The 142668-nt window shown below is 45.3% G+C and overlaps 3 protein-coding genes across 4 annotated transcripts; 2 read left to right on the forward strand and 1 right to left on the reverse strand.

Annotated features, from left to right (window-relative positions):
• Positions 1-16351: 16351 nt before the first annotated feature.
• Positions 16352-31281, forward strand: GPR149 (G protein-coupled receptor 149). Its single transcript, XM_008500242.2, has 4 exons — positions 16352-17314; positions 18333-18525; positions 19195-19520; positions 30709-31281. Exons 1-4 carry the CDS (start codon positions 16355-16357, stop codon positions 31279-31281), a joined length of 2052 nt encoding a protein of 683 aa, XP_008498464.1. The 5' UTR covers positions 16352-16354.
• Positions 31282-35522: 4241 nt separating this feature from the next.
• DHX36 (DEAH-box helicase 36) lies at positions 35523-52632 on the forward strand. The gene is made up of 25 exons (XM_030456229.1): positions 35523-35744; positions 36162-36283; positions 37095-37305; positions 38002-38040; positions 39227-39397; positions 40290-40369; positions 41202-41276; positions 41415-41581; positions 42117-42198; positions 42632-42772; positions 43025-43127; positions 43982-44069; positions 44898-44953; positions 45054-45118; positions 45593-45736; positions 46352-46469; positions 47012-47110; positions 47572-47745; positions 48048-48134; positions 48732-48815; positions 48920-49019; positions 49106-49196; positions 50674-50794; positions 51369-51521; positions 51708-52632. Exons 1-25 carry the CDS (start codon positions 35544-35546, stop codon positions 51891-51893), a joined length of 2958 nt encoding a protein of 985 aa, XP_030312089.1. The 5' UTR covers positions 35523-35543; the 3' UTR covers positions 51894-52632.
• Positions 52633-56158: 3526 nt separating this feature from the next.
• On the reverse strand, positions 56159-92823 carry ARHGEF26 (Rho guanine nucleotide exchange factor 26). Of its 2 annotated transcripts, none has more exons than XM_030456567.1 (15): positions 92737-92823; positions 91675-92694; positions 90174-90210; positions 88163-88308; positions 83992-84048; positions 80374-80534; positions 70204-70356; positions 69660-69789; positions 67942-68016; positions 66911-67000; positions 65128-65282; positions 61667-61876; positions 59201-59268; positions 58650-58754; positions 56159-57918 (listed from the first exon to the last, which is right to left on the reverse strand). In XM_030456567.1, the coding sequence occupies exons 1-15, from the start codon at positions 92752-92754 to the stop codon at positions 57776-57778; spliced, it is 2568 nt and encodes an 855-aa protein (XP_030312427.1). In that variant the 5' UTR covers positions 92755-92823; the 3' UTR covers positions 56159-57775. The 2 variants fall into 2 exon arrangements, with proteins under 2 accessions (XP_030312427.1, XP_030312425.1); XM_030456565.1 differs by having other exon boundaries at positions 56160-57918; positions 90174-90213.
• Positions 92824-142668: the final 49845 nt, after the last annotated feature.

Genomic DNA, 142668 nt, shown 5'->3' on the forward strand with positions numbered 1-142668 from the left:
ATTTCCTGGTTAGGGATTTCAGGGTGGTTGTTTGTTGGTTTTTTCCCCCATAAAGTAATTATATATGAGTGATGTAAAATATTTAAAAGCAGCAATTTGCAAAGAAGACTAATTGCTAAACGTTGAATTTCAACATTTTCTTTCTGCATTTTCAAGTGTTTTGGAAACATTAAAAATTCATCGAGTGAAACCAAAATGAGTGAAAATGTAGCATGACACATTGCTTTGAACAGCAGAGCTTTATGACAGCTGAGTTATTAATACAGCTGTGCTGCCTTCATGGAATCCTAATGAAGCCTGAATGAGGTGGGAGTTTTATTGGTCACTTACAGAAGTAACATCTTGTTCAGATCAGTAGGCTTGGGCTGTTCTCCAGGAGGACAGGAGCAACAGCAACCATGGCTCACATTCACTTTTATGTTCCAGCTAATCAGTGTCCAGGATGCAATTCCCAAAACCTGACTTTTTTTGAAAACTGTAGGAAAAGTTTAGCAATTCAGTGCATACACCTGCTGTTATTGGAGACTGAGGTGGTATGGAAACAACCAGCTGGTCTCTCAGAGCTGGTTTAGGTTACTGGAAATCTTGGTTTAATGTGTCTCATTTTCTCTTTTTATAAAACCAGTCTTTATTCTGAAGCATTTTCTTAGAGATGTCTACTTGCAGAAAGTGCATACCACAGAAAAATAAGTGCTTTGTAAATCCATCTGTCTTGCCAAAAATTTGGTTTGGAACTTTTTAGTAAGAGAAAGTTCTTGGAACTCAGGAGTCCAAGGGCTGTCCTGTGTAGTGTCCACAGTTCTCTTTTCATAAGATATTTCTTTTACATAAACAAAAATCTAAAAAGGAAACTCTGGATGCTTCCCCCGTCTCACCTTTCATCCATGTCTTTTCATCTGCTTTTTTGAGAAAAGGATAAAAGACCCCTCAGATGGTGGTGTCTGGCTGAGCTCCTGCAGTTCCCTTCTCTTTCTCTGGGTGTGATTTCCAGGCTGCAGCTCAGGGTTCAGCACTGCCCTTCCTGGGGCAGAGGAAACACTGGGAAACACTTGGCTTGCAGGAGCACTTCCCAGGGCTTGCCTGTTCCTGCAGCTTTATTAGTCTGTGCATACCTAAGTGAGACTGAATGTATGATTGCTGTGTGATCTTATGGCAAAATAATGGTCAGTTTGATTTCCAGGGCACAAAAAATAAAGGTGGTGGTGATGGAAAGGAATCAGTTACCAGTTCAGTTTCATAGCAGAGATCTCTATATGAATCACAGAAGACTTCTGGTCTGTAGAAAGACTTCTTCTCTGTGTGTAGAAAGGAAGGAGGAGCATGAATACCAACATAGTTTCCTGAGTTGCTTTGGTAAAGCATTGTGTTTGACAGACTGGTAATGGGCAGATTTCCTGCAGTGTGTGTATTGCAAAGAAATGATAACTTGCCAGTGGAAACTGAGGTTATTCAGCAGATATTATTGTGATCTCCAGACATTCCCAGGTGTGCTGAGGTGGGATAGGTGATGGTGTCCTGGAGCAGACACCTCTCACAACTCAGTAATTTGTCCCCTTCCCTCCTGCCTCTCTCCTCCATTCCTGGAGCTCTCTGCCTGGGTGCTTTGGTGATGGTTTGAAATGAGGAATGAGGTTCTGAAGAGTAATGCTGGTAGGTGCTGAGAGGTAGAACTGGAGATGTGTGTCTTGCCTGGGGTGGGGGAAGGAGAACCCTCTGCAGTGCATGGAGAGCCTTGGAGTATCAGAAGGGAAAGCAGGGCCTGGGGCTGTGTACTCTGACAGACTGCATCATCATCCCCCATGTGTGACTAACAAAGGAGCTTTGGGACTTTGGAGAGCTAAGGATGCTGAGAACTGGCTGTCCTCATGTGTATTCCTGCCAGAATTCAAAGTCAGAGCAGTAGCTGTTCAGCATGCAGGCTGCTGTCAGGAGCAGGGGTGGCACAGGAGCAGTGGGACAGGAAGCCTGGCTCAGTGCCTGGCCTGGGGACTGCTGCCCCAGTGTCCCCCAAAGGCTTGGTCACTGCTCCCCTGGGTGTCCCACAGCTCCTCATGTGCTGGCAGCCTGTGAGGAGCTTACCTTGGGGCTTATTTACAGACTTCAATTTCATTTGGGAGTACAGAGATTTTCTGGCATGATTTCTTGGCCCAAATATCTCCCAGCAATCATCCTTACCTGGAATGAACTCCAGGGCCTGCAGTCTGGAGTACACACGTGTGCAGCACTTGCTGGTGTTATTTGTTGCTGAAAGTTACACAGAAAATCCTGTAGTCACCCACACCAGCTGTCACCACCCCTTCACTTGTCCCTGTCACCACTGAGGGGTGTTGCAGCCTCCCAGAGCTGCCTCGTACTAGGGGCAGGGAAACCTACAGAGGGGGAAAGATTCTTTTTTTCTACCACTTAGTGTCATACCTGGAGGCTGACACAGGTTCAGACATCAGCTGTGAATGTGTGGTTTTATTCATAACATTTGGTACTCACATTAAAGCAGCAAATGGTTAAACCAGCCATTTTTCCTGGCCACATTTCCTTGCAGACTCTCTAAGAGCCAACTCACATGCTTTTCCACTCAGGAGTGGAAGTTACTTGTTTTTGCATCAGCATGGACATGAGCTCCATGCATCCCCAGAGATCAAGTTGGCCACTGGGATAAAGCCCATGCTTTAATATTCACTTAAATATCAGATACTTTGGAAAGGCTTGCTCTGTGGTCAGTCAGGTGTCCAAGATAATTATAATTTATGGATCTTCTCTTCTCTACACACATGCAGCCCAAATTCAACACATCTCTCTCTGGCATTTTATTTTAACAGATGGGGTTTTCACCTTGATGGTGATGGCAGCACCAGACCACACAACATGGGAACATTGCAGTCTAGCATTTTATATTAATTTTCTTAAGGTAATGACATGAGGAGTGTTTTCCTTACTTATGAGAAACATCACAAGACTTTCATTCTGACAAATACAATCCTGAGGCACAAGGCAGGTTGATACTCACTGCAGTTTTGTGACCACTGGCACTTCATGGGGGGTTTGTGTGGAACAAGCAATTGTCTTTACATGGAAGGGTAGAAGATTCTAACTGGGATCTGTTTACCTCCAGGACATAATGTAATATGTTTCGTGCTGCAGTTATCTCATAAGAAGAGTCTTGATTTACCCTTTGATGCTTTGTCCTCCAGTTCTTCAGAAGCCAAATGCTGTGTTTTAGTGAGCTGGAAGTGTTTCTTTTTAGACAGACAAGGAAAATTTGGGAAATCCCATTTCCCAAGGCATGATCTCTGTTTCAAAATAACATTGAAAAACACCTCACTAGATTCCTAAGGCCTGAAGATGACAATTGGAGTTTATACTGAAGGTATGGAGCTCTATTTGATACAAATCATCTTCCCCTTTTCTTCTGGGGATTTTCTGTCAGCTGATTTTCTCTGTGCAGGGAGCAAGGGAGAGAAACCTACACCAAAGCTACCCCCTGCCACAGCTTGGTTTGGATTCCCCTTTCACTTCTGAACCTTTCCTGGCAGGCTGAATGGGAGGAATCTTCTCCTGCTCCCCCTCAGCTGGCACACGTACAAACCTGCTGCAAACCTTACAATTTCAGTGCTGTTAAGCTGCATGGTTTTGGCCTTTTTCAGGGCTTGGTCCCTTTATCTGCTGGTTCTGAGGGGCTTGGATCCAGCTGTGAGTGGGTAAGGGCATAACCATGGCTGCAAGAGGAAAATGATGAGGGGTTTATGGCTGGCATGCTCTGTATTGTTTTGTATTTTATGCAAGGTAAAGCATGATTTAGGTACTTGTGAGTATTTCCTAATTAATTCCCTAATTAAAATATGCACTTTAGAAATTATTGCTATTTAGCTTCACTTTTTTTTAAAACGAGATAAAGAGACATTTAGAATGCAAACTGCATCTGTAAGTGAACTTGTCTCAGTGCTAAAATCCATCCTGTAATTACACAGCCTGCAGTTACCATTGTCATGGTGACCTCAGCTGGCTTCCTTATTCAGGTCTGGGAGAAGACAAAGGATCCAACAGCTCTGAGAAGCTGAGGAGAATAAATAAAGCTCATAAATATTTCACTCAAGAATGGTGAAATGAAGACTCTTCGTTACTCTCAAGTATTCTCTTTCCAATAGGCAGAAGGAAAGTACCAGCTACCAGTGGATTCTTAAAGGAATCTTTTCATTGGAATTTTCATCTTTTCACTGCTTGTGCCATAACAATGACTGCACTAATGCATTTTAATGATGTCCTTTTACTTCATATGCACAGAGAGATGCATTGAAAGCCCAGCCCCAGTCTTGGCAGAGAGAGCAGGGAGCTGAGGGAAAAGTCAAGAAAAAGCTTGAGGGGATCTTGTCAGAGTGCAGGAACACTTGATGGGAGGGAGCAAAGAGGGACCCAGGTCCTTCTCAGCAGTGTCTGAGGGCAGCCTTGCTCCTGACCGGACAAGTCCTTCCTGGAGCTCATCCTGCTGATGGGTGAGTGAAGAGGAACTGATGGAGAAAAAGATGTTTTGGGGATGGGTCCCAGGACTGGCAAACGTTTTCTTGTAGAAAAAGATCAGTTTATAACTTTGGTTTGAACAGATTTTTTTTTTTGATAAAAGATTTGTTTGCAGTGAAGAAGGAAAGATGCCAGGTTTGGCCAGCTCTGTTTTCCTAGGTGCCTGCTGCTGAAGGGCAGAGATACTCAGCAGTACCAAACTGTTGTCTTAAGACTTGTGTTCTACTTTTGTTAAAACAGGACTTTGCCCAGTGGAAAGATGAAGTTAGAAAAGACACTTGAGGTCTTGGAGCTCTCTGTGTTACCCAGCAGGACTCTCCAGTTATTCCTGGCCTTCTAAGGACAACTCCTATGATTTTTATTCTGCATTAAAGCATTGTAATTAAGTAAGGCCATGGAGATTTTCTGAGTTGCTGATGTATTCATGTCCCTTTGCCAGTTTGGCATCAGAGTCACACCCTAAATCAGAGCTGTGTCTGAGTAAGCTTCACATCCACAGCCAGAAGTCTCTACAAGAAGCTTGGATTTTTCTGCTTTTATCCTCTTACCTCAAACATGCATTTATGAAACCTGGCTGCCTTAAATCTTCTTGTTTATCCACGTCAGAAAATCATTATTACTGATAGAAATCTTATACCTTTTCTTTCTTTTTCTTTAAAGAGATGCAAGAATTAGGAAAAGCCATTTTGTGGAATGAGTATTTGCTATTGCTGTCATGCAGTTGGATTTCTTCTGTAGGATAGAGCTGTATTCCTCCTCCCTGATGCACATGTGCAAAAGCTAGACTCAACCCTGCAATCTGTATTGATATCAGTAACCTTGTTTACTTAGAAAAAAAAAAAATAATTCAATGGGAATGACAGAATGGCCCCTGAATCCAGGGTTGCAGAATAATCCTATAAATCATTTTACCCTATTTTCTAATTTTCTAGAATTGTACAGAGTGCATGAAGATGATGTTGATTGCCATGCTGTGGTGTTTTGCTGGAAGTTGATCTGATTGAGGAGAATGCTGCCAGTTCCTGACCAGGGGTAACTGCTGGGTCTGTGTGTGAGTGTGGTGATAACCATGGTCAGGTTGTTCTGTGCTGGGAAATACAGGGGTGGTGAAAGGGAGTGTGGGGAATGGGGAAAGAGAAGAAAAGGAAAGCAAAATACAGAGAGGAAGAGAAAGGACAGGAGAGGTGCAAAAGTAAAAAAATAACAGGAAAGAAAAAAAATAAAAAGAAAGCTAGATGTGTGGGAAAAGGAAATGGAGGAGTGAGACTAAAGTCATCCAGCAGTGAGTAATGGAAAATCTAGGAGGAAATCACTGTAAAAAGATGAGAGCAAGAAAATGGAAGGGAAAAAAGTGTACAAGGTTGAGAATAGTTTTTTTTTTCTTCTTCCTTTTCCCTTTCCTGTTATCACCCCTGTGCTCCAAAGGTTCCTCTTCAGTGTGTAGGATGTCTGCTTCCTTTTTCTCTGTCCTCTATTTGTTCTGTCTTCTAAGGACACTCAGAGCTGTGTGTGACCAAGGCTGACAGAGGCTTCTTCACTGCACAGCTGAGCTAGGAAAACAGCTGATTTTTAAACCTTTTTAGTTCCAGTTCTAAGCCTGCTTGTATTCATAAGAGGAACAGAAAGAGGCAGCATTGCCTGTCACTCAGATCAGGAAGAAGCAGAAGTCTCAGTCTTTTCACTGGAAAAAAAAGCTGAATGGGTGTTTGCAGACAGACAGCTGAGTTAGAGGATTTATTATTCCTTCAGAATTATTTTAGCAAACCTCAAACAAACAGTAAAATGTATATCAGAAGAGCAAACTGCTGTCAGTATGTGAGAGGAACCCTGAAGCAATTCCTTGCATGGCACTCACCCTCTGGCTGGAATATTTATACCAATCTCCCAAACCTTAGCATTTCAGGTGTGTGGATCCCTTCTGGATCCCATGCATTCACACTGCCTTACAGTCAGTATTATGACTTAATCTGAAATGTTTTCTTAAAAAAATTAATTAGGGTAACCTAAAGTTGATGCATACTGAGTAATTACTGCATTAAAGTGGCTATGGTTTTGAACAAATAGACTTTTTCTTCTCCTTTTATTAATGTTTTAAAATATTTTTACTGATCTAATTCACAGTCTTCTGGTGAATTATCTCACCAAATAGGGTTTGTGTGAAATAACTCATGAAAAAAATGTTGGTATGCACTCAGCATTGAAGCTTTATGATGGGATGATACTGTGCTGTGTATTTATAAACAGGCAGGAAAAAATACTCTATTTCTTCCATCAAAAAAAACTTTCTGTAGAGTAGGCTAACAGCTAGAAAGCCACAGATTACACAACCACAAGAACCTGACTGCTTAGAGTTTATTAAATTAATTCAATTAATTAAATTTAATTAAAGAATTTATATAAAATTCTTAGATTTTCAGTAGCTCCAGGTAAGAGCCTGTTGGTGTTGGAAGGGATAAACTTTCTGCCTAGAGACTGAAAATACCTGTGATAAAATTTCCTTTCATTCTAAGCAAGATGTCAGAAAGTGAAAAATTATGTGTTTAATCAGTTACTGGTTTTGTGGTCCTTCAGGCACTTCTTGCAGTGACTTCTGAGCATGCTGTACAGACTGATGGTCTTGGCAGAATTTTTTTGTTCTAATAACTTCAGGTAAAAATACAGCAAACATCCCCTGGTGTGAAATAAAGAACCAGGGAATGGAAGCTACAGAATCTTTGGGTGCATCCCTAATAGATACATTCCAGAAACATCCTGCAATGGAGACATCCCCTGCCTGAGATGGGGATGTTAATCTGGAATTCTTGCTGTGAATCAGAGGACGAGTGAACAAGAGGTGAAAGACATTTTAGAAAGGAATGGACAGTTCTCCAGAGATCAGGTTTGACATTCAAGAACTCTGGATGGTCATTTAACAGGAGGGAAGAAATGAGATGCTGTAGCAGCTGGGGTGGCTGTGTCTGAAAGCCTCTGTTCCATAATACCAGGTAATGTGAGGCTTTATGGGATGATTGAGTGCAAAGTGGTACTGTGAGTCTAGATGGGTCAAGGGTCTTTTAGGCTGAATGTGATCCTGATTAGTGGTGATGGGACAGATGGTCACACTTATCTTCTGGGGTGTGTTCATTTATTACCTGGATACAATTTAGCAGGAAATTAAGGACCTAGGTTACTATCTGGTGGATAGCTTGATAACACTGGTCAGAAAGTGCTGATGGTGGCTTCAAGAGCAAAAGCAGAGATACAAGAAAAGGCTGATGGTAGCTGATGGTACCTACCCGTGCACCAGCAGCACTGACCCCCAGCAGTCCCCTCTCCTTGCCCCATCACAGATGAGATCTTCCATCACGTGTAGGCCAGGAAAGTAAAAGGGAAAAGTCAAGGTTTCTTCTGCTGCTGGTGGCATAGCAACCCATGATGGTTTCCATAGCACACTGTCTGTGTCTACAGCAAAGCCTCTGCTCTTACTGCAGCTGAGATGCACCCTGCATGCCAAGAGGGCCCCTGGTCAGAAGGCTCTGGTGTCCTTGAGGTCCCCATGTCTGCTTCTCAGGAGAGGACCTGGGCTGGGAGCTCCCTGGGGCTGGGTGTGCTCACTGAACCACACCAGTTTCCCTAGGAGAGGATGGCTCACTTGGATTTGGCTTTTCCAAGCTAATCACAGATGTCTGTTTACTAGAAAAACACCTGGGTTTTGTGGATCTTTAGGATGTGCTTCTTGGCTCTTGGAGTGTGGGAAAGTCTTGGCAGGACGAGGAGCTCAGCTGTGATTTGTGTTCTCCTCCTGTGCCCAGGCACCAGGGCAAAGCCCCCCAGGGGGGTCACAGCTACACAAGAGCCTTGCATTTGAATTCCTGGGGTGGGCAGCAGCCTGGGGTGCTCAGGGGCTGGAGAGTTTGGTCACTTCTGGTGTATAGAAATGCAGCCTTGGGGGGTTTCAGCCCTTGGTGCTTGCCACTGCCCCCGAGCCCCCTGAGCCCAGTGTTTGCAGGAACTTAGTGGGAGATCCTTGAGAGTTGTGCTGCAGTTCAGAACAGCCCAGCTGGGGCTTGCTTTGTGTCTGTCCTCCCCAGCACCTCTGGGGAATGGCTCTGGCCTCAGCTCAGCCTCCTGCAGTGTTTTCCCTGGGGCTGCCAGCAGCATTACTGAGCACCCAGGCTTGCCCACTCAGTGAAGTTTGTCATGAGTCTCAGGGGACAAGGTAACCATAGGAATTGAAAAGATTCAGTGCTTGAGAAGAATCTGACTCTCAAGCATTTTTTTTTTTCTTTTCTTGTTCTCTGAAACCTGACTCTGAGAGTCTGCTGCATGGTTTCCATCAAGCCTTGACAGGTCAGATTTTTATGGCAAGGCTTCCCACCCTACCTTGGTATCTTGCTGACACACTTCGGCCAGTTTGTGTTGGCACTGTGCCTGGGGGCTGTGGGCTCCTTATCACAGGCTGAGTCTCAGGAACTGCACATCAGAGATCTGGCCCTGTCACTGTGTCTGAGGGGCTGTTCTCTAAGTAGGATTTTATCTTGGTTGGGAGGTTTTCATCCACAGTCTCATTAAAGTGTTGATGAGTTCTTTCTCTCAACTATAAACATGAAGAAAATGCTAGATGCTCTGTGACATAGCTCTGCCCTTCCCTTCTTACTGGATCTTTTATTATTCCACATGTTCCTAGTCTGGTAATTTTTTTTTACTTCTGTAAGTTAGCAGCTTTAACTGGGAAAGACCAAACTGCAGTAGCAAAGAAGAAAGACTCACTGTAAGTGTGCTGAAAATTCTAAGAAACATTTATACCTTGGTTGTCGTGTTTTTCTTGGAACTGTGATCTGTAATTTAGTAGTAAACACAGAGTTTTCAAACCCTCTGGTACTTTCCTGGGCTTGTATTTCACCAAAGTTGATAAATCAAACCTCCCTGTTTCAGCACATGCAGAAGTGAGCCAAAAAGGAGCTCTGTCAAAAAGGCAGTATTTCCAAACTTAGGGTTTAATTTATTTAATTTATTAAATCTGTGACTTGTATAAACAAAAGAAGTAAAAGCAGCAACTTACTGAGGCCATCTCCTGGAGGACACCACAGAATGATGCTGTTTTGTGTTCTAGATCTTGTGCTTTAGCTCCTTGGGTAAGTTGCAGCTTCCAAGTAAGGAGATGGTTGCTAGTGTTAAAACATTTTGCAAGCTATTGCTTGCAAGAAAGGAAAGGAAAATATTTGTATATATTGTATATATTTGTATATATTGAGCTTGTTTGTTGTTTGGTTTTTTTGTTTTGCACTACATAAAAAATATCACAGAATAGAAAAACCAAACCAGTGAGAAAGGAGAAATACAAGTTAGATCCATAGCAAGGGGAATAGCATTCAGTGGAACTCGTGAAGTCCTCTTTGAATACAAGGATGTGCCCAACTTGCAGTGGTCCCGCTGGGGAAGGAACAAGCTTTGAGCCCACTTTGAGCTCCTGTCCCTGAGGAGGCCTCAGAGGCTGCTGAGATGTCCCATGGAACCTGCACAGCTCGTCTGGGAATCCACACTCACAGCTCTCTCTCTCCTGCTCTCAAAGCTGCAGCTGGTTTGTAAAATGTATTTAGGTCCTTTGCTGGGCTTGGGTTTATTTAAATTATTCAGTATTACTGCTTGCAAAATGAGGCATGAGTTGCTTTGTCAAAAAAGTCTGGAAGTACTCTGACTTCTGCCAAAATCACCACCTCAGCCAGAGCAGATTTCCTCAGCAGGCTGAGGTTAGGTCCCACAGGGTCAGGTTAGTGGGGTGCAGCACAGGGCAGGGAGTCCCCTCGCAGGTGTAGTGTCCCCAAAGAGAGAGAGGCAGCAACCAGCAGGGTGCATTGCAGGAGAAAGGAGCATCCCTTCCCTGCCCTCACCCTGCTCCTCTGGGGCAGCTTCAGAAATTCCCCTCCAGCCTTTCTGGTCGAGGCTGGGGAGAGGCTGCCAGCTTCCTACAGAGCACATTGCTGCTGCTCTCTTGGTTTGGCAAGGAGGACTGGTCTGCTGCACAAAAATAATCTCATCCCTTGTAGAAAGCCCCTTAAAGTCTCCATAATGTGTGTATAATGGGGAGGATACACTTTGGTTAAAAAAAGAGATGTTTTCTTTGTTTTTACCTGCAGTAAGCTGTGTCCTGTGCTTTGTCCACATTATTTGGGTATCATTTATGATAGCAGCACCAATATTTGTGTCTTCAGGGTAAAGCAACATTTCAAATAGTTTCTCTTGCAAAGATATTTGGTGACCCATAGTATCTTTTCAGGAGACAGGGCAGTGCTACACAGGTAATAGTTTCATTGGGACAGGTGAAAGCTGTGGGAACCAGTGAATACAAGCTCTTGGTCTTCTAGAGGCAGAAGTTTTTCATTTTTCACTCATTAAAACTCAGTCTCATCCTAACTCCTGGGGGTGAATTTCCTGGTCTTCTCGTTCAGCCTTGAAGGTGAGTGGGAGAGAAGATGAGGAGGAAATAATGATTGAAACAGAACTGAAGGGCTTAGACAACCACTGCAGAGCTCTTGAGTCTCTACAGCAGGCAGGGAAATGTGCAGACTGTATTACAAATGGCTCCTGCAGTCTTTAATTTTATTACTATTGGAGAAAGCTCTCCATATACAGTTGATTTTCCTGCTGCTTCCAGATGGGGTCATGGCTGGGTCACTCTAAGGCATATATACCTTCTTCCTTTTTGGTTTTTTCCTTCCCTTCAGAAAGGGATAGGAATTTCTCCCCAGCTGCTTGGATTCTCCAGTTAACTCTCCCAGGGCAGTTTTCCCCAGCACTGTGGTATTCCTGCTGGATTCCACAGCCTTTGCTTTTTCTCCAGCATGCTCAGTACCTGTTGCAGGGTCTGACACAGGGGTGTTACCCAGCCCGTGGTTCCAGGTCAGGAATGATTGCACTGATGGAGCTGGATGATGGGTGTTCTACAGTCCCTGCCTGCTGGGCTCTGGCAGAAAGCAGGCAGGGAGAGTGAGGGGGGGTTCTGGACACTGCTCCCTGCCAGCTCAGCAGCACTCATCCTGGGAAGTGTCTTGTCTCAGGAGAGCTCTTACACCCCTCCTACACCCTTCCTCCCCGTGCCACCTGCAGCTGAGCTGCTCTCCACTGCAGTAGCTGCAGATTTTGCTACCAGCTCTTTCTTGCCATGCACTTAGAGAAGGAACACCTGAGTGGGGCTGTCCCTTCCTGCTCCCTGTGCACACTGCATCCCTAGAGCTGCTCCCTTGCAGCAGTGCCATCCTGAAATTCTTGTTTTGTAGTTGTTTGTCTCTCCCTTAGCTGGTCCCCTTTGGACATGTCCTGCACACAGCACATCCTCACCTCTCTGGGGAGCACCTTCTCCTCCTCTCCCAGCACCTTGTTCATTGCCAGCCACTGAAGGGCTGCCACTGTTTTCCTTTTCTATTGCATGGTGTTTACAGAACCTGACTGGAGCACAAACTGAAGCTGGGGAGCTCTGGGGATGGGCAGAGCTTCATCCAGGCCCAGGTGCTGGGAGGCCAGAGGCAGGGAGAGGCTGTGTCACTGAGAACCCACCCAGCAAGGTCCTGCTTCTCTTCACGTGGAGCTGGTGCAGTCCTGCCCACACTGAGCACAGATCTTAAACCTTATTTTTGGGTTTAATGGCATTGCTCCTGATTTACATTGCTCTAATTGCTCCTAATCAGTAAGCACCCTCTTCCTAGAGCACAGCAGTACAGCTGCAGAGGAAATGGATTAGGTATAAGAGTATCTGCCTTCTATTAGAAGCTACCATTGATTTAATTCACCTGGGGCAAATAACTAGATGAAATAATTGGCTCCAGTTTAACCATTTTGTATCTGAGAGCCATGTCTGGATCTGGAAGACAAAAAGTGATTCTTTATTTGACATCTTTTAAAAAGTATGTTTTAAAAATTCTAGGAAAAACCCCATTTTCTTTCACATGCCATTGAGGAACAGATTACAAACACATTTACAGAACTTCATACAGATCTGTGTTTATGCTTGGCACTGAGGTATCACCTTCTGAGATGAAATATTTGTACTGCTGCTGTAATAACCTTGTCTCTCTGCAGTGACAAAAGGAAGCAAACCCATAAGTCAAAGCTTAGCTTGGTGCAAGGAATGAAAATAAAACTTGACTCATACACTAAATAGAATGAAATTTTAATACCCTATTTGTTGATGGTATTTTATGAATGCTGAATATTTGATTATCTTTACAAGCATTTCTGAATTGTGACATGCAGTGTGTCTCTTAGAAATCCTTTCCATAGACTGTGGAGTAAGGCTTTAAAAGGACATGGTTGTGCAGTGCTGTTTGAAATGAGGCCAGGGAGGAGATTTCCATGCCTAATGTATTTTCCTTTGTTGTCATTCCTTAGCAAAGGGAATTCACCCCAGGACAGAATACATCCCCATCCTGGAAGGGACAGCATTTCTATTAGGAACCTCCCAGTGTGCAGGGGCTCAGTGCAGAGGAGAAAGGGAAGAGGTAGTGAGGATCTTAATTTACAGATCTGTGCCTGCCTTGACACATTCCAAACCAAGGACACAGCAGCAGGCAAAGGTGTCTGTTTTTTTCTCTTGGTTTCTGCAAGATCATTGCTTGTGGCTTTCTGGCAGTGCTGTTTTATTCCATTCTAGTACTGTTTCTTTAGGAAATACGGAAGAAGGGGGTGTGCTGATACTGTCTGCTTCTCCAGCTGCCTCCCCCAGCCCTGGGTGAGCCCATTCATGAATTTCAGGGAAATTTGAAAGTGAAATTGCAACTGCAAAGCTAGTGTTCCTCTACGTTTGGAAAGATTGCAATATGAGCTCATCTTTAGGAGGTCACAGGTTCTAGTTCAGGTTCACTTCCCCCAGCTGCAAGAGCAGTTTCAGAGCTTGGACCCTCCTGGACATGCAAGTCAATACCTGGAGGCAGAGCTCTGTGGAAAATCATTCTTCTCTTCTGAGTTTCTCATTTCTTACTGCAACTGAAATCTCTCTTCAGTTTTATGATTAATCTGAGCTTTATGATTAATCTGAGCTGAACATGTTTTGTTATAATTTATCAGTCATGTTTGAAGAAAGATGAAATAGGTGACCAAAGGAAGAGCATTTCACCATAGTGCACGTCCTGCTGAAGGCTGCCACAGAGGATGGATAGGTTCTGTGGGAAAAGAAAGTGAAGCAAGCACTGTGTCCTTTGCCTGGAATGGGTACAGCAATAAATAAAAGTGACTTTCTTCTTAAAACCAGGGATGAGTGAGTGATGACTTCACTCGAAATAGAAAGGGAAGGTGCTGAATGGACTGCTCTTCCCAGAGTGCCCAGAGCTCTGCAGAGAGCCAGAGAGGCTTTATATGCACAGCCAATAAATCAAGGTCAGTAAAGAATGGGAACATTATTGTACTGAGGGAACTTCCAGAGAATTTGTGGTTGGTTTCAGCCATTAGGACTACTGGCTGTAGGACTACTACAGTGCAAGTATAATGACTCAGCAGACAGAAGAAACATTTTCCAAAGTAGGGAAAATAAATTTCCCAAGCATCACTAACTCCTTTCCAAAGGCTCAGCAGTAATGTGGCAAGAGCGCATGAAGAGGGAATTTAAGAATGGAAGTAACTGAGCACAGATCAGGAAGCACCAGGAGATGGCAGAGTGAAGGTGGTGTCCCTCAGTTTGGCATCCCAGGTAACTGCAGGTGCAGCTGGAGCTTTCTGTAGGGTTGGAGTATTTATTTATGCAGCCTCTGCTCTGTGTGTGTTGGTTTCTGGTGAAGAGGGAAGTCTGCTGCAGCCTGTCTCTGGTCCAGGAAGCCTGCTGGGATCTGTCTGACCTGCTGCTCATTCTCATAAAACTTGTGGGAACTCAGTGGCTTTGGCACGGCCAGACTGAGATGAAAAGGCTCATTTTGTTGAAAGGAATTGAGGGATGAGAGGTGGGGGAGAGACTCACAGCCATGTACTCTGGCACTTCCTGAGGAAGCCAAGCTAAAAAATAATGGTCCAAGGCAGGGTGATGAGTGATGCTTGTTTCTCTTCCCACTGCTTGGCTCTCCTTCTGACCAGGCTCACACTGTTAATCCTAAGATTTACAACACTGTCCTTAATTGCAAGTTGACTTGCAGGGGCAGAGGTGAATGTGATTTGTAAATAGAAGGAAATGAGCCCTGGTCTTTAGCTGGCACAGCACAGATTAACAATCAATAGTCCAGCAGGACAGATAAATCACAGCAGCCATGTCAAATCCTGCACACTTAAAAGCCTGACGGATGGTCCAGAGGCAGGAGGAGTGTGCCTCATGTGGAAGGCAGGATGGATGCTCCTCTCTTTTGCAAGTACCTGACACGAGGGCTGAAAGTTGGTCCTGATAAACAATGCAGACTCCCCAGAAGAGAGGCAGCTGCCATGTGAGCAGGGGATGGAGAGGCAAAGGCTCTGCTCGGTGTGGGAGGAGTGTGGCTTTAGGACATGTCTGTGGTGGTGCAGGGCACAGGGCTGTACCTGCACACTGGCTGTAGTGCTAACACAGATGTAGTGCTCACACAGCTTTCTGCTGGGGTGGGTTTGGAACCTTAGCCAGGCTGGCAGGTAATGGCAGCGGCCTCCCAGCATTACCCTGAACAAGAAGATACTCACAGAATCACAGAATGTCTTTGGCTGTAAGAGACCTTCAAGATCATCCAGTCCAACCTTTGACCAACACTTGAAGTGTTTGCTCCTTGTGAACTCTGCAAGATTCATCCTGCATCCCTAGGGCATATTTGAACTCACGGTGGTGCCAACAGGAGGCAGAGTTCTCCGGGAAGGCTGCCCTGAAGCTGTCCGGGTGCTATTCAGCTTGTCAATCCCAGCAGTGTTGCACTTTCTGCAGAGAAACACTGAGAGGGGCCGGGCTGGACTTGGCTGTGACTCTGCCCGTGTTCAGCTGGAGCCGGGAGGCTCAGCTCCGAGTCCCGGGGGAATTCAAGTTGTATGAATGCCGAGCTGAGCCCGGGTTCCTTAGGGACAGGTGGTCCCCAGTGGAGGCTGTCACCGGGTGGCTGCGTGTCCCCAGCCCCCTGCACACCCGGGGACACTGCCAGGGGAGCAGCCACAGCCTCCTCTTCCATCTTTATCCAAGGCTCCTTCCTGCGGCTTTTCCCGTTGCTCGGCGGGGAGCGGAGAAGTGCGAAAGAATAAAAGCAGCGCCGCGGCTGGTCCTGCCCAGCCCCGAGCTGCCATGGGCTTTCCGGGAATGACACTGCCGGTGACATCAGAGCTGAGGCTCGGCATTGGGTTCCAGTGTCAGCACCGGAGGTGGGGCTTAGCCAGGGCTCTGGTTCAGGCTCCAGAGCCAGCTTTAGCTGAGAAGATGCTCAGTCCCCTCGGCTCTGCTATCCTGCTTCCAGCTGACTCCTCCCTCCTGCAGCTCAGCTCAGCTCAGCGCAGGCTGAATCCAACAGCCTCTCTTTCCTACTATGTTCCTCCCTGTGCTACTAGAGCTTGAACGTAGCTGATATTCTGCCTTCGTTTCAGCCGAACTCGTGAGTAAGGCACATTGCCTGATATTTGTCAAAAGTGAAGGGCATGTTGTTACCTGGAGAGCCTGAATTAACCATCTTCCAGCACCGAGAGGACTGTGAAGAATCGTGGTTTTGTCAGCACCTTTGGTACTTCGTTGTTGCCTGATTTTTTTGGAGAGCATGACTTGTTCTGGTTATCAGGGGTGCTTCCACCCGAATACTTCTTCCTCAGATGCTGCAAGAGAGTGTTTAGGAAAACAAAGAAACTTGTGATGCGGAGGTAACAGTTCTGGTTCCAGCTAGTGAAAACTTGCAGAGTCAGGGAGAAAGCAAAGCAAAAAAAAAAAACCAAAAAAAGCTAGCCAAGGACAATGTCGGTAACGCCCAGTGATTTGTCACTCAATGGGACAAGCTTCTTCTCTGAGAACCATGGTGTTATGGATCAGCCCAGCCAGCAGAGAACTTTGAATGTCTTTCTCTTCTGCTTGACTTTTATCATTGCATTCACAGCACTTCTGGGCAGCATTTATTCACTAGTTTCCCTGATGAAAATGCAAACCAAAACCACAGTTTCAGTGATTGTCACCTCCTTGTCAATAGATGATTTAATCAGCATCGTGCCAGCGATTATTTTCATGCTCACCCAGTGGTCGAGTGATGTCCTCCCTCAGCCTCTCTGCACCACCTCAGCACTCATATATTTATTCCAGGGCATTTCTAGCAACCTGAAAGGGTCTCTTATAGTTTCTTACAACTTCTACGCCATCAACAAAACCCAGAGGATGAGCTGCAGCACTTCCAGGAGGGAAGTGAGCATGGTATGGGCCATTCTTACCATCTGGATATTCAGTTTGCTGATCTGCATTTTGCCTCTCTGTGGTTGGGGCAGTTACATCCCCACCTCCTGGGGCTGCTTCACCGACTGTGCCAGCTCCTACATCTTGTTTTTGTTTATTGTCTACTCCCTGTGCTTTTGCCTCCTCACAGTGCTGTCTGTTCCTCTAACTTACCAGCTCCTGTGCTCAGATGAGCAACAGCTTTTACACGTGGATTACCAGGAAATCTCTCGAGGCTGCATCACCCCTGGGACACCTGCAGGCTGTGGTGCCACTACCCCCGGGCTCTCACCAGTCGACCCTGTGGATAAAACCCTGAAGCATTTCCAAAACACCTGGCCAAGCCCGGAGGCAGTTCTTAGGGAAGGTGTGGCTGAGGGAACACCCCGTGGCACCAGCAGCACCCAGAGCAGGAGCTTCCTGGTGGGCTTTGCCCAGAAACGCTTCTCCCTGATCCTTGCGCTGACAAAAGTGGTGCTCTGGCTCCCAATGATGGTAAATGAGCAGATTGCTTTGCTGCTGCTGTTTGCTTACATTGAAATGGGATGTGAAGTGCTGTGCCACCAGTTGAGGCAGATGAACAGTAGCCCTGCCAACTGCTCCTTAGAGCATAGTTTGTGCCAGCAGGAATTCTTTTTAAGCAGGTCTGTGTCACTTAGTGGATTTAACTGGCTTTCCAGCAGGCCTGGCAGAGCCTGATTCATCAGTCTGTTACCCTCTCATCATTTGTATCACCTGAACCCAGGGATGAACAAGTGTTTGTGTTGCCAGCTGTCCCACAAGCCTCTGTTCAGCTCTGGGTTGTGCTCAGCTCACTCTGCTGCCCCTCACAGCTCTGAGTCTCATCCTCTGCCACAGTGGTCAAAACCCAGGGGTTTGTTAGAAACGTGAGGTTTGTTTGCATCTTTGTCATCTCTAGCACTGGGGAGGGGGAGAGGGGAAAGGGAAGGGCTGCCCAGGTGCTCACAGTACTGTGTTTGGGAACAGGTACATTCCCATGTAATGAGAAAGGAGAGTGCTGAGAGCATGGGGCCCAGCTCTGGGGCAGGGTTATCCCTGTCACCAGGAGGTCCATAAGCTCCTCCTGGTCTTCTCCCATGAGAAAGAGAGTGTCACAGAGATCTGCAGCACAGCCCCAGGTGCTGTGAAGTTTTCTCTCCCGTTCCTCATCAGGATTTGGGGCTGCTCAGACCATGTAGCAGAGCCTGAGCCAGCAGAGCCAGCAGACTTTTCTAAGTTGCTTGGTTCACAAGTTGCTTATTTTATTAGTGCTCAGGCACCCGTATTTAGCTCAAGCAGGGTTTGTTCTGAGAAATGCTGAATGAGGAGGAAAGGCTCTTGGCAGGGTGTCATCTCTGCTCTGTGTTAGGAGCAAAATTGTAAGGCTCAACAAACATTAATGACAACCTGTGTCTTTCACTTGTGTCATATTCATGGTGAGATGTTCTCTTTATTCCTGGAAGTATCTCAAGTGCCTGAAGCAATTTGCATTTCAAACTGCTCTGCCTTTCAGATACAAATGGTTGTCCAGCACATCACTGGTTTCCAAAGCCCTTCATTTGAGATACTCAGCTTCCTACTGACTTTGCTGGCTGCCACAGTCACCCCAGTATTTGTCCTGTCAGAACACTGGATCCACCTGCCATGTGGCTGCATCATCAATTGCAGGAGGAATTCATATGCAGTGTCCTCAGAAGAACTCAAAAGTAAGTATGGGAGGGTGGAGTATATCTGGTAGTAAACAGGGGAGGAATTTAGTGTCAGTGAGAGTGCTTTGGAATCCTGGAATTCCCTTACCAGAACTGTTCTTCAGAACACCTGGGCCTCAGTGTGAAAGAGCTGGAGGAGTCTTTGCACAGGCTGACTGCCACAGCTTGTATCCTACAGTTGCCCAACTTTTGGTCTTTTGGAAAAAACTTGGTTCTGTGGTACTGACATTCAGTCAGAGGAACACAAGACTGAATACATGTCAGTCCTTGAACTTCCCTCTGGTGAGGAGCACGTTTAGGCTTCTGTGAACATGAAGGACATTGTAGTATTTGTGGTTAAAAGCCTGCATAATGTGTGTATCCTGTAAAACCTCAGGCATCATGTGTTTTTGAAACAGCAGATAATCCACCAGATTCTGGGAATCCATTAACTTTGGAATGTGTAGTTTCTGAATTCATTAATAAGGCAGTCTAATGACATACTACCTGAGAGCTCCATCTTCTCCACAGTTCACTCTTCCTACGGATAGAAAATTGCCAGTTGCCAGCAGCAGCTGAATAATTTATCCCATGTTTTATGACACCATTTCCACCCGTGTGTGTGTGAATCTCATTGTTTCCCTGGTGCTGGTTCTTTTTAACACTTTTCTTCCCTTTTCTGCCCAGGCAAACGCCGGGGTTTCGAGTTCAACCTCTCCTTCCAGCAAGGCTACGGCATCTACAAAATATCCCGTGGAAACCACCCCTCTCTTCGTGCTGGCTCTGACCCCCCCTCCTCTCACACCCTGCTCAGCTCCGACCGCCAGAAGTCCCGAGGAGCCGGGGCAGGGGCCGATGCTGCCCCCCGGGCCGTGCCCTTCGCCTTCAGCAGCTGCGCGGGTGCGGACAGCGGGGAGGGGCCCGAGAGGAGGATGTCCCATGAGGAGAGTCCCCAGCCCCAGCTCACGGACTGGGAGTGGTGCAGGAGTAAGTCGGAAAGGACCCCCAGGCAGGTAAAGCATCAGTTCTCCCTCTTGGTCTTTCTGATAAAATGAATGAACTTAAAAAAAACCAAACAAAACCAAACCACAATTTATCCTCTTACTGTTAGGCCTCATGGTTGTGGAGTTTTAGTAAAAATCATAGAATCCCAGACTGCTTGGGGTTGGAAGGGACCTTAAAGCTCACCCAGTGCCCCCCCTGCCATGGGCAGGGACACCTCCCACAGCCCAGGTTGCTCCAAACCCCATCCAACCTGGGCTGAGACACTGCCAGGGATGGGGCAGCCACAGCTTCTCTAGGAAACCTGGGGCTCAGCACCCTCAGAAATCCCCCAAACCACACGGAGCACTGTGTATTTTAGTAACCAAACATCTATCTGCAGTTTCTGATCCTGCAATAATTTCTCACTTGTCTTCTTACTCATGGGGTGGATTTTAATTAATACTTTGTGTGCACTTGCATGATCTGTATATGGTAAGAATTCAGTATGAATTATGTTAATTCATCTTAACAAACAGGAAATTTCTCCCCAGAAGCCTCCAAAATACTACATTTGCAAGAGTATTTCCAAGTATCTGATGACTTTTTTTGTCATGCTTACATTTTGGGTAGGGGGGAAAAAGGGATCTGCAAAACCAAACATGAGTGGTAAGTCCACAGAGAAATGCAGTGTTCAATCTGATCACAAAGGTTACTGATAGATTCAAACAAAAAAAAAAAAATCCAAATACTATGTTCTCCCTTTGCTTAATTTTGGACAGTTATTGAGAAGAAGAAATTCTGAGAACTTTACCAGTTTTCTGGATCTCAGAGAAAATCGGAGGTGGAGTCTTAATACAATGAAAGACACAGAGGTTTCTGTAACCTCAGCCTTTATCCTTTGAGTCAAAGCAGGAATATGATATTTCAGTTTTGACTGATTGCCTTTTTCATGAAAAAGCAAATGTCCAGTCTGTTGCAGTGGGCAGTGATGGACTGCTGTGTTTCTGGGCACAAGTAAAGGGTGACTCAACTAGGTTTTCATCCACTAGTCCTTGCTAACCCCCCGTGTGCCATGCATGGCTTGGCTAATAGAGTCAGTATATCACTAGGTTGGTTATTAACTGGGTCTGTCCTTGCAGTACTTTCCAGATGGTGTTTTAAAAAAAGCTGAGTTCCTTTTCCCATCCCTCCTGGCTGCCTTGTCAGGTGTGAGACCTGTCCAGCAGGTAGGAGCATCTCCTTGTGAAGCAGCTGGCAGCAGCTCTGTGTGTTTGGCTTTATTTGCCCTGGGGCTTTGGGTGGCACTTTTGGACACACTTCTTCACTACTTGCATTACAAGGAATCCCAATTCATCCTCTCCTGACATTTTCCAAGTTATGACCCAGCATGCAGTTGCCAGGCAGTAAGGCTCCTATGGTCTAAAAGTTCAAGACTTTTGAGTTACAGATCTCAGTGTTTCTGACATTCAGCAGGAGTTTCCAGAGCTTCACAGCACTGACATTTGCTTTGCTGCTGAAAAAGGGCAGAATATCAAACTCCAGCAAGCACTGTAAAAATAACTTCAGTGCATTTCTCAGATGTATGTTGGATGAAAGATCAATTTGGTTCAAACAATAAATAAGTTGAAAGCCATCTCTTTGGTTTATCCTGTCTGGAAGTGCCTAAGCAGCTAAGTAACTTTCTCCTCTTCACTCTCTGCTTGTCACCTTTGTTAAAAAGGAATCTTTCACTAAAATTTGTTAGCTGTGTACTTCTGCCTAATCTGTCAATCAAGCTGCTCACCTGGGGAGAAAGTACCAAGTCTGACAAAGAAATGGGTAATTAGCATAGCAGGGTAAAAGTCCCTCACTTTCAGTACTGTCAGAGCATAAGTGCTTGATCAAGAAAATAAATACAGTTGTTCTTATTAGAGTACTTCCAGCTTTCTCTTGAGTTGGTAGAACAAATGAAGACAACACAATTCAGGAAAGATCCATCATCTGGATTTTTAGCCTTCTTTTTTGAGGAGTGTCTTAATTTACTCTATCCTATTACTTACTATTTGTTTTAGCATTCGTTGATTTAGTTCAGCTCCTCTCCCAGTCTCTTGTGCTAGTGCCCAGTTCTGGTGAGTGTGCAGCAGCTGCTCCTCAAGCTTTTGACAGACCCCAGAACAAAGTTACTGGAAGAGCAGGGTATGAAGTGTTCCAGTTTTTATTTCCAAAAACATCCATAGGTGCAGACTGAGTTTTTTCCTTCTACTCCACCAACAAAACTTCTGATTATTTTGCAGTACATCTGATAGAAGCTCTGCCTGCACTGGCAGTACTTCAAAGTTCTCTGCAGTTTTTTGCAGGGGAGGAAGCCCTGGGCTTAAAGGGAGTTGGGAATCTGCTTGCTCTGCCAGCACTGAATCCTCTGGAGAGAGCAGAGGGAAAGTGGACTTCAGCTTTGTCCTGCTGCTTATCTTCCAGATAAAGTCAGCTGAGCTTCCCACAGCTCAGGTTGGGAAGGATACAAGACATCCCAGAGGTGCTCTGAGCTGCTGCTGGCTGCCACCTCAGGCACAGCACAGCTGCAATATCCAGGGAAAGTGATGCTTGGGATGGCTCTGAGTGACAGCAGAGCCTGATTAGAAACAGTTCAGTCTTCACTGGCTGGAAGGAGCCCAACAGCAGCACCACAAAAAGCCAATAGAGATGTAGAGTTTGTTTGTTACTTTTCTTGTCCTAGGGGCTCTCAGTCCATTGGGAGGGATAGGAGGAAATGTCTGTCCTCAGGCAGACTTGGGGACTTTCCCTGCCAGGACCTCCATGCTGGAGTTGAAGGGCAGCAGGCACTGGGATGGGGTGGGGGCTGGCAGAGCCTGTGTGTGCTGCAGAGGAGAGGACATGCACAAGAGGAAGAACTGGGCAGGAAAGGGAAAATACAGCTCTTTTTCTAGGCTACTGCAGTAAATCCCTCCTTGGAACTTCTTACATAAATGCTTTTATCTGAACTATGATCACAGTCCTAAAGAAACACAGCAATTTCCTTGGCTTGTGTTTTGCCTTTCTTCCCGTTTTATTTTCCCAGCCAGTGCCTGATACATTCCTCCACTGGAGAAGTACTGCAAGTGGCAGTGCATTTGGTTCAGGGGGACAAAACTTGAGGACAGCTGAAGGGGACATCACAACATGGCTCCCTGTGACTGAGAAGCAAGTGGAAGGAGCAACACAGCATAATAGATGCAAAGCACATTAGTGAGGACATAGGTTTCTTTAATTCTGGTTTAAATACTCTAAGGGCTTGGATGGACCTGCCTGTGTGTCAGTGTGTGGAGAGGTGAAAAATGTCACCTCTCCCCCAAGCTCCTTCTTGCCATCTCACATCCACTTTTTCTTTCTTTCTTTAGCACTTCCCATGAAATTTCCTTGCCCCCTTCCATATAAAAGCTGTGGCTTTGCCTCTCCTTCAGCCCAGGGAAAATGAGTGCAAACATAAAGCTTCCATAAATCCTGTCTGGCTGCAAAGCCAGCACATGGCAGTGTCTGTGTGGCTGAAGTAGAGGTGGGAGTACTCTGCAGTGCTGTGTGCTATGTGGTGGTGTTTACAGGCAAACCCACCCTCGTGGGCTGTGTCCTGAAGCAGGGACAGGGCTGTGTTTATTCCCATTAACACTGATGGGAGTCATGCCCTGTGCTCTGGGAATGTGCACCCTTGTGTTTCAGTCCAGCTTGTACATTTTGTCCCTGCCCTGCTTCTGTAGCAGAGGTGTTCAGAGGTGTTAGGTGGTTACACTCATTGTGCTGATGCTCAGACATGCTGTTCTCTCAGTTACAAACAAATGGTACATTTTTATTCTGCTGCCTCCAAACTGACAGTGTTCTGGGCTGATTTGGCCCAGTCTGCATATGGGTTAGCAGTAAAACAAACCCCTGAGGCAGAGGGTTTGCTGAAACCCTCCTGCACTTGAGGTGATGATTTCCATCTCTTTAGAAGATGGTTTGCACTGCCAGGTGAGGGTGAGGACCCAGTGATAGGCTGTGCATCACTGCTGGAAAATGAACAGAGAGCTAGGACTGCTGTTCTCCTGGCAGGGTTAGGTCAGGTTATGTTAGAACTGGTACCTGGTGTGACCAAACCACTCAGCTGCACTGTGAGGAAGAATTCAAATGTGAAACCTCTGTGCTTGGCTGAAACCTGGGCACCCACCCTGAAAAAAGAGACAACTGGCCAGCAGCTGGATCCTTGCAAATGCCACTTTGTCTTTGCTGATTTTAAAGGTATGTGATTCCCAGAGGGAGGTAAAGGCATCAGGGTTTCAGAATTAACCCCCCACACCTGCAGCTCCTCACACACCGTGCCAGGGTGGGAGTTGCACAGCAGCAGGAGGTTGGAGCAGTGTTCAGAGGTACAGCTCTCCCTGTGAGCAAACCCCTTCCCTCAGGTGATTCCCTGGGATGGGCTTTGGAAGTTGGAAGGTGAGAGGCAGATGTAGGTGGGTTACCTTTAACAGGGCAACATGGGGAAAAAAACCCAAGCACACTGCAAAGCACCCCAGGTCTGAACATCCCACCTTCCAGCCCAGTGATGTCCCACTGTGTTTCCTGGGCTGTCTTACAGGCTGCATAAAGCTCTTGTTGGAAAAACTGCTGCTGGTTTGGGTGCCTGAGGCCAGCAGCCACTCCAGTACTTCAGGGGAAGGTAACTCTTAGCAGGGCTGAAGGTTTTGGAGTGTTGTCTGCTGAGAGGGGGGCTGCACTGCTCACCTGCCTGAGCAGTTCAGGGATAAGAACTCTCTCCCTACCTTACTTTTCTTTTACCCTCTGAGCAACAAGCAGTAGTTGCAGAAGGCTGCCCACTTTAATTTGTATTGTGAAAGCACTGTTTTTTATTCTGTTCTTTTCAGACCTTAAATAAGCAGTGAGAAAGGTACCAATTACTTTGATTTAGCTTTTTGAAGAGTAGGGTGCCAGACAGTATGTGATGCCTTTGATTTTCTGTTGGAACTCTGTGCTACCTTGGAGTCATAGTAATGATGCTGTAGCAGGTTGTCTCCTATTCATCTGTTCTGTGAGTAAAGAGGTGCTCCATCAAAATGATTTCTCTGGAATAAAAGTGGTAGGAAAGGAGAATGAGGTGGTGGGATTTATTTCATACCAATCAGGCTAGCTAATAATTGAGAGGAGGAGAAAAAATGGCACTTGGAATTTCTAACTCTTGCTCAGCTGCATTTTTGAAAGACATCTCATTTCAACATCTCATAAAACACCACTGTGTTTCCCTTTCCTAAAGAGACTGAGTGTAAATATGTCATGTATTTTTTGCCTATGCTGAAGTGCCTTCAGGCAGTAGAAGTCTCCCAGGCTTGCAATGTGTTACAGGCTTTCTGATTATTTTTCCTTTGACTTGATACCTCATCTCTGGGTTGCCTCAAGCAAAGTCTTTCAAGACACTCTCTTTATAGAACTAATTTGTGTGCCCTGCAAAGAGAAGAGAGGGAGGCTGTGTAAATTATTTCACTTAGGAGCAGTTGGCCCTATCTGTATCTGTGCAGTCTGAAGGTTTCTTACACAGGATCTTTCTTGTTCCAGGAAAGTTGTAAAGATTCCAGTAAGCATCATGCACAGCATAGGAGCTGAGTTACAAATGGACTTGGAGATTATATTCACTTCCCACTGTAGCTGTGCTCATCTGCTGTGATCCTCTCATGGGGTGGGAAGTCAGTGGAGCATTTCAACACCATCTTCTAACTTTGCTCCAGGTGGGACACAGGAGTGTGGTCCCTGTGATGCTTGCTGACTCTCTGCTTGCAATTCAGCTGCAGCTGGCACTCTGCTGAATTGCAGGAACCAGAGAAACAGTGAGAGCAGAAACACTTGCCCAGGAAGGCAAAGCTGAATACAGGAAAGCTCCTCTAGTGCTTCCCTCATGCTGGCACCCCAGGGGGAAGCCACTGGTGTCCAGCAGCTGCTGTTTATTCTGTCTGCTGCAGATCCATTGCTTACACAGGTTTTTATGAGTTCTAGGTAAGGCCGTACATGCACGTTTGAAACTAGAGAAAAGAAATAAGAAACTGGGCTGTGGAGAAGAAATGAGGATAAGTGAGCTTTGTGGAGCTGACCAGTGACACTCATGTCAGAGACTCTTAGAGGAATCAATCCTGCAAAGAGCTGCCACTGATTGGTACCAATGTTCCATTTCTGAGAGAACAGACAATGCTACAAGCAAAATCAATATCACACTGACCAAGGGATCCTTGTACATTGGCCCTAATGCCACTTAATGGAACAGGAGTTACAAGAGCAGTGTAATTTAGACATCTTCCATAAAGCCATTACATTTTAGGCTGGGATGTTCTCTATTTTTGAAGGCTTCTGCAATTCTTCAACATATTTTTATTCATTATGTTCTCCTAGTAAGCAAACCCCCCATTTTAGTTTAACTTCACAGTACCTTCAGGCCAGCAGAGAGCCTGTCAGTATGCTGTTTGCAGATGAGCTCACCTTTTGCTGGGACTGGCAGTTACCAAATCAAGTGCCCTTTCCACCAAACTTGGTGAAGTTTAAGGCCCAGTTCTACAAGTGTTACAAAAAAGACAAGAAATACCAGCAGATCATCTCCTGAGCAGAGTGACCACCTCTTGGTAGCAAAGTGATGGAGAGTGCTGGACCAGACATCCCAAACTTTGACTTCTGTACCTACCAGATGCTGCCCAACAGACCTCTTCTCTCTCCTGCACTGCTACCCTTCTGCAGACAGCTACCAGTGCAGTCAGCCCTCTCCAGGCAACACCCTGGGAAGTCATTTTCAAATGTTTGTGGCTGGAAAGCTTTGGCAGATACAGACCCAAGACAGAAATACATGAACCAGAACTGATTTGCCCAGGTAGGCACAGTCCTGGTGCACCCAGGCTGCAGGGGGGAACAGCAGGTGCCATCTGCATCATGTGTGGAATGTTCCAGGGCTTTCTGTTGAGCCCCAGCAACCTGAGTACAAAAGTTGTGGCATGTGCACACAAGTATTCTTAGCTTGTTGCCTCTGTGGCACTTCCTGTTAGTGCTTTGCTCCAAATAAAAGTCTGTCCCCATCAGGCAGCCCAGTGGTTTTCAGGTCATCTGTCGTGAGCTTGTCTATTCTTGTCATTCCCTATTAGCTCTCAATGTACTGCAGCCAGCCTCTCAAAGGGCACATCATTGCAGTAATTAATTTTACTGCAGCTAATTTTTATTTTTCGGGAAGCGGAAGACGAAGCCTCTGTTTTAAAATAAACAGACAACACATTGTCTCTGGGAAGAAACGTTGGGATCCTGACTGGAAACATTCTAAAAATAGGGCTTTTAAACTAGAGCTATATTCCACCAAGAGAATGAGGAATGCAAACTCAGTAGAGCTGTGTTTGGATTGCTGGTATTTCTGCTGGGGAAGGCAGCGTGGCCCTGTGGGAGAGGAGCTGGACCAGGACACAGCAAACCCTGCCTTCAGTTCTTGGCTCTGCCACTGGGCTGCTCCACAGGCTTGGGAGAGTCACTCTGTGCTCTGGGACCTCACATCAGAGCTCTCCTACCTTTCCAGACACACTTACACTTAATATAAAATGCAAAAACTGTGTAGAAATGTTCAGGACTTGAAATATTAATGTTTGCCTTAAAGAATGCTCTAGGCTTGCTCCAGCAGAATGAATTCTTGATCACTTGTAAACTAGAGTTTTAAATGCTTTTGAACATCCCATGTATTGACATCAGAACAGAAAGCTGACAGCAGCCCTAGCATCCTGACTGTCTGTGAGTGCCCAGCTCTGCAGAGAGCTGAGCAGCTGCTGCAGACACCAGGAGGAAGCAGAGGGAGCACTCTGCACCCCTGGGAGGCTCTCAGCAGCATGCAGAACCAAGCCCTGCTTTGGCAAGTGAGTCAATTAAAATTTTCTTCACGTGTACTTGCAGCTGAAAACCCCTTTATTAATATTTCACAGAAGTATAACTATTTCATGGCAAACTGGATAGAAAAGGGTATTTTTATTTGGTTTCTGCCAGTTTACAAGGAGAAATACAGTAACAGATTTCTGAGAAGTTGGCCTTCCCCTTTCCTTCTCCTCCTCTCCAAAAAGCCATAGGGATCAAAACCTGATTTTCTGCACAGGGCAGACACAGAGTGTCTGGGTTCCACAGATGGCTTTAGTGGGATCATCTGAGAACTGCTGAGCCCTTCCTCACTGCATCTCCAGATGGAAACCTTCCTGCCCAGCTGCTGGGAGCTGGCTCATGGCCTCCCCTGTGTGACAAGAGCTTTGCCACGGTGAATCCAGCTTGAACCCTGCTCAGGCAGCTGGAACAGGGCAGGGGAGCCCCATCCTAAACTGCAGTCATCATCAGCAAGGTTTTCCTGATAGCAACAACTGCTTTCTGTCTCCCTGCTTTCTGAAATCTGGAAATTGGATGATTTGATTTAGTTTAATAATGGAAGGATTTGCTTTATCAATTATGCAGAGATTTCTCTGTTCAGAATGCATCAGCACTCCTTAAGGAACAAGAACATTTGTGATTTATTTGATTATAATTTTTCATCTTTGCTTGTTAAAAATGCATGTGCTGGTCCCTGTAGTCCTCCAGTGAGATCCTTGTCCCAGATTCTCCCAGGCAGAGCAGCCTCCAGCCAGACTGTGCCCTGGGTTGGGGCCTGATGGAAAGGAACACACTCCCCAAAAAGCAGAACTAGGGATGGGAAGGGCACAGCATCAGTGATCCTGCAGCATTCCCCAGTGATGGGATGTGTGCCCATGTATCTTAACCAACTCTGAGCATCACCAGCTTGCTGTTTCTGTGAGGCAGAGCTGCAGAGGGGATTGCTCAGACTCAGTGCTGGACTGCAACTTCTGTGAGAGCTGGCAGATTTTTCGGGGATTCAGTTCAACCATAAAGATAGCCAGGTGGGTTTACAGAATGGTTTGGTTGGGAAAGGCCATGATTGAAACATTTGAGCATTTCCAAACTGAAATCCTTCCTTGAGTCCTTCCAGAAATTAAGAAATAGATTGCTAAAAGGTAAATATTTTATATACATACATGTGTATGTACAAGGAATAACTAAGGAATTGTTTGGATGTGTGCACACAGAGAGAAAGTACCTGTAAGTGGAAATAAGAACCTGGAGAGAATGAATGTAAAATTTGTTCTGTTTGAGCAGATAAGGGTCTGATCCTTCACCTCTCCTAGCTGAGAGTAAGGTGGCAGAGAGACAAGTCATCCCAGGCTCAGAATTACTGACAGAAGGCTTCCTCCTCCTCTGGAGTTACCATGGATGCCAAATGCACTTCAGCTCTGGAGTGTCTGTGTGATAGCACTGCAGAGCCTGGGGTAACTCATTCCAATGAAGCAAACACACTGCTGGAGGGAGAGCACAGAGCATACATTGTGAGGGAGGAGCTCATCTCTGTAGCTCTCTTAGCAGCTAAGATTTCTTTTAAATGCAGGAACACAAAGTGTGTGGAAAGAGGCCAGTGGAGCAGTTGCCCTTCAGGAAGTGTTTTGGGCCCAGGAAGGGAGCTGGCAGATGTTCAGCAGCAGCACAGTGGATGGCTTTCTGGTGTCACTGAAGCAGAAATGAATCATAACCCTTCCACAGCTGGGGATGCTCATGTTCAATGCAGAGATGAGATTCAGGAACCTGGGTGGAGGAGCTGAAGGCCACTGTGAAGTGTTACTGTTCCTACTGCTTTAGAATTAAATTGCATTGCAAGGCTTAAAAGGAGAAGGCTGAACTGTAGGTAACAGTGGGAATGGAAGATAAAACAGGATGTACCAGTGGTGTCTGCTTTGCCATCAGATTCCTGTTTACTGCCGTGGATGTGTCGTAAGAAGCAAAAATGGATATTTAATAATGGTACCAATTACAAGAGAAGGGTCACATTCTGTTCTCATTAATGGTAATTTAGTCTGAAAGTAATTCCAGTAATAATTGGTTTTACGTGGTTACACATAAAACCAGAAATACACTCTTCCCTCTTTTGGACTAACTGTTTTTCAGTGAATTTTCTGGGATTTGGGCTGTTGATTTGCCCCCCAGGAGTCTTCCTTCTTGTTCACTTCTCTCCAAACCAGTCCTGTCCCAAAGTCAGCACCTCACTGCCTGCCAAGGACTCTGCTTTTAGTGAAGCTGTGGCTCATCTTAACAGTATTTTAAGTGGGTAAGAGCAAGTTTCCAGATGCTCATCCCTGCCTTTCTCAGTAAGAAGTCAAAGCCCAACTGTAGCAAAGCTGATGAGGGTGGAGCAATAGATGAGCCCTCAGTGAGCTTCTCCAGAACCTGAGTCTGATGTTTCTGTGCTGTGTGTCTGCTACTGCCATCACTTCTGTTCTGCCCAGCATGGGTCCCCAGGTGGACAACCTCTCACTTAACAATGAGAGTCTTCATGGCATGAGAAAAAGGGTCAGGATCTGTAACAACCAGGCAGTACCACAGTGCACAAAGGAGCAAGCCATGTCCTCTGTACTCCATGCAGACACTTGCAGAGATGTCTTTGTGTATGTACAGCCTCTCCAAGACTATTTTCATTGCCTGCTAAGAATTCCTGGTCTGAGTATGACCTGGAGCAGCAAGGTTCTGGATGAGCCCTCTGGACATGAAGGTATCAGTGCTGTGAATCCTTATAATGGATTTCCAACTGATACTGTAAATAAGCATTATTTCCACCAGAAAATCAACAACACTGCACTGAATGTTCCATGAATAATACCTGCAAGTGGTTGGGGAAGCTCAGCCATCTAACTGCAGGCACCTAATTTATTTAAGAATAATGAAGACAGGATGCCAAGGGAAGCAGATGTTGTCAGTGTAGGGTCCTGGTTTTGAACAGTCCTCTGGTGTCATTTTGTGCCTTTCTGTCACTGTGCAGAATCTTTAGGAGGTCAGTATCTTGATCTGGTTTAAGCAGAATGAAAACACTGTGGAGGTGCCTGAGGACAAGGCAGGGAGATGCCTCCTGGTGCTGCCTGACTCCTAACACAGTGTGTGTGTCCCTGAGCCCTAGCTGAGGCACAGCTACTTGGGACTTCACGTTGTATATGGAAGGGTAGAATTGTAAAACCCTACTCTTGGAAGTCATAAATACCAGTTTTTTAAAACAAGGTATTTGTTTTAAATAAGCAAGGAGAAGTCAGTAGCAGTAAGGTAAGTTAAACTGTGCTTGGCTGGCTTATTTATAATGGATTTTAACTTGAGAAATTCACATCAGGTCATGGTCATTCTTTCTCCTTTCAGCGATCAGGTGAAGCCTTAGCTATCCCTCTGTGTGCTTTCCAAGGAACTGTCTCTCTTCAGGCACCCACAGGGAAAACTCTCTCTTTATCTACATACGAGGTAAGCACTGAGGGGCAAAAAATAACTCCTGCCTCAAAGAAAATTGAAGTGTATCGATCTAAAAGTGTGGGTCACGAGCCAAACCCTGAGGAGTCTCCCAACACGTTTGCTGACACCAGTGTTAAAATCCACTTAGAGGTTCTGGAAATCTGTGACAATGAAGAAGCCCTGGATACTGTGTCAATCATCAGCAACATCAGCCAGTCCTCCACACAGGTGAGATCTCCATCCTTACGTTATTCCCGGAAGGAAAACAGGTTTGTCTCCTGTGACTTAGGGGAAACTGCCTCCTACTCCCTCTTCATCCCATCAAGCAACCCTGACAGTGATATCAACATCTCCATTCCAGACACTGTGGAAGCTCATCGGCAGAACAGTAAAAAGCAGCATATGGAGAGAGGTGGCTATCAGGAGGAAATCCAGATGTTGAATAAAGCATACAGGAAACGGGAGGAAGGTGGCAGCAGCAGTTAAAAGGCATTGATTCCAGACTTTCAGATGGCTTGACAGACATTGCTCCTCTGGGCTCAAGGTACCCCTAGCAAATACAATGTCAGCTGTTTTTTCCTAAGATCAAAAATTAATTTTATTTGGGTACACTGTTAAATGGATTGAAACTTTTCATGATATGTGGATGGGACAGTCAGGATTTTGAGTCCTTTACAGCTCTGCATAGTGAATTTCAAGTTATTTATATCCCTAGTAATATGGGGAATACTTGTGTCTAAAAGGAATCCTAAACAGAGTTTCGGGAAGCAGCTTTGGTTGGTTGTAGGCACTGGGTGTTCTGCCTGGGGCTTCACATATGAGAAGTGACAACAGTTTGGGCTGACTTGCAGTTCTGCTTTTACTGATGTGCCAGGCTTGAAACACTCCTCTGAAAATCTGTAGCCCAAACCCAAGACCAGCTCGTTTAGTTGACTAAGTGAAGGATTAGAAGATCTGTAAAGAGTGTAATTTTCTACTGCTCTATATGTATGTCATACCTGTGTAAATGGCCATTATATAGATGTTGGAATATGGGTGGCTGAAATGTGAGCATGCCTGTTTTCAATTATGACATTGTGAAGCTTAAGAATGTTCTCATGCCTAGACAGTTCTTTGATTGAATGTAACAAATTATACCAGTTCCTCTGAAGAGTCCCCTTTTTGCCTCTTTTGGGTTCTCTTACCCAGCCAGGATGTTTCCCAGGCTTACAGAATATTCCTGCTCACTACAGGTAAAGGCAGCATTTGGAATCTTTGAAGGGCTGGGATGTCAAAAGTAACTGGAATAATTCTTGGTGTCTGAGTTGTCCCTAAGCAAGGAGTAGTTTTACCACATCACCTTCCCTCTCAAGACCCACATGAAGCCAGTGCTTTATCAGCACAGCCACGAGGGTGGGTGCACCCTGCAGGTAATTGCAGGAGTCCCAGGGGCTCACAGCAAACACTGAAGGCATTTCCTGCCATATAGGCTCTGTCACTAAACCTGTTGTGACTCCTCTTTGGATGGAGCCCCAGGTCTGAGCCAGGAGCTGGGGTGACAACTGGTTTGTGACTCCTTAGCAGAGGGGGAGGGAGTTACTCCAGGTGGCCAAACGTAGAGACACCAACCTCAAGAGAGTGGGGCTGGTTACCTGAACCAGGTTCCTGCCCTGTGTCACCCTCAGGAGCCCATCTCCCTGCTGATTTATAAGGAACCTGGAACTAAGCCTAAAACCAGCCTTAAACCACTACATAGTCTATTTTGTGCCAAATTCAGACAAGCCAAGGGGAAAGCAGTGAATGCAGTTCTCAAGTCTTACTGTTAAATATGCCACATATGCTTGAAATGATGGTGCATTCTAACTGAGCTCTTTTCTCTGAGGTTTTGTCATTCACCTCAGTTAAACAGAGGTAAATATATTCCCAGGACTGTCAGCAGCTTGATTAGAAAATATACAGTTGTTTTAATGAATAGATTTAATTTCCAATTGTGTGCATGGTGACATAATGGTTCAGGTGCTGTTTTCCTCTCAGGGGGAACATGCAGGGGAAAATAAGCCCAACCCTGTTCAGGATTCCATGAACAGACAGAGCAAAGGGGCCAAACACTGTGTCTATTTCCACTCAGGAGTCCATGTGGAGGCAGGAAACCAAGCAGGAGCCCCATCAGTCAGGGCTGCCATCTCCATCACCAGGGCTCTGCTGCTCTGGCAGTGATGTGGCACTGAAGAAAATCAGGGTCCAAGACTGGAGGTGGCTGTGATGGAGGTGGATCACTCAGCAAAGTTGTGCTGTTTTTCCAAGGTGCAAACAAGACCTGTAGGATTTCCTCAAGGCCCTTCCTTCCAACTAAGATACTGTGTTATCTTGCAGATTTAACAAGAAACCACAGTAGAGGAAACAATCAGTGGTAAGTCTGCTGAATAAACCTGTATCCATCCAGAGAGATGGATCTGCTGCCTCTGGGTGTGGAGCTTTCCTGTGTGTTCTGAAGAGCTGTTTTGGGGGTTGGACTCAGTGATTTTTCAAGGTCCTTTCCAACCCCCAACTTTCTGTGATCTTCATAGCAACAGACACAGTTGTGATGGAGGATGCAGCCCATCACAGCCTTGGGCAGGTGTTCTGTTTCCCTGGAGGTGTTTTGCACTGTGTTAACAAGATTACATGCTCATGTGTTGATCTGTGATGGATATATTTACAAAGGGTTAAAGTTTGGAGGCATTCTGCATAGCTGTGACCTGGAGCTTGACCTAACTGTTGTGTGTTATCCTGCTGATGTAATGAAACATGCATTTTCTTTAAGGAATCTGTAAATTTTATAATGTACAAATGTCTATTTATTTTTTTTTCTCTAAATTATTCACATAATTAAACAAGTGTCTAAAACCTAAGTTGTAATTATTGAGTAGATATCAGCTGCTTGCACAAAGCACCAGAAAACCTGCAGTTTGCTCCTGATGTGTTTATTCATGTTAAATTGTCATTTATAATTTCATAAAATGTATTTGCACTTAATGTTTAAAACAATTCTTCTATAATAGCTTTTAAGGAACTTTATTTTCATCCTCCTACGTTGTTTTTCCCCTGCTTGACCTTTTGATGTATTTCAGTGACAGGATGGCACGTGAGGGCAAAGTTTGACAATGACCATTTGAAGGTGACTTGAAAGAGACCTCAGCTCTGCTCAGACACCACAGCAACTCCCTGAAAATAATCCCTTGGAAAATGTGACCTGAAACAGCAACTGGGCTTTCCCTGCCCTTAGGTCATGGATTGTTGGAAAATGCAAAGGATAGAAAACCAGAAACTGGGAAATGATTTTTGAGATAATCTTTGGTAAGCAGTATATCCAGTGAGTCAGTTTCCTTTCAGTAGCACTCATGTACACTGAGAGCAACACTACACAAACAGAATTACAAGAAAAGTAAATCTGTAGTAAGCAGGGCCAGGCCCACAAATCCCAAATGCCTCAAAGCTTCTTGGAATGGAAGAGAGAGCCTGGTGCTGCAATGTAGATTTTCTACACTAGTCTTGACAAAAGATATGTCTTACAGCTTTATACTATTTCAAAATACAGTAATTTCATTAAAAATAACAAATGTTACTTACATATTATTTTACCTGCATAGATTAGGGGTCAGAGCATTTATACTGGAACATGATATCACTTCCCAGTATGTATTATTGCAGTGGTTCCCAAGATGAGGGTTTGAGTGTTAATGTTTATCTCTCTTAAAGAATTTTTCAGATTTTTTTTTCAGGTTTTGATATTTCAGAGCAGAATAAATTCTGCTTTTCTAGGCTCAAGCAACAGCTCCTGCAAGAATGACACCACCTCTATCTGTATCCTCCTGCATCAGTGAGGAAAAGGTGAAATGGTTTAAAACTTGAAGAGGGGAGATTTAGGTTGGATATTAGGAAGGAATTCTTTAATTTGGGGGTGGTGAGATGCTGGGCAGGTTTCCCAGAGCAGCTGTGGCTGCCCCATCCCTGGCAGTGTCTCAGCCCAGGTTGGATGGGGCTTGGAGCACCCTGGGCTGTGGGAGGTGTCCCTGCCCATGGCAGGGGGGGCACTGGGGGAGCTTTAAGGTCCCTTCCAACCCAAACCATTCTGGGGTTCTGTGTTGTACACACAGTGTTCTACACAACAAACTCATTTTAGAGCCCTGGCACAGACGGTTCATCCCCGAGGTGGGACTGCTGGGGGACAGCTGGGCTGAGGTCCTTTCACTGTGTCTCCTTCGCAGTCTTTGCCCCACGAGTTTCGCGTTTCCTCATTAGGAATCTGACTTCAAGGAATCCGACTGGAAGAACCCCGGGAGAGGGGCTCCGCAACCTGTCCCGTGTGCGGAGCTTCGGGGTGTCCGGAGGGAGTTGGGAAGGCCAGCAGGCTGCCAGCTCTGCTCCCCGGGGGTCCCGCAGGGGCAGAGCCGCCCGCAGTAACCGCGCCCGTTCTGTCCCCGCAGGCTGGAGGAGGCCCCGCAGCAGCCGGACGGTGCGGGGCAGCGCCCTGCGGGACAGGGGGGCTCGGGCATCCCGCCCGGTGTCCCACCCCCCGCCACGGGTGAGCTGTGTGCCCTGCACAGGTGGGCCGAGGAGGGCGTGAGCCCCGGGGACCCGAAGGAGCTCCCACGCGTGACCCCCACGCGAGGAGCCGTTATCGGCAGCGCGGGACTCGAACCCGCGGGCTGCCCGGGGCGGGGCGTGTGGCGGAAGTGAGGCGGCGGATGAGGCGGGTGAGGCGGCGGGGGCAGCCGGGGCCGGCGGAGATGAGCTACGAGCACCGCCGGGAATGGGGACGGGGCCGCGGCGGCGATGGCGGATCCGCCTCCGCCTCTTCCTCCGGGGGGGGACACGGGGGACGCGGCGGGGGCCGGGGCCGTCACCCCAGCCACCTCAAGGGCCGCGATATCGGGATGTGGTACGCAAGGAAGCAGGGCCAGAAGAGCAAGGAGGCGGACCGGCAGCAGGTGAGGGACTGGACCGGACCGGACCGGGGGGGCCTATGGACCGGCACGGCTGCCCCTGCCCCTACCCTTACCCCTGACCCTGCCCCTACCCCTGGCCCAGGCCCCGTCCCTGCCTCTCTCCGTGGCCCTGACCCTAACCCTGACCATGCCCCAGGCCCTGCCTCTCCCCGTGGTCCTGTGCCTGCCCCTGCTCCTGGCCCTGGCCTGGCAGTGGTGTCCTGCCCTCCCAGAGTCGGGTTTGGGTCTGAGAGGGTGCAAAAGATGGTTTGTCTCCCTATAAATACTCGTAAGGAGTACATTAAAAGGAAGCTCCTGAGGCTCAGCACCTTGAAGGTGACGTTGAAATGTTAACATCGTGATGTCTGTGGTTGTACTGAGTCTGTGTTGGTGAAAACTGTGTTATTTTTGTGTTACCAGAGAGCTGTGGTGCGTATGGATGAACGCAGGGAAGAGCAAATTGTGCAGCTGTTGAGTACTGTCCAGACCAAAAATGAGAAGGAGCAAGAATCCATGTCCTGGTGGTCTGGGGATGAAGAAGGGTAAAGAGAAACAATTACTAATGATTTTGTTTACTTCCAGTTGAAAAAAACTTTCCCCAAGCTGGTAGGAAGTTTTATGTCAGAAAATATTTACATCAGGTGAGGGAATTAGGTCAGCAAATGTCCTTTTTCTCCATCTGTATTGTCATAATGAAAGGGTTGCAACCAACTGTAAAACTCTTCCAGATTATTGTCAGTTTTGGTGCTCAATTTTTACTTAAAATCATAAAATGCTGTAATTTATCTCCAGATCTACTGCAGTTGATACATGGAGTTTTTCAGCTCCCCTGGCCTCTGGAATTACTCTTCCAGAGTGACATATGACTTAGTTTTTCAGTTACTGACTTGGAATGTTTTCTTGGCCACTGTGAAATGGGTCAGTTCTTAACAGTGAAAGGGTTTGGAATCATTGCAGTGAAATGGTCAGGCAGGTTGCTGCTCTGAGCTGACTGAAGTGAGCTGTGTGGGACTGGGTTTGGGTGAATGATCCAGTTCCAGGGCAGTGCTGAGAGCTGAGTTAGAAAAGGAATTCTCTGGAGGTGTTTTGATGTTTGGTTAGCTTCCTTTTGACACAGAAGAACATGTTACATTTCTAGATAACAGGTAGAGTTCTTGCTGGAAGGTATTTTTTAGACTTTTGGTTGTTTTAATGTACACCATCTTCTCACTGGCTGGTGATCAAGTAACTGGTGGGTGTAATGTCTCAAAAATCTCAGAAATGGGTTAAAAGTTTTGCCCTGGGTGGGTCAGCACAGAGGCCAGGCACATCTTGGATCCTCTTTGAAGTTTCTATTCTCTGCACCTATTTCAGACCTACCCCAGAGCAGCCTAAAAGTGTGAAACCAAATGCTGAAAAAGCTCCTGTAAGACCTGTGAGACAGAGACCAGGCTTGGAAAAAACATTTCTGGATCGGGATGTGGAATATCTCTTTGAGAAGAATGAGCAGGACACTGATTTAGATGAGCAGCTTATAGAAGACCTGAGAAAGAAGAAATCTGATCCCAGATACATTGAAATGCAGGTACATGTGTTAAGAAGAAAGCTTTTTATTATTTGTGTGTGTGTGTGTTGTTTTTTTTAATTAAACTAACCAGAAACCTTACTGCAGTTTGTTTCCTAGGAAGTTGTTATGATACTACTTTGGCTAAAAATTACCTGTGCATACCTATCAGCAGGACAGTGTTGAGAAAGAGGCTTTCAGTGACCATTTCTGTTTGCAAAAAATGTCAAATTTTAAGCTGTTTTGTTTGTTACACTGTATCCCTCATCTATCTCCTCCCTGACCCCTCCCCTCATGTATCCTCATTGTATCCCCTCTTATGACTAAAAATGAAAGCACTTAAATGGATTCTGGAAGAATTGCCTCCCAAAGCCCTAGTTTCTGTTGTTATCTAATAGCTATATAAAAAGTTGTCAAAAAACGTGTCCTGCCATGAAGAGGCAGTTCTCCTGTTGATCCAAGGCCCTGATCTTGCAGCTGTAGATACAGAGCAGTTCATGTACTGAACTGCTGGGTTTAAATAACTGTGTTAAATTTAGTGAAACTGAAAACATGTATGGAATTAAGCTTTCCTCTAGTGGGGCTGTGTTTATAAACTATCTGACCAGCTTGTCGTGTTATTTCACACTTCAGCCTAGATGGTGGATGAAGTCTGTGATACTGCTTCAGTGTTGAAAAGGTGTTTAAAAGAATTCCTGTTGTTTTCTTTTTCCCCAGAGATTCCGAGAGAAACTCCCTTCCTATGGGATGAGAGAGGTAAATGTGTGTTTCATTTGGAAGAATGTGTGTTTCTGTTGTAAAACAGGACAAAACAGTTGTGTGGTCTAACAGAATACCTTTGGTGCCTTTTATGAAGGTGCTGAAGTTCTGACACTGGGTTTGGGTTCTTTCCAGAAGGCAGTTTGGGTTCACTGCTTCAGGGTATGTGTGAAGTGACTCTGGGGCTGTGAGCAGCTTTAGCAGTAGGGACAGCAGAATTCATGGCAGTGGTATAGAGTGCCAGATACACTTAAATATTTTATTTTATTTTATTTCAGTATAGGTCTCCTCTCCTTTCTCTTCTAGTTAAACTTCTAGAATGTTCCTAGTTACTTGGGCTTTGCTTAGATTAATTAACCAGTGTGTAAATTGTCATGCTTTCTTTTTCTTATATAAATAAAATTGGTCATTGGTTGCCTAATTTAGAACTGAAAGTAGTGCAGGTTAAACCTTTTTTAACTACAGACATAATGTCTGTGCTCCTGGCTCTTGGTGCAGTTTGTTTCCCAAAGTGTAACCTGAGTGATAGTGTGGGTTGTTATTAATTGATGTTAACTCTTTACTTGATGTTTCCTGTATGAAATAGCAGGAGGGGATTCTGTTGTTTTCCTTTGCAGGTTCAGTCAATGATTAGTGAGCTTCCTTTCTAAAGTTAATATCTGTCATAATGTGGTTTTTCCTGTTAGTGTTTCTTTCCTAAAATATACTTCCCTCTGTAGTTGTTAGGACTGGGAGGTAGAGGCTGAGTGTGTATGAAATCTGTTCCTGTTGGTATAAAAAATGTTAAAGGATTGTGCTGAAAATCTTCAGTTAGTGCAGCCTTGCAGCCCCACAGGGAAATGGTTGTCTTCAGTCACCAGAGATATATAGAGGGCAAATAGGGGGGAGAGAAGTGTAAAATTTCTTACAGGCCTTCATTTTAATAATTTTGTTGTTTTCATACAGGGTCTCATGTATTTCAAATTTACATTCACATCTAAATGCTTTAAACCTTCCACATGTGAAGCTCAGATGTGCAGAAATCACTTCTGTGTGGTTTAAACTGAACTGGTTTTAGCATTAGTGTCTGTAGTTGCTATCATCCTTTCTTCTGAGATCACTGCACAGTAGCAGCAAACTCAGAATCCTTCTGAAGTCTGTTTTGAACAACAACACAAAGTTTTTTGGTCTTTGTTTGAAACAGGAACTTGTAAACCTTATAAACAGCAACCGTGTGACTGTGATCAGTGGTGAGACTGGCTGTGGGAAGACAACCCAGGTGACACAGTTCATCCTGGATGATTACATAGAGCGAGGGGAAGGCTCCAGGTGCAGGATTGTTTGTACCCAGCCCAGGAGGATCAGTGCCATCTCAGTAAGTGCCACTTACACAACCTGAGTCACTTCTTTCCTGTCATTTTTTTCCCTATTAAAAAACTACAAACGACTGCCTTGCTCAGCATCACTGCATGAAATATATTTCTTGCTGGGCCTGGGATCTGTGGGCAAGCTTATGAGCCAAGTGTCCAGTCTGCCAAAATATTTGAACTCAAGATCTGAAAAAAAAAAACAAAGGCCCAGTGAGCAGTTATTGTGCACCTCCCAAAGAAAGTGCTCTGCCATCACATGTGCTGAGTTTGAGGGTCAGAAGATGGATGTTGTGGGCAGTGAAGGTTCCTGTTTGTGTGTTGGTTTTCAGTCTTTCAGTTTCAGTCTTGGATTCTATTGCAGAGCGTCAGTTTTGTTACCATACACCCAGTTGTTAATTGAGGACTAGCAGCATAAGCCTCTTTCTTCCCTGAATTTAATAATGGTCTATATATGTGCTTTTAATGGGTTTGGGCAGTGCAGACATGAATTAAGATGAACATGAGCAGTGCAGACATGAATTAAGTTGTGTCAGGCCCTTTAGAGGTATATTAATGAGCCAGAAAGAACTTGGCTTATAATTGCACAGTAATTACTCTTCCTGATAGCTGGGTTTCAGGTGGTTGTAGAACCCTACTTCCTGTGAGGAAAAGCAGACCCTGCTGAAGGGGTCAGCATATTGCTAAAGCCTGAATAGTTGTCTTCCTTTAAAATATGTCCTGGGTTGCAAAACTCTTGGTTTGCTGACAGGAAACACCATCCTCAGTAGAGAAGAAAGTGATTTTCAGGGTGTTTCCTTGTTGTTTACATAACATCTTGGGTCTAGGTATTTCCCACTGAGTAACTGAATCATAGATCAGCCTTTAATGTGCTATATTGATTTTGTTTGTTTTTCTAAGGTGGCTGAGAGAGTTGCTGCTGAGAGGGCAGAAACCTGTGGGAATGGCAAGAGTACAGGCTACCAGATTCGGCTGCAGAGGTGAGAGAGGCTCCCTTGGCAGGCTGAGCAGTCCTGGGAAGCAGGAGCTCAATTTGAAAAGTACTCTTAACTTAGATGAGTGCTTTCATTCTAATATTTTCCCTAGAGGTGCTGCAGCCAGTTTGAATCTTGGCAAAAAGTGTGTGCTCTTACTGTATTTTATGCAGCATGTAACAGTTGCCTTGGCTAGCACCAAGTTACACTTTGTCTAGTAAGTCCTTCTTTCATCCCTTTGAAAGGTTCTGGTGTAGATAAGAGATACAACTGATGTCCCTTATCCATTAATTTCAAGGAAAAATGGAAATGCTAAAGGAGAGAATACTCTGAGCCACATTTCTGGGGCAAACTCTGTGTTTACTACTCTTGCCCATTGAGTAATGCTGCTGGGCTCAGGTGTTAAAGTCAGGTACATTGACAAGAGTTCATAGACCTCGTGCTGTGGAGCAAAAGTGATGACATTGGAGTCATCTGTAATTAAAAAACAAACAAACAAAACCCCTTAAAATGTTGCCAGCAAATGGTGGAATCTCAGTTAATGTTGAAGAAAACCATCTGTGTCATCTGTGCTGAGCTTAGAGCTGCAAGAGTTTGGGGTTGGCAGATGGGAAGTCAGGGCTCTGCCAGGTTACAAGTAATTCATTCCCCATCCACAAAAATGCTGCAGCTGTGCCCTGATCCCCTGCTCCTCCAATTGAACTTTAAGTGAGCAATTTAGAGAATGAGGCATAGTTCATCATGTCTGTAATGAATGTCTGCATTTTAGTTTCAAGCTTTTAAAGTACTTTGTAAAATACAGCAGAGAACTGAGGCATTCTTCATGTGTCTCTTTCAGTCGGTTACCAAGGAAACAAGGTTCAATTTTATACTGTACCACAGGAATTGTCCTGCAGTGGCTCCAGTCAGATAAGTAAGTTTTCCTATTTACTAAGAAACTAAATACAGTTATGAAGTAACTTGACTACTCAGCTGTTTCTAACAGTCTCGGGTCTTTTTAAATTTTATTTTACTTAAAACAAACGTTTTAACTTCTGCCCTTCTATTTTAGGCACTTGTCCAGCATTAGTCATGTGGTACTTGATGAAATTCATGAAAGAAATCTTCAGTCAGATGTTCTAATGAGCATTATTAAAGATCTGCTGAATATTCGTTTGGATCTGAAAGTAATCCTAATGAGTGCTACTCTAAATGCAGAGAAGTTTTCAGAGTACTTTGGTAGGTGAAATGCTTCCTGTGAATGTTCTTGTTAAGTAATTTAGGCTTCTACAGTACAATGCAGTTCTCAGATTGCAGGATTGATGCTTATCAGAAGAGGTAATGACTTCAATTTTACAAATAGCTGCCAGCAGCAGGAGATGGTTATTCCCTTAGTTTTCATCATGAGCATAAGTTGCTTCTCTGTTAGCTTGTCAGACATATTGTGGATACAGTAGCCCCAGAGTGTTTTCTTGTGTAATATTTATTATGTTTTCAAAGTCTTGGTGTGAGTGGACAGCCAGTCTGAAGTCTGGTCAGTCTTCCAGCTGTGGCTGGATCCAGATGAACATCCTGGAGACCAATATACTGCTTGCTGCCTGTGCCTCTGTGGTACAGCAGCTTTATTTCAAATTGAATTTGGCATCTTCCATGAGAATTCCAAAATAAAAAGAAAACCTAATATTGCAAAAATAGTGAAGAATGTTTGTTGTTTTGTTATTTCATCCTAGTGTTTTATTTGCTGTTTGAAACCTGAGTTCTGCTTCCCTTGCAGATAATTGTCCAATGATTCACATACCTGGGTTCACTTTCCCCGTGGTGGAATATCTTCTGGAGGATGTCATTGAGAAGTTGAGGTAAGTGTATTTGCTGATCACTCTTACAGATAGCATTTGGGGGGTTTTTTACATAGTGTCTCAAAAATATTACCTTAGTAAAACCCCCTGTGGAAGAATGAGCTGTGTCTTTCAACAGAAAACCTTTCAAGAGCCATTCCCTAGCTTTTACAGTAATGACAACTGGGAACATCTGCGTGGGGCATTTTCAGGCTACTAAATCAAACTAGGCATCCTGTTTGATCAGACTTTTTTTCTACATGTTCTTACGCTTTCTGGAAATGGTTCCTGTTTTATAAGTAGAGGTTACTTTCAGAAAAGAAATTTGAGGATCTTATTTCTATGGTGTAGGTGAAGCACAGCATGTTGAGCATTGTTTGGAGAACTGCTATGTGGCTGGCTTCAAATGACTTCAGTATCACCTTGTAACTGTGTTTGTTCCTTGAATGTAAAGGTACACTCCAGAAAGCACAGACCGACGGCCACGGTGGAAGAAAGGTTTTATGCAGGGCCATGTGAGCAGGCCAGAAAAAGAGGAAAAAGAGGAAATGTACAGGGAGAGGTGGCCAGGCTACCTGAGGCAGCTGCGGGGCAGGTTGGTCTCAAGTTTTACTCTTGTGTTGGAAGCTTTTAGACACTTCTTACATGGGAAACATAAATCAGTGCTGCATGATATTACTGTGCTTTCTTATTACGTGATGGTTTGTAAACTTTGCATTCTGAACTGAGAATCTGAAGTGTAGGTTGGAGGTACAGGATGTGAAGAAGACAGACTGCTCAGTGGAGGTGAGATGGCAGAGCCTTGTAAGAGAAGTGTGTGAGTTACCAGGGTGTTCTTTGCCTGCAGGTACTCAGCCAGTACCATAGATGCCTTGGAAATGATGGATGATGACAAGGTTGACCTTGACCTCATAGCAGCCCTCATCAGACACATTGTTCTGGAGGAAGAGGTACACTTGTCTCTCATCATCACACCTTAGTGACATGACTGGGTTGTAGTCAGTGGCTGTTGGGAAGGTCAGACCTGGTACTTTGTCTTGTTACACAGATGTAAAGAAGGATAACATTTTGTTTTGCTTTTCTGAGAAGTAATCTCAGAGGTTTAAAAATCTAAATAAATGACTATTTAAGCCCTGAGTTTAGAATGTGGTTAGTTAGAGTGTTTATTGAAATGATGGGGTAGAATCCATGTCTAAAGGGTTGTGGGTAGTAATAGTTCTCCCCAAATGGGCCCTAACTTGTTATTTAGTAATAATATTATTGGATCCCTGTGCCTGAAGCAATGACAAACATGAAGTAAGAATAACTTCTGTTACCACAGGTATAATGTATGTAGATTATCATACCCTGAAATTAGATATTTTTCCTGTATTCAGAAACATCTGTGAAAGAGCTGACACCTTGACTAATCTCTTAAAGATAATTTTGTTCATTAAAAATGTCAAATAATTTGATGTTTCAGTTGCTAGATTATTAAAACTGTGGATAATGAGGATGAGTTGCTGTTCATACTTTGGTCTTCCTGTGCTGAAAGCTGTACACTGGTTTCTCTCTCATTGGCAGTTCTAGTGTTGACATGGCTGTCTTTAAAACACTGCAGGGGAAAAAATTAAAATCAAGTTTTTACTTACTATAACCAGATATATGTAGCCAGCTCTTTTATAGAATGCAAATCTGGGTAAATGAGGTTTCAGATACCACATATGCAACATTATATATATATATATATATTATTGTGCAAGTAGCTGGTTCTTTGTATAGCATGTACTTTATTCTAACCTCTTTTTCACTCTTTTATACACAGGATGGTGCAATTCTAGTGTTTCTTCCAGGCTGGGACAACATCAGCACTTTGCATGATCTCTTGATGTCACAAGTCATGTTTAAGTCAGGTAAAAACTAAATTTTTTGTGGGAATTCTAGCAGTTGCATTAGTGGCAAACTCTAAATTGCTGCTTGGGATTGTTGGTGTTGCACTGGATTATTTTTTTTTCCTGGTCTCTCAGAATGATTGCAGTGTGTTCAGCATATTTTGCCTTTCTATGGTCTCTTTACCTGCTAATGATAATCACTCTTTTCCTCAGTGAACAATCTGAACAAGAATCTCAGTACTGTTTTTCTCCTCTAGTCCTTTTCTTGTACTTATGATAACTTCCATCCAAAACTTAACTCTGTTTCTTCATTCTGTGTTTATTTCCTTTTTTCTTGATTCTTCTGCAACTTTTCCTACTGCTTTGCTGATAGTTCTTTTAAAACTTGTTTGTTCTTTGAAGCTTTTTAAACCAGACATTAAAACACTCCATGCCTGTCTGATACACTTCAATTTGTCTTGTTTGCATAACTCATTTTGTCTAACTCTGCTCTTGACTATTCAGATAGTTGTCTGGCAGTTCATATTGTTCATACCTTCCATAGATAAAGAATTTAAGTTTAATAAATAAACAAGCAATTATTAAATAACTTTTTAATTAAAAAATGAAATATAAATTACTGTTTGTAACTTAATGTGTTTTCTTGAGCTTGTCATCATACCATAGTAACAAAATCCTTTGTAGCTTTTTACATTAGAATTTGCTGTTTTGATACCTCTACCTGTGGATTCAGAGTAAGAAACAGTAGGCTTATTGCAGCAGATTTCCTCTGTTCTGCATAGCTGATTTTCCTGTAAAATTAAGGTTTCTGTGCTCACACCATATCTGTCACTGATTTTTAATTTTCAGATAGGTTTATTATCATACCTTTACATTCACTGATGCCTACTGTTAACCAGACTCAGGTATGATTTTCTTTTATTGCAATATTCCACAACTACAACAAAATAATAAAGCATGTGTTTGGGTTTGGCAAACAACTAAAGGGGCCATGGGTAATTACAGGTTTTTAAGAAGACTCCACCAGGAGTAAGAAAAATCGTGATTGCTACCAACATTGCAGAGACCAGGTAAAGAGCTGGTTGTGCTGACCAGAAAGAGCTCTGGTCAACAAATCAATGAAAGTGGTAATTTAAAGTATAAATCTGATTAATCTTTAAAAAAATAAGCTTTTGTGTTTATGCCATTCATTGATAGCACTTCCTCTTTAGAAATGCTCATAGGCTAAACAGGAGTTTTCCTTTCATTGTTTTAAACAATTAAAAGCTGGATGTTACTGTGATGACTGGCATTGTACATGAGCTGCCTGTCCTCCTGCAGCCTTCATAACCCCATCTGGTGACTCCTGACAGACCCAGAATAAATCAAGTTCTCTCTTGAACTGCTCAGTAACATAATCTTAATGAAATTCCAAACAAAGATACATTTTTATTGTTGGCTCACAGTTTGGGAGGGGAGGAAGAGAGGCTGAGCCCCTTTGAAATCTGAGGACACACTTGCAAAGCTGAAGGCTTTCATTATTTTCCTTTATTTTTGTTGAACAGCATTACAATAGATGACGTGGTGTTCGTTATAGATGGTGGAAAAATCAAAGAAACTCACTTTGACACCCAGAACAACATCAGCACAATGGCAGCAGAGTGGGTCAGCAAAGCTAATGCCAAGCAGAGGAAGGGTCGGGCTGGGAGGTAAGAGTGGGGCACTTAGAGAAGGTTGGTGCTGGTTCTGTTGGACTTGGAGCACGTGTGTGCTGCAGATACTACTCTGTTATTCATATACTCAGAAGCAGGTGCTAGCTCAGCTGTCTCTTATTCTTAGGCAAGAATTGTTTCTTTCTCTTTCTAGGAAACTTAATTTGTGTTGCATTGAGTTTCCCTTCTTATGGAAGAATAAATCCCACTTTTTTATAATTTCTATTGGTAGTGTTTGCCTTCACACCTGGTTTCTGACTCAATGATACATTAAAGTGAAATTTAGCTACAAATTAATGTCACTTAGCTATATACCAATTTTTATTCCCACCCCTAAAAAAAAAACAACTTGTGGAATATTTTCTTTTTCAGTCTTAGAGTTCTCCTCTGGTCTCTTCATTACTCCTTTCCAGCAGTTGATAGGTTTATGTTCTGCAAAGCCTTTTTCCCCATTGTTGGGTCTGTTTCTGAAACCTGAAATGGCTTTTACAATTGAGTGTGCATCAGTTCTAATTCATTGAGGTCTTTTGGAAAGCTTTTCATAAACAAACACAACTCTAATATCAGTGTGTCATAGGAAAAAAACCCAATTGTTCATTTAAATCATTCCAGAGTTCAGCCAGGCCACTGTTACCATCTCTACAATGGGCTACGTGCTAGCCTTCTGGATGATTATCAGTTACCAGAGATCCTGAGGACACCTTTGGAAGAGCTCTGTTTACAAATCAAGGTACACATGGTTTTCAAAATGTGTTTATTATTTATTTTTCCATTGGAATAAGAGGTTGAGACATGCATACTTGTATCTAGATGCATCAGAGCCAGGAAATTAAGATTGTCTAGTACAAATAAAAGCTGCTCTGTTAACAAAAATGTGGACTGTGCTTCCCCAGCTCTGACTCCAAGTGTTGTTCAATCAAAGGAGCTTCAGTGAGAAGGACAGTGAATCAAGGGATGTGATGACTTCAAACAGTTTTACTAAAAAGTATTTCTAAAACTGATGTGAGTTTCCATGCTGGCAGTTACTATTTAATTCCTTATGTATAAGGAATGCCGTGTGTGTGGATACTGAGTGAACAATAGATTCTTACATTCCAAATTTAACCATGAATACATTTTTATTGTTGTCTTCAAATTAGTAAACAGTAACCACACTAATGAATGAAGTGTGAAGAATTCACAGCTTGAGTTAGAATGTCACTAATTTAAAAGTTGAAGTTGTCTTCTTTCTCCAATTGCTGCCAAGTTTTTGGTGGGTTTTTTTCCTTTCAGATTCTAAAGCTTGGTGGAATTGCCTATTTTCTGAGCAAACTAATGGATCCACCATCTCGGGATGCTGTGATGTTGGCCATAAATCATCTCATGGAGCTGGTAAATTATTGCTTGATGCACATGTAAGGAAGGATCTGTTCAGAACCACGTTACTGTGCTGTTACCAGACCTGACTCTACAAGTCTAGACATTTGCACCCCCTTCTTGGGTTGTGTAGACCCCTTACATATCTTCACTGAACAGAGGAAATAATCTCACCCAGTGCATGTTGTTTATGGGCTGCATGTTAAAGCTCCTGAAGAACTTTCCAAATGACTCTAAACATAGACATGCACCTTATTTACCTCCCTGCTTCTGTCATATCCTGCTTCTGGCAGCATTCACCAAGCCTTCCTATCCCAGTTTAATTAGTGAAGGGCTTGAGGTACATTTTCTGTGGGCAAATAACATCAAGAGGAGAAAGATCCTGTGTGCCACTGCCCTCGTTGCTGTTTGGAGAAAATCCTGCCTATTTCAAATACTGTGTTCTTTTTTTTATTTTAATCTTTCCTCTCTGACAGAATGCCTTGGACAGACAAGAAGAACTGACTCCACTGGGAGTGCATTTAGCAAGGTTACCAGTTGAACCACATATTGGAAAAATGATCCTCTTTGGAGCTTTATTCTGCTGCCTGGATCCAGTCCTGACAATTGCAGCAAGCCTCAGCTTCAAAGACCCTTTTGTCATTCCTCTGGTAAAGTTTCTAACTGGAGAATTACACATCAGATCTTAACAGTCTCAGAAGGACACTGGAACTTAGGAGGTGTTACAGTTTAAAAGCACTTTAACTATTAACTATTTAACTAACTTTAACTATTTTCATGTTAATTACATTTTTATTAGTGGACTGCCTTCACATACTGTGATGTTTTGTCTACAGAATATTGGAAATAGCTTTAATTTTCATGCACACAAAGTATTGCTCTATATATGAACCTTAATTAGGAAGAGTGTTGTGTCAGTTGTGAATATTTTATGGGTTCTAATTATTCTTAGGGGAAAGAGAAAGTGGCAGATGCAAGAAGAAAGGAACTGTCAAAGAACACTAAAAGTGATCATCTGACTGTGGTGAATGCTTTCACGGTAGGCATGTTGAGGTTTTCAGTTTTTAGAGTTTTAATTTCAGTAGTATGGATTATTCTAAGGAAAAAACTTAATATTCTTTCTTGGCTTTTACAGAAACATAAACCCAAAACAATTCTCACCCTTCTGGTGTTGCTTAATCTTGTCTTCAGGCTCTCATAATCTATTTTTGTTGTGGATAAGTCTATGAAAGAGACAAAGGAAACATAATGGTAGAGTTACCTTGCTGAAGTCTCTAATTCCTGTCCTTCTGGCCTCTGCAAGGGGCTGAAGCTAGCTTCAAAAGTGTTAGTCATTTATTTGCATGGTTCTGGGGCAAGAAGAAGAGGGAAAAAATGGCCTGGAATGCAGTTTCTGTCCAGCACTGTTAATAGCAACATATGAAGTTTGGGCAAACTTAGCTAGACTTCACTCCTCTCCATAACAATGGAAGTTTTAAATTCAGAATCTTGTGAAGTTGTGTTTTTCTGCTCTGTGCTGCTTTTTCATGTCGAGAAAAAAGTAAATTTATTGTTCCTTGACATGTAGCTTTTGCTATCAATTTTTGAAGTATGTGTTCACTTACAAACACCTCTGAGCTCTGGGTTTAACTTTTAGGGCTGGGAAGAGACCCGACGTCGTGGTTTCAGAACTGAGAAAGACTATTGCTGGGAGTATTTCCTGTCTCCAAATACTCTGCAGGTAACATCCTGACAAGTTTTTTTAAAGGGATTGTGTCTGTGGGGAAAAGAGGAGGAATGCTGTGGCTCAGCAGTGTTTCTGGGATAACTTTTCTTATTTCCCAGATGCTGCATAACATGAAAGGACAGTTTGCTGAGCATCTCCTGGCAGCTGGGTTTGTGAACAGCAGAGACCCCAAGGATCCCAAGTCTAATACCAACTCAGGTAAACTGTGGAAGGAAATGGAAAATACCTGATAGCTGGAATCCCAGTTTGCAGAACTGTGTCATTTACTTTGCTGTCCTCTGCAGATAATGAGAAGCTGCTGAAAGCAGTCATCTGTGCTGGTTTATATCCCAAAGTTGCCAAGATCCGGCCAAGCTTCAGCAAAAAGAGAAAAATGTAAGGGTTTGGTTTGATGTTGGTTTGCATTTGAGGTGTTTTCTACATCAGGCAGTTTGGCAAGGTGAAGCAATGGCTCAGGTGCATGAATGAGTCTCTTATATAGTGCAGTCATGGTTGTGGGTGACTTCATTTGGGAGGGGCAGGAGATTGTTGATCTTTATTTTTTCTACCATTTGGATACCTGCTAATAATCAGTGAAATAATTTGTATGAGCTTAACATACCATGGCTAATGTTACAAGAGAGCAGGGACAGTGCTGCTGAAGGAGTCCCAGCATCACCTTTGATCTACAGCAGCAGGTGAAACACTTTCTTTATTATTTGAGAAGATTGAGGCACAATGTTCTGGTCTGTTGATTTTATCACTTCTTCTGTTATCAGACTATTTCTTATTAATAACTGTTACTCACAAGAACAGTACACTTATAAGAATATAGAAGTGCTTCTCTATGGACCCGATTTACCAGTGAAGGGTTCAGCACTTGGATTGATTTTTCTGGGTGTGTAATGTTTGAACAACAAGCTAGGAGCAATCACTGTGCCTGTAATTTTATAATAAATTTTAAAGAATGATTATTTCTCCAAAAGGGATAAGAACAGGTAGTCAAAATTACACTTTCATGCTGTCTGTAGCTGACCCTGCCAGTCAGTTGCTGTTTCCCTTGAGGGCAGAGCCCGTGCTCAGCAGTCACCCGAAGGATGCAGTGGAATTTGGAACAGTGTTGCTGGGTGCTTGCCACATGGTGGAGCTCGGTGTAAGCCCTGGAAGGCTCAGTTTTATGACCCTCTAAGCAAGAGATTAATTTCATTAACCACTTCCTTAAGGGGGTCTCCCACCCCCTGTGTCTGTTCCAAACCCTGGGCTGCCTGATGTGCACAATGCTTCTGCCCACAGGGAACAGAGGAAAGCTCAGTGATCCACAGCCAAAGAATTACATCTCTGAAACAATTGTGTTTCCTACATATTGTGCTTTGTTTCTGGTTTTTATTGTCTCCTGGCATTATTAGGTGAGCAGGGATGTGTGATTTGGGGCAGTCAAGGTGCCCAAAGCATTGAATGTTATCCCTTGAGTCACATTAGTTGAAAGGCACCTGGTACAAGTAGGGGTTCAACACTCTGTTCCATGCTGACACTGCCTGATGCTCAGCAAACAACCCAAATACCCAGGTTCATTATCTGTTTGTTTTCAATAGATTGCTGGAAACTTAATTTGTTACCCTATTCTGTAACTCATGGAGTTAAATGTGGCAAAGAACTCAGACTACTTAAAACGCAGAGACTGATGTCTAAGAATTCATACTTAGATGTAGTTATAGTCTTTTGGGAAATGAGTCAAAATTTCTTTGAATGTCATTGCACTTTCAGAGCTTAGAACACTGTTGGATAATTGGAGGGTTTTTTCACTTGGGGCATGATTGTGCTAAACTTTCAAGATCTTATTCAATCCTAAAATGAAAATTTTTTTTCTCCTAAGGGTGAAAGTTTGTACCAAGACAGATGGAACAGTTAATATTCATCCTAAATCAGTTAATGTGGAAGAAACAGAGTTCCATTATAACTGGCTTGTGTACCATTTGAAGATGAGAACTAGCAGTGTAAGTGAAGGTTTACATTTGTGGGATTTATTTTTGTAGCTTTTCATGAGGTTGGATCAAGGTTCAAAGGGGATGTGAGCAGTGCCTTTTAAGCCTTCCTGCCTTTGCTCTTTTCTTGGATGTGCCCTCAGATATGTTCTGTGTGATACTGGTGGTATTGTTCCACAGATAACTAATGTACTAACTTCTGGTTGTTCAGGTTGGGGTTTTTTTGGGGGGGATTGTTTGGTTGGTTTGCTTTTTTAAGGTTTTGCCAATGACAAGTATAATATTTTATTGGGTTTCTTTTCCAATCCATTGTAGTGTTTTTTAATGTGCTGAAAAAATTGTCTGATTTTTGGAGACTATTTAGTCTTTCACACAAGGAGCTGAAATTAAACTATTTGGCACCATTTTTCTCCTCTTTAATCTGATTTTCTGTAACTTTTCCAGTAGAGTTGCTTCAGATATGTCTTGCATACTTATGAATTATTCTGAGTAAGTGTCTTCTGGAACTCCATTGAGTTTCATGTCTGAAGTGACATCAGTAACCCTTGGTTTTGAAGGGTAATTGTACAATTTTGTCTTCCTGCAGATTTACTTGTATGATTGTACAGAGGTCTCTCCATACTGTCTCTTGTTCTTTGGAGGAGATATATCCATTCAGAAGGATAATGATCAGGAAACCATCGCTGTGGATGAATGGATTGTTTTCCAGTCTCCAGCAAGAATAGCACAGCTAGTGAAGGTGACTATGTTTAATAATAATGTGTATGGAAGGCTTTGAGTAACTCTGATTCATCTTAGAGATTTCTGTAATTGATAGTTCTGCCTGTCTGCTTTATTTTCATCCTGAAAGCAGTGTTGAAGTAATGTTGTGTGTAGCTCTAATCACCTTTTTTTTTTTCCCTTCATTCTAACAAATTTTCTCCAGAATTTAAGACAAGAGCTCGATGATCTTCTACAAGAAAAAATAGAAAACCCACATCCCGTGGACTGGAATGATATTAAATCCAGGGATACAGCAGTACTGACAGCTATTATAGACTTAATCACAACACAGGAGAATGAAAGTGCCAGGAACTATGCTCCACGATTCCAGAGTGAACGCTATAGTTGACAGACTGTCACCTGTACTGATAAAGCAAACATAATCACCTTTTTGGGTTTTATAGCATTTATTTAGCTAGAAGAAAAACTTTTTTTAGGGTGAGCTGGTAATTCCCTCATACTGAAAAGCAGTTATTTCAGAATAGTGGGTAATATCTGTATATGCATGGTATTCTGTGTTCAGTGTAGCTTTTTAAGTGAGAGAAAATGCAGTGCTAGCAATGTTAGTTGATGAATGGTTCTTGTCCTGCTGTAGCTTACTTTTTTTTCCTTCCCCACCAGGTAACAGATAGATATTCAAAAGCCTTCTAAAATACTGCTTAATAATACTTAAACTGTTCTTACTACTGATATAAACATCTCAAAAGAGGTTTTTTTTATTTTGGGTGGTGAGTAATTACACTCACTGTGTTATTCCAGCTGTGCAGCAGCCTTCTCACCAACATCTCCACAGAAGGTAATTAGAGTTTAATTAAAGTAAACTTGAAAACACTTGTGAAGTTTGTACTGTGGGAGGAAACAATCTTCAGAAATATTCTTTTGCCTTTCATCCCATTCAGTTAAATAAGTTTTCTTTGCTTTCTGTGCCCATCTACCATCAGTACACCGACTAAAATTTCAGGTTACAGAGAACCTGTTAGATAAGGCATGAAGGAAATACAATTTAAGGTCCCCTTGCATTCTAATTTTTCTTTTAAGAGTCCATGTATGGGTTATAGTACTACATTAAAAGTCTTTTTTTCAACGTCTTTCTTCATCTGTCCTTAGTTCTGTTTTGAACGCCCCCAATTACGGAGCATTTGGGGCTGTGTTCTCGAGCTTTCCACAGCACAGCTGCAAAGAGTTCGGCCTCCTCCCTCCCAATCACCTTCATTATCACCCCCAGGTGCTGAAATCGGTGTTTGAAATAGTCAAGGGGGGGAGGAGGAACAACGTCCTGCCTTAGCCTGGGGGTGCTGGATGCGGGGGGGAGTTTAAAGAAGGAAAAAAATACAAAAGGACCGGCGGCTCCGGGGCGGGGGGCTGGAGGGCCGGGGCGCCGGGCGGGAGCGAACGGCCCCCGCCCCGGAGCCGCCCGTGGAGGCTGTGAGGGGAGCTGTGAAGGCTGCTAAGAGCTCCCCGGAGGCCATCAAGAGCTCCCCGGAGGCCATCAAGAGCTCCCCGGAGGCCATCAAGAGCTCCCCCGGAGGCCATCAAGACCCAGGATCCGACTGGAGACGCAGGTAAGCGCGGGAAGCGGTCAGTGAGGGAGAGGTGCTGTGAGGGGAGCAGAGGTCTGAGAGTCCGCGGAACGGCTGAAGGTGAGCCCTGGGACTCAAAGAAGGGAAAGGGAATTAAATTGGTGACAAGGTGTGTGGGAATAGAAAAGAAATTACTTAAATGTGGTGGTGTGTTCGGGCTCCTGGGCTTGGAAATGTGGCTGTGACAATGGATACAAGGGGAGACAAGATGGCGGCCGGCGCTGAGGCGGAGCTGCGTCGTGGTTTGGGGATGGTTCCCAGAGCAAGGGAGGGTGAGCTGCTTCACTTTACAGGCGTGCGGGTTTTTGAGGAAATAGAGTACCGTAGATTAAAAATTCCTGAAGAAAATAAAGGCTGGTACCAGTTTTACTCTTTATTTTTCTGGGGTTTTGTACTGCTTGATGGCTAAATCTCCACCTAAGAACACAAAGGGTAAAAACATGGTGGCAATGGAGGAACCTGGTGAAGAGCAGGGTTGGTTGAAAGAAGTTCTCTCAAAGCTCCCCATCTCCCTCCCAGATCGTGGGTGTTGAGGCTGGGACTGGTTTTTAGTTCCACACCAGAAATTCACACTGAGGTAGTCAGGGGTTGGTGTGGTCAGATCGTTTATAAAGTAACGTGACTAATGTGTAAATAACGATACGGATTGTCCTGTTCCAACCGTGCTTGAAGCGTGTAGCTTCACGTGATTTTTTTAAGCGGAAAAGTGGGGATTTTCTTTGTCCTTCCGAGTGTGAAAGTTGTCCTTTTCCCAGTGCCAGGTCCGTGGTGCTCAGAGCAGGCAGCGTGGGCTGTGTTGTGGCTCTGTGCTGGCACAGCGGTGTTCAGGATGGGGAGGAGTGAATGTGTGCCTGATCGTGCTTTGCTTGTGCCTACAACTTTTGCTTTTCGTTGTCATCTCAACCCGGGAGTTTTCTAACTTAAACCTTTCTGATTTTCTTCCCATCCCACTGCGGGGGGAGTGAGCAAGTGGCTGTGTGGGGTTTAGCTGCATGCCATGGTTAAACCAGGAGATGGGGTTGTTACCCGCAGGTGTGAGGTTTGTAACTTTCATATGGGTAGCTGGAAACCGCGGTTGTTTCTCTTTATAGTTCATGGTGCACTTAATGCAGGCTGTTCCTGTCTGTGTGTTAGAGCTCATAGCATCTTCTGGAGCTCCCAAGTTACGAAATGAAATGTAATTCGGTGGTAATAAATTCTTCCTGCCCTTCGTGCTACCTCCAGTTTGCCTCTATTATGTAGTTATGTCTCAGCTGTTAAAAGTGAGGTGCAGACTGCAGTAGAGCTAAGAGCACCACTGAAAAACTATGCGTACTTCCCAGGAGACAAAACCCTGGGTTTCCTTAGTCCTGGTATAAAAATTTATATTGGGTTTGTTACTAACACGTGAGTTCTGTCCACTTGGTTTGATTAAGTATGTTATTTCTGAAAGAGGGTAACATGGAAAAAAAGAACCTAGCATTAATGTATTCTGATAATACAGAGTTGAAGCAATGATGCTGTTGTTCAAGAAATGAAGTTGAGGTTGGCTTAAGTGGACCTACTTTTGCCTATTTATTTTCAGCAAATGAGCCTTGCATAATGGAGAACAATTTTAGTCTTTGATATGAAAATAAAGAGAAGTACCACATTGTAGCATTACTTTTAAAAGTTCAGCAGGTTAAAATTATGTTGCAGGGATCATATAGAGAGGCAAGAAGGACAGTATTAATAGGTGTTCTTTAGTTGTGTCAGATTAGTATTTGGAAACGCTGAGACATGCTGGTGTCAGGTGGGCACTGCTTTTCGGAGGTGTTGGGGGGTGGTGGTCAGCAGTCTGCAGACCCAGTGTATGTGTTTGTGCTGACCAGGAGGGGAGTGGGTTCCTTCCCCTGGCCATGCTGATGTTCCTGGTCTGCAGTGAGGGGTATGTGTCAATCTGAGAGTTCATTTTCATCCATGCAGATACCCAGGTGCTGTGCTGGTCATATATATACACTGGACTTTGCATGGTTTCTGCCCACCATATGTAATGTGCTCTTAAATGCATCATGTAAAATAAAACTGATTTAGGGAACTTAGAGCCTTTCATTTTTTGTTAAAACCTAACTAGAGAGGTCATGAAAAGGGTGTACCAGAGGAATTATGGAGCCTAGACCAGAGCACTTATAAAGCACTGATGGCATCAGCTGCTTGCTTAGACACCTCATTGCTCTTCAGGAAGTGCTGCTTCATCAGCTTTCTGAAGGGCTGCTTTAAAGAAACGTTGATCCTTTGCTCAGGCATTGTGCAGGTGGGACAAACAAAGGAATGAATTTTCATGGGGGAAGCTAAGGGTGGGGTGGTCACTACTCTTGAGAAGCATCCTAGACCACTGATGGTCTGTGGGAAGAGACATCAGGCATGGGGACAGTCCTGAGGATCCAACATTCCCCCTTCCCAGGTGATCCCCAGCAGGGCCTTGTTTTATCCTTCTCTTGATTAGTTATGAATTATTTCCTGCATGGTCACCTCTGGAAGGGCACTGGAGCCCAGGGCCAGGTTGTAGGAGTCCCAGGGGGCAGCAGTGCTGGGGGCATGTCTGGGTTTGCCTGGCTGGGAGAAGGGGAGGCAGCCCTGAGGGGGATTGGACGTGGTTGTGGAAAGCAAAGATAACTGAAGAACCTTAAGTTCTGTGCCCCCTCTTCTAATGCAGTCTGTGACTGAGATGAGGGACATGTTATGCAGTGGTGTCAGCTTCATGGGCATCACTTAAGTTGGAGCTGTGGCCCAGGAAGCAGAACACATGAAGAAGGTATTTATCTTGACAGAACAGAAAATTTTAAATGCCCCTCGTCAGCAAGAATGACATTAAGAAATACCACTAAATGTAAAAATTGAAGGTGTTTTTTTTTTTTAGTAAGGATTTAAAAGTGTTTTATTGATTGTTGTCCTGTAAAATCATAAAGTCTTTAATTCCAGAAGAACCATGTCTGACAATAGCAAAAAATGAAAAAATGTCTTTTAAAAAACATTACAGCATTTTGGAAAAAGTAGGTATGAAAAATATATACAATGTATTAAAAAATCTGAATAAAATTAAGGTCTGTATTTATACATTGTTACATGTTAAACGTCTGTGTACAATAGAATTTGTTAAAATATTAGCAGTATTTTTACTATGTTAAATAAGTCTTTGTTCACTTTACAGTTTCTCTCATTACTATTTTTAGTCTACTTACAAATTAATTTACAAGGCTGTGTAATCACTGTCAGACTGTGTCAAGAGAAGTATTTTTGTACAAAATTATTGCCTTCCCAATATGTTTTAAATTGTTATAGAGACATCTTTATAAACATCCAATTCATTTACAAACCAACATATTAACAGTATATAAAACAACATACAGCCCCTTTAAAAAAAACAGGGAAGGCAACAAGCAGAAAGTCTTTGTACTACATGTTCTTCCCTCCTTTTACTGAGCATATCTTTTACCCTGCTGAGTTACCAGCTGGTCCTTAAAAAGGTGAAGGTTTTTGTAATACAAACTCACACCTATATACAGAAAAGATGCACTGCAATTTACTTCATTTTTGAGTGCATTTAATTCACACAACATTAAGTGGTTGTTTCGGGGTTTTTTTGTGAAATTCCAAAGCTAAACTCCAGATGCAAAAATGAGCAGGTGTTGTGTGTAGTGCAATTGTGAGAAGTCTTCTCTACATGAGAGAAGTGTGCAGCAGCCCCAGTGCCAGCTGCTCTGGGGGCACAGGCCCAGGGCTCTGGTGCCTGTGGCTCTCTCTCCCCCCTTAGCTCTTGCCTGAAGCATCCCATGCCATCAAGTGACCCCCAGTCACCCTGCAGCCGAAGGCAAAGATAACAAAACACCAGCTTGGTCAAGGTGCCAAGGTAGCTTCCAAGCCTTTCCTCACTGGGAGTTTATATTTTTAGATATAAATCTACATGCTCAATAGAGAAGAGAAAACCTGGCATCTTCACAAAGCTTTACAGATCAGTCTTCTCCCTTTTGTCTTGCCTGTTGCTAGCAAATGCTAAAGATGTCAGTAAACTGAAGTTCAGTTCCACTTTTTGCCTCCATGGAAGGAAATTATCTCTCTGGCCATCTTAACTATCTACCCTTCCATCCATTCAGCTATCTCCTTGAGTACAGAAGAGCAGAAAGACAAAATAATAATTAAAAAACTCACTTCTTGCAAAGCCTGGACATCCCTTTATGCCTTACAGGGTTGGTTCAGGTAATGGAGATTTTATCCCATAAACCTCCTCTCTGGTACTGGCAATGTAACACTGCTGGTTCTAAGTTAACGCCCACTGTTGCTGTTCTGTTCCAGCCCAAAGGTTTGGGCCAGTTTCTGTGGCAAACTGCTAGGCAAAGTTCTGCTGCTCAGAGAACGTCCAGATGCTCAAAAACAGAGGGAGAAAGAATACGTAAGGGGTGGAGGAACTCAAGCTGAAACAAAGCTTAAGGCAGGGAGATTCACAACCTGATTTCCAGTGCCTTAACAAACTGTTCTAGTTGAAATCTGCTACTGGTGGAGCCAGGTTTCAGTTCAGAGCTCTCAGGCTGCAAACCAAGAAGGGGGTGATGGCTCAGTGCGGTTCCTGGGTTTGTGCAGGGTAACCCCAGGAGCAGAGCAGCAGTGCAGATCCAGCAGGAAGCAGCACACCAGCCTACACGTTGGTCTCCAGTCCCAGCAGGCGTCCCATCCGCTCCATGTTCTTGTCGATGGTGGCTCGGCAGGTGATCTCCCGGGCACACTCCATAGGGAACCACCCCCTTTCCCCATCCCGCAGCCGCTCCCCTTCGTACCAGCCTGCAGGGGGAGGGACAAGGAGTCACAGACAGCACATGCAGCACACATTGACCTTGGGGTGAATAAACCACCAGACTGAGAGACTGAGCAGATTGCTCCTTATGCAAGCAGAGTAGAAACAAAATGGTATGGAAAAATACATATTACATGAACCAAGACTTTAACATTAAAATATACTGTTTGATACAACAAAATAATTTCATTGCAATCTAAAGAAAGCAGTGGAGCACAATTGGCAGGATCTTTGATTTCACGTAATATTGAATAACACTGCCAGTTAGGATAATTATGTCAGGCATCCATGTTGATCTGAGGGTACTCAGTGCTATGGAAAACATGGGCAAAACCACTGTGCCAGACAGGCAGTGAAGCACAGCTAATAATGTTGGTATTTCTCTTACTAGGACAGACCTGGTGCTTACTCACTAAAATGTCTGAGCTCCATGTTTTTTAGGTAAGATTCAGTTATTTGTTGACATTACAAGTGTCAGAACCAACCAGCATACTTCATTTAGCTGTTAATATAACTTCTGATAGGTGATGAGTTATTGGCACATCTGTTGCCTAAACAAACTCTTGTCCTCTAGAAACTGCACTGAAGAGCTCACATTTTTCTTGGAAGCTAAACCTTCATTTGTTGTGTGGCCAATGGTATTAGGACACAAATTTTCTCTCTCTGGGTGCACGTGCAGTGGTGACTGCTGGTTAATAATGGAACAATTGTCACTCACCATCATTTACTTTCTGATAAACCAACACGACGTCAGCAACTTGAAGAGACAGTTCATCTGACTGCTTGGCTGTGTAAGTTCTGATGATCTCTACCTGAGTCAAAGCTGTGGAAAGGAGGAGCCAGGCTGAATTAAACAATTCACATAACAGAGAATCTTTTATTAATACATATATATACACACAATTTATTTTTAAAGTTTCCATCTTAGTGTATACTCCACCCCCAAAAAACCCCAAGGGAGGCAGCAAATGAGGCTAGTGGTCCCTGAGCAGTTAACAAACTTGGGATGAACACAGAAGGGGCTTTGCAATTCTGCTGATGGATTGAAATAACCAAGTAGGCCAGTGACTGTGCAGAGCAGAACTCCATACAGAGCCCCTGGGCACAGGAAAAGAGGCAGCTTCAGGTGTTCTAAAGCAACGGAGTCCAGAGGGAAAACCCCCCAACATTTTAAGGGTATTTAAAGCACTGCCCTTGCTCACGTCCCCACTAAGGGGCAGTGTTTTCCCGTTCTCACAGCTCTCAGGAATCCGGGCAGCTGTAACTTACTTGTCCTGTCGGTTGTCTGCCCGTCTCTGTCCTGCCCCAGCGCTGTAATCCAGCGAGCTCTGTCACTCCTGTCAACGGCAAATACAAAACTCAGTTTTCCAACTCTCGAGAATGGTCAAGACTGCTCCCCTTTCAAAATCCTATGTTTAAACTTTTCCTCTTACTGGGTAAAGAATATAAAACCAAATCTCCTTTTTCCTCTTCTCAAAAGATGGCCAGAAGGTCAGATACTACTTATGGTAATATATTATTCACATTTATGTAACTGTTTGGAACATGCTGGATTAGGAAAGAAAACAAAACAAAACTATGTACATGGGACCTACTGGCATAATGTCTTCTATATGTGAAGTAATGCAAGTAAACCTGTGGGCTGGTGTCTGTGGCTAACACATTTAATAAGCTGTTTTTTTAAAAAAAATCCATGGATGGAGCCAATAAGTGCAATGCAGCAATTCTGACAGAAAACACCAGCAGGTTTCCTGTCAGTAAGAACTGTCTGCAATGGACACTTAGAAGCAAGAATGAAAAAAAGAAACTGTGACTATTTTTTTTTAAACCCCTACACATGTTGCTGCTCAGAATATGACACTACTTCACACATCCTACTAACATTTGATACCTGTTGTTCAGTTGGCCAGAACTGCAGCAGATGCCACTGTAGACATCAGAGCTTGAGGCTGTGGGCTTTTGTTTGGTTTAGACTTATAGGCTGCTTTCCCTGTAACCACTCTAAACAGGAAAACTCTATTTCCTTTAGACTGCTCTGAGAATAATGGGGTAATGCCAGACTGTACCAGTTTGAGTGTACATTTCTTCATAATCTGTCTATACCAAAGACTTTGTGCCTTATTCAAAAGGCACTGTGAGGCCCTAACACTGTTACTTTTGTACCTGGACACCACAGCACATGAAGTGACAAAACATGATCAAACTGCTAGAAAAATGAGAACATCAAAGTTTTACAAGTGCAAAATTGAATTCAGTAAGCACTCTAAACCTCCCAGCTTGGCCTGCCTACTCTAGAGCCCTTCCTCTCCTTTTCAAAGTTAAGAGAATGTTGTTTTTCTGTACCCTGTATGTACGTGGCAATACTCTACAAAAATAGGTAATTGCCAAATAAAGTATTTCTTTTCAGAATATTTTCCTCTGAATGACAATCAGCTAGACTGCTATTTATATTACAAACAGTATACAGCAAATCAGTAATAAATCTGCAGAACAAAATGTCTTTAGAAGGGCAGACAACTAAAAATGCACTGCCTTTTTTCCCCCAATAAAAACCCATTCCCAGACAAGTCTGAATCATCTGCTCACTTTAGCATGAGATCTTCACTAGAAATCAGTAGTGATCTGTAGCTTCTTTCAGGGTTATTCTAAACTTTGAAAGCAAACCTAAAACTGTCAGTTTTTCCAGGCTGGGATCCGTCTGGAGCACTCTGTTTCATGTCTTGTATCCCGCCTCCAGCTTCCACTGAACAGATAGAATCTTTCACTTTTGTGCAGGGTTGTGTGGAACTTAATGGCACCACAGAGGAATTATGGCCTCTCAGATATTTGCACCCAGAAGAACAAGACACTTCTTGTTGGGCCTTTCTAAAGCAGAAGGCTCTTCACAACTTGTTCAGGAGAACAAGGACCACCTCTATCCCAGCACAGCTCCACAGCTTCCCCAGGGCAGTGCCAAGCCCCACCTCCCATTTAACCACCACTCTTTGCACTTCTGCACCATCCAACCCTTGTCATAAATAATTCACAAACCACTGCCCCAGGACAGGAGCACTCTGCATCCCTGCTGCCCCCAGCATCCCTCAGGATGCACCTGCAGCCATTGCCTCCTCCACCCAGACAACAGGGTACCAATGCCAGAGTGCCAGCAGAACTGACAGAGTAAGGTAAAAACGAGGAAACAATCAAATTAAACAGTAAGAACCTTCCATACTGTAGTATGTGATCCCTGGATTGGGTGGTTTATTTAATACTTGTCTCAGATGGTAGAACTTTGACTTCTTCTTTTTTACTGTGCTCTTACTGAAATTGAAGATAAACTCAATGGAAATTCCTCACGCAGCCCCTCCAAGAAATCCAAACTGCTTAGAACTCTGCTTTGCCCCAGCCTTGTTTGCCTCGGCATTACCAACTAGGAGGGACTCAGTCATCCCTGATAGAGCTGGCAACCTCCATGACATAATTAATTCTTGGCCTGAAGACCCAAATCAGTAGCACATAGTAGCAGACACCTCAGTTTACACAATTTCAGGATAGGCATCCTTTTTTTCCATGATTCCTACACCACAAGCTCATGGAAAGGGACCAACAGGACCACGACCTGCACTTAATACCACCAGTTCCCCTCATGAAGGACACAAATCCGCACAGGCTTTGTTTGTCTCCAGTATCTAGGGAGATGCGAGGTGAGATGTGCATCCTGCTCCTCTGCTACTCATGAAAAACCTCTTTACTCACTGAGTCTCTGCTCCGAGGAGCATCTCCACCTTCTCCCCTGCGTGGTTGCTGAGGACTGTCAGCCTGAAGAGGTGAGCTGCAGAGCTCTGCCGCGAGTAGAGCATGGCTGAGGTGTTCTTCACAGGAGAGGAGCTGGGGTCCTCGCTGTCACAGGGCTGCACCACCAGCTGGTCCCGCAGGGAATAATCTGTGACATTGTAGCTCTCTTCACTGCAAAACAAAGCAGGGAAGAACAAAAATCAACAACGCTAACATTTTATTTTCCATTAAGTGCCTCTGGAAGCAAACTCAAGTCAAAGATTCTGCTTTTATCTACACACGATGACACAATTCTTCTGATACATTAGATCTTCACATTTCTGTTTGTTTGGGGTTTGTAACTACCAGTTTCCAAAGAGAAAGTAGATCAGGTTTTAAACAATGTGGCATCTTATTTAGCAGCACAGGTAATGACTTGGGTGTTCTGACAGGGTGAGCTCAGCTTACTCCATTCATCCTGAAAACAGGCACAGCAATTGAGTAGAATCACTGCTTTTTCTTCTAGGGCTTCAAATGAAAATACACCTGAATTACAGAATGTTACAGGGGAAAAAATAAAATGTGGCTTCTCGTGTGGATGTCTGTGCATCCCAACCAGGTAAAGGTGTCTTTGCTGACACCACCACACAGAAAGCAGGTGGCCTCAGAACTGCTCTTTGTGTCATTGTCACTGAATGTTGGATTATGCCAAAAGAACCTTACGCTACCTTTCCCAGGAAGGTAAAACATGCAGACATTCCCCACCCTGAAGTAAGGCTCAGACCTCAGCCTCAAGCGATGAAAAGCCATGCTTGAGCCTCAGATTACTCTGGTTACTTAAAATACTTTAAATGGAAAGCATACTTGAGAAGATTAATTTTGCTGCCAGAGAGAGCCCAGCAGCTCAGCACCAAGTGGTGCAGCTGAGAGCCCAGACACCTGGAGTGCAGCTGTCTGCAGGGCTGGTGGTGACATCCCTCCTGCAAATACCTGTGCTCTGCCTCCACGGCTGCTCAGCTATTGCAAGAAGGTGGAGAGAAGATGACTTCATGTCTGCTGGGATATATTATACCCCTCTAGTGAACTCTCAGATATCTGTGAACACCTCAGCAGTTAATATAATGGTCTTTATCACTCTTACTCTGAAACCTTCAGGAAGAGAACTGCTCAGACACAAATAAGCAACATTGTGACTTGGCCAAGGGCAGGAGCAAAACCAGCCAGGGATGCTGCTCAGTTCTTTGGGAGTCCTGCACCAGGACAGACAGGTGGTCTCTCTCCTTGTCACCAGTAACACTTGGACTCATTACAGTTAATCAGCAGAGAGAAACCTCTACACATTCTTCCTATTTCTTATCTCTGTTCAACAACACAGTCTGATCTGAAGCTCCTTGGCAGTCTGCATCTTGTTACCTCCTGTGCCATGCGAGGCCACAAACTCTCCTGCCAGTAACAAGAAGGACACTTAACACGTTCTTTAAAATGACTGTGATCAGGCCATACATGCATTTGCAGTCTGGTGGAATGGTTTTGATAAACTTTTAATTCAATTCAGAGGATGAAACAACAGGACTGTTTTATATCCCTTCCAGGGAAGGCATGCAGATTTGAGAGGCACTCTTATGAACACCAGCTCTCTGCTGCTGTACCATCATCTCTTCTAGGCCACCTGTAACACAAAGCTTCCCAGCTGTGCTGCTCCAAAATCCTTGGTGTTCCGGGGAGGTTACTTTGCATCTGTGCTTGTCTTGAGTTACACAGTCACCCCTGGCACCTCTAGAAGAACCATGGCTTTTAGAGCAGCCAGGCACAGGTAACATTCCCAAGTAGCAGTGAACCTCTGGGTGAGCCCCAGCCCAGCTGCATTCCACTGTCTCAGGAAGCCCCAGAGCCAGACAGACAGAAATCTGTGTTCTTAGGGGATTATAGAAAACAGGGTATTCAATAAATGTGCTCATTCAAAAATAATAAGCCTCTCTGGAGTACACCTGAAATCTTCCAACAGCACTCGGGATGCACTGATGGATTTTCTGAATAGCTGAATAAAGCAGCTATTTACTTGTGTGTAACAAAACTTTATTCTGGAGTTCTGAATTCTACAGAACAGAGCCAGCCCATGGGCCTAAGAATTAATAGCACAGCACTGAGTTGTGATGTTTTTTTAAAGCAGTGTTAAGAATCTTGTGAAATGCAACTGCTGGAGTGCAAACACAAACATTTAAACTCAGCTAGCAACAAGTATTTCACTCCATTGCTGTGGTGTCCATGGGAACACTGTGGGTGGGAGAGCAGCTCACCAAGAGCTCAGATATTACTAATAAGCTTACTCACTCCTGCAGTGATCACACTTCATGCTCAGAGTATCTGTGAGGCTCACGGAGTTTGGTCCTTTTCAGTCACCCAACCATTCTGTGTTTCTGTGGTTTGTTGAGGGTCTTGGGAGAGCAACTCTGGGAACCTGATCACTGACAGGAAAGGGTTTTGGCTTCGGGGCCCAGTTAGGACACTGCAGTTCCAACAGCTGGAAGCTGTTACAAATCCAAAGCCCCGAAATTTGGGTAAGATGTGTTGTTATAAAAGTCTTTTATCATCTGGAGATCCAGCCATCACATAGGAAACCAAGAAACACAACACAGATAAAGGTTTTTTTCACTGTTTTCCCAACTCAAAACATTTACTTAGCTACCAACACAGTAATGTGTTAGCAGCAGTCCCATGAGAAAAGCAGCAGTGTTTAAAAAGTGTGATACCACACGGTGTCAGTGAGCCAGGGACTGGAGAAGGGACTTTCACAAGAAGCTCCCATAAACACCAAATCTGAGAAACACATCAATAAGATAGCTGGGGAGAAATCCAGTCTCTTCTCATACTCATAAAAAAAGCTTTTCACTTGAATTGTTGTTCTCCATTTTCATTTAGCTTTCTCTGTGCTTAAATGTTAGCAAATTTTCCCCCATGTTTTTTAATCACACCTCATTTATCAAAATTTATTTAAATCATCAATTCAGAGTTTCACAGGAGGGTTGCTTTCAAAACTAGCTGGTATTCAAAACAGTTTCCTTATCCTTCCAAACATCTCCTTTCGCTAATGCATCAAAGATGAACTTTTTAATTTGTCTGACAATCTGGAATTTTAATTACATTTGCCAAAAATACATCCTGTTTAACAAGTGGTTACTGGATTTAAAACACCTTTGGTCTGTATTTCCTCCTTTCATGCTGCAGCTCTACCAGGTGTGCCTGCTGCTCTTTGATTCTCCTTCCTTTCACACAAGCAAGTGGTTAGCACACAGAGCTGTGCCTGCAATCACACTTGTGTCCCAAAAAAGCTTTGGTTTTCCCTTCCCTGAGGGTGAGGCCACAGGAGGCACCATAAACTCAACAGCTCTCTGTGATTCAAGGAGTTAAATGCAAAGGAAATTCTACATTGGTGATGCTCTCACCTCTTCTTCTTGGTGATAATGAGGACATCATTAAAGAGGAAGAAGTACACCTGCTGTTTAGAAGTTCTTTTTGAAAAAAGTCCAGTGTCTTCTACAAATGCTGTTAATTCCCCTCTTTTCAGTAACCATCGTGAAGAGGAAACCAACGGAAAAGGCTACAAAGCAAGGAAATAATACTTTAATCCTTCAAAAACAGATTTTAAAAAATCCCATTACAAGAATATTATCTGTTTGGGAAAGACATGCTTGAATAAAGGCTGAGGGACTGGGAGTTGAGGCACAAAACAAGTTGTCAGGGCTCCATCATTCCTGTAACACACAAGTACCAGCCTGCATGTACTGGCAGATCACTCATGCAGATGACCCAATTGCTCATCTAAGATAACAGTGAGCAGACTTGACTGGTCATACTTGGGATGGAGCTGACAGGAGAGGTCTCCTAGGGAGATTAAACATTCCAGGAATACAGAAGTTTTGTAGAGTAATGGATCATTCTTCAAGCATGTATGAACATTGGGTTTTTCTCTGGGTACCTCTCAGCTTTTCCACCTGAACAGCTTCAGGTTCTCAAGTCAGACATGAGTGCTGCTGCAGACTGCCCTTCATCACATCCCTCCAGAGGGAGGCTCTGCCCTCCTGTGCACAGCCCCATCACACAACAGAAATCCCCAAGCACCAAACAAGGTGGAGAGCAAGAACAGAAATAGTTTACCTAATTTATAAGAGTTATAAAACAGAATTATAGCAGCCTCAGTACTGTTTAAAGGCAAGAAGTACTTAAAAAAAACTTCTGTTCTAGCATGAACTAAACATTCCTCTAATTTGTACTCCAAGTGAGTCACAGTTTCCTAAAGTACTATAGCCAAAGGTTTTTGCTTTTACTTTCATATTAATTTTCCTTTAATTGCCAGCAGAGTACATCATGTATATAAAAGGAACTGTTAGAACTTAACATGTATTGAAATGTGTCCAGAGCAGTCTTTCAGATGCCAGCTGGCAAGCTCTTAAGCCACAGATAAGGTCTAAGCCACTAAGTGGTTTTATTTAAGATGCACAAAGGAAAAAAACTTGCATAAAAATACAGAAAAACGAAGTTGCTGTTTCTCCCAGCAAAGGAGGGAGAGGTGCTGGTTCCAGTGTGCAAAGGGCCTCTGGTTTCTGCAGAGGTGGGATAAGTGTGCACCCTCTGGCCATGGGGAAGTCAGAAACCACTCACACACTGCTGGGGGCAAGCTGCAAAGGGACCCAGAGAGCCCCAGGACTCCTGACTCCACAAGGGCTTCAGACTGATCATCCCCTTGTGAGTAAATGTAGAGATGTCACTTGTTAGAGATGCTTTAGATGTTGTGAGTAAATTTTATTATTGGGTTTTAGTCAAAGTCTGAAAATAAAAATACTTCAGTCAAGCTGAAAACCATCTTCCTCAGGGGCTGACCAGGAGCCCTTAAGGAACTGTGCTTTTAAAAACATGAACTGCTTACTACATGGATGATAATAAACAGGACACTGTTTCAGAGATGGTATTTTAAGAAACATTGCCTAGAATAAAGTCAGGGTATTTGAAGAAGTATCCTGAAAGTACAATGAACCCCCTGCTGTCACTGACTGCTGCTTTTTCCTACTGAAGCTGACTGTAGCTTCCCCAGAGCATGAACTTGCCTGAACAGTCACCTCAGTCTGACAGCTGACACCATTTCTGCTGTGCTGTGCTGTCAAACCTTGACAGATACTCAGAGGTATTTATGTGCTACACAAGTTATGGTCAGAAGTGTCCCCATCATACCTTGATTTTAAATTCCAGCTGGGAGTTAATTGTGTACATCATTTCTGTCCTTTCCATTTTCCTAGCACCTTCGTTGCACAGCCGTACCAGCTAGAAACAAGACATGTATTTATCAGGGATGTGTAACACAAACATTTGTTCCTTTGTAAAACGCACAGAGTTCACACAGGGCCTGATGTTTTCACACCAGATCACAGGCATCATATTTTCAGGAATGGGCCCTGAGTGCCCAGGTCTGACCCCCCTGTGACAATTATTCCTTCTTCAGGAGAGTGCAGATGGTACAAAGGTTCAGCCCAAAGCCTCAGAAGGGCTGTAGCTCCCTGATCCAAGTTAATGATCAGCTCCAAAGCAAACAGCTTTCTGGACTGACAGATGGGTGCCACACAGTGCCACCACCCTGCACACCCAAATGTACAGAGCCATGGTGGGCAGTAAGGATTTTGTGTTCTGACCTTCCGAGCACAACTCTAACCCATGCTGCAGCTCTCCTGAAGCTTGGCACCTGGGCTGGGGAGACAGAAAGATAAGGGAAAGGCAGGAAAATGCATTCCCTTCAGCCCCACAACATCAGGCATGGACTCCTCAGCCTCCAGTGGGCCTCTTGCCCTTTTATCACTGAACACTTCACACACCAGTCACTGCTCCCACAGAAAACCCAGTTGTGCTGGCAGCAGTACAGTGAGTTGAGGATCTTTTCCCAAGTAATAAATACAGAGTAATTTAGGCATAAAAATGATCCCTAGTGGCCTTTCTTAACTAAACAACTCAGAGGTTTGATCCTTGACTGCTCTTCCCCCATGCATTATTTATGCATGGCAAACACCAGTTTCTCCTCAGAGTAGACAAGAATGTTCAAGGCCCAGTGTGCAGGGAAAGAAAAAGGAAAATGAGTTCAAGTGACAAAACCAAAAGCAGCTGCTTTGCAGAGTGGGTTTTTGAAATGACAGAAGCATGCAGTGCAGTTTAGGAAGAGAAACAGTCAAAGCAGAAAAAAAACCTGCATCCAGATGAAACTCTGGAGAACATACCTTGCTCACTTCTTTCAGAGCTTGCTTGCAGTTCTCATATTTTGGTGAGTCCTTGGGAGTCTTCTGGCAAATAGTCTGAAATGAAACATCAGCCACCTCAGAGCACTCAGCAGCACAGACTGTGACAAATCCAGGATTTAACATGGTCACTGAAATCAAAGAGGTGCAGTCCCAGCTGTGGACTGGGATAAACCAGGGCACACCAGAGCACTTCCTCAGAGTCCTCCCTCACACCAAGGAATTCCTAGGACCTCCCTTGGAAGCTTCTGGAGCCAAGTGCAGGAGGTGGAGGAGGCAGCCCACGTCCCTCCAGGGAAGGAAAGGCTTCTGCTCCCTGGTCTCTGTGAAATCCCCTTGCAGCCAGACCTGTTTCCTTCCCTCTGTTTCCCTGGAAGCTGCAATACCCATTGATGTGCAACTGCACTTGCAGAAAAACCAAATTACTCTGCCTGCCCCCTTTGTGGAAGGTAAATACTTCCAAAAGATGAACAGGAAAGGCTCTTCAGGCTACACTGCTGTGTGTGCTATGGGAACAAAAGGTAACCATTATTTTATTATAACAGAAACAGCAAATGAAGGGCAGACAGCTGCAGCATCCAACAGAGGATGCACTGGGAAGTGGTGACAAGTTAAATCTGATCTGTGACTTACATGTGACAGCTTTATCTAGTGAGAGAGTTCATTCTTACGAGCTAAAGGTGAAGCCCTGTCAGAAATGGGCATTTTGAATCCATGACAGACCAGTTCAGTCTCTTTTTTTGACTAAGAAAGAAAACCATCATAGGATACTGTACATTAAGTTAGTCTTTGGTTTAATTATGTTTCCTCCCCTCTGAATGTAGCTGGAGCCTTATTTCTGGTACTGATGCCTTAAAAATCCACATTGGAGTCTCAAAACAAGGTTTACACATCCATCTCCAGGAAAACTAAAACTAAAACGAGCAAATAAAATGCCTGGTTTGCTTGTTTAGATTCTTTTAGCTGGGGAAGGAGGCAAAGAGAAAACTAAGAAGGGGAAGGCACACCTAGTGACACATCAAAGTAATAGTGGATTATTATTCCCTTTTTACCTAGAAAGAGGGCAATTCAGTGCCCATGAATGAACTAACTATTCAGGTGCTCAAATTCATCAGTGCACACATGGCAAATACACAGGAGGACAAAACTACCAGTCCTGTTCCTGGATGCTGGGATCTGAGCCTGGAATTTAATCTGCACAGCTGCTGGTGGCCCAGCTCATAAGTTTAGTTCTAACACCTTAACTGAAATGGCACAAATCTTGGTGTGAACTCTGCAGACTGACAGGCTGGAGCTGACCCTCTTCCCCAGAGTAAGGATTTACTGCAAAAGGACCCTGACCTGGCCTCTATGATAGAAAGTCTTGTTCCTTAAACTCTGTAATTGTCATTCTGACACTACATACAACTTCCTTGCAATGTTGCACCCTGGTTTGAGAAGCACTTTGGCTCTTTGCTGTACAATTTTTCTATTAATCTGACTATTTAACCTTCTCTCAGGGAATGAGGAGCAGGAGGTACCAGTACACAATAAGCAAACAAATGCTGCAGCATTTCATAATCAGTAGATCCATAAGTACAGGTCTGTCTGTACAACAGACCCTGTACTTGCTGTAAGATACAAAGAGACTGGAATGAATGAGGCATTTGATAGGAAAGAAGAGAAAAAGCCCATAAACCCAGAGGAAGCAGTGTTCTCACATCCATCAGCAGGGGCAGGCGGGTCACTCTCTGCATGGGCAGGATGAGGAAGGAGATCATGGGTAAATTCCGGCAGTCTCCGTGGGACTCGATCCGTGACAGCACCTCTTTAAATGCTGGGTTTGTGGCTCTGGGGGGAGAATGAAACGGGGTGTTGTACCACAGAGCTGGGAGAGCTGAGATAAATCATCATTTGAAGGAGTCAGCTCAGCCTCCAGCTGCACTGACACAGGTGGGACAGTGCTGCTGCTCAGACCTCAGGCTCCCCAGCCAGGAACAGGAGTGCAGCTCCCTGACACAGCACACACACCAAATGGCTTTGTCACTGTCACCAGTGCCCAGGGGAGGTGACACAGGGCCACAGGCAGGGCCAGAGCAGGCAGCAGATTCTCACTCCCAATGACTTCAAAGACACGGGCAGTAAGGGGAGCTGAGCATGTCAGTACAGGCTCAGCTGGAGGTCACAGGTTCTGAACCAAACATCACAGCCTGGGACTCACTCTACAAAGGGGGTGACTCTGCCATCAGAGTCTGAAGTTCTTACAGTAATTTCTGCAGTGTTCTCTGCTGATAGACTTCATTGGTGCAGTATTTGACGTAGGGGTCAAAGGTTGAAGAAGCATGCACTTCAACTATGTCACTGATATCATCAATAAAGATGTTGTTCTGATGTCTTGCTTCAAGTTCTTTAAAGAACCTGTGAAAAAAGAAAATAGATTACTGATTTAAAAACAAACAAACAAAACAACCAGACTTTCACAACGTTTTACATTTCACCTGATGCAACCCATGACTTCTGTAACCCAACAGCAACCTGACTGGTGTGAGAAAGGGTGAGCTCATCTCCTTTGGCAGAGCAGCCAGGGAAATCTTCTCAGGCCAAGTCCAAGGGCAGTGGTGTCACCTGGCAGAGCTCAGCACAAGCAGTGCTGGCAAAGCTGCTTCCCATTCTCGGGCTGCCAAAACTGAAACTGCATTGCTGAGCTGGTTAGACCAGAATTTCCAGTAACAGGGTTGAAAAAGAAAGAAACAGCTTCCAGCACATCATTAACACATTTCCATTTGTAATAAAGGCAGTACAATAACTTTATTTTTCTGAACATTCCTGGTATGTGTGAATGGCCAAGGAACAAAAGCTCCACAGCCCTGTAGTGGCTGAGCTGGACAAGGTGCTCCTGTACCACAGCTTCAGTCTGTCACTGACACCAGACAGCCTGGGAACAGGAACCAAATCCCAGCTGCCTTTCCCCCTCACTCTGCTTGTTCTGACACCTTCCCTGCTCTCTGTGCCCTGCTGCATCCACCAGTCCCTCTTTCCACTCCCTTTTTGCATTTCTCACTGTACCTGAAAACAAAAGCCTTTCTTCTGCAGTGCTTGTCAGAAGTATCTTACAGTTGGGGTGGAAGAGCTCCCACAGCTCAGCTCCTGCAGGAGACTGCAGTTATCCAGACTTCCCCAGCAGGGAAGCCTTGGGAAGCCAGGAGCTGCTGCACAGCCCTCACTCATCCTACCTGAGCCTTCCCACCAGGGCACTCAGTGGATGAATCCTCAGCTCCCTGGAGTAAAGCAGCTGGTGAGAAAATTCCCAAGCAGCACATCAGAAATCAGGCAGTGCTTGGAAGACATGCTCTGACATCACATCAAAACACTTTGCAACATACTTTATTTTACTGTGACCATTACGTGTTCTCACCACTGACACTGGCTCTTCAGAACCTGACACGTTGCAGTGTTTCATTTCTGCATGTGCCACCACTGCTCTCCAGTTTGTTTTGTAAGAGGAGAACAGGATGAACAGCAGTTTATCACAGAGGTGGTTACTGACAGGGGGTAACTACAAGTAAGACTTTTTCAGGTGTACTTGAAGAAGCTGCCTGAATGGAGTGGTTGCCAGATTCCCTCCCAGTCAATCCCACACTCAGAACCATGGGAGTGGGGGGGCAGTGGGTATTTTGGGTTTGAAGTTTATTGTTGGGTTGGCTTTGGTTTCTGAAGTTGTGACCTGAACTGGCTGATGTTTGTCAGCATCACTGGGGCCAAGGAGGGAAAAGAAGAAAAAACCTCCCCAGTTCACACAGATTTCAACCACTGACCACCAGGAACTGCAGACAGGAATTAATCTCTCCTCTGCTCAGACTTGTTTGTAGCTGAGAGAACTTCTCAGCCTGCTGCCAATTTACTTTGCTCAGGAAATTAGGAAATAAAAACCTCTCTTCCTGCTGTATGTTCTGGCACCCTTACAAGGTGTTTGACCATGCTGGGCTCAAACTTCCACTTTTAGAACTTATCTGGTGCTCCATCAGTGACATCATCAGCTACAAGCATTGTGAGGAACGATAAAAATCTTGGATAGCAGATTAAAGAGGGAAAAGAGGGGCAGAGAGAAGCCACATCCCCACATCCCATCCCCCCAAGATACCCTCTGCATCACCTCTGCATCAAAGTCTGAATCAAAGGTTCTTCTTCTTAAAAGCCAACCTGCTAATTCCTGTATACAACCCATGAACCAGACACCTCATAAAAACCTTTCTACTTAAAATTTTAGGACAGATTCTGTCAAAGATCAGTATTGAGTGATTGTATTCAGTTTAACCAACACCAAATGAGTGGCACTGTGTGTCTGGCTTGTTTGCTTAATACCAGATGGATTAACTTAAAGCATTTGGTTCTCTCAAGTCCAGAACTTTTCTGGTTAAAGTTAGATCCAATTAAGTGAAAGTCAGACAGCACCATGAGACAGCACTTCCCTCATTTTGCCCTTTTGCTGTTTAAAAGAAATGTCCAGTTTCTAATAATCTAGAAGTCCCCCTCCTAGAAGCTGTGTGGAGATTTTCCTGCATTTCCTGTTTCTTTCTTTTTATAGCAGAGGAGCTCAGACCTCAGAGATCTCCGCAGCACCAGAGTCTGTCCTGCAGGACAGGAGTTTCCTCCTGGCACTTTGGAAGCCTCTGTTCAAGGTGTTCCCATGTCCAAGCAGATCCTAAACAAGCTGCTCATCCCCATCAGGAGCAGCTCCCAACACTCCTCAGGAAACTGCAGCTGGTTTTCTCCTCTCAGCTGCAGTCAGTGACTGACACCCTCCACTTTCTCAAAGCTTCGGTGAATTCGTGGTGTGAACAGAACCCCTGGTGGTACCTGCATGACACAGACACCCCCACAGGTCACCTTCAGAAGGGCCTCAACAGCTTCTCCTTTACAACTGCAGAACATCACCTACACTACTCCAGTGTAAAGAGATGCCATGGAAAAATACACAAAAAATGCCCCAACATCAGTCATTTTGGGTGACATTTCTTCTCAACATTTACTCTCCCTTCACCCCCCAGCTGAAGATATTAACTGCTTGAGATTTCTGGTCTTACAAACACTGAATTTTGCAATCTGGATATTCTGAAATTAAATTGCACTGGATTAGAAACATTCTAATTAGGCAGAAGAGAGTGATTTTTAACTAGGCAGGCCAAGCTAGAATTAAAACCCAAATTGTTATGGAATCAGTTACTGTAAGGTTATAATGCAGCCCTAGCTTCACAGTGATGGTGCTGCTGACACCTTACCATCCACGTTTCCAGGAACAGGAAGAAGCCAGTGGAGCAGAAGCAAGTGCAGTTCAGCTTCCTTCTCCTAACAGATAAGGAACTGGAATAACAATTACCAGTTTCAGATAACTCCAGATAAAAGTAATAAAAATTTCTAATTAGCCTCCCCAGACCTCTATCTTCTCAGTCAGGAACAGGAGCTTAACATCTGCATCACAGGTCATTTGGGGGGAGGGGAGGATTTAAAATACTGGAAGTGGGAAGGTGGCTGCCTTATTTCATGGCATTTTTATGCTAAATTAGAATTGGAGCTTTTAGCAAAAGAATGAGATCAAAGTGAGAGACAGCACCTAGGGGTGTTTGACAGGAATCAGGTTGCTACAGGAGTTACCACCTCCTAACAGTGTCAGGCAGTGCCTGCACATCTGTCAGTACCATCACAAAGCTCAGAGCCCATAAACCCTTTTGTTAGGCAGCAGCCACCCCGCAGAGACCTGAAGCCTCTCCCTTCCCTCTGCAATAACCCCAGAACTCTGCAGGCCCAGCCCCAGGTCCTGCCCTGCCACGGAGCCACATGCCTGGTGCAGCATCCTGGCAGCACTGCAGGGCCAGGAACCAGCCTGGCAGCCCCAACACCTCTGCTGGGACTGACAGGTTCCTGAGATGGTGGCTGAGTGCTGGCAGCACCTCTGACAAACCCATTAACACCCACTGACAAAGGAGGCCACAAGGAACACTCCGTGCCACTGGAAATGCAAATCTTGATAATTAAAGACACCACAACAGGAATTTCTGTGTTAAAACCCTTTCCCATCCTGGACACAGGAATGGTTTCTGTCTCCCTATCTGCTGTTACCTCCCTGCTCCTGTGTCACTGAGCAAAGGGACTTGTTGCAGGTGACAAACAGTCCATTCAGGGGTCATTCTGAGAAGCTCTGTAAGACCAGAATGGGGCCAACAACAAACTGGAGGTGGGACATGACAAGGACGTGGGCCTTGTCTCAGGCTCTGCAAACCTGGGCTGCACACACACTCCCCAGCTTGGGTTGGTACCAGCAGCTACTGAGGTATTTGCAAGCAGGGAGAAAGTTGCAGGTGTTGATACTGCTGCATGTAAAGCTGATTTTGCTATAAAATGTACAAATAAAAGTCTGTGTCCACAGCAGGGGTCCCAGCAGGGGAGCAGAACCATCGCCCTGCAGCAGGGGGTGGCTCAGGTACAAACAACTTCACAGCTGTCCAGAGAAACATGGAACAACAGGACACAACTCATCTGCAATGAGAGCTCTGAGGCCCAACAAGGATTCTGTAGCTTTAAAATCTCCTTTAAACAAAGCTCACTGACCCAGTGATGCATGGGGGGAGCCAAGGGAACATCCATTCATCCTCCCACTATGACAGGCTTGCTAAACACAGCTCTTTCCAGACTTGCTAACAGCTCGGAGCCTTTTCAAAGCTCCAGACTCCTTTTCTGCAAGAAGGGCAATGGCAGCCCTCAGGCTGGTTTCAGACTTACTGAGGAAGGTCTGAAATCCAAGATTTTAATTGTTCCTCTCACCAGAGGAAGGTTTCTTCACTCCTGATCAGTCTCTGCATGAGGAAAGCAGAGATGCAAGTTGGAGAAACTGCTGAATACCCATCTACTTACAACCAAAACAATATGCAGGTAAGTACAGCTTTCCTTTTTAGTGGCTCTTAGAGCAGCAGTAAATCTGAAAAATTACTGAAAGATTCATAAGCTACAATGAAAACAAAGCCTGCAAGCCCCAACAGCAAGCAGACTGCTTGGGAGGATGTGTGCAGGCAGCAAGCTCCAGCTGAGGACAGGGATGCTCCTCAGGAAAGGATGGATAAACAGACTGCTGGTTACAGCTGGGAGGCTTTAGAATTCTGCAGTACTTTTGTTCTGTCCTAAACAACTCTGTGTGCAGAGGTCAGGCCACAGAAGAAGGGCCAGAGGCTCCAAAGGGTCAGACACAAATCTGCTATAGGATTTTTTTTTTAATAAGTATTGATTCCTAGGCTGAGAACCTCAGCTGGAGAAAGAAGAAAACCAAATTCTGTCAGAGTATTGAATGACAGAAGTAAAGGAAAAACTGGATGTGAAGTCCTGAAGCAAGGACTGGAGGAACTGGAGTTTTGAAAAGTAACCTAATGACAAGAGGAGGAGTTCCGAGGGGACCTGAAGTGAGTCCACAGCAGGCTCTGAGGTACCAACCAGCTGTGCCACAGAGGGCACATGGGCACTGCAGGGCTTCAGAGGGGATTTTTTTCAGAAACAAATAGACAGCGAACTTGTCAGAATAATTTTGGCAGCAAAACAACGAAGAATACTGAGAGGACAGCATGCTGGTGACATTTTGCATACAAGCACAATCAAGAAAAAATACTGCAGTTCCCTAGGGAGAGAGGTAAAACAAAACAAACCCAATAAAAGTATTTTAGTGGTCACTGTTCAAGAATACAATTTTTGCAAATTTAAAACAGAAACTGAATCACCTTTCATTTGACAAACACTGCTGTTATCCTCAAGCTTCAGCAACTGTAATTAAAACTCACTAAAACTGCAGCCCTAAAACTGTGCATGGTCACTGGGACCTCAGCCTTGGTGCTCCCTGCAACCAGAGCACCTCCTCTGCTGCTCTTGATCTTGGCAAACGGGGGTCACTGAGGTTCTGATTATGTGGTAAAAAAAGCTGATAAATGCAGGATACATCTATGCAAATAAAAAGCCTCAACACCCAAACAAGATATTTAATGTACTACTTCATTATCTAATCCTTCAGAAACAGCCCCCTCAAGGGTCAGCTCTGAGCAAAAGCACGAGATGGCAGCTCCACGGATCTGGAAAACATTGGCAAATCAGTTCCCCTCGTTTCTTATTTTTTTTAAAATAAAATCCAGCTACACAATGTCTGGTTTAATTAGCAAAACAAGTAAACACAACAATTAACACGATCCCAAGGTCTCCTTAAGAGCTCACACCAGCTAATACCACTTTAAAAGGATTACACTGTGTCTATGAAAAGCCTGACAAGCATTTCAAGATCTGCCGGGCACAACCCCCTGAAGCTGAACGTTAGAGAGGAACCCAGACCTGGGTACCTGACACTGCTGTGACCCCTGGCACACAGGGGATTTGCTGAACCCACAGGCATTTTATGCAGTATTGAAGTTTCATATATCCAGCACTGGAAAATAAAAAACAAACCTATAAAGACAGTGTAACTCTTGTGTCCATATTGGTGTTTCTTGAAAGTAACTGTACAATCAAAGTAACACAACCTCACCCTGGCTTCTGGTCCCATCTGGATTTAATAAGTGAGCTGAGGCTGTGATGCCCCCAGCAGCACTGCCTGTGCCAGACACGGCTCCTGCAGAGCCTCAGCCAACCCCCCCAGCACTCACTCACAGCACAGCACCCCCAGGAAGGCTCCTGAGCAGAGCCTGGGACACCCAGCACCCCGGGAGGGCTCCTGAGCAGAGCCTGGGACACCCAGCACCCCCAGGAGGGCTCCTGAGCAGAGCCTGGGACACCCAGCACCCCCAGGAGGGCTCCTGAGCAGAGCCTGGGACACCCAGCATCCCGGGAGGGCTCCTGATCAGAGCCTGGGACACCCAGCACCCCAGAAGGGCACCCCAACCTGGGAAGGGGCGCAGTGTCCTGTCCCTGAGCTGCCAGTCCTGCAGAGGGGCTCAGGGCCTGACAAACACTTCCCTGCTCCCTGCCTCAGGAGTGAGCCCCATCCCTCCCCTGCAGCCCCTCCACAGCATCCTGGCTCAGAGCCTTTCCCCAGTTCCCTGCCTGGTTAACTGACTCAATACACACACTTCGGAGTGAGCACTAGGACTGGTGTTTAATGGAACAGGATGAAGCTGCATTGCATAAAGGAGGCTCTGAAGAGGTGAAATATTAAACTGATTTACAAAAAAGTGCTATGAGAAATCTTGCCTGTTTCCTAATCTGTATTTACACGTACAAAATAAAGATCCTGAGACCTCACAAACCCACATGGGCTTCTCTACCACAATCAGAACACAGAGTTCAATAACAGAATCTGCCAAGATACTTTTTGCTCATATCTTTTTGTGCTAATCTTGTATTCCCAAAGCTTCCTGCCTTCTGCTGGTCTAGAAAAGGCTGAAGTTTTCCTTTCTCCTGTAGGTCTGGTGATTGGCCCAGCCAGACCCATGTTCCCCTGGAGCTCCTCTTTGCTGAGCCCCAGGGATGAGCTGAGCCCCCCCCCGGGGATGAGCTGAGCCCCCCCCGGGGATGAGCTGAGCCCCCCCGGGGATGTGCTGAGCCCCCCCCCGGGATGTGCTGAGCCCCCCCCCCCCGAGGATGAGCTGAGCCCCCCCCCCCGGGGATGAGCTGAGCCTCCCTCGGGGATGAGCTGAGCCCCAGCAGGAGCTGTGTGCCCAGGTTACTGACACGGCCACACACCAGGACAGTCCTTCCCATCCCCAGCAGGACTCCGAGGGGCTCTCCTGTGTGTCAGCCACTGCAGCCCCGCATTCTGTCCTAACAAAGGCAGCTTTGTTCCCCACCCGGCCTGGCCAGGCAGGAGCAGTTTATCTCCTGTGCTGGAGAGCTGCCACTCAGCCTGTTCCAAGTCGGAGCTCCCAGATACAAACTTACAGCAATTCTGGCGAAAGATAATATTTTTATCAGCTCACATTCCTTAGCTCACCAAACTTGTCTGAGCAACCAAAGCCACCGATAACTGCACTCAGACCCTCGGTCTGGATTGTTAAGTAAAGGCTGCTTAAAATACAGAATGGGACAGATGCTCAACTTCACTCTAATTTTATAACAAATGAATGTATTTTGCTACTCTGACAGACCCTGGAAATGGGAGGTGATAGCTTGGAGATACTGAGAAAGAGGCTTTGGTTTAAAATCACTTTCATTATTTACACAAAGCCTCTCAAAGTTTTGTTATAGTTTAACAGTATTGCATAATTCAGAAACAAAATATGTTTTCATTTAAGTTTCAAAAGGAGTTACAAATTCTGGTTTTACTCCAAGTTATAAAAAAAAAAAAAAACCAACAAGTTCATAAACCATTAGATTTTCCAGACAAGAAAGAATAAGATTATAATTTTAGGCTAGTGTGGTATTTTTCCATTCTTTCCTTCTTTTCCCCTCCCACTTCCTTTGAAGACTATTAATCAAGAGGGTTGTAAAGATTTCCCTTAAAAATACAGCTCTCCCCACCCCCATCTCTGCTTTACACATTTAAGTGACAAATTTGAAAGTGCATTTACTTATTTGGAAGGGTTTTTCATCACAGAAAGAACCACAGGAAAGAACCAAGCACACACCTACTCACACAGCTGTACTAACATGGGCAGCTGTGCCTCAGAAACAATCCAGAGGAGAGGCAGAGGCCGCCAGGTAATGAAACCTTGGGTTCCTGTTAACCAACCCAAAAGATGGCAATGACTCCCCGTGAATGCTGGGCCTGGGACACCAGCATCTGTCAGGCAAAAAATGGGCTCATGACAGCCCAGGTTTCAGTCCACAGGTCAGGTAAGGTCAAGCCTTTACAAAGGATCATTCCTTGACCTTCAAAGGAGTTTTCCAACCTGCAGCCCCTGGCAACACTCCTGAACCTCTCACATGCCTGAGCTGGCTGGGGTGCAGCAAACACCCAGCACAAGTCCCCAGCTCCAAGGGAGAGGAGGAAAAGGAGAGAGGAGGATGGAGGAATGACAGCATCCTGAGTAATTCCAACTGTACACCCATTACACAGCTCTGAAAGTAGGTTTGCACTTGACACAAGAGGTTAAACTCTCAGATGGATGCTCCATGGAATAAAACCTCATTACTGCACAAACCTCAGAAGACATAAAACCAAACTGCTGCACAACAGATGTAAAATACCACAGACTTTGTGGGGCTGCAGAGAAACAGGGGCCAAGAAAGGACACTGCAGTGCCTGGGAACGTGGTATGTGAGGAGTTCCACAACAGCAAATGAAGCTTTAGTGCTAAAGAATTCAGAATATCACAACTTCTACAATGGGACAACAGAAAAGGAACAATCTGAAAGGTGGGAATGATTGACTCCAGAAACACTCTTAGCCTGGCAGATTCCTCATCTAGCCACTTGCCCTGCTTTTGAGACCAAGACAGTGTTTCTCTGTCCCACAGACACACAGCTACATTTAAAGCTGCACTGTGCCACAGTTCAGATCAATCAATACTTAACTGGGCCACAAGCATCCCTTAGTTCAGATCAATCAATACTTCACCAGGCCACAAGCATCCCTTAGACACTGCCTGATTTCCAACTGGAAATAAGGTGTAAGAAAAGAAGGACATTTTTATTTTTAAGTCATGTTGCCCACAGAAATCCACCAGCTGATACTGCAATTAACCAGGCTAGGATAACAAATTGCAACAAAGCAAACCCCTATTAAGCAATTTTTTTAAAGAGTTTGAAGTATCCATAACCCTGAATTACCCTGTGAGTGCACATATGTATGTCCTGCATTAAATAATGCTGCCACCAATCCTCAGCAACCATGAAATAGATTGGTCAGCATTTGCATCACCTCAGACCTGCCAACATTTCCTTAGCACTATTTGCAGAGTGTCCATTTCCCTTGTCACTGCCTCCGTGCTGAAAGCCCTTACAAAAGGGCAAAAAAGCCCCAGCTCCTCCCTGTGCAGCCAGGTGAGGCCCTGGTGCTGCTCACACACCACACAGCAACAGGAAGCAGGGATTCAGCTGAGCCAGGGAACCCTGGCAGGAGGCAGACCTAAAGGGCAAGCATGAACTCCTGCTCCATCCTTAATGGCTTAATAAGGGCAGATGAAGCTTAATTGGACAGACTGTAGGTATGACTGCTCACTGTATAAACAGCCAGGCTTAGGAATGCCTAGATTTGAAGGTTGCCAATTCCTCCTAAAACACATAATGTTCTTTCCTGCCCTACCACTTTCCAGAGAAACTGACACCATGCCTGTTCTGTCAGATCTGAACTCAAACACAGTGACTGTCAAACCCACGTGCATGCCCACTGTTATCCGCATTTTCCACCTTCAAGCCAGCTTGGGAAGGAGTGGCTGCCACTCCAAAATGGTTACTCACGATTCCAATTTGAACCACAAAAGCAAGCACACATATTTGGGTTGTAGTTTTTTAATGCAGAAACTGATCACTTACTTTTTGCTTGCTTCGTAGACGTCGTTGATATTGGAGAAAAGGTGGTGGCTCTCTGTTTTGGTCATGGTGAGGCTCAGCTCCCTGGAATTTTTAAACATCCGGATCAGAATCTCCAAGCTCAGCAAATAGGAATGCTCAGAAGATATCACTTCAAATATTGCCTGGAGGGGGAAAAAAAAGACTTACTATTGACTGGGCTTGGTGATTTGTTCTTTGGGCTTGGGTTTTTTAAGAAAGGAGAATGGGGAGGAAGGGTTCAAAGAAAAGTTACTGGATGTAAGCTAGATACTATAAATAATAATTTCCATTACATAATTTACTTAGAAATAAGTTATTTAATACTATTAAAAATCAATCTTTTTAAAAATACTGTATTCAGACTTTCCAGTGTAACTGCAGCCAGTTTGAAGACAAAACCAGTACATCAGCTGTGATCACTCCCCAGTCAGAGAGGTAGATTTGTTTTGGTTTTTAATTAAAAACCACCATGTCTGCTTCTGTGCTCCAGTTGCAATCTTCCTATCAGTCCTGCTGCTGTTGAGCAGTCAGCATTTGCTTTCATGTTGATGTTTTTTTTTTAAACAGAAGCTGCTAAGTTATTTGAAGTGTTCTTCAGTAAGAGCTCTGCTTACCCAAGCAGCTGCAGAAAAGCAAAACCCTTTGAAAAATGCAGGTTTTGGTCCCATCTCAGCAGTGGTACCTTGGTAACTTTAAAACTCCAAGTTAGGAGCAGGCCCAGGAGGAGCAGGGAGAGAAGCTTGGAGGCAGAGCAGACAGAGGGGGTGGCAGCCACTGTCCCTGTGGTGATTAGTGAGCAGACAGCAGACAGCCAGATCTCAGTACATTCCCTTCCCTCCCACAAACAACTTCTCTGTTTTATCACCCTTGCACTTAAGGAGTAGCCACTGTAACTTCCACCAGCTGGCTGACACACAAAGCAAACTCTCAATGGTCTCTTGGGACTTGGAAATCCAAATATTTGTTCCACTGGAAATGTTCATCCCCTTCGTAGAAACCTATCCTAGATTTTAAGATGACTGTAAGATTTTAACAATGAAATAACAACCTTGGGGGGTTTTTAGAACAAAACACAACAAATATTTATCACCTCCACAGAAAACCTACAGAGCCCTGAAGGAAACCTAATGTACCTGTCAGTAGTCTCATTACCTACTTAAAAAGCTGAAGGGATCTGTTAAGGAAGAGAGCAGCAGCCAGGTAACAGCTACAAAACCCTGTATCTTATTCCCAAGAGCAAATGCTGCTGTGCATGAAGATGTGCAAAGGTGATGCTTAAGTAATGTTCAGTTGCCTGCCTGCCAGCTCTGCCAGCCTGAGGAATCTAAGGAACACACACATCCATCAGACAAAGTGGTGACAAAGCTGCTTATTGCCTGGCTAACAAGGCACAGAAAGCTCCTCAAGAGGACATTCTGGCCTTTGCCCAGCAGTTATGTTTTCAGTCCTCAGTCTCAGAGCACTGCTCCCAGCTGTGCTCACAAAAGAAGGATTTACCTGTAGAGCTCCATGGCTAATTGGGTTCAGATGTTCTTCACCACAGAAAAGTATCCAAGCTCTCTTATCATTAATGTTTTAGAGGGGTTTTGGTTATGGTTTTACTGAGGGCCCTCGTGCACTTCTTCCATTTTGGTTACAGGAAGATAGCACAGACAAAAATAAAGGAGACAAAGAAAGCTGCTTTGCTTCTGGTGTGTTGGGAAGGGAGTGAGAACCATGACCCAAACACATTTTGAGAACAAAAAATTAAAAATTACAAAAAACCCCTGACTGGCACACAGGAGGTACAGCCCATTGAGAGGCAGAGGTGGCAATCACCAGGCTCACACTGCCCCTGAACAACATCTGACCCCACACTGTGGCTCATTCACCTGCCAGGGGGGTCAGGAGGGGTCTGAATCCTGAGGGACAGTAAACACTGAAGAGAGCAGATGCATAAAGCACTCTGTACTCACAGACACACTTACAGTTCCCAGCTTGGAAGAACAGAAGATCTATCAGAAATTATTTTTGTTCTGATCTGTCCCTGTGACACATTTTCTCTAGACAAAAGATGCAGAGATCCATCTCACTCTGGTGTTCTGAACAATGGGATGTGTATGAGTGTGTGACACTGACATTTAATCAAGGTATAAAGCAAATACATATTCTTCTGTGGAGAGAATAAATCATGGTGGCAAAAATTATCTAAAAAGAGAATCTAAAAGAGAATCTAAAAAGCAATTTAAAGACAAGATAAAGAATAACGGATAAAGGCAATTTACAAGAAATACAGCAAAAGAATGTCTCAGTAGTACAACTAAATCTTAAGAATATTTATTTAGGCTCCTCCTCAGAGAATGTGCCTTTAACATTCAAATAAAAAACCCTCGGGTTCAAAAGCATTTTTTGTAACACTGAAGACTTTACATTTAAAACACATCTGAAAAACTTGTTCTCTTTGAAGGGATGTAAATATGACTCCAGGAAACATAGACTAAAGGCTGCTAAAGGATAGGACAGAAATAAATTCCTTGTCTTAAAGCTTGCAGGCAGGAGGAGAAAGAAAAGCAGAACATGTGGCCTGAAGTGCTGCACAACCTCTTCAAAAACAAAAAGACAGCCAAAGATACGTAGCATTATTTAAAAAAATACCTAAGAAGCTATTGTCTGAATCTCATGTACACAATAAAAGATGTTTCTGTATTTCATGTATGAACACAATGCAGGTCATGCAGCTAAACTGATATTTGAGGCTTGCTATACACATGTGTGAACTTAAAGAAAAGCCCAGTCAGGTCTCACCCAGCTCCAATCACTGAGGTATGTCCTGAAGCAAACTAAAGCTACTGGAACAAGGTTCCATGGCAGGTCAGGCTACAGTCTTTCTATTCAAAAACTTGTTTTGTTCCCTCCTGAAGGACATACCTCAAGCACTGCAGGTATACAGCTGGCTAGGTCAGGCTATTCCTTTCAACACCTCTCATTCATTTGATATACCCCTGCAAGTAAGGAAGGAGGGGAAAGCAGATAAAGCAGACAAAAGGAGCAAAGAGGAAAGTGGATAAAGAACACAAAAAGAGCAAAGGGTAAAAAGACACAGAGAGAAAAGATAAGGACATCATAATTGCTGCTGCTGCCTGCCCTGCTGCCAGCAGGCATGCAGCTCCTCCAGTCAGCCCCTGACTCCAGCCACACGGTGCTCACACCTCACCATTGTTCCAGCACCACTTACAGCTCAGGGGCACTACAAAACCCTGCTCTTTGTTCCTGTACAAATGCACTGCCTCCTACCCTCACTGAGGGGCAGGTGAATTTCACACCTCCCCAGCACAGCAGTGCCCACCCAGCCACATCTCTGCACCCCACTGCAGGGAGCTCACCAGGAACCACTCCCCCAGCCAGCCCTGCAGAGTGCTGGCAGCAGAGCTGTGCCAGGGCCCTCTGACCATCAGCAGCAGGCAGGGTTTGTTTATTTATTCTCCTGGGGAGAGATGACACTGCACTGGAGGACAGGAAGCAGTGGGATGAACTTGTCTCCTTATCAACAAAGTATTAAATCAGGCATGTGGTGCATCCCTAAACTATCAACAAAAAAGAATGTGTTACTTCAAAGAGTACCTCCTGTCTTTTCCTTTCTTCCTGGCTGATTGCTTCTGACAATCCATTCTTCTTCACCTAAGGAAAAAAAAAAAGACAAATTTTTAAACATCTTTTGTAGAAAAACGGAACAGAAAAAAAACCAACAAGAAAACACAATTATCAAAACATTTTATACACACAGAAGCAGGAAAATCATCTGCTCCTTTCAAATTAGATTTCTTGACTGACACATGTACCTCACAGAGTTTGCTTTCTGAGTTGGTCTTAGAAATCTTAAGTGTCTTCATTTGTTAAAACACCTAAAAGTGTTTGGCTTTAATTGGCCAAAAAATTTATTCTAGAGGAAGTCCAGCTTTAGCCTAAACAGGCCTGTCAAAGCCCTGAGTAAATACTCCTGTATTTCTGTGCATGTCCCAAGCACCCCACAGCCAAAGCAGCCCCAGTTCTCCCAACACAACTCCTGCAAACTGGCAGTGGGGCCGATGCAGGCACTGCTGCAGCCATGCTCAGGAACAGGAGCTGTGCTTCAGGGTCAGCATTTTGTCCTGTCTGGGTGTGTACAGACAAAGTACACCCAGACCTGAGCAAATGGCTCAGCCTCACACCTGCAATCAGCAGCAACACTTCCAACAGGGCCAAACATGGAGACTACTTCTGTCCTCCTCTGGGAAAGAAAATTCAATTCCTATTTCTGATGTGGCCACAATGAGCTGAAACAGCCCCAGAATCACATTTGTGACACTAAGCAAACAAGAACTTCATGATAACTTAATAATAAGAACTTAACATAACCAGACAGAATGGGAAAGGCCCCACACTACAGCTACCAAGCTGTGTCATGTCACTCTGGGCTGCTGCTTTCCAGCAACTCAGTTATAACTGATTGAGCCATGGAGAAGAGGAGAGGATGAAAGAACAGCAGGTTACATGCAAGAACTTCTGCCAAAACAAGGAGGAGGGGGATTCACCAGAAATATTTGAGAAATATAGTAGGTGGCTACAACATAAACCAAACTGAGCATAAGGCTTTTGATGCCAGGAGAGAAATGAGAGGTGGTACAGAGATCAGTCCTGAAGGGCAGGGAAACTGGTTCTTGTTTGGTGCCAGAGAGAAGAGGCAGCCATGGAAAGGTGACAGTGTGCTCAGTAAAGCAACCTGCAGCAGCAGCTTAGATTAATGAGAAGAATCACAGCTGCACTTGTCCCAAACCAGAGTAAGAGATGATCACAGCCATGGAACACAAGCTGACCACAGCTTGGGAACAGTTTCAGCTTAGAGAAACCACAGCTGAGAGAACATGCAAAAAATCTTCCTGCAGAGCTGTGTAAGTACAAGGAACCTGCTGGGCATGAACTGGAGGACTTGATGCTGAAACACCCAGTTAGTATTAAACATTTCACTAATTATCAGCACTACCCATGCTACAGAACATCTGTTTCAAGAACTAGATCTCAAGAACATTTACAAGCATCACAGCAGCACAGACAGTAGCAATGACATCATATTTTCCAGGCTGGACAGTAAGGACCTGGAAAAACAGATACTCAAGTTCAAAGTCCACCAGTCAAACTCTGTAACAGGTTGCCCAGGGAGGTGGTGAGGTCTCCACCCATGGAGATACTAAAACCCTGACTGGACACAGTCCTGGACAAGGTGCTCTGTTCCTGCTTGAGCAAGGGGGGTTGGACAAGGTGATTTCAAAAACTCTTTCCCCACACAACCCATGCAGGGATTCTCTGCAGACACCATGATCTGGTGGGAGGTGTCCCTGCCCATGGCAGGGGGGTTGGCCCCATATGATCTTTAAGGTCCCTTCCAACCCTGTCAATTCTAGAGCTCTATGATAATAGTATTCATTGTCAGGCATACCAACAGCACACAAGTTGTATCAGTGACTGTGGTCCAACAGAAATTCTTTAAGAATACTGAAATATACTTATGGGATATGTTCTGAAGATACTGGTTATTCTCTCTAAGTTAAATTTTTATAGATGAAGGTTGGAAGGAACAGGAAGAGAAGGCAGGCCAGCTCCTTACCCACTCATCTTACCTGCTGCTAGCTGGGTCTGTAGCAGGGATCTTACAGAGGAAGAGGGGTCAAGATGGAAGCTGAAAGGAGCTACTAGAGTTAAGTAGCACTCTATTGATGTCAGAGTCTTTACAGAGTCTCTCCAAAAAGCTCAAACACAGTTTCACGTGTGTGCCTACACTGCAGGAGGACAGAACCCCCTTTTAATTAGCATTTGAAGGTGTCCCTGCCCCTTTCACACACACAGCACTGCATCAGCTGTCACAGGAACATCCTGCAGAAAGAGTGGCTCCATTCTGCTCTCCTTCCCCTCCATTTCCTGGCAGTCACAGCTAACAAATCCCATCAATGTATTATTCTCCTTCTTCCCCAACCTATGCTGAAACCAAATTCTTTGACACTTTCCAGCTGACTTCCTGGCACAATTCCACACTCATATTTTAATCCATATTGACAACATGTAATTTGGACAGAGTCATAAACACAGGCACTGCAAGAGTCAGATTCCCAGGGTTTGTCTCCAGTGCTCTAGCTCTTCCAATACCTCTTCCAACCTTATAAATCAAGTAAAGATTATTTCTAGCTCTACTGAGCTAGAAATTGTAAAGAACAAGTTGGTTTATGTAACTGTAAGCATGGCACAGGAATGAGGCTATCCAGAGATGATCTTGATACTATTTTGGTCTCAGGACAAATCAGTGTTTTGCAAATTATTATTACTGAGTAGCATTCCTTCCAAAATACCTCAGCTGTTGAGCATTTAACTGCTAAGTCTGCCTAGAAGGCAGAGAAAATACAAACAAAAGCCTTTAACTTCATCATAAACTTTTTTGAAACATTAAGCAAATTAACTACATTTCAAGTACTTGATTTGTTGAAAGCAAATTTAAATCAGATGTTCAAAACCATTGTCTTGCTTCCCTTATAAACACTGAATCAGAGATTCATATTTCAATACCTCAGGCTGCAAAAGGTCATGAAGGTAAGAGAGCTCTGCTGAGCAATCAGGAGCCTTAGAAGATCTTGCTGAGGCTGGAGAATTAATTCATATGGGATACACACAGCAAATGGTCCAACTGTCTAATATTCTAGGTGATTATCTCATGTAATAATCCTCTCCTATGCCACAGACACAGATCAGGTTCTACAACATTCTACAAGTTACACAGAGCAAAACCCCTCAAACCCTTCATTTTAGGCATATCCCTCCAGGAGCCACAGAAATTATAGAATTTATAACTACCCACAGATACACAATATTTGCAGTGTCTTCAGTCTCAAAATGCATGCCAGGGAAGGCTGTAAAAATATCCACTAGTACCATTAATTGGCCAGCTCATTAGCAGGGATACTAGCTGATTACAACAGCTGATTTCTACTTTGTTTAATGATGCTCCTCAAAAAAGTCACTTCACATGACCCACAGGCTGTGCTAAGGACAGAACACCACCAGGTGAAAAGCTGGGGTTAAAAATGGGTTCCATTAAACACATGCAGTTAAATCAGCTCAGAGTAGGCTTGCAGCAATTTAGAACAATTCAGCAGAAACCTGTTTGTAACTAAGTGAATCTTTAGTAAAATTCACCCTTTTGGTGAACTCACAAATTTTTTTAAAGAATTGGTGAAGTTGTGTCTGCCAAATACAGGATCCTAACATGAACTGTCTCAATTGCATGGCTGTATATGTAATACAAAGAGCAGTAATTGATCACGACTTCCACATTGTTCTTATGAAATGAAAACAAAGTTCAGAAAAAAAAAAAAAAAGAAAAAGAACAGGACTAAATTCTATTTAAGGCTGTGTGCACACCACTGCAGTCTGCAGTTTACTGAAAGGAACTACAAAGCACATATTTCACTAAGTGTTCATGGATTAGGATTTAAACCTCTCTTTTCAGGCTGTCAGTACCTGAATTCAGAACAGCCAGGCACAATCACAAGCACAAACCAGAACTCTCCCAAGGACCTGCACCAGCAGTACCCATCCACATCAGTAACATCTGAATAGTTGCAGACTTGTTGATAGAAAACAAACCAATAAGAGACACCTTGTATTTTGAAAGGGGAAAAAAAGATGACAAAAGAAAGCAACAAGCAAGATTTGTTTCCCTGCATTCTGAGATGCTCACTGCCTGGGGGCAGGATGCCCAAATACTCACAACAGAGAGCTGACTCCACGTGGATCTCAGGGGCTTATAGTGAAAAACCACCTTTTCATCCAGCTTCTGCTCCTGGGGCTCAGACTCTTCATCAGAATCAATGTCCAGAGCTTTTTCTTTATAGTTCTGATACAGTACAGCATTTTCTGTAAAACAACAACAATTGCTAGAAAGTTTGCTCAGCTGCTTTCACAGAAGTTGTAAGTAACAGTTAACCAGTGTAAGAAACCAAAATGTCAGTGTGCTGTTGGCAAACTCCAGGAGACAAAGATTGTATCTGACTGAGGATGGACAATGGGGCAGTACAGTAACAATGGATCACTGTACCACCACCAAGAAGATCCACACTGACTGAATTAAAGAACAGATGTGTCCTTTGTCAAGAAAAACAGAAAACAATTTTTATTCCTTGTTCCTGCTGAACAATGTTTCCTAATTAGCCAGCAATTTTAGAAGGGAACAAGCATGGCAGGAGAGCAGAGCCACTGCTCTGAAGGTCTGGCTATTTTAATCTAAGGGACCATTATAAATCTATCATTTTGTCAGCTTTAAATACCATCTTCACACTTCACTAAGAGAAGGAAATGATCCAGATTTCAGAAATTTGATGTCAGAACTATTCCAAATAGGAACTTCAAAGCTTGTCTGAATAAGCACAAGACCTATGAGCTGCAGGACAAAACACATTTCATGCCATTTCAGTGGTGCCAGTGCCAGCTCAGTAACGTGGATGGCAAAGGGAGGCAGGTGTGCAGCACACACTTTCCATTTCCCAACCTCCTGGACCACACACCCTTTTCAGAAGCAGACAGAAAAGGATAGAGAAATCCAAGACCAGAATAACCCACAGACAGACAAGGCTGTTAAGAAAGCAAAGTACTTTAGAGATGAGCCAGGCTTTGAGCAATAACAGTTTTTATCCTGCAAGTGAGAGGAGAAAGCAGCAGAAGGTCTGGTTGCTCCATGCACAGCTGTAACTCTGGGTGGAACTGCTCCACCTGCTCAGACCACACAGCCCTGGCTGAGTGCTGCACAGGCTCTGCCCTTCTCTGCATGTTCTCTGGAAGCTGACTGTAGAGTTCTGTACACTTTTAAGGCAGGGAATTGTGTACAGTAACTGAATTATGAGTTGGGATCAGTCCCAAGATAGAAGGGAGCCACTGGAAGAGAACCTAGAAAACATCAGTAGGAGATTGGGTGAGAAAGGATGAAAGTAAGAGTCAGACAGATGCCAACAGAACAACATGGAAAGTTTTGAAAAGAGAAACAAGAGGAAAAGGAAGGCAACACAGCAGCTGAGATGGCCTTAAGGAGGCATTAACCAGGGAAAAGCCAAGAGAGTAGCAGTTATTGTAACAGAACTTCCATGGACTAGCAGCCAGGGAACTATTTTCTTCTTGTTGAAATACTGAGAAAAGCAGAAAACTTGGCATAGCCCAGAATTAATGAGTAGCACAAAAGAGTAGATACATGGACAGTGTTCCTCTGACACTTAAACTTGAAGCCCAGGTAGAAAGACAAGCAAAGCATTACAAAGTCAGGGAATTCAGCCCAGCTGCATGAACCATAAATTCAGAGAAGGAAAATCCAGGTGTCTGCAGCAAGTGATGATCACAAACCCATAAACTAATCAAAAGCTACAACTTTCACCTGGGAGAAATCCCAGGGAACAGCCAAAGGAGCTCTGCCAGCTGGAGGCACAAACTCATCTGTGCAATTCCACAGCATTGTTACAGCTGAGACAGACACAGCAATCAGTTGATCTATGAGGAGGGACAGCAGCTGAAGCTGAAAAGAAGCCCTTAAACAAATACCCATTTTCAGCCTGCCACTCCATACTTTAACACTAGTACCACAATTATGGTTCCATATTTTAGACAGTTCACTACAAAATAAGCTCTCTAGTCTATGGCTACATACAAAAGAACTGTGCCAAATGATCCTACAGCTCATTTCTCTTGTGACTGAGTAGCTTGAGCACACAGCCAGCTCTGGACAGAAAAGGGCTTACCTTCCCCATCAAAGGTCCCTGGTCCTTTCAGCACTTTCTTCTGGAAAATGCAGCAGGAAAGAGATACACACACATTAAAACAAGAATGCAAAATAACCAATGGTAACAAGAACTGTGTTATTTGTTACTCAGGCACCAATTAACAGGCCCCAGTCTATAAACTTCTGATGTTAGACAACTACTCATGAAAAAAATTCTGCCTTGGCAGCAAATGACAAGCTCCAAGAAGTTTTCCCTCTCTCATACACTGTTATAGATATTTGTCTCAAGTGCTTGACATCCTATCTTTCACCAGCCTCAGGTCTGTGACTCATCCCACTGTCACTGGGCTCCTCTGTGAGGAGGGAAGGTCCAGGACTGAGGGGCTGGCTCCTTCCACACACTCCCCAAAGAACAACCACATTAAGTGTTTTGTAAACTAACGTTTTTGAGACCAAAACAAACCTTTGAAATAAAACAGCTGTTTGGGTGCAATGAGTTGTATGGTCTAAGAAATCTGTTTAAAAAAATGCTACCAGCAAAAAGCAGTTTTGTGGGTAAAGACAGGAAAATGTCATGTCCTATTTTAAACATAACTTGCTGGTAAAGTCTACTGCTGGGACACAAACAAAACAACCCCCTACTTATTCAGCAGATCACTATTTGATCGATTATTATTCCACCACTTACAGCATTTCTGTAATTTTTAAATTGCTGAAAATTGTCATAAATAATAAATTATAGCAACAGCATTAGCCCTTAGCCTGCAGTACCTTATCACACAATTCCAAACACTGCAGAAATCCACCAATATAGGTTTTGAAAAGTAACAAGTTATATTTGAAAATAAACACAGGAAAACAATGTTATGTTCGAGTAAAATACTTTCAGTCGTTCTTTCTAACTTAACTTTAATATGCTAACTTTCAGTATAAATCTAATACTAATGGATTACAATCAAGAATTAAAAGCAGACATTCTGGTACTTGGAGGCATTAAAATTAAGCCACAAAACGGTACTTGAAGTGGCATCTCTCAGTTTAAAAAAATTTAAAAATCACACCTTTTAAAAATGCTTTAAAAGTCACGTCTCAGAGGAGCAAGGGAAGTTTATTTTTCTGTCAGTTTACTCTAGCAGGCAGCCTTTCTTAAGTTAATGTCTCTTATTTCCTTGTTTACCCCTTTCTTGGAAACAGGCTTCAAAACATCAGTTTGATTGTGAAAGAAAACCCCGTCGTGCTGGGGAATCCAGCAGGAAAAGCAAGCCCAAGGCTGCTGCCATCGACACATTTTCCATCTGCCCAGATTCCAACAGAATCACATCCCTGCAGCCTCCACCACTTCACTTTGAAAAGAGCACTTGCAAAGTGATGCGTGGGACTCATCGATAATCAGGAAAAGGTTTCTGATAGCAAACAGAAACACAAAGAAACCAGAATTTATGAAAAACACAGACTGCAAAACACAGTCCTGTGCAGCCTACACCATTCAAACGAAGGCGCCAGCGATCTGCACAACTTACCTTGATCCTCCCCAGGCTCGAAAACTTCTCTTTATCTTCAACAACCGCTTTAAGTACGGGCTGGGACATTCTGTTTTTTTTCTTCAAGTTTGAGGAGCTGTCGAAGTCCACGCCGCTCACCACAGCCCTGCGGTACGATGTCGACCTCAGGCCTCTCCTCAGGGTCCCCGGGCTCTCCAGGTCGCCCTCGGCCTCCTCCTCAGCATCGGCGACCAAGGGCACGCTGAGGCTCTCCACCAGGCTGCGGACCTTCAGCACCCTTTTGCTCGTCTCCGCGCTCTGGCCGGTGCCTTTGCTCGTCACCTTGCTTTCTGAAGCCAAACTCTTGGGGATGATCTGCTGGGTGCCCACTTTGAGGGCGGCGGGGCTGTGGGTGCTGAGGACCACGGGCTGGCCCTGAGGGGAGGCGGGCGGCGGGGGAGCCAGGTCTTGCTCTGGGGACACGGCCTGGGAAACCGCGGCGGGTCCCAGCGGAACTTTTTCTGCTGTTTTGGAAAGCCGGCTGCGGGGTGAGGGCAGCGCTGCCGCGGTGCTGTTGCGGGGGGAAGGAGGGTTCTGAGGGCTGGACGTGACAGCAGCCTGTCCGTGCTGCGGTGCCAGTGCGGACGGACTGGAACCCCTCAGGGGATGGCCCTGCTGGCTGCCCGGTGAGGTAGCGGTGCCGTTGGCAATAAAACCCACAGAACTGTTCGAAACCAGAGGCAGCACCTCGGAGGACCGCTGAGGAGAGCCCGCTGTGCAGGCTGGAGGCCGTACCTTCCCGTTGGACACCGATCCCATGCTGGAGCTGAAACACGCGGGGTCCCTCCGGGGCGCCCCGCTGCCCGGGCAGGTACCGGCGGTGCCAGCCGGCTGGGTGAGGGTGAGGGTGCACCTGTCCTCCACAGGAAAGTCAGTGTAAAGCACCCCGTTAGGGCTCTGGTACGACTGCGGCCGGGGTTTGCTCCAGGCGGGGGGCCGCGGCCGGGGGGTCGATCTCCTCTTCCACTGCGGCACCGCCTGGTCCCGGGAGAGATCCGCCTGGTCCCGGGAGAGATCCGCCTGGTCCCGGGAGAGATCCGCCTGGTCCGCCCCATCCATCGCCCGCTCCTCGGGGCCGCGGTGACCTCAGGGCGGTGGCAGCACCTCCTGCCCGCCGCCGCTGCCCGCCGCCGCCCGCTCCCTGCAGAGCGGCAAAGGGGAAGAAACCCGCACCGCCGGTCAGGCCGCGGCAGCCCCACCGGAGCGGCGGAGGGGAGGGAGCTGCAGAACCCCCCCGGGCCGGCACCCACCCTCGGCCCTCGCTCCCACCTGCGAGGAGCCCACGCTGGGCCGCCCGGCCCCGGCGGCGGGGAGGGGAGTGCCGGTTCCTGGTGCCGATCCCCCCGCCCGCCGCCCCGCTCCCACCCTCAGCGCCCGGGGCCTCACCTCATCGCAGCGCCCTCCGCGGGCTGGGGCCAAGGCCGCCTCCCCTCCCCTCCCCGCCCCACCTGCGGCTCGGCTGAGGCAGAGAGGGCGGTTCGGAGCCTTCCCGGGGCCTTCCACCGGCCGCGGCCCCTCCGGAGCTGTGCCGGGCTGCCCTGACAGACCGGCCCCGCCGCCGGGCCCCTCCCCTGCCCTCCCCGCCCCTTCCCCCGCCCGCGGAGCGCGGCCCAGCGCCGGGCGCGCAGGTAGCGGGGGGCGGAGGGACGGGCAGGGGCGGCCCCGGTGAGGCGGAACCCGGGCAAAGCGCCTCGGCCGCCGTGCAGCGCGGGCTTGGGGGTGCCCGGGACCCGACGGGAGCAAGCGGAGACACAGCTCGACAGAAAACTGGTTAATTTACCTCAGTGTTCCCGTGAACTCGTGTGGCGTGGGCTCTGCCCTGCAGGAGGGAGAAGCGGAGCAGCCTCCGGGAGCTCGGGGCCTCTTCCCCACCTGTGCAATTAATTCCAGGGTTTTAGGTGCTGTAGGGACGCACAAGTTCCCTCCCCACGCGGGGAAAACGTTTGGTTTTATGCTTGATAGGAGGCCCTGGAAGGATGGGTGTGAGCAGCACTGCCAGCCCCGTGTGCTGCCTCAGCCCGGGCTGAGGACAGCGGGAAAAAAGCTGGGAAAATGAGGAGCATTTTGGTAAAAAAACAGGGCATTACCAGTGAATCTACCGGGAATGCTGACAAATGACATCATCTTGAAAAACCTGTGTCTGTAAAAAAGTTGAAACTTAACTTGTGGCTTTAGTACATCATACAGCTTAAATAAAAGGAGAGAAGTGGAACACTATGCTTCTCCGTGCTCCTGTCTATAGGAAGAACATAATGATCCAAGTATTTTAAAAGCCACCTTGTCACAGTATGTGAGGCATTTAGCTCGAGTCACTATTTGTCTCCACTACTGTATGTCTCAATGGATGAAGTGTAAACATAATTTAGAATGCACTGAATCCCCAGACTGAATTATCTGTCAGGCTTCCCCTCGAGTGCATGAAATCCTGCAGTGATTTCTGCTCCCACGTCACACATCAGGTGCAGACTGGCAGGACAGAAATACCTCGAATACTTGAAGATGTTGTAGTCCAGGCCCTGCACACTTCAGATAGAAAGCAAGGTGCCAGAGCAGTGCAGCCATACCTGTTCCTGCTCCTCTTGGCCTCCCTCAGGTTTCCTGCAGATCAGGCACATGTCAGTGAGGCTCAGGAAATGGCTCTGGGGAGCTGAACACCCAGCTCAGAGGACACTTGGCCTTCATTGCCTGCAAGGGGCCAACTGATGCTCCACAGATGTTATCTGAAAGAGAGTAATGCAGAAAGCTTTGATGTTGAGGCTGGGGCTGGAGGAGAGAGTTTTGGGGGTGTGGAGCTGTCTAACCAGTCCTTCCCTACAGAATCAGAGGAGAAAGGGCCAGGGGAGCCTCCCGCAGGCTGTAATTCACCCTGTGCACCAACACCTTCCTGACTGGGGAGCCCAAATACACCAACTCAAGTTGATCCCAATACCTGTTCACCCAAAGATGGGTACCTGCTTAGGCTCCAGGACACACCTGAAGGGAGAAGGGTCAGTAAAAAAGTGTTACAATTTTTGATTGCCCTTGCCAGACCTGCAAGAGTTCATATGTCACCGAATCAGAAAAAAAATAGATTAGATTAGCTTTGTAAAGACAACAAAGTATTATTTATACAAAGCCTGTTTACTAGGTAGTAAACAGTTAGAAAAACTACAGAAGGAAAAATCAGCAGAACAAAGAGCTGGGCAGATGAACACATGCATGTACTTCAGCTGTATTAATAATGCTGCCAGAAGATTCCAGGAAAATAAAAAATATTACTAAGAATAAAACTAAGCAAAGCACAATGAAATTAAACCTGACAAATCTGTATGTCCCCAAAACCAGACAAAACTGCAGTTTGGCACAGCAAAAGCCAAAGCACACAAGGAAGAGCCACAGGCAGAACTGAGAACGTTGGTTGAGTTGTCACTTAGGATTTCACAGCCTGATGCATTCATTATACAGAAAATTCACAGAGAGGATTATTTCTAAAATTATCTCTCAACTTTCTACATTAAATTGCCAAGGAATTGCATCTAGCTGCACCATATTATTTAACTCATAAATCCTAATTATTAATAACTGAGGAAATCAGCTTTTACAAGCTTATTCTCTTACACGTCCCTGTTAACTACGATGCAATTACAAGAATAATTTTTGTTTCTGAACAGCCACAGCAGTGTTCAATTTCATACACAGTAAAAGAGAAATAAAACCCTTACAATACAACTGCCACGGTAAGAAAAGGAAGATCAGCCATATAATTAGGAGAAGAAATTTAAGTACAGCAGCTAACACCTCACACAAAGCAAGGTCTCAGAGTCAATTCATGGAGCTGCTTTTCTGAAATGAAAACATCTCCTGGTGTTCCTGGGATGCCAGGGAACCTTTCAGCCCTCTCTTCACAGCATCCCTCTTAAGCCACCCAGTGACCTTCAACATGCACTGGGAAATTTTAAAGTCATTCCACTTTTCTTCCAGAAAACCTAGGATCCAGTGTTATGGAACTGAGTCAAAGCAGAGAGCTTTCTGTAGCTGCTTGGCACTGAGCACACCTCCATACCCAGGAGCTTCTGGTTCTCAGGACCAGCAGGAGAGAGGCTGGAAGACAGGCACAGCTATTTCAGTGCTGAATGGAGACTCAGGCTGTAGTTGTGAATTAAATGGCTCTGTTTTGCAGTCCCAAACACAGTGCTCGTTGTAGGTATCTTGCAGGGTGATCTGTCATACATGGCAGAGTAATCAATATCATACTCCACATATTGTAGGTATATTAAATACACCATTTTCTTCTCTCCAGTTCAGCACAGCAAAATTATACCTTGTCACTTAGATACGAGTGAGAGATTATCTCAAGATAAAAAGCCAACAAGTAACAGGTTAAACAGCTCTGGAAACATTACAGGTTCTAATAGGTACCTTTTTGTAAGATCTTAATGTAAAAATCAAATTTAAATGTTCATGCAGTAACTTACAGGATGTGTGTCAAAACTTAAGAGTTAGGACTGTGCTTTCTGGCAAACAACAGAAAAGGAAGAGAAATACTTGGACACTTTGTATGTTCAATTTCAAAAGCATTTAAAATCTATCAACAAGCTCAGGGTTAGATCCCAGGAGTGTGCTGGGAGCACAAGCTCCTCAACCTTGCAAAACCTAGGGATGTTCAGGAAATACCTGCAATTCAGTGGTTTTACATGAACTGACCCTAGCAGTGCTTCTTGATCCATGGTTTTATCATTCCCCTCTATCTCCCAGTCAGCTCTGGGGTGCTAGGAGAAGCAAGGAGAAGCAAGAAGTGCCAGTGGAAGCTGGAAATCATTCCTGGGCATGTGCTGTGAGTTCCAGTGCTTTGGAAACTGCCCTTTCCCAAACCCAGCTCCCAACCTAGCTATGCCCCTAAAACTTCAGAACTGTGCAGATGAGCTCTGCTGCTGTGTGGGATTCATCCTTCCCTGCAGCTGGCATTTCCAGCAGCATCTGTCCCCTCCTGTGCCTGCCAGCAGAGGTGAGGGGCACGAAGTGGCTCCAAGGGAGGTGCCCAGCTGCTCTTGCACTGAAATCAGCTACGTGTCCCATCTGGATCAGCTGGCAGCTCTGAAATATTGATATCAGTAAGGTTCTTTTCAAACTTGTCTCTTTCCATGACTTGGGGCAGCCTATTTGCAGTCAGCTGAAAGAGAGCCAGCTGTTCTCAGAAGATTAGTGCAAGGCTCATAATTAGCATGCATGGAGGAATAAGACTCTTACTGTCTCACAAAACCCTAGCACAACAACAGGAGTGACAGAGGTCACCACAAACTGGAGAAAAGACCAGATTGAAGTGTGATGGAGCCAGGCCACTGCTGAAATACTTCTCCTACTGTGTTCTCCACTCTGGCAGGGATGTGCAGTGCAAGGCAGTGGAGCTTCTTGCCAGGGGGAGTAGAATTTCCCTGGAGAGTTTGTTACCAGGGCACTTAGAGCCAAGGCACACAGAAAGGGTAAAGCCCTCCTAGCTTCCCCTCCCCTCTTTATCTTCTGTACAACTGCAGACTGGGAGACTGCAGTCTGAATAATGCTCAGCTGAGTTTTAACTGTCAAGCCATCAAAGACAGCAGAGGATAAGTTCTTTAATTATTTCTAGTTTCCTCTTGTTTTTGCTATTGTTAAAATAATCAGCAATGGTAGAAAGCTTTGCAGCACTAAAAGCTTTTAAAAAAGCTTTTAAACAAACCAAATTATACTGCAGTAATAAAGAACCTGTTATTGCTCATGCAGTATCAAGCTGACAAGATGCTATCTTTACTGTTAAACTGGGATTTAGCTTGGAAGAGAACCATAGAAAAATTGTAGGGAAGAATGAGTACCCTGAGAAACATGACATGACTGGGGTACTGCCACCCTTGGGTTCCTGCCATGGAAGTCAGGAATTTCTTGTCTACATGATCATAAAAATACCCTGATGTTTCCTGACCATGGAGCTGATATTACTTGTTGCCCAGGTACTTTAAAGGAATCTTTCCTGATAATGTCTTTAATTCTCTGCATCAGAAGAGGCTGCAGAGATCCTCTCCTCCTGGGAGTACAGGAAGCTTCTGAAAGTGAATTTCACCTCAATAACTCTATGAACATCATGTCTATAGAAGAGCAGTGACAAAAAAGTCTAAAAAATGTAGCTATAGATTCTTTTAACAGATTACTATAGTTCATAAGTTGCTATTTAAACAGCTTAGCAGGAAGATGAGGTACCTCAAGCATTTCCTAACAAAAGGAATGAAGCAGTGCTTGCCATAGCTGAGGACATTCTGTGGTTGCTATTAGAAACTAAAGAAAGCTTGGGAGCCTGCAAAAACACATCTCTGCAGCTAAAGGATGCTATTTTCTGTGTCTGCTCCTCCTTTATTTTTTGTCTGCATGTTACACAGAAAATGCCTGAACAAATGACAGGAGGAAGAGAGAATCTTTACTGTGGGCATGTCTCCAAAGAGCTGCTTTTTACTCCTTTAAGTCTGGGGTTTTGGTTTTGTTTTGTTTTGTTTTGTTGGTTTTTTTTTTTTTTTTTTTTTTTTTTTTTTTTTTTGTGGGGTTTTTTGTTTGTTTCTTCACTCTTTAGGAATGAACATTCTGCTCATATAGAATTTTTTTTTTATTCTGGAGAACCATTATGGTTTTGATCTGCTTCCTTAATGATAATGATCTCTGGAGCTGCTTCACCACTGGCAGTCTTTGCAGTCTGGGATGAGTCTGTGCATCCTGCTCTGTCCTCCTGGCCTTGGCCAGCCCACCCAGCACTTCCCAGTGGGACTTCCAGTGGGAATGCTGACCCTACCTGCCGGGAAGCTCCAGGTGAGCCCTGACCTCAGTGCAACCCCCTCTCCAGATGGGGCAGCTGCTGTACTTGGAGGCTGGGCTTTTCAAACCTCATCTCTCAGGGTGGATACCTAAGCCCTATTTCGTGGCTCACCGAAACTGGGATGATTTTCAGAAACTCTAAATTTGGTTTGGTTCCAACCAACTGGACAACAGATTAACCCATAGCTGTGCACCAGGTTTCCCCTTTGCTGCATTAAAATGCTGGAATTTGATGAATGCCATGGCAACAGAATCAGAACCTGAGGAAATCTGAGTGTGAGGCATGGAAGCTTGTATCTGTTTCTCTTTAAGAGCTGGTACTCTGAAGTGTGCCTTTCCTCCTTAAATCCAAGTTTCCCATTTGTACTCCCTACTTTCAGACTCCACACTCAGTTTCTTGGCTGCAGCTCCTGCAGTGGGAACTCTGCCTGGGGCAGGAGGAGGCTCAGAGCCTGGCTCTGCACAGCCCTGGGGGACCTCACCCAGCCCAGGAGCTGGGCTGCAATGGGACTGCCTGGACCTGAGTCATGGGCCCAGTCTGCTTACTGAGACTGGTCCCAGTTTGCTTACTGAGACTGGTCCCAGTCTGCTTGCTGAGAGCTCATCCTCACATTTCACACAAGGCAGTCTGCTGTGCACAATGTGTCCAAAGGATCTCCAAGAAGTCTTTCTGTAATTATTTTTTTTCAGCAGCAGTATCTGGAAGACTGCTCCTTTCCTAAACATGTTGAAAATTTGGCACTTCTTGTATTACCTTTCCTCTTCAAGCTATTAGAAGTCTTCCTAATTCTACTCTGAGGCCACTAATTAGCTCAGACACATTTTAATTTGTGGGGTTTAGTCTGCTGGTGTGTGTGCCAAAATTGAGCTGTATGGTTTCTCTAAGCTCATGTTTTCTAAAGTTGTCTCCTTTCCACTCAGGTTCACATTCTTATTTTCTAACAGTCACTTAAGCATTTGGAAATACTTTCTATCATATTATCTTGAGTCCTTTTTTCATCCAGACTGTGCCTTATTTCCTACCTACCATAGAGAACTCCAAAGTTCATTTATATTTCTGCTTCTCAAAAGATCCTTAAGGATGAAAAGCCTCATCCCAGACTGAACCTTCCATTGGCTTGTCCCCTACACCACCATTTTCAGAACTGATTTTCTTTCACCTTCAGACAAAAAGCCCTTCTGAAATGTTCACCACTCACTTCTCTCAAATAACTTCATGTTAGTAAGATAGGAGACTGTTAATAATGAACACAATAGCCACCATGGCAGACACAAAATGCACAAAACCTGCACAGCTTTACCAAAATAATGATATGGAAATTCTCTCTGTTTTCTCTGTATGTGTGTATGTGTGTATGTATGTGTCTATAAACTCAGTACACAGCATCCCAAAGCACATCTCAGCACTTACATGTACTGAAAGCAGAAGCACTACCTGAGCAGCCCAGGCACCTCTCAGAAATGCATCCCTTAGTCCATGGTCAGTCCTTAGACACCACCTGGAGTGGTGCCACTGCCCCTTGCTGGCAGGACACCTCTCCCCAGCTTCCTCTCAGGTCACAGGGACACAAGGGACATGGCCATGACCACAGACATCTGTGGCCTGGCTTGTGAATGGCACCTCTGGCAACTGAGGTTCTGGAATGGGGAGGTGCAGTCCTGAGGAAGATGAAGAGGAGAGGGGGCTGTTAAACAGAATAGTGCAGGGAAGAGCAGACAGACCTGCAGCTGAAGCAACAAGTTAGAAGCAGAGTGAGAAGCCTGAGAATTCATACAACAGACTGAAAAGATGGGGGTAGAGACACTTACTGAGCCAAGAACAGAACAGAATCCCAAAAGAGAACTCTGGATTCAAAAGAAAGAAAAGAAAAAAAAAATCAGCGGATGGACAAGTGGTGTTTTGCCAAAAGCCTCTGTCTGCAGGAGAACATCTAGTGCTCTCTGCCTGAGCAGGACATTTGGCCAAGATTATTAATGTTATCTATGAAACAAGTCCCCTTAGACAAAACATTTTTATTCCTTTTCACTTGGTTTCAGAATTAGTCACAGACTAATTTTATCTTCCTTAAATCAAACTGAAGGTGACCAAGGCCTTGAAAAAGGCAATCTTCCAGAGAGGCAACAGAGGACCCAAACCAAACAGAAATCTTACTCAGTGGAGCTGCTGTGGAGAATAAGCTGGTTTATACATGTTAATAAAGAGTTGAAATCCTTTTCAAATTACTCTGAAAAAAACTTAGCAGGGGGGTGCTGGTGACTTGCACCAGCACAGGCACAGCACAGAGCTCACCCAGCTCCAGCTCCACAGACTTTACTGAGCTGGGCAGAGCTTTATAGCAAGAGCCTTTCTGGAAGGATGGGGATTTGTCAGCTGAGTTCCAGTGGCTTCGTACAGGCCTTACAAGCACCTGAAGTGCACATGGGGCTCCCCTGATGGCCATGGAAACAAACCATGGGACACCACACTGGATGTTTCTGTGCTCCCTGCAGCTCTTGGCAGTGCTGGGCTCAGGCAGCTGAAAGTCTCACCTGGGCCAGTGCAGGGCTGGGACTTCCCAGGGACTTTACAGGTGACAATGCTCTGTGGGTCTCTGAAGGGTGAGGAGCTCTGTGATTCCTGCACAGCACTGCTCATGTTTGTACCTGCTCTGACCTACTGTGCTCTGGGGGTTTGTTTTCACAGGCTGATACTGTGTGTTTGGTGTGCAGGGGGGGGTTATGTTGAATTATGCTCAATTCTGTTGAATTATTCATTATTATGAATTTTGGGGTATAGAATTAAAAAAAAAGGTAAGAGTGGATTAAGGTGTATGTACATATATAGCAAGATGAGTGATAAGAGCCACAAGATGGAGGGAATCTGAGAGCACCTGTTTTCTCTCTAAGACAAAAGAGAATAAGGTACCAGTTCACTTAGCTGGATACCTCCTTGCTCTCTATCATAAGCAATTCTTCAGGTAGCAAAATAACTCCAATAACTGATCTGAGTCATCTCACCCTGAGGTACACTCTGAGCCTCTTTCATAAGAGCAATTATTTTTAAGACCTAGGTCATGGATGCTGAATGTCAGACAGAAGAGGTGAACTCTCACGGCCTGGATGGGAAGGAATGTTCATTTTTGTGAATCACATTTTGCTGCCCAGATACTTCCTGTGGGTTTTACTCCACACCAGTTTTCCTGAGCCTTTCTGGGCTCTTGTGACTTGGCAGCAACCAAGTAGTAAAGCTCAGAGGAAAGGAATTTGGTCTTACATTACAGGCTGAGCCATGGCACAATCCACACCTCTCGAGTTGTGTAACTAATAATTCTTTAGGATCCATTCAGTTAAACCTGTCCAAACTCCTCTCTAAACACTCCTCAATGAATTTACTGGTTTACAATTAATTTTTAAGCTCAGTTTATACAAGCCAGGTTTAAACTGATTTGAGTGCATCCAATGGGCATCCAATAAAGTTCCTGCTCACCAGGTGTCTCTGGGATGTGAAGGAGGGTCCTGCAGGAGCTCTGACACTGAATTTTGGCCATCTAGAGAAAAAGCAAAGTGCCAATCAACTATCACCCACTAAAACAGTATGCCAGCTTTTTTTCCTTTTTTTTTTTTTCTTTTTTTAAACTTCATTTATTTAGTGAGATAAATATACATCACTTCTTAGAGGAATTAAAGATGTGAGCAACAAATTAAAACACTAAATAAATATATAAACATTTTCTGCAGAGCATAAAGCCATCCTTCTGCCTTGACAAACCAGACACATTTTCCTTCCTCTTGCACCCCAATCTGTTCTCTTTGCTGCTGATGTTTAACTTTATTTCTGTGAAAGATAACATCACAGAGGTAACCAGAGCATGAGGAAAAGCAATTCCTGCCAGCAGTGAGCTGGGAGGATGCCTGAGCTGATGGCTGAGTGGGGACACCAGGAGCCCCTCTCCCAGTCTGAGGGGCTTTGCCATGGAGGCTTTTTGCACTCTATCAGCCAGAGCTCCAACTAATCAGTAATTTGAAGTTTAAAATGCTATCCCCAAGTCTGAGAATTCCCAGAGAAATATTTAAACCCAAAGTAAGAGACACGGAAAGGACAGCCAGCTGCAGATGTTCTTATCCTTGTGAGGGAAAACCTAGAAATACTTGAAATACTCCAGATAGTTATGAGTGGCCAGCCAGCTCCACAGCAAATACATATCTCTGGTTTAAATAAACCATTAACAGAACAGTCCAATCACAATGATAAAAACCACATTAATATTCTTGGACTAAACTACTTGGCTGTAACATCCAAAACTACAGCTCCAAAACCTGAGACACTTTCAAGAGGGGAAAAGCATCCCAGGAACAAGCTCCTTGGACACAAGAGTTCTGGAGGCTGATCTCTGAAGGACAGGACAGGTAAGAGATGTTCACTGTAGTACAACAGAAGAGGTTGCTCTCAGATTTAACTCTAAAACTAGACTTTCTCACAGAGTCCTGCTTCTGAGTGAAATGTTTATTTCAATTACAATGTCATCAGAAACCTTTCTTTGGCCTTTGCACAGTCAAATTCTGATTCTCAACTCCTCAGCTGATGCAATTCATGGTTCTGGTTTCAGAAAGAGTATTTTAGTAACACTCCATACCTGGTTTGATAAACTTCTTCCATCACTGTACCTGGAGGGATTCAGGGTACAAATACATTTGGCATTACATGCACTGATTGCATTTTGGTCTGAACAGTGTGTGGGGGGAGAAGTAAAAAAAGTTTCTCAGTTCTCTACTGTTTGTCACCAAATGCACAGCTCAAACACAGCAGGGAGATCAAACCTTGTGTTGAAAAATCTGCACTTCTGATGTGAAGTTCTCTACAAATAGGAAATCAGTATAGAAACGATGACAAGGAAGCTCTTTCTTTTTAGTTTCATGTAACTTAATCCTGCAAAACCTTGCTTTACAAACCCCAAACAAATAATATTTTCCACCATGATTCAATTAATTACACAGTCTCCAAAAAATGAAAGCAACAGATTGCAGCTACTCTGCTGCTCACACCAGATGATGTCTGCTTCAGAACAGCCTCAACTGTCTCAAATCTTATCATTCACCTTTTTTTCTAGTTCTTTTTTATTTTTACCTTGGAGGAAAGCACAATGAAAGAATGGCCTTAGTCCATTAAAGCATTCATTGGGATTTTTACCTCGTGAGCCTTTGGCTCCATCCTTCCCCTGGGAATCTCTTTGCTGTGATTCCACCAACCTCAGCACCCGGGCTGGCAGCCCTGCCCAGCACCCTGCTGCACACCCATCCTGTCCCTCTGCCACCAGCCCTGTCCCTGCTGCACACCCATCCTGACCCTGTGCCACCAGCCCTGTCCCTGCTGCACACCCATCCTGTCCCTCTGCCACCAGCCCTGTCCCTCTGCCACCAGCCCTGTCCCTGCTGCACACCCATCCTGTCCCTGTGCCACCAGCCCTGTCCCTGTGCCACCAGCCCTGTCCCTCTGCCACCAGCCCTGTCCCTGTGCCTGCATCACAAACAGGGCAGAAGGATGCCATATTTTGGGGTGAAGGTTTAAACACTGTTTTTATTCTACATGCTTCCCTCAATGAATCACTTGGGTGTTCTAGGCACACCACCAGATATCTCTATATAAATGCAGACTCTTTTTCCCAGTGTGCAGGAAGGGCTGGAGGCCACTGTCACCCGTTCCCTCTGGAATGACACAGCAGACCACAGGGCAACACAGCAGGAAGGGGATCCAGCTCCTGATTCCTGTACTCAGACTGTGAGGAGAGGTACAGAACAATGCCAAGCAAGTTGCTCGGTAAGTTAAAAGGAAAGGCAGTTCATTTCTTCTCTCTCCAGGTTTATTTTCACTACCCTCGTGCCTGTATGTGGTCACACACTCACCTCTACCTTTCCCAACCCCCTTCCCTCAGAACTGACTCCATCAGAGGCTTTTCCCAAGGCACCCTGGCCAGGCCCTGCCAGCAGAGCCCTCCACATGCCTTGCATGCTTCCCACCTGCCAGCAGAGCAGCTGGGCTGAAGGACACTCAGCACCAGCAGCACTCGTGTCAGGGATGTTTCTGTGGGGAGGTACAAATACAGCTGAGCTGTCCCTGTCACAGAGTCCGAGGTCTCTTTATCAAGAAGGGCTCTGTTTGCCATTGTCTCTCTCTTCCCAACCATTTCTCCCAGTTATGCAAAAGGAGGACAGGGAAATAATGAATGCAAATATGGGCTGCTCCTTCCAGAAGCTCCCAGGAACCAGAGGTGATGCCAGGATGGCAGGGCTGGCTATTCCTAAATCACAGAGCTTGTCCAGGCCTAAAGAACCAGATAGCAAAGGGAAGGCAGCCACTGCACACACATAAAGGCTCTTGTCAGGGCAAAAGAAAAGCTCAGCATGGTTTTAGGTCTGTATTGAAAAAATACAGCATGAAAAGCTCTTCACAAAGCTAGAGAGGCAGCTGAGCTAGCAGAACAGACCCACATTAACAAGCAAGGAGGTAGGAAACTTCTCAATCTATTAAAGGAAGGATTTCAAGATTTTTTTTTCTTTAAAAAAAAAGATCCACTTTCCCCACAGGGCTGACACCATCATTTTACTTACACATTTCACATTTTGTCCAGTCTTGTATTCTTTGGAGAAGGAGAAGTGACAAGACTGTTCTGACAAAGCAGATTGAACAAAAACGGATTTGAATGTGCACTTGAGATAAACACTGTTTAAGAGTGTTCACTTAATAAAGAGTTAAATCAGTAAAGGAGTCCTTTTAAAAAACTTGTACCATGTACAGCAGGGATAGTTGCTATGATTCTGAAAAACTTAGGGATTATTCATACACTTCAAAACCTAAAAAGGTAAAGCAAAAAGCACAAGCATTCTGTCCTAGAGATTAATTTCTTTTACAAAGCTGCTGCTCAGCAGACTGTGTGTTCTTAGGGACAGAGGGATGTAGATGGAACAAAACATCACCAGAGTGAGAATGTCCAAGACAAGGAAAAACAAGTGAAGAACAGACAGTTCCAAACTCCATATCCACAGGCCAAAACCCAGCCAGTGAAAATGAACACATGACTTAATCATCTTCATAAATAAGGGCTCTGTTTTGATTTCCATGGATGGAGACAAAGTTTGTCAGGCTTCTCCCTCTGCCCTGTGCCATGCTCAGCTGCAGCACTGCTGGCAGGACAGCAGCTCCAAGGAGCTCTGCTCCCTCACCCCCAACACAGCTGCCAGGAGGCTCCTCTGCTGTGGGGAACAGGGACCTGATGGTGTCCCCAGAGCCACCCACTGCTGTCCCCTGGCTACAAGAGGTGCTGCTCATGCATCAGCTCCAAGTTATGGTCAGAGCAAGTCTTCTGAGCCCCATGAGCTCAGGACCTGAGTTGGAACACCTGACTTTTCTTCCTAGGTGTCTTCATGAGTGTCCTCCTCTCTGCTTTCTGGAGGATGGCACCCTATGAGCACAGCCCATGGGATGTTCCCTGCATCCCTGCAGGGAGCTGCTGTGAGACACAAGAGCTGAGCACGGGGTAATGAATGGGCCTGGTACCTCCTTCACCTGGTGGGGAAATCAGCAGGTGCAGAAAGGCTGTGGAATGACATCAGAAACCACAAGCAGTTTCAGAGAATGGTTTCACTGTTGCCTGTTCCTTGCTAGAAAGGCAAAGGGGAAAAGATTCTCTCCCTGCACCAGAACACTCACCTGCCCTGTGTCCAGCCAGCAGCACCCATCCCTCACCAGCACCCAGCTCCAGTTTAGTTTTGCTCCCTGCCTGTCCCAGGACACCTCACCACCAGACAGGAGAGCAGCTGGGACACAGCAGCCCAAGGGCCACTGCTGCTTCATTGCTTCTGCATTCAAACCCTGCTGTTGTGTACAGAGCTGAAGAAGTTCATGACTTACATCCCCAGGCTGCTCAGCCTGTTTCCAGCCACCCTTTTCATGCCTCCAGTTGAAAATGTAGCATGACTAAAACTTTGAAGCTGGAAAAAGTGTGAGTGACCTCAGCTCTTGTTTCACCTTGGAGCCACAGAAGAAGCAGATTCACCCCCTGTTCACCTCATTTTAGTTCAAAAAAAGAGAGCCTATTAGCAGCAGAAATGTGAGAAGCAAGTGAAGAAGAAAACAAGTGCATTTCCCTGTCCTTAAGGAGACAAAATTCAGCAAAAAAAGTTGTCCTGGTTAAATTGTTGCATTATAAATGGAGAGACTTTTCTCCCCAAGGTGAAATGTCAGGATAAGGTGTGTTCTACACCTAAACCATTGCTTTTATGGAAGGAAAATAACTTTTATCCTTTTACATGATGCAAAATACGTTCTAGGTGCAGAACTTTCTAAAATTGTCATCAGTAGCCTAACCCTGTTCTCATGAGGCCAGTGGCAAGATTTGTATCCTTGCCTGAGAACTGAGGCAGCAATCTGAGGTTTTGAGAAAATCCTCTACTCCAGAAATTAAGGTACACTATTTATCCAACTTACCCAGCAAACATTTCTATTCCTGTCCCTCCAGGGTAGGGTTATGAATCTACCAATGCAATTAATTCACAGATCATTAATTCACAGATCCACAATCATGCACATATGTTTTCTTACCTCTCCCTTTCCCTGTACATACAAATGAAAATGCAGATGCTTAAGGACAGCAGTTATGGATTATGTTTTGCTCTCATTTACATCCACACAAGTTCCTTGTGTTCTTCTCAAACCTGCATACAGCTCAGCAATGGCTCCACCAAGGAGTCCAAAAACCACAATCTTAATCTAAATTACTGCTGAGCCAGTCCCATTGAAATTCTGCCCACAGAAACCAGAGCTGCACTAAGACATCTAGTGTGATAATCACTGCTGGACATTCATTAACAGTTCTTTGCATTTGCAGATCAGAATAACATTTAGCTTGCCAATCATATTACTGCAGAATTAATGCAGGATACTTGAGGGAGAAAAACCCAAGCAACGCTTTAAGCAGTTATTGATATGGAGTCACAAGCACTTGTTAACCAGGAATTGTACCCCTTGTGAACACTGGTTTGTAAGAGATGAGCTAATCTGAACAGAGCCCAGGAGCAGCCCAGGTGTTACCTGCAGACACACCAACTGACCCTCAGCTCCAGACACTGTTTTTTCTCACCTTGCCTCCAGTGCTCACTGTCCTTATCTATCACCACCTCCCATCTGGCATTCCTGCCCCATATTCCCTGGGCTGATGCCACTGAGGAGCAGCCCCAGAGCCAGGGGCTGTTTTCTGATCTCCACTTTGCACACAGCAGCACTCACCAGCCAGGACCTGCACGTCCTGGTGCCTGACTCTTCTGGGAAAATGCACACAGGCAAACAAACCCTCACCCAAAAGCTGTTCCACCTTCAGATTTCATCTTGGGCAAAATCCTGGGTTTGGTTCTAGGACATTTCTGCTGCTCCATGCACTGTGCCTGCTGCAAGGAGCCTTAGCAGAGAGCTTCCCATACAAGCATCTGAGGTGCCAGTGACACCAGCAGAGGAAGGGTGTCTTCACCACAAGGGCTGAAGGAGCAGACCCAGGAAAGGCACTTTACAGGAGTCCCTGGGGAACTGAGATTTACATTTCAGACACCACTGAGGGTGTAATTCCTGTAATTCCTCCGGAGTCACTGCAGGGTTTGGGCTCTGATGAAGGCATCTGGCATTAATAAGAAACACAACACACTTAACAAGAGTCCCACTGCTGTCAATTGCAACTCCTGAATGCAGCCAGAAAACAGTTCTTTATAAAACCACTCAATCATACAGAGAGTCTGCAAGAATCTGAAACAGAGAAATCTGTGCAGCTGATCCCTGGAGCTCTGGTTTCTGTCAAGACTAAGGCAAAGCTCAGTCCCTCTCGGGTGCTGCCTGGGACTCATATCTAATCAAATTAAAAAGATAGCAGTGTCTGCCTTACATGATCAGTAAGTGGGCAATATGAGCAAAATTATTGTGCAAAAAACCTGTAAGCAGAAAGAGCTGATAATAAATCTACCTCTTCTGTACATCAACACAACTTGGTTCCACTTAGTGGACCTAAAGCTTTTCATTGACTTAAATAATTTTTCAGTCCAGCACATAATTTCATTGCAATCATGCAAAAACTTTGCAGAAGAGAAGACTAACTTATTCCAAGGAGAAAGAAGGGGTTAATTTTGCAAAGAACATGAATTAATGGATGTCCATATGGCCCACTTACACAAATGCATACACAGATTAATGAATAACACAATATTCCAGCCTAAGGGTGAAACAAGAGTTTCCCTCTCTCTCTGTGTATGTCAGAATGTCATTATGATGTCAGGTTTAATTGGCAAATATGGCACAAGAAATTAATGCCTTAATATCACAGGTTAAAAACTGAGCCTGGAACAGATGTTCCTGCAGCCCCCAGGTCTGACACAGAGCTCCATGCAGGAAGGAGCAGTGCATGTACGGGCTGGCAAGTCCTGCTGCAAGCACAGGAGCAGAGATCCACATGCCTGATCTCCTTCTGTGCCTGCTTCCCATGGAGATAGAATAAAGACAAAGGAAAAGCAGAGGATGAGGGAGGGGCTGTCACCATTTCAGGCTAAAATACACAAGTTTGGTTTATCTGTTATGACATCCTCGGGTTTTGTTCTGTCCCAAAGAAGGTAAAGCAGCAATTTGACATGGACTGGAGCCACAAAACCAGCAACAATTTAAAAACAGCAGTGAGGTTCAAGGGAGGCTTAGAAATGTGTTTGTTTTACATAGACTAAAGAGAGTTGTAAAAAGGCACGGATGTGACAAGTTTAATGACCTGCTTGTTTCAAATTTGTTGTATTTATCTAAGTATTGGCAAGGAAAGAAATTCCAGGTTTTCTCCTCCCCTGAAAACTGGTGAGCTGCTCTGCTTCAGCTGCACCTGAGTCTTTGTGGGAAATGCCCTTTCCAGCAAACAGGAAGAGAAAATAATGTTGCCAGAATAATGCTGCCTGTCACCTCTTGCCTGCCCAGCTTTTGTCACCCAATGGAACATTTAGCATATATCACTCACTGGAGCATATGCAAAACTTTAAATTTTGGTTTATTTACAGACCTTCCTTTTTGGAGGGGCTGCTGAGAGCCTTGTGCACTTTGAATGAAGCTTCCAGGAGCACAATAAACAAATCTCTGTACAACCCTGCTGGATCCAAGAGGCTCCAAGTCGGGCTGCAACAAAACATTCTGCTTGTGCCTTGAGTGAGTTCAAGGCAGGGCCAGAGGAGAAATGATCAGAAATATTAAAAAGAGAGGAAATAAAACAGGGGGAAAAAAAAATCTTAAGAGAGCATATCCTAGAAATACTGAGGTTTAAAGTCTGAGAATTGGTGTCTGGCCAAGAAACACACTGAGTGCAGGAGACTACATGGGGATTGGAAGCAATTGGCAGGCAGACATCAGGGGAGATGCCAAATGAGAGCAGACAAAGAGAGTGAAATGAGTCAGAACTTATAAAAGGAGTTACAAGAAAGAAAACCCAGGACAAGGGTAGAATGGGAAACCAGACATGATCCAGGACTCCCAGCTTTAAAATGTTGGACAAAACTAAGTGAAAAGCCTAATTCAGCAGATTCAGTCTGGTACGTGAGAAAGGCAGCAAGGGGAGTGCTGGGGCTCCCAGTGCAGATACTGGGCTGAAGGCAGGCCAGAGAAAGCAGCTGCATCACAGTCCTGAACCCTTTGTGGGCAGGGCACTTTGCAAACTGCAGGGTTTTAGGATGGTTTCTGTCTCCTTATCTTCAGTCTTATGCAAAAAGCAAGGGAAGGCTGCAGGCAATGCTGCTGAGTGGAGGTGTTGCAAGGGAGGAGACAGATTTAACTAGAATGGTGCCTTTTCTGAAACCCTGCTGGCTTCATCAGAGATTTCAGAAAAAAAGTGCAAGTTTAGGCTTCACATTAGAGTTCTGCTTCATATGACTCCTGCAGATAGTCACAGCTTTATTTCTGTCCCTGTCTGCCTGCCATGATTAAGAAATAAAAACTCGACTGCCTAGAAATAGCAAAGCCCTTGTTTAAGGAGAATTTTAAATATAAAAGGATTGTGCCACTTGTTTTGCAGCCTCTGCTCTGTAGCTCTCACCTCTCACTGCAGCAGACTGCTGCCTGCTCCACTGCTGGGCATGCTGCTCATCTGAAGTCCTCAGCAGCTTAACGTGAGCTCATCTCCCACCTTTTAGGCTCTGACTTGTGATCCTCCTGGCAGCTGAAGTGATGAGACAGGGGCAGGATGCTGAATCTTTACCCTGAAATGTTTTATGCAATCTCTTTATTATCTGTACTTACTTCCTTTGATTTACCACACTTAGTCCAGGCAGTTCTAGTCTCAGCTCAAGGCAGCACAGAAATGCATATGCACATACACAGCACAAATCTGCACCTCAATTGTCATTCCAACAGCTTCACTGCTTTCTTCTTTCACACCCCTTTTCCCTTTTGACAGACAGGTATTTTTTTCCAGCAGCACAAGTAGCTCTGAATCATTCTGTGAGGCTCAGTCAGAGGTAAGGAGTGGGTGGGTGCAGAGGGGCAGGGGGGGCTCTGGGTTTCAGAATCCTCTGCCCATGCTGAGCACAGAGCTCAGTGACAGAGCATGAAAAGCTTGCAGTGGGGGGGGTGTCAGGCTGCTAAAACCTTGCAGCCCAGAGCCCAGAACTCAGCTGCTGGGCAGTGCCAAGGCCCCAGCACCCACAGCTCCACCAGGACCTGCTCTGCCTGCAGCCCAGTTTCCACCCAGCACAGCCCAGAGGGACTGGAGCTGCCTCCAGCACACTTCTGTATCTGAACCTCAGCACACAGAGCTCACTCAGTGTTTGCACCCAGGCCCCTGGGATATCCAGGGAATCTGCCACTCAAGTGAGCATTTGCTGTCCCTTTGCATCTTCTAGCCACTTGCCTTGCTGCCAACCCCACCAAAGCTTTTGCTTTGCCCATGCTCAGAGGCTTCTCTGCTTTACCTGCTCTGGAATATTTCATGCAGTATAAAGCTCAGGGAGAATTTCTACACCCCAAAGGCATGAAAGTGCTTGTTTCAGTAAAATTACTTTCAATGGAGGAATAAATTCTGTCTGTCTAGGCCCATCTATACCAGTAGGATTTCATCCATGCAAAGGAGGGATCACAACAAGAAGAAAAAAGTCACCTGGCACATTTATGGTGGAACAGAGATGGTTTGTTCAAAGGTCTTACTGTCCAAGATCATTGTTTTCCTAACTTTTATGTAAGAATTTATTAATGACAATATATTTTATCTAAACCTTACAGGGCCCTGGATGTCTCTTATTACAACATACCACTGTGAAAAATGAGTCTCAGTCTAAATCTATTGAAAACTGAGACACAGGCACAATCAGCACTGTAGGAAAGGTGGCTTTCATGCTACAGAAAACCTGAGGATATTCTGTGAGCACACCATACAAAAAGAAATGGCTTTTCTTGCCATTTGAAGTTGTCACAGTCATGATCTTAAGTTCTCTGGCAGCTTCAAACATCTCTGCAAAGGCTCACCTGAACTAGATTGCACTTTGCTTCCGTGCCCTTAAAGAGAGATCTTAAAGAGATCTGGCAGAGCTGACAAGCAGTGCTCTCTATGGATGTGTCTCATTACCCTGCTACGAGTTGATGGAAGCACCCTTTGAGACAGAAAACCCACAATTGTTAACAAAATAGCCACCAGCTCACTCCTATGGCTTTGTTCCTATTGCATACACCAGACAATGCATTTGACAGTACCCAAATGATGAGGTTAAATGAAGTTTTTTGAAGAGCAATGCTATAAACTTGGTATTTCATGAAATGTTACCTTTTTGTGACATTTTGGAGAAGATTTGGAGGGATTTAGATTTTTTTACAGTGCTTCAGAATTTCCCTCAGACTGCAGCAATCTGGCCAGAGGGAGAATACTCAGTATCACTAAGTAGGTGTGTTACTCACTGTGTAAAATCAACAGCCCAGGGACAATTTACCCTTTGCCCACTATCTATCATAACCTCTGAACTCCTCTTAGCCAAGGTCTCTCCAGAGAAGGGGCATATTAATGCCCTGTGAGCTTGGTGGTCTGAAACAAGACCTCCCCAAGCTTAAAACCACTCAAATGCTGCATCTCCCACTCCAGTTTCTGGCAGGATCCAGACTAATTTACCTATTTATGTGTTGGGGTTTTTAAAGAACTATGTAGGGCAGTATCATGGGACTTGCAGAAAACCCAGACCAAAATGACTCCTGTTTCTGCAGCCTTGGGAGTGTGAGAAGGTTCTGAACATCCAGCACCAGAGACGTTGTGGGGGAGGGAAAGCTCAGGGCCGTGCAGATTACAGCCACAGCTTTAAGAATGGCAAAGTATGGGGGATTTTTATTGCTTTTGGTGAAAATTAAATAAAGGCATCAAACCTCTTAACTAGCGGAAAACCCGTGGCAGAATATGGCCCCAATGTTTACCCAGTGTCTCTCCAGAAGTACTTGGAGCATTTGCCATGTGTCACAGCAAGCCAAGCAGCTATTTTTAAACTTACTTGATTCAACACATATGGGCTGAATTCTGTCAGAAATAATGACCCTCTGATGTAGTTATTGAAATTGCCACTAGACAGAGCTGTTCATCTTATTTCTAACCTCAGAAATATTGGTGAGCCCAGTGATGAGCTGGAAATCCAAGAGCAGTTTGTGTCACAGACTCCTTCAGAAAAATGGCACATGACTGTAACAACTGCACAGCATTTGCAGCCAGGGTGGAGTTTTTGCACTGCACTATATATAATCTTGTCTCTGGAGCTGAGGGCTGCATCTGCTTCTCATAAATTCTCTAGTCCTTCATGCAGAGTTAGTGATAAAGAGATGACAGATGAAAAGAAATACTTTTTTTCCTCCCTCTTGATTAAACTACAGCTTATTCATTGGATTTGGAAATAAGCAAAACATCTGGAGATGTAAAAGCACTGTGACAAGCCCCTGAGTTTACTGTCAGATACATTCTGCCAGAACATTGGAAAGGCAGAACCAACCACACCTCTGAGGAGCAGGGAAGTCTGAAGGCCAGGTAGGCAGCAGACACTCACAGAGTTATCAGTGTGGGTGCCAGCAGACTGGACTCACTGTGGGACAGTGCAAAGCTGTTAAAATGCAATGCTGTGGTTCAGTCAGTGGGTAACTGTGTGTGACAGCACAGCCCCCACTGTCTGGGGGATATCCCCCCACGGAGCACAGAAACAGCCCCAGAAATTAAATGCTCACTGACACCCCCAGAGCTATGCCCCTTCATACACCCAATTGTCTGCTCTTTTCTGATAAATATAGGGTAAAACACATTTTCTTTAAAAAAAGCAAGGGCTTGGTTTGGGAGGAAGCAGAGAGAGAGATCAGCATTATCACAGTTCTCCTGGGCTCACACCCTGCTTTGCATTGCAGGCAACCCAGAGCAGGAATTTCTGGAATTTCTGCAGCTGTAGCTCCAGCATTGATTTCATCTTGAGATTCAAACTTAAACAGTTGGGAAGCCCCAGCCAGCTCTTGCAGGCCAGAGTTCCTGTACAGCCCACGTAAAGAAAAGAGTTTGTGTAAGCATTATCCAAAGCTTTAATTCATTTCCCTGCTGGTATGGGGTGTGGGCTTTTAGGTCCCATGTCAGTGTCAGGGATGGTAAGTGTTGAGGCAGGTAATCACCTCTGCTGGGCCAGGGACTCTCTCTAAGGACATGTGACAGCCACAACAGGACATAAACTGTCTACACTTCAGACTTCAGGTCCTGAGGTAATGCCTTTGTTGCTTAACAACACACCTGTAAAACCTTGGGCTCTTCCTTCTCACTTCCTCAGCTAAATCCTATCTCCACACTTGTTTCCTCTCAGTCCTTGCCTTGGTCCCACATGGGTATCAGTGTAACACCCTTCCCTCAAACCCCCCAGCAGCCCAGTGAGTGCAGCAGTGATGCAGGAGGCAGCTGGAGAAGAGCAGGGTCTGGTGCCTGGCCCAGCTCCAGCAGCACCTGGTGGCACTGCCTTCTCACAGCTTTGTGGCTGTGTTGCACCTGCAGTCAGACCAGGGCTTCTTCCCCATTTAGCCTCTGGTTATGCTGGAGTCCTGTCAGCATTGACTGGAGGTGAGATGGAAGCCAAGTCCATATATGAAATGAGAGGACAAGGCCGGACCCAGTTCTTTCAGATGAATGGGAACCTTTCCTTCATGTGGCTGTTCTGACCTGTTGTCTGGAAATGACAGCTAGCAGAGGGACAGAGGACTGATGCACACTTGCTGTCCTACAAAACCCTTACTTTTTAAAAATAAAAGCACACAAAAGCCCTCACCAGCACGCCCTGTGAGGTTCTATCTGGCACTGCTAAGTCTGTTCTCACAGGAATTCCTAGGCTTCCACCTCTGGGATTTGCCATTTCTCCAGAAGGATCCCTGTGTTTCCACTCACTCAGCTGCCCCCTGCCAGCCCCTGAAGGTTCCCTCTGTACCTGAGCACCTGGGTGATGAGCACCTCACCAACTGTGAGCTCTGACCTTGTGGGGATGGGATGGGAGAGGCTGAACAGACTGAACTACAGTCCAGCTTCTATCAGAGGGGTTGTTGCCACTCAGTCTGCCTTGGCCCAGAGTTGTTATCTCTGTTGCCATATTTCTGTGGAGGTTTGTGAAAACAATTTTTAAAAACTCCTACTCCTGGTGCCAGAGCCACTTGCACATATAACCTTTTGAAAAACATACTTGAAGAGAGGAATGACCTTGGAATGGAAGTTAGATACTGCAATATGGACACAGTGGGTTTGTTTTCTTCATATGTACCCAAGGCATCAGATTGTCATAAACTACAAGAAAAATACAGATTTTGGATGTTATGGCTCTGTGGCACAGCCAAAAATGCTGAAACAGAAGGTTGGTTGTTGTCTTAGCTTAATAACTGCAGTCAGAATGAACTTTATCTGGTACATTTATAATTTATCTAGTTTTCACAATCTGATCAAAGCACAGAGCATAAACAAACATTCCCTCATGAGTTAACTAGGGAAGAAATGTTTCACTTTGTTCTAGCTCGTTATCCTCTGAGACAGCTCAGTGGAACTGCATGAGGAATTTCACATTACCTTGTATGTCCAGAATTGCTCTCCTGAGGTGCACTTCTGCTGGGGGGCATCTGTGAGGACACAAACTCCTGATCCTTGGTTTTAGTCTCCAGGACACACTACAAAAGCACAAGATGAGATTAAATCACCAGGAAAATGAAATTGTTAAAACTACCTGTCAGTTGTCAGCATTATGGTGACAATGTGAATGAAAAGGAAAACCTTGCAAGTGGTTTGAAAGTTACACCTGCAGTTCCTGCTGGGTTTTGTTTCTCTGCATTAAGACTAAATGAGTATTCCAGGAAATCCCAGGCACAGCAACAAAACTTCTGTGCCTGTCTGTCTGCTGTGACACCTGGGTGATGAGCAGCCCCTGGAGTCACTCAGCTCAGTATTTGATACTCCCAAAGACCAGCCTGGAAAGCAGCCTCTCAGAGTGGCAGGCAGTGAAACACCATGGTGCTTACAACAGCAGCCATGGCTGGGGACTCTGCTTTGACAACCAGCCTTGGGCACCTTGTTCCAAATTTGCCAACAATCAAGGCTTGATTTAGGCCACTTCTCTTTGGCCATCAGGCTGCAAAGCCTCTACCAGTTGGCTTCATATTTTGGGAGAGAGGGTAAGAAACTCAGAGAATACTGAGCTTTCTCTGAAGATTTAAACCTGAAGACAGGTCAGGGTGCTGACATTTTCCTACCCATGCTTACCCAAAACACCTGAATGCTTGTGAGGAGAGAAGGTGATGAACCAAACAACAATACATCTGTACTGACTCTAAAAGACAGATTTCATGTGAATGGAAAACAAGGGGTTGAAGGCAGGCAGAGTAATGCCATGAGAAGAAGCAACTCCTCCTTTCAGTGGCCGAGAAACTCCCAGAGATAGGTTGCTGGCCCAGCTAGATCCTGCTCAACAGCATCTGGACTTGGAGGAAATGAGGGGATTTGATCCTTTTGGGACATCCAAAAGCTAGAAGGGAGAGGGCAGTGCCCTGGGCAGTCTGCTGGCACTCCCCATGGCACTGCCACTGTCACTTCAGAGCAATGGGAGGCCTTGAGCACTGCAAAGCTCCTGCTGCTCCCAGGAAAAGGGACAAGCAGAGAACAGCAGGACTTGTCTGCAGGGGGTAGCAAATGCCAGGCTTTCCCTGTGTGCTGTTATCACTCTTACAGCTGTGACACCCAGGTGAGACACACCCAGACATTGCCACAGCCTGGCTTCAGGCTTCAGTAGGCAGAGGCAATTTCCAACTCAGAACGTAGTACAGTCTGGAAAAATCTTTGGTACAGAGAGAAAGAGCTTTGGATCAAAGTCAAGTTTAGATAGGGATTAAAGCACTGAAGTGCTTGAGCTCAAAAGGCTGGGTATATCCTGGCTCTTGAGAGCTGAGGGGTCTTGGTACCCTGGTGAAGGCAGCAGTGTTTGAGAACATCTCCCCTCCTTGGCCTTCAGCTGCAGAGCTGCCCCAGGAGGTGTCAGGGCTGAGCAGAGCCCCAGCTCCTCACCTGCTGGCTGCCTGTAGGGGGGATCTGTACGAGGAGCTGTTTCTGCAACTCACCACACAGAGGCACTACAGCAATTACCATTGCTTGCGGGCAGAGGAGGATGAGGATCTTGTGCCTGCCAGCTTGGGGTTGCTTTCCCCACAGAGTCACCACTCAGCACCCTCTGCTCCCCCCACAGGGGGTTCACTTCCCTAACTCCAGGACCCACTCAGATGGGGGGTTCCTGCCCCCTTGCCAGGGCAAACCCCTCTTGTACTTTCTGCTCAGGCCCTGCTGCAGCTCTTGGCTGCCCTGAACTAATGAGAAGTAAAATGCTGCATTTGCTTCAGCAGATGAGGACACGGATGTGTGGGCCACACAGAGAGACTCAGGCTGCTGCCTGAGTACCAGCAAAGCTCTGGAAAGGCAGAGCTGGAGAAGGGCTCTGTCCTGCTGGTACCCAAGAGAAGGAATGCAGTGCTATCTCTATTTTAACTGCACCACAGATAACACACTTCATGGCTCCAGGCAATCTAAAACGTTTTCTTCTACCCCCAACCTAAAACTCCAGGAGCACAGGAGCAGGCTATGAACTGTGGGTACTGGGGCTGTTGCACACCCTGTGTTAGACACCCTCCTACAGACAGAGCCTGTGCTCTGCAAGGGTCCAGCTGGCCAAGGCCATCAGCTGGGATCACCCAAAATCCATTTCTGGACGAGTCAAACCCATCATCCCTTTGTTCTTACTCATCCCCAGTTTCAAGGCTTATGCTCAAGCAGCCTTCCTAGAAGAGCCTGCCAGCAATCCCAGATTCAGTGGCAATCCTGAGCTCTCTGGGTAGACCCACTGGGAATGTACCCAACGTCCCAGCTCCCCTAACCTCCCTCCAGACACTGCCACTGCCATGCCAAGGATGATCTCTCTGCCTCAGCCCCCTCACTCCTCTCTTGCCTTCCCGGCTCCTGCTCTCCCAGGCAGCTGGCAAACACCCCCTGTCCCCTCCCAGCCTGCCCTTACCTTCTCCCTCTCACCCAACACCTGGGTTGGGAGGATTTGTAGCCACTGAAATGCAGCTGCTTGAGATGCTTCCCTAACAGCACTGCTACTTCTTTACACCTCATTATTTTCCAAAAATCCCAGAATGTGTTTGGCACCCCCCCTGCAGGGTGATGCTGCAGGGGAACCCCAAAGTCAGCACCAGAGTTGGGGCAGTGGGAAGAGGGAAGTCACCCAACATCTGTACTGCAGAGTTCAAGGGGGAAACCAAAGGCAAAGCAGCAGCCAAGGTGTCCCACAGGCAACAAATGACAATTCACAGCCATGTGTGGAGGGGACACTGGGAGGAGGTGAGAAAGCACTGGGGAGAAGAGGACACAGCCACTGCTCAAAGCTGGCTCAGTGCTGACTTGTACATAGGTAACAGCTTGATTAGTTTGGGAGTATTAATCACAAACTATACAAATGGTACTAATTGGTTTTGCTAGGTATGAGTAAGGAGAGGGCAAGCTGACCTTTGCTGCTCAGGACAATATAAACTCTGGAATGAAATTAAATTGCTTTTGGTGTTCAGACAACTTACTGCTGGCTCACACCCCTCTTTGTAGAGCCCACTGCTTTAACAGCAGCAATTTATCCTCAACCAGTCACTTTCTAATTCTGTTGGATTAAGATCCATGTTTAAAGATGCATTATGATGATATTGTTATGACAAATCAATAAAATTTGGTGAAAATGAAATGTTCTACCTAAATAAGAGAAAAAGAAACACTATTAAAATAAATGCAGTAAATTTATGTATTTAAATATAAATAACTTTCAGATAAACTAGGAAACTTTAAAGTGTGGAAAATAAAGTAGGTATGAGAAAAGATTAATGTAAGGGCTACAGACAGGATGAAGATAATCTAAAACTGTTGTTAATCTGGAATTGATGTAGAGTCAAATGACATTATAATGGGCAGGAAACTCTGAAGGTGTTTGTACAGAATCTCTGCTGGAAAAAACTATGCCAATGCAACCTCTAGCACTGCCAATAAAACACAGCATCTTTCCAAAGAGAAACAGGGATCAAGGGATCTCAGTCAGGCAACTGGTGTGTGGATCAGACTTCCCTGGTTTGTGGATCCCACACCAGCTGATCAGAACTTAAGTATCCTCTAAGAGTTTGATGGCCACAGCAGGAACAGAATATACATTCAGCTGGGCAGACAGCAGGAAGAAGACAGAGGCACTTCCAGGCTGGGGTAACTTCTCTGCTCAGCTCCTGTACACCCCTCACAAGCCTTTCCCCTGCCCGAGCCTCCCTTGATCTCACTCACCACAAATAATGACAGTAATAAACATTATAGATTAAAATACAGTCATTAACTGAGGCAAAGTGCTGTGTCTAATGAATACACTGATCTACCATCCTCTGAGCTAAACAATGCCACTGCACATAGCTCAGAAACAGGACAGAGTTTCTGACTGAGCAATGTTTCAGAACATGTCTGAACACACACCAGGCTCTTATTACTGAAAATGCTGCAAAAATTAGTGTGAGATAAAGGGAATGAAGGAACTGACAGAGATCACCACCAGAAAGCGATGTATTTCATGCCACACCACATTCTTCTGATGCTTTAGCTTGCTCTGAAAAATATGAGCTCATCCTTGAATTCATCTGGGGTGCAGCACTTTGAAATGACCAAATTGTTTAAAACAGAGGATGCATTGTGTGGGCTCATCCTCTCGTGCTGTGGTCAGAATACAGAAACCCAAAGAGAGCCATCTCCTTATGAATGAAACCTAAGTCTGAAACCAAAAGGCCAAATGCCCAGAGAAGCAAGAGAGGGGAACAAACTCTTGTTGCTGAGGTTTATCAAGCAGGAGCCAAGTACAGCTGCTTAGCCAGCCTTACTATTTAATTACTTCATACACATCTGTGACACACACAGGACTCCAGAAGTGAGCCCCCCATGGCACTGTACCTGTGACACGTGTGAGAATTCCACCCAAACCTCCTCTTGCTGGAGATGAAACCTTCCCTCGAGTCCCCCCCAGCTCCTGCCTGGCTGCACCTGCAGGACAGGGATCTGCAGAGCTGCCCCAGGAACAGGATTGCTGGAAGCCTCTTGGTGAGGTTTGGCCTGGCAGCAGCCTCCTGGCTCCTCAGGCCTTCCAGGCAGCAGCTGAGGTCACCCCAAAGCCACTGAGGAATGGGCCTCCTGGAGAGGGGCCTAGGAAGTGCTTTCCAACTAAAGCCAAGTGCAGTCAGTTTTCCCTGCCTAGGGAAAAGCTTTGTAGGGCACCAACCTGCCCTGGGGCTACCACACAACCTTCACTCCCAGGCAGTTTGGTTTCTGGGGTTTCAGATGCCTGATGGTATTGTTATACTTGTGTCAGTTTCAAGGTGATAGGGCCACGTGTGTCATGGAATTGTGGCCTTGCTTGGGGAATGACTGGAACAGAACAGTGATGAGCACAGAACCCCAGAGCTGGCTGTGCCCTGCAGCCCTGCCCTTCAGCAGGCTTCCTGCCAGCCCTGGGTTTTCCTGTCAAAGTCACGGGCTGTGGAGCCAAGCAGACCTTCTGCTCATCCCAAACTTCCTTCTGCACTGCCTTTGCTTTCCTTGGAAACGTGGAGAGGGCAGTGTCTGACCCAGGTGCTCCCTGTTCAGCAAGCAGACTTGTGAAACATTAAATCAGTGGAAATTGCTGTGAGCACGAGTGGCATGGTGCCAACCCTGCCCTTCAGATGAAACCAGCTGGCTGCCCACAGCAGGTTTCTCTATGGCCCTTACATATGGGGATCACCAGCTAAATGCTAAATGCATTTTAATACACATAAGACCTGATTTATTTCCATATTCTGGCAACAAGCCACAGTTTCCACCAAGTGTAAAGCTGCAGCAGTACCACACGACAGCAGATTCCTCACAAGCCACCATCTAAGCTGAGCTGCTATGATTTATTATCTTTTTAATGAAAGTGGTATCTTTATAATCACATTATCCCAGGTCAAATGCTGCTCTGCTGGAAAAGAGATTTCAATTTTTCTTTTAAAATTTGTACATGCACTATGAAAATAGTGGAAAATTTGACTGAAAATAAGTGATTTTTGTTAGCTGTAAAACTAGCTCTTTCAAAATGAATCTCAAATTTCTTTTCCAGGTTTTCTCTGAGTCACCACACATCAGACACCACACTCAGGAATTCCTAGCATGTGATAAATCCAGCATTGCAATAACACAGTGCAAGCAGCCGGGCAGGAGGCTCCTGACAGGGCTGTGAGCCCTCCCTGTGCCAGGCCCATCAGGAAGCACCAGGAGAGCAGAGTGGGGCTGGGGCAGCTCCCTCCTCCCGGGCTGGCACTGCCACAGCTCCTGCTGCACCCTGCAGCCCGGGGAAAGCAACACCCACCCGCATCTCCCGTGTGACTGCTGACATTATCCTCCCACGGGAGGAACACGGGTCCTCTGACTGCAGCTGCAAGTGGGATCGATCCCAAGGGAAGAGCTCCAGTAGCTGAGCGGGTTCCGCGGTGCTGGGAAGGGGAGGGGGAACTGCACCCGTGTCCTCTGCTCCCAGGTCCTGCCTGCGATCTGCTGGGCAGGAGCAGGAGCAGGAGCAGGTTCTGTCTGTTCCACCTTCTGCCAGCCCAGATCTCACTGCAGCTTCGTGCAGGCTGTCTCAGCTCAGCTGGAGTGGCTCCTCCGTTGCTTGGCCCCACAGTGAGATGGGGGCAGGCAGCCAGAGGACAGAGGAGGTGACAGAGCCAGGACGTGGCAGGGGATGGTCCCTGAGCCCCCTGCTACACACTCAGGACTGGGCACTGGTCTGGCTGCAGGTTTGGCACACTCCATTTCCAGGGGCTTTTTGGTAGGGATGTGAAGAACAATGAATGGGTGTTGGGGTGAGTCCCTTGGGGCACCCCCAGAGGTCAGGAGGCAGCAGGCAAGGTGCTGTCAGAGCAGCTCTGCAGGAGGACACCTGCACACCCAGGGCAGGGACACCCATGGGAGCTCAGGACAGGAGGTGGGAAGGTGAAGGGGAGCTTTGGGTCAGGTCTCAGCTGGCACCCAGCTCAGACAGCTCCTACCTGCTGTCATTCAGATGATTTGGAGCTCCTGGTGTTCACTAATTTTGAATAAGAAGGAGAAAAGCAGTATTATTTCTACTTGCCATTGCTCTGTTACACTTGCCATCTAACTTGATTCATGGTAATCCTTACACTGCAGCCATCTCCCAATTTGCAGCAAGTTACCCAGCCTTGCTGAGCCTCTGTGCTTGCACCAGAATGCTGCTCTGTACCAGTGCATGAGCACTGCTGAACACACTGCTCCAAATGGACCAACATGAAGGACCTCCTGTACAAGGCTTTTCTTTTGATCTACCAGGAATGCTTTATCCTTCCACTCTCAATGATTCAGCAGACCCTGGGATATGCTATTCTGATTTTTCAGCTGAGGTTAAATGTATTTTTAGCTACAACTTACTGTACATTTCTGTAAATAAGCATCCTTTTGCTTTAGTTATTTTCTCCTTATCATTAGGAAGCAAGATGGATTTCTAAAGCTAGGAAGACAAAAATGAATAGTGCTCTGGATATTTAAACTCATTTACTGGTCAGGCAGTTAATGGAAGTGCAGATCCACTCCTTCAAGCGGCCTGCTGTGTCTTTGCCTTCTCCCTCACTTGGACAGACAGGTTATGACTTCCAGCCCTGGAGAAGTGGGAAAGATGTTTTTGTCATATTTTTGTCATCAGCAGCTGAAGACAGTCAGGAATTTCATGAAACTTTTAAAGAAAACAAAGAGTTTTCTCATGTCATAACATGGCCAAACCCTTGCTGCTGCTGAAGCAGATGTCTTCCACATGAAGGGGTCTTCTGAGATGAAGTGGTAAGTGAAGATTGTCTCGTGCAGCAGGCGTGCCAAGAGCAGGGCTGACATCTGGAGCTGAGCTGAGGGGCCAGCTCTGCTCTGTCAGCAAAATTATATTGAAATAATGTCTGAGTTCTGGCAGAGTCAGAAAGCAAGGACAGCTCTTACTCAGTGATCAGGAATTACAGAGCACACAGCCACCCATCTTGGTTTAGCTCTCTGGCTGAGACTCTTCTGGTATTGGGTGGTGCAACACAGACTGACTGCATTTAATCCTCAGGCAGCACTGCAACCCCAGTGATAGCTGAATAAATTCACACTCAGCCCTGCTCCCAGCCTGCACAAAGGGAGGCTTTGGGCATTCAAAAGGAAAAAGGCAGCTCTGGCCCAGTGTGTAAGATAAACTGGATCCATTAGTTCTGTCTTTGTGTGTGCTTCTCCTGGTGAGTGATTTCTGTTCCAAGCGGTATCCAGAGATGCTGTCTGGGACTGGAGGGTGACATTAATCCTTAGCAGCCTTCCACCAGCTTTGGTCAGGAGGTTACAGCCACAAAAGCATTTCACTTCCTAATAAAGCCATTGCTAACCCTAAGCAAATCAAATCGAGGAGGCAGGAGAGCCCCAGAGGCTGAGCAGGAGATGGTGCTGAGCTTCAGCCCCCGGGAGGGATTACTGACACACCAAGGGTGTCTGAATGGCTCAGTGTGCCCTGTGCCACACAAACCTCCTGCTACTTGGAACACTCTGAGACCCACACAGATGCACATTATGGGATTTTCAGTGTTAGAGGGGGAATAAAAGGAAACAGCAAATGCTTTCCAGCTGGCATATTTAAATGCTCTTCATCTTCCTCTGAGATGTGTGCAGGTTGCTTTCAGCTGATGACAGAGCTCTCATCCAAACGTTGCTCCAGATAACACAAAGTTGTTAAACTTACCCTGCCCTGAGCCTGAGCAAGGGAACAGCCTTAAAATCATATGGGCTGTAGGACTGCAATCAGAACTTACTTAAAATTGTTCACTTTAAACACAGAAACCAGGCACAAGGTTTGAACCCTCTGCCTTAATTAATTACACACTTTGATGAAGAAAGCCTCCAAGTTAAGTGCTGAGGGAGTTAACACCTTCCAGCCCAGCTGCTTTGGGTCCTGCTATCTACGTCCTGCTGCTTACAATAATAGTAAGGACTGGGCTGGCTGCTGGGGCTGAGTGCCAGATACAGACCATATGGCAACATACAATTAAGACTAATGCAGACACAGAAAATTAATGTCCTACAATTGCCAGAGGCTCCTATGCACTGACAAGGAAACAGAAGGGCCCCTGGGGCCACTCAGCCCCTTACACTCCTTGTCACAGGTTTGGTGGCTGAGAAGCTGTGTGCACAGCTGTGCTCTGGTCACCTTGGTCACCCCAGGGACACCCCAGGTGCCAAAGAACCTGGGCTGTGCTCCTCCTGCTCAGCACCCGGGGGGCAGCTCAGAAGGGAGAGGTCCAGCCACACCTGATGACACCAATCTGCAGGCAGTGCCAAGGGCTATGTATCTGAGAACCCCAAAGTAAACAGGGTCAGTAAAAGGTGATGCAAACCCCCAGGTGTGTAAGGTGTGAGTGTGCAGTGAGGTGTGTGTGCAGTCACACCAACACCCAGCCTGCCTCCAGCACAAGCAATAGGAGACTGGGACTGGGTGGCTCTGCTGCTCTGACAGACACACAGAAACCTGAGCCAGGCAGAGGTGTTTGTCATGGCCTGTGTCTGCCAGAAATCATCACATGAGCTCTTGGCCTGTGCTCTCTCCCAGCTCACACATCAGGAGATGACACCAGCAAAGCTGAAAAGCAGATGTGGCTCTTTGTTCCGGGCAGACACCCAGAGCAATGAGCAAGGGGAGCAAGAGAGACAGGGGCTGCACCTCAGATCTTTGTGGGCCGTTGTGCCCCAGTTGCCAGAGGGTAATAAATCAATCACAGACATCTCTCTCCATCAGTCCCGTGGTCTCTGGGGACTTGACAAGAGCAGGAGGAAGGATTACATGGAGGTATAATGTGACCCTGTGGCAGAAAAGGTGCCACAGCTCTATGGCTCTGAACATGGAAAAAAAGGAAAGGAGATGGTTCCTGCAGAAAGGGAAAGGAAAAAAGCTGCATGTGTCATCAAACTGACACGAATCCCTAGACCCCAAGTGCCAATAAAATAAGATGAAATGACTCTTCAGTGGGGACTGAGTGTCCCAGGGGAATAAGCAACGGGATTTGCAGACTGCAGAGTAACGTGGTCAGACTCCAGCCCAGGGGGGAGTTACACAAAGTCATTTCCTAGCTGTGCCTTAGTGACTGCAGATGATGGGAACTGATTGAAGATGAACAGCCAGGCCATGCAGGGCTGTGATGCACCTCTCAGGATGTGAGGGCTGCTGGGAGGACGTTTCCAGTGAACACCATGAGACCCCAGCTCTGCTGCTGCAGTCCTTATTACAGGGTGCTGGGACAGAACTTGGTGTTTTCAGTTGGCTGAAGGATACATGAGGCTTTATCCTACCAGTACCTGCTATAGTGACTGCTGTCCCATTGCTCATAAAGAACTGCTAAGCAGAGTAGAAAGACTGAATTCCAGAAGACTACCTGACTTTTCATTTCTCCACCTGGAACATTCTGTACCTAGGCAGCAAAGGTTCTCCAGGTAGCTCCTGTGGTCAGACAAACAGCCAGGTGCTGATAAATGCACTGCTCATTAAATGTCCCCACCAGTGGTCAGTGGAACCAGGGACACGATTCCCACTGAGATCAGTGGGCAGGATCATGCTCTCATGGCCTGATCCCAGAACAACACAAGCCAACAGAAGCTGCTGATTGATTTCAGATCAGGTCTGCATCTCAGCCATTCATCACCACATATATGGGAATTTTGTCATCAAAATAGAAATGAAATATCTTTTCTCCCCATATCATCAGGGGAGATTCATGGCATAATTCATGAAAAGGCAAGATTGAATCAGAAAAATTATGGTTTTCAGTGAGCAAGAATGGTATCTTGGAAATCAAAGCTCTATCAGGAAACATCCATAAACAAAGCACTTGGAAAGAAACTTGATACTAATCATCTACTGAAGGAAAAAAGCACTGAAGACCCCTCCTGCCTGTGCACTTGCTGACTCTCGCAGGGAGCTGTGTAAGAACACAGTTATTTACTGCATGCTTACCTGCACCAGGCAGAGGCATCACTACACAAGCATTTCCAAGGCAGAAGATGTCTCTGCACGTGGCTGCCTTGCTGGAGGAACAGCTGAACAATTAATACCTGAACCTGCTGTTAGAGGAACTGCAACAGGAAGAATAAGCCTGGGAATGATCAGAAAGATGGAGCTACATCTGAGTGCTTCTCCTCCTGTCTTAAACCATATTTTATCAAATAGTAGTTCATAGATCAACAAATCTAACATGAATCATAATTTACCCTGCAGCTTCACACAAGAGACCAATACAAGGTGACATGGACCCTGCTGCCCTGACTCCCAAGGGTGCCCATGCTGCTGTGTTTGCCTCTCTGCCCCTTCCTGGGTCACCCAAGCTCAGGCAGCTGGGCAGCAAACCATGGCAATCCTAAAAGCACCCAGTACAGCAAACAAATGTCTTGACACAGTTATTTGGTGACACCCACACACGGATGACTCTGCTGTAAACTCTCTGCTGCTCTTTAATCACTTTTTGTTAAAGGTTTTGTCAACATATTGTCACTAGGGGACAGGAGAGGGAGAGGTGAGCCCTGTGCTGCTGTCATTGACACACAACACTCCAGCTGTGTCCAAATGCCCCAGCACATCTCCCTCCCCAGCACCAGCATCAGCACCAGCACCAGCCCCTGCTCTGCTCCCTGGCACAGCTGCTGCAGGGGGCAGCCCCTGCCTGCTGCACAGGGGCTGTGCTGACAAAGCCACCAGAGGAAGAGGCAGCAAAGCTGCTGCTGAAGCTGCTCTGCTCCTCTCCTGTCAAGAGAGGTGGGAGCTGGCAGCTAATGAGGAAGTTCATTAGGAGGAGGAGCTGGGTGAATTTCTCCCTGACACTGATTGGCTTGGACAGCACCAAGGTTTATGCTGCAGTGAAACCTAATTATGATTTCCCTGGCTGACAGGGTAAGATGACACAAAACATGCAACCAGACTGTGAAAGGGCAAAGGAGGTGACAGTAATTGCTTGATAATCCCTTTGCAGTGTGACCTGGGCAGTTCAGGGTATATGCAACCAAATGAAGGCTTGAAATTGCATTGCTAACACCCCAAAGGACAGCCCTGCACCTCCTGTGTCACAGTGTCCCCTGCCAGGGTACAACACCAGCCCGGGGCTGTTCCCTTGTCCCCTGACTGATCACCCTCTGCCCCTGTCACCTGCTGGGCACTGTCCCTGGTGCTCCGGGGCACCACTCCAGTGCATTCCATGCTGCCAAGGCTTTTACTCCACCAACCCTGCTGTGTGCTTGCCTTGGACCCTGAGTGAGGGATGAAAGGCACAAGTGTGCCATGCCAGGCTGGCAGAGCAGGCTCAGCCCTTACAGCTGAAGATGTTTCCTCCACGTGGCTGAAAGGAGAATGTGAATGAGCAGAAGCTGCTCAGACAGACATCAGCTTTCTGCTTTGATCTGGGGAGTCATAAAAGCACTTGTGCATGTAGCAGAGACATGAAGAGAAATATAAATGCAGGCAGGATTTAATAATCTGGGAGGGCACAAACCAGCACAAGGATCCCACATTGCACCAGAGGAAAGGACTGAGGCAGAAAACAGCCTTTTACTTCAACTCCTGTCCTATACACATTAAGCTCTGTCATTCCCATCACCAAAGTAAAGAGGAGAGATTACAGCAGCAGAACTGTATCAGCTTCTCACTATGGGCTGGGCTATATAGAACACAGCAGTTATCCTTCACATGAGCTGATATCAGAATGTTCTCTTGTAGATAATCTATTTTCATGGAAACAACACACAGGATTATGATCTAAAGCAACAGCCACTTCTATGCAGGATGAGGATTCATTAAAGAGAACCACAGAAAGTTGCTCAGGTTCATGTTTGCAAGACCTCTGCCAGGTCTCAGATGTCAGCCAGGCCCTTGGCCCCAGCTGAGGCAGAACAAAGCAAGCAGAAAGATGCCTCAAGGAAGTGGCTGGGGCTGAGAACCCCCCGTGTGCCCACACTCCCCACCTGCTCCCCTCTCCCGTGGGGCAGATGCTGGGGCTGGAGGAGCCAGGAGCTCAGGGCAGGACCAGGCAGCCCCCACCCCCTCCCCCTGAGGGCTCAGCAATACTGATCCTGGGTGCTCCCCCAGCTCCAGTGCTGCAGAGGCTGTGCCAGCACATCCTGGGAGCTTTCTAGTTCTGCACCCACCTGCAAGGCTCTGTGAAACTGCACGTTTGGATGAGTATTTCAATGCTTCTGCTGGAAATGCTCAATATTTATTTAGTTTTACATATAAAAAGTGGCTGGGGAGGAGGATCCTGCATGTGGAGGCTGAGGTGGAACTCAGCAGCTCCTCCCCTGGGTAGCTCTGGCTGGAAGGGCATTCTTCTAAAACCTGAAAAGGCAGCTCATGCAGGTTCACCCCATGATTTCTGGCCTCTGGGCAGAGGTTGTTTCCCTAATCCACAGATTCTCTCCTCCACCCAACACTTTTTTGTTTTCCTGGCAGATGTTGAACAGATGCTTTTATTATAAACAGATGGGAAAGATTTTTCAGTTACCAATTATTCCAAGTGGCAAAAAGGTCTTCTTGAATAACCTAGAGATGGTATTGAAATAATATTTATGAACATTCAAAAAAGAATGTTAAGATAATATTATTAATCTGGATTATATTAAAATTATCACTCTATTTATCATGTTTGAAACTATGTCCTATTCCAATCCAATCCAAGTGGAGCACTGAGAGGAATGGTGCTGCTCCCCACACAGCATTACAGCCCCACAGTACAGGAGGGTCCTTGCTCTGCTCCAGTCCAACCTCAGCTGGGAACAAAGATTGCTCTTGGCTCTTTTCACAACCTCCTGGCAGCACTAGAAAGTCAGAGAACTTCAGTTTAGAAGCAGCCTTGCTGAGGACCAGGACAGCACGTACAGACCAAACCTGCACCTCCTTAAGTACAAGTTGGATTTCTAACATCCCAACATTCAACATCAGCAGTTCTGGGGAGAACAAAACCCTGACCTGACATGCAGATAGAGCTCTGCTCTCTTCCTTCTATGGCAAACCATGCAGAGGAGCAGGCAGAGTGCCACCTTTGGCATCTGAACCTCTCTGGAGTGGACTGGAGGGGCAGCACTGACCATTCTGCTCTGCAGAGCCAGGGTCTGGCAGGAGGGGCTGGGAATACACTCACTGTCAGCACTGTGGCCTACAGCAATCAATATGAATGATAGCCAAAAAGTTTGAATTTATTTTAAAAGCATTGGCTTGGCTATGAAGAGAAAGAGACAGAGGAGAACAATTAGAAAATGCCAGACAAGAGGGCACTGCTAGTGTCCTGGCAAGCACAGCCTCTGTGCTGGCAAGGTGCTGGGTAAGAGGCAGAATTACCCAGTTCAGTTCCAGTGTCCCAGTTGCCCTAACACTGTCTCTTCTGGGCATCATCTTGTAAGAACATTAAATGAAGCCTCTGTTTACTCCTTAACCTCAGTGTTGGAACTGAGAATAAAAACACCAGGTAAGGAAAGCACCAGAGGGCCCTGAAGCCAAGTGTGCTGGGCCTGGGGCAGTGCCTAGACTCTGCTGGACTGGACCATGGGAGCTGCTGCAAAGCCCAGCAAGAACAGAACAGAACAGGACAGGACAGAACCTCTGGGCTGGGACAGGAGAGCACTCACCCAGAGAAGGAACTGCTGCAAAGTGGGAATGTCCTTCAGCCCGGGAAGCTCTTGGAGAGGGCTGGATTTCTTTGGCACTCTGCTGGAGCAGATGTGCTGCAGTCTGTGGTGCTTTTAGTTTCCCCACGTAGCTGGGTGGTTTTATAAGGCTTATCTTACAGCACTGCCCTCTTCAAGCTTCTCCAGAGAAAAGCTTCCATCTTACAACATAACCTGCTGACCTTGGAAACACTCAGAGAAGGACAAAGAACTGAAGCTTCTCCAGAAGCTAAACCAACAAGGGGGAGTTCATCTTACCCTCAGTGTTACCATCATTGTCTCTGCTACTGTTTAGAGTATTTTGAAGAGAAAAAAAGATGTAATAAATTTCTCTGTAACCTCTTCACTAACGCTCCTGTTAACATAACCAAATGTTCTTATGCTGCTGAAGAGCTGTAAGATTTTTGCAGATATTAAAAATTCACTGTATGCCCCCTGTGCCCCAGTCACCAGTGGGAGCAAACCTAGAGAAGCTTCATGTAAGAGGAAAGGAGAACCACAGGAGGGGACATTGCTTGGTTCCCAACCATTCCCATCAGTGCCCGAGGCAACCCCAATGGTTTGATTTTCAGCAGATTTCTTTTCTGAAAATTAAAACAAGAACAGATTTTCCTCTTAATTCCTGTTTGACTGCAGAAGGAATTAGTGTGAAAGGATATTCCTGGGCATTCAAACGAGCTGTTAGAAATGATGTCTCATGAAGTGTTTAGAAAACATATCAACAATGTGCATTCTTCAGGATTCTCTGTCAGGGCAGATGCAACAATGGGCCACAGGAAACACCAGCAGATGTTATTCTGCACACTCTTCATTTCAGAGTCTTTAGAAATTCATGAGGGCTTTTGTAGGTTTTCTGAATCTTCTAATAACAGTGCAGCTGTTCAATTCAGAACTGCAAACATGTCCTCAGTTACTTGAATCTGCAAATGCAGGAGGCAGCACTGGAATGAGCACACAGCAGATGCAGACAGGGCAGGCAGGTGGGTGCTGGGGCTCTGCCCTTCCTGCCTGGCCTGGCCACTGCCACGGCCACCTCCTCAGCCAGGGGCTGACATTGCCTCCAGCCCTGGGAAACAGACAGCTCCAAGACTCTGAATATTCCCATTTCCTACATGGGCAGCACTGATAACTCTGATTTTATGAAAAGAATCACATAGGCTGTCAACAATAGCACAGAAACTCCTCTACTGCACACACTGGTGCATCCTCATTACATTCTGGTCAGGCAAGATGCAAATCACATTGCAGATGGTTTCATTGGAAAAATGTGTATTTGATCAACAACAATTGCACTGTGCTGAACTTGATTTGATTTCTACAAGTCAAGCTGTTTTACACTACCCCTCTTCTGACAGAGCTGCAATCCCTTCTGGACTGGGAATGTCCAGATGGACTATTTAGAGCTTTGCTCATTCTCCATTTTTGTTGGCTCACCTTGCATTTCCTTTAAATTCACTCACAGTTTTATTTAGCTCTTAGGATCTTCTGCAGTCTTGAAAAATGCTGCCTAATCTTACTTGTGTAGTAACTGGAGTAATTGGATGCTCCCCAGAAGAAAAAGATGTTTTAGATATTATGCTTGGCTGCTTTCCAAAAGGTGGGACAGAGCACCACAAGCTTCTGTCCTTGTCTCCTGTTGGAAAGATATCCTTGAGTGTTCCCTGAATGGGGCAAATGCAAAGCATTTTGTGGCAACAGATCAACTACAGAAGCCACTCAACCCAGTTCCTTCAGTACATGGTAACAGAAGTTTAATTTAACAACAATAACATTTATTTTATCAAGAAAATTTACAATCTTCAGGAAATATTTTAAGTCCTCAAATTAGAGGGAATCTGCTATATGCATTATTGGCACTTGTAATGTTTAGAAAAAGACTTCCAGTGAGTGTTGGCTGAATCTGATATTCCTGAGCTTGGAAAAGAGAGACATGAAAGTAATAGGTGATTCAGTCCATTGCTAGAGCTGCTTTTTAAGAAAATTGTTGTGGGGTGAAGCAGACTTGAAATCACAAGGGCAGTTAGTTCTTCAGAAAATAAAAATGTGGGCAATCAGATTTTTATAGAGGAAACACTTTTACACTGGGCTGTAGTTCAGAAACTTGCTGCCAAGGGAAGACACTGAAGCCAAGAATGGGCAGTCCTGAGGAATGTTTCTTTTACTGCAGGTATCCTGATATCCTTCATAACAACAGCTGACTTCTATGAAATAGCAAACTACTATTCCATGGATTAAATAGGTTTTTTTAATTAATAGTTCCCAAAATGTAGGCAGGTGGCTCCTCCTGGCCCATGGAGCTCCAGAACCTGCTCTGCACCTGAGTTCAGTGCCACCCTTAGAGCTCTACTGACTTCTCAGGTCCATGCCTGTGCTGTTGTTCACCAAAAGGTTGCACCATTAGTCTAACACTTTATACCACTGGTTCAGAGATGAGATGAGCAGAGAAGCACTGTCTGCAATCTGCCTCCCAAATGTTTCAGAAACACCCTCAGAGGGCTGGGCCAGCCACCACTAGCCCTGGCTACTAGCAGTGCTGGCTGGCAGCCCCCTGACTTGCTTCCCCTGCAGAGCATGCAGGCCAGGCACCCCCAGACACTGCAGGCAGTGCCTGGGAAATGGCATCCTGCTCCTCCAGTTTGGATTCACACACATTCAGTGCTATGAGACCCAGTTCAACCAGCTGCAGGTGTCAATTATGAGAATGAAGCAAATGGAAGTTCTGCTAAAATGCAGGAGCACTACAGACACAAGATGCTTGGCATCACCTTTGCAGATAAGGTAATTAAAGAAATGTAGGTTTTCCACAAGAAATGAAAAAACTACCAAAAAAGCAATGGAAGCCATTGGAAAGGTGCAATGAGTTTATGGCTTTAAAAAAAAACCAGGCTTTTCCTGTAAGTCTGGAAGTTTAGACAACAGATGCAAAGATGTTGCTACACTCAGTACTTGCACAAGTTTCACTGTCACTGGGAAGGGAAGGACTCTTTCAAATTTAGAAGGTTTGTGTCATTTATTGCAACCCCCCAAATTAACCATCTCAGGCAGCAAGGAGAGGTTCAGTGTGGCCCATGTCAGTGTGTGCCTGTGCCTGCAGCCCAGACGTGGTGATGCTCAGGGACCACCCACTGGTGGCAGGGGCTGGAATGGTGCAGGGACCTCCAGCTTGGTCTGGCTTAACCTGGGGGGTTTGCAGTGTCCACACACTTAGTGACAAAAAGGTTATTTATGGTAAAATCCTGTGAGGTTCAGAGGGTTTACACTACTTGAGGCTTGTTTTGGCCAAGAAGGATAAAATTATAGTTCCCCCCTGGAAATCAGAGCAGAATTAGCTCTGTAATTATTGGTCTGTGGCAGCACTGCAGGCATTGGACTGGGGATTGTGTGAACTCCCCAGGGTGATCTCAGTTCAGCAGAGAGAGGGACAGAGCTTGGGGGGCTGGACAGGGAGTGCCAGGCTGTAATGTACAGACTGCAACACTGTCAGTAAGTGAGAAGCCTCACCATGCCTTTCCCTACCAACCTCTCTGCTCTTGGCTTCCAAAGCCAGGACAGCAGAGTGCTACAAAAGGAAGCAATGGTTCCTGTGCTGCCTGGAGAAGGAAGCTTGGAGAGCCTGGATTATAAATAGAAGAAAGGACTAGAAAAACAGAAAAAGAGAACAAGCTGGGACTTTGGCCAGGTGCTGATCAAAGAGTTTAACTGAGTCTGGGGGCTATCAGAGGGCAGCTTCACATCCTTCCTTTCTTCCTGCTTCCAAGGATACTGTGACCCCCTAGGCTGAGCCTCCCCTGCCCTGGGATGGGGGGGTTGGTTTGGTGGTACTGATGGATCCATTCAAAGCAAGAAGAGATGCCCTGGGGGCAGGGCACAGCTCCCTGGAGCTTGGGTCTCTAACTTTGTGCTGTTCCAGACAAGCCCTGACCTACAGAAAACACACTCAAAGGAATGAGAGGGAATCTGATGACAAATAATTGGTCTTTTCCAGGTCTCCTGCCCAGAAAAGCAAGCTTCCAGGTGGCACACTGGCCAGGATTAATGCTCTGGTGGCCAGCAGGGATGGGAGTGAAATGCCATTTTTTGTCTCTCTGAATCCTGACGGGGTAACTGTTCTGATTAACATTCACTTCATGATCACAGCATAAAAGAAAACATCTTTTCTTTCTCCTCTAAAGACAATGCCTGCTCATTAGTTTGAGATGTCCATATGTTTTCCAGACTCAGGCTGCATCATTGCACATGGAACTGCTGGTAAGAGCTTTTATATCTAATTACTTGAAGGTGCTTAGGCTAATAAAGAAATCAGTTTGAAGAGACTGCCAGAGGGATTGGACTGTGTCACCAAGGTGGGAAGTGAAGGGAATTCAGACCAGGAACCTGAGGAGTGGCCTTTCTGAGCTGCTGTAAGGTGATGCAGTACAAACCAACCCTGTGGACACAAAGCTGAGCAAAGATGACCTGGAGCTGAGGCTGTGACCCAGGCTCACACCTTACAGCCCAGATCTCAGTTGACACTCAAATGCAAAGCCACAGAAACACTGAGAAACCTTGGGCAGCTTTTTATTATTATTCAGTATGGTTCCAGCATAAATAGTATTGCCCTTCAAAAGAACTCATTCACTGTTTACCCTGGTGCAGCCACTACCAGAGGACTTGTTGGTTGGTGCTTAACCTTTTCAGTGAGGAAAAGACAGCCTTTCTACTTGTTCATATTCATGGATATTGCTGACCTCACACATACAACAATTAATTTCTATAGCTCTACACATTACTTGGTGTGAACAAGACTGTAAACATGTTCACTTTCCACTTTCATTTGTTTTACTTACATCCTAAATGAACAACTTAAAAAAATTCCAACAAATATTTTTAAGAAATAAATGTTTTCCAAACTGTTTTCATATTTGGGCTGTACAGGGACACTGCTAACAAGCTGTACTTGCCACAAAAGAGATGAAAATAAATTCTGCAGGGCACAGAAAAAGAGGAGGAGGGAGATACTGTGAAGAGATAAGTAATGGTTTTCATTGCTCAGAAATTTGCAACAGCTCTGCTGTGCCTCTTTCCTTTGTGTGCCACCATCACAGAACACTGTGCAGCTAAACTTAAACTTCAGGTTAACTTGGAAAGCTTATCTGGAGAGTCAGAAAAAATTTCTTACCCCTTTCAAGACTGTGAAGATTTTGCCATTGAGATTGAAAGTAAAATTTCCACAGATTTCCATTCAGCTAAGATCTCATTCTTGTAAGTTACATCTTGGCACTCTGCAACAAATCCAACCTGAACAGCAACAAGCAGGGTTTAGAGCCTGTAGGAGTCTGAAGCTGTCAGCTGTCATTTCAGCAGGCAGGCAGGCTGAGAGTTCTGGAATATCCAGCACAACTAAAGCTGAAGGAGATGGATACGAGTGCAAACAGTTCTAAGGGATGCTTTCCAGTCAGTGTGCTGATGGGTGTAACACCCACCCAAGGGGCAACTTCAGTCTGCAGGAAAAGCTGTCCTGAGAACACTGGGGTGGTCAGGAGCCAGGAGAGCAAAGCTCTGCAGGCAAGAGGCAGAGATGTCTTTGGGAGGGCAAACTGGGCAGGAACTGGGAGGGCAAACTGGGCAGGAACTGCTGCCCAGTGAGAGGCAGGACCACCTGCACTGGGGCCTTGCCTCCTGAGTCCCCACAGCTTCCCCTTCAGCTCTGCAGCATCTCTCTGTGACACCCATCAGGGGGTAACCAGACACTCATCAGCTGGAGCTGGAGCTGGAGCTGGAGATGGAGCAGCCAGGAGTGCTCAGCAGCTGGTCCTGAGGAGACCAAGCAGGAGGAGGGATGGTGGGCAGAGCAGCTGCTCTCTGCAGACCTGCTCTTCCTCCCTGCCATGTTGGCCCTGATGTGGACACATTGCTGGCCTGTAAATGCTTCTTCCAGGCTCTCTGGGAAGTTACATACTCAGAGAGATTGGTATTAGAGAAGCTGAGACTTCCCTTCCTCAAATACACTGGAAAACAACCCACAGGCTTCTTTTCTAGCTGCAGAAGAGGACCCAGCCCAAGGTATTTGCTATGTATGTGCAGTCCCTTGAATCTGCAAAATAATCTAAAAGCAAATCTGAGCATAGAGCAGTGAGAACAAAATGAATCTCCAGGTACTCAGAAGAGGCTATTCAGTGAAAAGTGCTGGGCAGTGCTTCAGCTGCAATAGAAGCAGAGATTAATATAACCAAGAGGTGCCCCACTATGCCTCTGAGCAAATTAAACCTGGTGGTAATCAGTGAGAACACAGGAGCAGTAAATCCCTTCAGCCAGTGTTACCAAGAGAAGCACTAACAAAACTAACAAGTTCCCAAGCCAGGGAAAATGCCCCAGCCAGGGGAAGCAGCTAAGGCAGGAGGGAGGCTGGAGCCCTGGCACACCACTGACCTACAGCCCACTCTTACCAAAGCCAGATGCAAGCACTACCTGCCCTAGGGAAGGGGGAGAGGAGAAAAAGGACATTTGGAATGCTCAAAAATGCCTTCACTTACATTTTAGAAAACAGGAAACATTACCTTTGTGCTTCCAATGCTATTTTTTTAGTTCCTGAGCATTAAAACCTCAATACACTGATGAAAGGCCTGGAAATGTTTGTAGTTTTAAAGGGCTTTGTAATAAGTACTGGCAATGCTACTCTGTAATTTTGATTAAAAAAAATAAATCTATAAATAGATAAGTGTGGGTGATGAAGCAAAACTGCATTTCCAGCATAGGCATACACACAACCACAGAATAATAAAGAAACAAAAGACTTCATCCAGAACTTTCCAAAACATGTTGTTGTGATGCCTGAGGCTTCAGCTGCTGGCCCAAGGTCCTCTGTGCACTCAGCTCCAGAGAACTCCCCTCTCCAGCACAGGAACCCAGCAAGCAAGCCCAGAGTGACGGGTTTTTGGAATTAACTTACTTTTCTTGTTCCCTTTCATTTCAGGCATTTCCCTCAGTCCCAGACTCCGGGTCTCTGCAAGCAGGGTCGGGTCGGGTCGGGTCGGGTCGGGTCGGGTCCTGTCCTGCCCTGTCCTGTCCTGTCCTGTCCTGTCCTGTCCTGTCCTGTCCTGTCCTGTCCTGTCCTCTCCTCTCCTCTCCTCTCCTCTCCTCTCCTCTCCTCTCCTCTCCCTCTCCTCTCCCTCTCCTCTCCCTCTCCCTCTTCTCTCTCCTCTCCTGCCTGTGGTGGGCACCAAGGACACAGCTGAGGCTCCACCTGGGAGTTTGGGAGTCCCCATAACTTGACAATCCGCCTGGAGGATTCCTTCGGGTGCCTGTCCTCAGAGAGGAGGGCTCCATCCAGTGTCTGCCGGCTGAGTTACTGCCAGCTCTCTCAAGTCCTGTGCCTGCAGGCTCTGCCCAGCCCCAGGCTCCCTGCTCTCAGCCCCAGCACCGACTCCTGACTCAGCCAAGCGCTTCAAGTCTCAGCTGCTCGGGACAGACAAAGGTTCTGGGACCATCCCGGCCTTCCAGGATCTCCTCTTGTCAGACAGAGAGCTGGCTGTGATCAGCCATTTCCCAGGTAAGCCTTTGAAAAACAGGCTGTGGTGAACTTCTGGGTCTGAGTGTTTGGGGTTTGTTTGCAAAAGGCTCCTCTGGAGCTTATCAGCCCCAGGAACTCACCCTCTTGCTTTAAACAAGTGAGTCTAACACTGAGGGTGGGCTTGGTATTTTCAAGCACAGGCTCCAGATTCCCACATTCCCATGAAAAATACTCTGTTGTTTTGGTACCTAGAAGCTTGTTTCCAACCTGAGTATTGGGATGTTCTAAACTGCATTCAGACACAATCAAGTGTGCCCCAGTCAGTGAAAACTCTGCTGCCAACAATCAAAAGGGGCAGAGCATATTTATCTAAAGGAAAAAAAAAGCCCTTTAATCTTAGTTCAAACCTGGAAAATGTAGGCTGCACCTGACACTGTTCTCTGAAGCTGGAACAAGTTAAACTCCTTGGTACTCTTCATTCCTCAAGCACACAGCATCATCATTTACATGAGGCATGAGAGCTCAGCACACACTGCTTGTGTGGCCAGGGGACAGCTGTCAGCTGGAGAGAAAAGGGAACCAAAGCCCTGAGGAGGCAAACCTTCCTGCTGCAAAAGCAGCACAGGAATATCTGGATTAGATTTTTTACCTCCATCCAGACTAAACTTCTGACATGTTGTCCAGATGTAAAGAATATTAAGGGACTCAACTGTACAAAAACCCTTTAACATAGCAGCAGTCCCTCTCATTGTATTTGTCAGATACAGGAAAGTCAAATACTGATTTCTGTTTCCTCAATTTTTCACTTTCTATCTGTAAATTCTAAATAACTTTCATATTCACCAATTTGAGACTGAACAATTCAATAAACCCTTACTAATCATGGGCAAATAGAGAGCAGTGATGTTTCTGTTCACAGTAGGCACTACTGACAAACCAAACCTGCAGAGATACTACCTGTAGAAACAGCTTTGCTGTCAGGCACTGCCTTGTTTTCCAGGTTGTGAACTCTGTCAGGATCATTCAGTCACTAAGGGTTAGGCTGTAATCCCTTCATGCTGGGTGGGAATTCACACCCTGGGGGTTTTCTGTCCTTAGTTACAGGGGGTTACTCACAGCTGTCAGCAAGGCTCTGGGCAGCAGCTGTACTCAGATCCAGGTAGGATCCAGGATGAAAGGTAGAGGTTGGATTGGACACTTAAGATTCACCTGGATGTGGTACTGGGCTGTCTTGTCCAGACCAAGCTTTGCCAGGAAAGGTTGGATCCTTCTAGGATCATCTTCTAGGCCCCTTCCAACCTGATACTCTGTGATTCAATTCAGAACTGGAAACTGCTTCTGTTTCTCTTTACAAGAAAGAATACCACTTCTGCACTGTGAGAAAATCCCAAAATGCTCCCCAAAGATCCCCAAGTTAACATGTATGTACAGTATCTGTCCTTGGATTGCTCATAACAGTGAGAGTGTGCCCAGCACTGTGGACTTGAAGAAAGGCTCTGACCTACACTTTGTCAGGTCAGAGTATGGGGGAGCACCAGAAATAATCACTGGTCTGGAGAACAGGACCAGAGTGTCCAGCAGTGGAGTCATGCTGGGAATCCTTTGCCCTTCCTCCTTGCTCACTTTTAGATACTGAGCTAACTCGAGCTATGAGGATGTGTACCATACATATTAAATGATTTAATTTTAGAATAGCATCTCCTTTAGTGACTGCTTTAGATGTTCTCAAGAAATTCAGCTTCAAAGCATCATTTAAGCACCATCTGGACACCTGGTTTATTCACAGATTATCCAAGCCTACAGCCATTAAAAAGCAATGCAGCCAAGACAGTAGATTAATTAATCAAGGACAAATTTTTTCCAGCATAAACCAAATCCTGTGATTTTTCAAAGCTCCTCACTGTGGGAATTCTGCAGCATTGCCATGTTAGAGCTCACTGGTATAACCTCTTTGTTTGCAGGAAGAGTTCAGCACCACTGCTTCTAGGGACAAGGTAAAGCTCAGCAGGAGAAGGGCCCTGCAGAGCTCTGAATAAACACCCTGGTGCAAGGCCTCTCTCTGTACTCAGCATGCAACACATCCTTGCTGCTTCCTATTCCCAGTGTGCCTCCAGTTTACTGCTGGAACAACAGAGCTGTAGTAGGAACATGCACCTCCCAAAGGGATGTTCTGACCATCACAGTGCAGCTCATGCACGGAGCTATTGCCATGGAAAACAAGTGGCAGCTTTTAAAAGGGGATCTCAAGTTATGGTTTCGACTGTTGTTACAGAGCACACAAGAAACAGCCCTGCTATTTCTAGTATTTAAGCTCCTTGAAGAGCATCTTTATCTCCTCCTAATCAAAGCTGAAATGAGCATCCTGTCTGAGAATGCAGTTCCTTGGTTCTCTCTTTCATTAGGGTCCTGCCAGCATCCTTTCCAGAGATGTCACTGCATGCAGACTGCACACTCCAGGCTGTGTTTTCAGGAAGAGAATGCAATCTACACCAGAAGGAGTAGAAGGAACTTGTGCTTGATATGGGTAATAAGCAGTTATGCCATCTCCAGTTTTGCATTCCTTCATTAACTGCTTTTTCAGGAAGAGTTAACCTTTTCCTGTGTTTATCTTGTTCAGCTATGTGAAATCTGAGACCCAGCAGTCTGAACTGTGTGCTAAGTGGCTTCAGAGAGGAGCTCTCACTCAGCAGAAAAGCCCTGTGACCAAACCCCATGCTCCCAGTGCTGAGGGTGCCCAACCTTTCATTTACAGGTCCTGATTTTAAAGGTTGAGCTCATCTGCACAAGGAGCTAAGCTATTTTTTTCCTTTGTGGCCTCCAGATGTTTTTTGGGTAAGTTCTGAGCATTCTGTTCTATTATCTTTAATAAAAACACAAAAAGGATTTTAAAATAAAACGTTTTGCTGGATGCTGGAGACAATTCACCTCCGGTTTGTAAGCAGAACACAGAACCAGGGCTGCCCAGAACCTGAGCCTAAAATTTCCATTTAAGTGGATGAGTAAATTTAACACTGCCTTCTATTCCTGCTCTTGTGAAACCAAAACTACAGCAAAGACAATCACCTCCATTCCAAATACAGATTTCACTCTGACCCTAACATCAACCAGTATCATAATCACTTATTGATTTGAATTTGTAATGGAAGGACAAAATGACCTAAAGCAAAAATAGATCTTCATAAAATTGTCTGAGTTCCCTTCCCCATTAAATATAAGCACATCAGCATTAGCAGAGAAGTGTCAGAAGACTTAAGTTCAATCATATATTATCACACTCATAAACTGCAGGTGTTCAAAAGTCACCAACCTTTCCTTTTTAAACTTCCCCTTCTGGAATGTGGGGAGAAATGACAGCTTCTAGCTGGTCAGACCATCATTTCATGTCAGGGCTGAAGACACTGGGGATGAACCCCCTGCAGATGCTCAGCTTTTCCCCAGTAACTGCAGAAAGGCACACAGGCTGGAGCTGGGACAGGAGCAGCTCCCCATCTGACACTTAAGATGGCAATTCAAATGTGTATGAGAAGGAATGGTTACTGGTTTGACTCCTCTACATGTATGGGAGTACTGGAATAATCCTAAAAACGTGTCTGCCTTTGCCAGCTACAGGATCCACTCCTGGCTGCAGGAAGAGAAATCCCTGGTTCATCAGGAGTGAAGTGGCTGGAGCTGCTCCAGTGCTAACCAGAAATCCCTAATGCAGCTGCAGCAGGGAAGCACCAGCCCCCATGCTGGGACAGCAGAGCTCAGCAACAGCCTGACACACAGCCTGACTGACTGACTGTCTGACTGACTGACTGTCTGACTGACAGGGTAAAACAGGGAGCAGAGGGAGGGATCAGCAAAGCTTTTGTGGAGGAAAGCCACTTCCCACCTATCTGCTTGGGGTTTTATGCATAAGGATGGAGCACAGCTGATAAAGTGTACGTGCATTTTCAGAATGCTTTCCTTGAGATCCATCGCCAGAGATTCTCAAGAAACATAATCTGTCATGCAAGAAAAGGAGATGTAAAAAAATTTATAACTCTTGCTTTTCACTTTAGGGAAAACTGTTCTCTAAGGGTGAAAACAAACACAGACTGATCTTCCTTCAAAGTTGTTCCTGCTAGCTTTCACAATTTAGAATCCTTAATAGTCATTTGATGGATAATACCAACCAGCAGCACTGATGAGTTCAGGATCAAGACCTAACCTTGTCTTGTGCCCCACTGGTTCCTCTGGGTCTCACAGGTGTGCTGTAGGTTTCCTGAGCCCTCACACTAAGGGTAAGGCAGGGTTTGCTGCAAACACCTGAGAGAGGCTCTCTCAGTTCCACCACGCAGTCACAGTTTCCATGCACTCCCATTTTCAGCCGTTTTGTCTCTGTTTAGAAACTTGCATGTGCAAACCTTGTCCATGGCACAGCTCCATCACCAGCTGCTCCGGTGTCTCCAGAGCACAGACACTGAGCAGCTCTGAGAACTGAGGCTGGAACATACCGAGTGTTTACAGCACAAGTCATTAGATGGAAGTAGGCCTTGGAAGGAGGGTGAGATGCTTTGGACTGTCCTTTCACACTAATTGTGGTATCTTTGGCTGTTTTGGTTGAGTAAATTGACTGTTAAGTTTAAAATTCAGCAAAAAAAGAGAACAAATCCTTGAAGTTTCTCTAAATAAACAACACACACGTTTTCAAGTTTCCACTTTGTGGGGAAGAAGCCAAACAGGGTAACAGAACTACTATTTTTAATGCTTGAATACATACCCTCCAATTATTCTGACAGAGGAAACTATTTTAACAGTTCCAGAACACTGGGCTGTGTGGTTTGGAGCCCTCCTGCCCTGGCTGCAGACCTGCACTGAGCAGAGGAAGGAGGCTGGGCTGTATCTCTGCACTGCCATCCTGCTGCTCAGCTTCTGGAGCAGAGTTATCAGTGCTGCACACAGGAGCAGAATGCCTCAGGTCAGAAGGGACCTCTGGAGGTCATCTGACACAGCCCCAGTGTCACAGCCAGGCCATCTGATCCAGTTATTTTCCATTGCTGGCCACCAGTGACATAAGCAACACACACAACACTGCTGTCCCTTATCATGTGCCCAACTTGTGAGCTCAGGCCTGCTCTCCCAGATGAGAAGTGTGGGTTGGGAAGCACAGATGATGAATGGTGAATAAAAATTCTTCCTTACAGAGAGTGTCCTGCAGAACCAGCTGGGTGCCCTGCTGAAGAACACGTTTGCTCTTGAACCACCATCCGGAATGTTCCTTCAAATGTCAGGTTTAAGAGCATCAGAGTGGGGAGAATGTAGTTACTGTGGAAGAGTTCCACTCTGTTTGCTTTTTCAGAGTGTTTGGCCAAGCCTGTTGGGAACAGGGAGCAGTGAAAAACCTGTCAGTATTTACAAGCCTCT

This window comes from Calypte anna, chromosome 9 (assembly GCF_003957555.1).
Source record: "Calypte anna isolate BGI_N300 chromosome 9, bCalAnn1_v1.p, whole genome shotgun sequence".
In the NCBI taxonomy this organism is placed as follows: domain Eukaryota; kingdom Metazoa; phylum Chordata; class Aves; order Apodiformes; family Trochilidae; genus Calypte; species Calypte anna.

Bases quoted from the DNA above. Each gene is read 5' to 3' on its own strand.
- ARHGEF26 (XM_030456565.1), bottom strand. The intron at 69,790-70,203 runs GTAAGAACTTCA...TTCTCCCCCCAG, and splicing joins AGAACACTGCAGAAATTACT to AGCCACAAACCCAGCATTTA. The intron at 57,919-58,649 runs GTGAGTGACAAT...CTCCCCCTGCAG, and splicing joins TTATCAGAAAGTAAATGATG to GCTGGTACGAAGGGGAGCGG.
- GPR149 (XM_008500242.2), top strand. From the start codon at position 16,355: ATGTCGGTAACGCCCAGTGATTTGTCACTCAATGGGACAAGCTTCTTC. The intron at 17,315-18,332 runs GTAAATGAGCAG...TCTGCCTTTCAG, and splicing joins TGCTCTGGCTCCCAATGATG to ATACAAATGGTTGTCCAGCA. The intron at 18,526-19,194 runs GTAAGTATGGGA...TTTTCTGCCCAG, and splicing joins GTCCTCAGAAGAACTCAAAA to GCAAACGCCGGGGTTTCGAG.
- DHX36 (XM_030456229.1), top strand. From the start codon at position 35,544: ATGAGCTACGAGCACCGCCGGGAATGGGGACGGGGCCGCGGCGGCGAT. The intron at 44,070-44,897 runs GTAAAAACTAAA...TTTAATTTTCAG, and splicing joins ACAAGTCATGTTTAAGTCAG to ATAGGTTTATTATCATACCT. The intron at 51,522-51,707 runs GTGACTATGTTT...AATTTTCTCCAG, and splicing joins GAATAGCACAGCTAGTGAAG to AATTTAAGACAAGAGCTCGA.